The sequence below is a fragment of the Larus michahellis genome, chromosome 1, assembly GCF_964199755.1.
Source record: "Larus michahellis chromosome 1, bLarMic1.1, whole genome shotgun sequence".
Classification (NCBI taxonomy): Eukaryota; Metazoa; Chordata; class Aves; order Charadriiformes; family Laridae; genus Larus; species Larus michahellis.
The window spans coordinates 157,257,637-157,401,815 of record NC_133896.1 but is presented as its reverse complement, the minus strand read 5'-3'; the positions used below and the strand labels follow the sequence as shown (position 1 = coordinate 157,401,815).

The 144,179-nt window shown below is 44.7% G+C and overlaps 1 protein-coding gene and 1 long non-coding RNA gene across 3 annotated transcripts; both read left to right on the top strand.

The window, feature by feature from the left end:
- The first annotated feature begins 57,722 nt into the window (after positions 1–57,722).
- On the top strand, positions 57,723–110,059 carry LOC141732402 (uncharacterized). Of its 2 annotated transcripts, none has more exons than XR_012584089.1 (6): positions 57,723–58,182; positions 87,428–87,514; positions 88,397–88,546; positions 95,355–95,429; positions 106,723–106,843; positions 108,509–110,059. It is a non-coding gene; the product is annotated as an uncharacterized LOC141732402 (long non-coding RNA). The 2 variants fall into 2 exon arrangements; XR_012584088.1 differs by having other exon boundaries at positions 57,723–58,446.
- On the top strand, positions 66,391–70,043 carry SOX1 (SRY-box transcription factor 1). The gene has a single exon (XM_074561315.1). The coding sequence runs from the start codon at positions 67,252–67,254 to the stop codon at positions 68,380–68,382; it is 1,131 nt and encodes a 376-aa protein (XP_074417416.1). The 5' UTR covers positions 66,391–67,251; the 3' UTR covers positions 68,383–70,043.
- Positions 110,060–144,179: the final 34,120 nt, after the last annotated feature.

The window sequence follows — 144,179 nt, the reverse complement described above, 5'->3', positions numbered from 1 at the left end:
TGGCCCCACTGCCCATATGCCATTCAGCTTCTGTCTGTCTTTTTGTTTACACTGGGAATACAATAGGAACTATAGTCCTTCCAATGCATCATTTATAAGTGTATTCTACCTCTGAATGTACAGACAGAACTGGCTCTGTGAATGAGCTCTGTGAATATTGCCAAGACACTGTGCTTTGTTCAGCATTATTCTTCACAATAGATACCACACTTTGGAAGTAATTTTAAAAAGGGAATCAAAATAGTGGTACTTTTAGCCTTTGTTTCTTTTATACCACACTGCATTCTCTGTCTCTCACTCAGCTGCTTCTATTATACTGACAAATTAAATAAACCACTCCATTGCTAAAGAGGCTTGGGCGGGCTGGGCTTCGGTACACTGCCGCACTAGGAAGTTGAAATAAACATTTATGCCGGTTTTATTCTTAACAAATTTAAGCTAACTTTAGTCAAGCGTCCTTTTTTTTTATTTTTTTTCATTTAAAGAATGAACGAACAAAAGAAAGAAAGAGGGGAAGGGGAAAAAAAAGGAAGGAGTACTTCAAATTTTTGAGCCGATCTGCAGCACCAAGGGGATCTGGCATCTGAAGCAATGGAGTAATGAGAAGCCAAGTGTCCAGGTAACGAGCCTGCTTTTTCCAGTGCTCTGCTATTTAGAAGCGCTGCAAGTTCATTCCCGCCGTGGGGCCTCTGGGAGAGGGAGCTGGTGAGTTACGGGGCAGCGTGGCGTGGCGCAGACAGGGTCCGGCGCAGAGGCTGCCTGCGAGCAGCTTCCAAACTCCCGCAGCAAAACTTTCCACCTCAATCTGGGAGTTTTCCTCTCCTGCTGCAGGCACAGCTCTGTTTCGCAAGCCGTCTTGTTTGCGTGCTGTTCAGCGTGCAGAAAATAAGGGCGGGTGGGGGAGCGCTGAGGAAAGTGTGCGGGATGGCGAGGGCAGGGCTGGCTGCTCACAGGTGTGCATTTACAGATGGATAGACGGGCAGGTAGAAAAATATGTTGGTTTGTATTTCGGCTCTAGGCTCATATTGCCATTGCACCTGTCGCAAAGAGAGACATAAGAAAAGTGAGGAGAGAGTGGCAACGTGACCTTTACCTGCGTCAGGGTGCTTTCTGACTTTTGGCTCTTTCCTTCAGCAGGCAGTAAACAGGGAGGAGACCCTGGGAGCAATTAGTGGTGGTCTGCCTGTGCGCAGATGAGGTGCGAAAGGCCGTCCTCCGCCTTTGCAAGCGCTGGTGGGGTGCCGGGGACCTAGGCTGTTTATAAAGGCTTGTCCGTATAGTCCAGTATTCTCGAAAATACCGTCAAATGAACGGCGTTTATTTTCCCAAACGAGCTCAGAGGAATGAGCGCAGCGTTGCCCGGATTAGGTCTGAAAGCTCCTCCCGTACTCCTGGGCGAGCAGCCTTGCGAATAACGCGGGACGAGCCTTTCCCCTCCTCTCCCAACAAAGCAAGATGGACTGCGGGCAGGAGCCTGAGCTAGGGAGGAAAATCACGGTTTTATTATTATTGTTATTATTTGCGGGTTTGTGTTTGTTTTAGGGGACCTTAGAGGCGGCCAGCATCCCTCCTGAAATCGCCGCTACATGCCAGCCGTGTGGATTTGAAGCCCTGGAGCCTGCCTTCCGAGGCCGGCAGGCTGCGGCACAGGCTGGGTGACACCCCCCCTCGCTCCCCCGGGCAGGGCCACCCCTGGGCCGGCCGGGCTGGGAGCGGCGCTGCCGGGAGGGGGGAGCGAGGGGGGATCATCCTTTATCACTAAAGGAAGACTTTAAAAAAAAAAAAAAAAAGGGAGAGAAAAAAAAGAAAAAGGGGGGAAAAACCCCCCACAACCCTCAGGTGAAATTTCCTTCTCTTGCCCAGCAAAATTCCCTTTAATTCGTCCCCGGGGACATCCATCCCGCCGCCTTTCGATGCCCCCCTCCACCACCACCCCCCCCGGCTGGTCCCTGTCAGCGCCTGGGGGGGCTCCCTAGAGCCGGGCGCGGGGAAGCCGAAGGTCAGGGTGACCCGCTGTGGCACGACTTTTGAGCTTAAAGGGGTTTTTATTTCTCTTGTTGCCGTGTCAGGTTTAATTTGGCCCGCATTATTCTGGAAGGGTGGGCCTGCTCATGACAGGAGGGGGTTAAATGGGATTACAAGCTTTAGAGGTTGTCAGCAGCCACTGCTGCCTGGGGATGTTAAATTGCGATTTAATGGTCAGCTTTATCTGTATAGTATCAGAAAAAAATCTGCTGTTTTCAGCAACTTAATACGCGATGTGTTTTCAGGAAGAGCCTTTTTTTGGGGGGGAGGCGGGGGAGCGGGCGGGAAGCGCTGAGCCCGGGACGGGGGGGAGCGGGGTCTCGGCGCCCCCCGGGGGCGGCCCCTCTGGCGGGGCTCCGGCACAGCCCGCTGCCTCACGGGGCTTAACTTTCTCAAGGCCGACGGGCAGCCCCTCGCCTCGGGCCGGGGGACAGCCAGCGGCCAGAGAGGCCCAGCTGCCCGGGTGGGGAGGCGGCTGAGGGGAGGGCGGCCGGGTCGGGCCGGGATGGCGGGAAGGCGGCCGAGGGGAGGCCGGGCGGGGAGGGGCGGCGGCGGCCCGGACGGACACCAACCGCCGAACGACCCCCCGCTCCGTGGCGGGGCAGGGCGGGGGCTTGTCTGTGTGTGGGTTGTAAGTGTGGTGGGGGTGCGGCGAGGCGGGCCAGGATGGGGTGTAAAACATGCTGAGGGCAGGCGGAGGGGCCTGGCCGGCCCACACGGGTTATTGTCTGCGGGCGAGCGAGGGGTCAGTCCGGAAAGTTCAGGATTAGTAAATTTAATATCCTGTCAAAATCCTCATGGTAATGAGGCCTGGCAGGCGCTGCAGCCATGTCTGAGCCCCCGGTTGTGCTGCGCCGCCCCGGGAGGGAGAGCGACCCGGCGGCGGGGCCCTGCCGGGGGAAAGGCTCGGGGCTGGGCGGCTTTGAGCGGTTCTTCCTCATTCCCAAACCCTGCCAGCTCCGCCTTCCAGGAGCTTGGCCGCAGCGACAAGAGGTGGGCTGCTTTTGGGTTTTCCTCTTCCTTGCGCTTGCAGGAGTTCCCCCGCACAGGGGATTTCTGGCGTTAAAAAAATAGAGAGGGAAGAGAGGCAAAATCGTGATTACCCGTGTACATATTGCATTATAGACTGATTTTTTCAAAGGGCGTTTGCTTGTCTGATTTACAGGGCTGGTTAGTTGGAAACGGCAGGCAGGAGGAGAAGGTGGGAAGATAAGAAACCGCAATGCAAACCAGTAGGTTTGTAATAAATAGTAAACTGTGGCCCCAACGGAGTATTTTTTGAGCTGATGGATGATATTAAAATACAGTTCTAAGCGAGTAACAAAAAAGATGGGGGGAGGAGGGATGGAGAGGGGAGGGGAAAAAAAAAAAAGGAGGGGGGAGAGAAAGTTCCTGTGCACTTTGTTCAAGGTTCTGCACCTCTCTAAGCAGCTGTCACATCCGTACATTATGGTACATTGAATCTGAATGAGGCTCTCCACATCAAAACCTTGCATCCATTATGATATCATCTCCTGCTCTAAGCTGTAATGCTTATTAATTCTGCACCCATACTCTCCAAGCTTCAGCAAATGTATTCCATCAGCCTAGCATTTAATTTAATTAGTACAGCTGGGCTCTCATTCTCCTTTCTGTGTCAGAGGTATTGTCAGCACGTTCTGCTATAACACAATTACTGATTGCTTTTAGATAGGCAGAAATATGATTAGGGTATTGGGTGACTGTATCATAAGCCTTATTAGATTCATTTGAAATCTGGAGATAAATAGGAAACTTTTATTTGCAGTGTAATGAGATTATGCTTATTAGGCCAAGGCCTCACAACCTTTTGCAAAGAACATAGTGTATCACTAGGATTATACTCTGGAACCACACTTTTTGCTCATAGCATCCAAGCAATTTCTCAGCAGCTTTGAGATTTAACTGTTGTAGCCCTGTACACATTTTAGAATTGTTTTCTGGCTCAGTGGCTTTCTCCTGTGGTAGATTGTGTGCACCTTCCGTGGTGTTTTCTTCTGCTTAAACCCAGAATCTGGGGAAGACGTTTTGTTCAACAGAGGAAGGATGTTTAGGTGAACCGTGGCCATGTGTGGATGAGTAAATATGCTGATACACTGGATGGAAGAGTTTTTGCCAATACCAGTCTTCTTATTTAAACTGTTTTTTCACCCCTCAGTAGAAAGCTGCAAAAAATGTTTCAGGATCAGCAGTTTTCAGAAGCTAAAAAACATTGCTGTTCAGATACTTCCAGGGTTGAGTCTCAAGATAGAAATAATGAGTTAATTTTCTTGCGTAAAAATTGCTGGAAAGGCTGCACATTTCATGTCATTTCCAAAGAGAGCGCATTTAAATCTTACTGTGTATATCACAACCTTTTGTATTGTACTATCCTGACAAAACACGCGGCATAGTGTTTGAGAAGCAAGAGTTACATTTTTTAAAGTTCCTTTATTATAGGGATTCGGAATTCTGATCTGGTAATTTCCCTGTAACAGTCAAAGGTAAAAACAAGCTATCACTGACTTGATGTTACAGAAAGGAGTCCATCAGTTTTAACATTGGTGTCAAATTTCGGTTTCATTCTATTTCCACATGAGTTTTGCTACAACCTCCAGTGGGAGCGAGATGAAGCTCTTACTGGATCCCTTTCCTTTGTGAGTGGTATTACCCAGTGTGGAATCATTTTGTAACTGAGCGTGGCAAAACCCTGAGCCTGGTTTTGTATTCCATGTTGTGACACTTGCTGTACAGTTAAGACAGAACAATTTGTCTGGGTGTCAGTATCTCAGGCTAAGGATCGGACTAGGGGAGGAAAATGTGCATGAGTACTATCATGGTATTTTATGTTGCATTTGCCTAGCATTGAAAGAAAGCATGTCTGCAAGGGCTGGCTTGTCTCTGTTATTAGCAAGCTCCGTGTTGCATAGCTTAACTCAAAGTTTTGCGATATTTTAAAACTGGATTGGGAATAAACTTTGAAGAGGTCAGGTGAAAGTTCTTAAAGATGTCATTTCTGTATTTCTCATCTAGTTACTAAGGGAGCGTTCAGAGAATAACATCATTGTCACAGCCCGGTGGAGTCCTTTGCCAAAATGGACAGAGCTTTGGGGTTCCCAGCCCTACCTCAGCTAGTACTTCTGCAGGCGTGGTGTTTTGCAGTTCTGTGTCGTTCTCCAACTGGGGAATCTCATGCTGTAGCTACACTTTTTACTTTCCTGAAGAGGAATACGCATCAGTTTGCAATGGCTACTGACTTGCCTCCGGAGCCACAGTATGTATGCCTAGGCAACAACAGCAAAAAGTTATTCTAAAAGAATACTTTTGTAATTGGGAGATCTTAGTGTTCCGGAAAAAGACAGGGATCACTCTCTCCGTTTTAAGTACAGGCAAGCTCAGGCACAGATCAGTGAATCAGCTCAAGTTATATATTTAGGAGCAGCAGCCTTGCAATTGCTGAGTCTACTAAAAGGTGTTTGCACTAAACATAAGAAATTATTTTATTATTGCATAGCTTTATAAAGAGAGGTGCCACTTTAAATCAGGTGTATTTTGGAAAGGAGGTGATTTATGAGGTAGCTTTAGAGGAGAGAATACCTAGCTTCTTTCTGCTGACCAAAAAAAAAAAAGATGAACAGCAGCCCTGTTCTATACTGGCTCCAAAAGCAGCAGAGATGACAAATGCCACAATTTTCCAGTATGTTGCTTCATCAAGAAAATATTTTAAAGTGTGGTGTAATTGCTGTATGTGAGAATGAACTGGTGGCCCTGTTCATTTGTCCCCCGTCACCATCATCCTGATTTGCAGCGAGCAACAGGGTTATTCACATGCTTAGATTACACACATGCTTCGGTGCTCTGCTGGATCAAGGCCTAATTGACACCCTAATTGACAGGCTCAGTTGAGAGACTGAAGACTAAATTGGGCTTGGAAGCTGAAACGTGATGTATGTTTTTACCCTCAGAGGTGGTTTGTCCAGGCTGTGTTTGAGATGTGTTACCAAATAATGTGTTCCACCTTCTGCTGTAGCTTTTGTTGCATTTCTTTTGTGGCTAGATAGAGGACTTCAGCTGCTGGGCAAAAAAACAAATAAATACGTTAGTCCAAACTAATGACATGTTGAATGCTAAATTGAAACAAACAATTTTATCTTTGGTCTTTCTAAAAGAACAAGTTTGTTAAAAGAAATACTAACAGCCATTTATTCAAAACCAGTTGATTAAATGAAAGTGTAACTAATTGTTAGATGTTTGTTTCATGTAGACTTAAAGGTAGAATCACAACAGAAGTAATTAGGGTAATTATTAAGGTCTGTATTTAATGCAAACCCTCAGAGAATATTGCATATTCATTCAAGTGAGCTATATTTCCCATTAAAAAGATAGCAGTTTCTCAAAGCTTTAATTTACAGGTATGTTTTTGGTAGTGTCATTTTATATGGTATCATGTCATCTTGCTCTCTTTCTGCTGTGACAGTGTTTGTTATTCGTAATGATGGCAATCAAAGGGGAAATGTTACTGGTAATTTCTGTGTGCACTTCTAACCCCCAAATATTTGTAACAGTCATTTACCTAAGGCATTTGAGAATTCGAAGATAGGAACATTGGGATGAACTCGGCTTGCTCTCTCTACAGAATGTACTGTGTGCATTAAGATACCAAAGCTAGGCATTTTTATATACTCCTAAAGAAAATGCCTATTTATAGAGTAACTGAAAAATTGAGGCAGTACTTGTACCCTTTTACTGACAATGAAGAAAGATCTAGCTCTGTTTCACGTATGATTTTCTTTTTAAGACTAGTTTTTATAAAATGCAAAGAAAATCTACAAAAGAAATGTTTGGAAGGATTTACCGTGGAGAGGTTCTCAAAGGGCTGTTTCACGCTGTAGGCTGAAGATGAATTTGTATCAGAGCATTTTGGAAAAGAAGAAAAAAATAAAAAGCTTCATGGACCCAGTTCTTACATGTTACTAATCATGCAAGACACAGAGTGGCAGGATGTCTTCCAATATTTGTTGCTGGCAGATGGCACACACTGTCTTTACAGGGCAGTTGAACTGGTGTGGTCTCCTCCTGGATGGATTTAATGCTTGGATTTAAATCCAGATTCTTGTCTTGGTAAAGCCAGGTGCTTCTCTTGAATTCCTAAAATGCAAAACTGTGTTGATCAGACAGAAAACATTGTTGCTTGCTAAATTAGTAAGTACCATTTTTTTCCGCTTCTGTTTCGATCCCGCTGTAACGCTCAAGCAGTATGCACTGAGTATGTGTGTGGTAGAAACAAACACAATAGGATCAAAGTTTTCTCAGCCAGATTCCTTAGACAATAACACTCAAATGATAAGCTACTGGAATATAGTTAGTACCATTATTTAAATAGATACATAACACACTAGAATTAAAAATAGCAATGACAACAGATTTGTAGTGCCCTTTTCTATTACTGTAAAAATGCAGTAGTGGTGATAGTAATACCTAATTAACCTAATTTACTTGCACAACAGCAGCATAAGGCCTTAGTATGGAGCCACCTATAAAGGTCTGATGATGGTCTGCCTTTCTAAGGTGCAAACAATTAGTGCACTATGGGGCTGACCAAACAACTAAATGGAGAGAAAAAAGATACAATCATTAAAAAAAAAAAAAAAGGAGCGAACATGGGGGTTATAGGTGTTAGCATTACAATTAGCATAATTACAGCTCTGCAGTTAAAGTCATATCTGCATATTCATTGTAGTTCACATTTTGCCCCCTCGGACATTTTTTTTTTTTTTTGCACCAAATGTGATATCCTTTCTTATTTGTGACCATTTAAGCACACACTGTTAAATGAGAAATGATGCAGGCTCATTACTGAACCACTGGGTTCTATTGAGCTAGTGTAGGTGTCTGCTAGAAGAGAGAAAACACGTGGTTTCTCACTGATGAAACCTCTTGGACAAATGACTGCACAAGCATTGTGCTCATGGGTTAGGACTCAGCATTTCATTGCTTGTCCACATTTCCAGAAGCATAGCTAATTAGAGGAAAAATAAAGCTTCCTTTCTGTCCCCCCCCTTCAACTGAGTTAGATAAGCCTTGCCCTCTCTGCAGTACTCTTCCATCTTCCTAGCAATGTCCTTCCTTTTTCAAGCTACAGGAGAGCCACGTAGGACTAGCTCTGCTGATGTTGATAGAAGTTTTCCATTTAGACCCTTGTTTATCCCACCCCTCCTTCCAAAAACTGTATGCCTTTTCCACATCTAAAATTTCCAAGGGCTTTATGAAAAGATGCTGTGAGAAGTTGCAGTGCAGCAGAACTGAATCCCCACATCACCATCTCGGTAGAGTCGGGATCTTTATCATACAGCTTTAGTGTGCGTTTCCTATCCCAGTAGTCCATTACTTGACAAATATATGTAAAACTGATTTCACCTGTCTTAGAAGAAGGCCAGACGTGGCCTTCTATGCCATATCATGGCACTGAATTGATATACTGTGTCGCAGAGGTTTTAGAGTTACCTATTTCCAATGGTAAAGGAGTTATTTGGTCAGATCCATAATATAAAATGCCTTTGCCTTCAGACACTGTTGACATGCATACGCATGGGCAGAGAAAACATGAAAACTTGCTTTAAAAAGGGTGACATTTTGTAAAATTACTGTTAACACTTGGCTTTGGTTTCCATTATGCACCAGTTTACACCCAAATTAAAGAACTCATTAGACTTTTTTTTTTCATTCAAAATCCTTGTCTAATTATTAGCTTCTCTGCAGTGTTTTTGTTGGGATGGACTGTGCCATTAATATTCCTGCGAGCCCTCTGCAGGTTATTGCTTAGCGTATTTGTACCCCTACAGATAGACCTTTTTCTTGCCCAATATATCCTATACAGCAGCAACCTGAAAAACTACATTGTTAGAGGTCATCAGTTGTGTTAATATGCATTTTCTCCGCTCCTTCTCTCCACTTCAGTACTAAAATGTATTCACGTTTTTCTGTTGTCTCCCATGATTATTTTTTTTTATACTTGTAGAACAGTATGGGGGGGTGACAATGAACAGTTCTTTTCCCTGCTGCCTTCCTGTGTGCTATATGGAAAACAAACACGAGGGTTAAGACCATATTTCTCACTTTCCAGCAGCTGAGTCCTAGATTCCTTTGCCGATGCTGAATATAATAGCGTACCTGATGAGTGTTTATTTCTTAGCATGGAGAGCTGCAATAGCACATGACACCTTGATTAAGAAATGCCACCGGAAGCCAGGAGAGTTAGATTTTATTCCAAACTCTAACTTTCATTTCCCATTTAACTTGGGTGAAAGTTCTGAAATGTGACTGTTGGTTTGTTTAGAAATCTTACCAACACTTGAATGAGTCTGCTGGGAAGGGTGTTCCGGTGAGTTCTGTTGCCAGGCTATCTGAGTGTACTGCTACTTATGTTAGACAGTGTTCAAAAACCAATTCCCCAAACAAAATATTAAAGAAAAGATGGTTTTGCTGGTATAACTATGTCTATGTGTAGAAACAAAATCCCGTTCCAGAAAAAAATTTTAGTGTCTACAGTGTACCATAAAGATGTATGGTAGCATCCATCTTCTGAAAATAAGTTGTCTCTATACAGTGACCCAATGCAATCACCTCTAAACCTGTAGATCTCATACTGGAAAGTGTGAAATGTTGCAAATTCCCACCACTAAAACAAACTCTGTTGCATCAGCATGTTCTGGGACTAAATGAATTGTTTTTAACATAGCATGCAAGTATTATATTTTAAAATTCTCTACGTTAGTATTGGTCAAAATTTCCCCAAATTTACAATTTTAAAAAATTTACAGTTAAAATTCCATTTTAATTGCAAACCTTTTAAAGCCTCTCATGACAAATACAATAGTTTTGGCACACCTACTGATTGGAGCAATTTTATAATTGAAAAAATGGAACACGCTGACGTCTTTCAAAATATCAAGGTAATATTTAGAAAATTTTCTGTGACATTAACATTTTTTGTTATTTAAGGTAGCTCATATTGTTTGTTTATATTGTGGCCAATTTTTTAAAAACTTGATAGATGAAAATCAGGCTAGAGATAAAGGGTTGGAAGCTACAGGAAGTCAAATGGTGAGAATAATTATCAACATGATGTATAGAGATGTACGTGTGTAGGGCAGCGTAAAACAGTGGAACACATGCAGTAGAAATGTAGAGGTTTGTTAGAATAAAATCAGCGAGAAGAAGAAAATTACAGAGGTGGGAAAGGACGCAGGGAAAGCAAAAGGGACAAAAAGGGTGTTTTGAAAAATGGTTGGGCAATAAAGGTATGATTGGGAGCTAAAGGGATAGAAAAAGGATAAAGATCAGAAAACACTATGCCTGGTGTGTGGCAAACAAGAGGAAAGAAATGGGAATCCAAATTTCATAGCTTCCTTCTCAACCATGTTGCATTCTGTTATATCATCACAACTCGGTCATCTTCATGTAAGTCAACACCACCAGGAAACTTAATCACTGGAGCATCTGCTGCTTGTTTAGGAAGGGAAGGTGTTGGACTTGGCATCCCTTGGTGTCTTGTGACACATCTGGAATGCAGGGAACTGAAAGAGAGTTCTCACTGATACTTGCTTCAGCAGCTACCCTGGTCATTGTGAAGAGCAAACCCATAAAGTCTGAGGAATTCTTCTGTGACTTCCCATTGAGACCAGATCTGAATCCTGCTTAGAGGAAGATGGGACAATGAAAGGCCATTAAACCTTACAGAGAATTAGGCCGTGTCTTTATTATCAGGCTCTGAAGCGTTCTCAGGTTCTTGGGTTTCATCTGCGTGATGGTCATGTCCTGACTCCATCCGGGAGGACATCCAGACAAGCACCAAACTTTACCATTATCCTTTGCATCCAGGTTTCCATTCAACTGGATGACAGTGGCCTTGTCTAGTTGGTAGGGGGCTGTGACTCCAGGGCTTATGTCAATAGGTATGTAAAATACAGCCTTAAGCAAAGAAAAAAAGTGAGATGCATACAATTTTAGGATTTGCTTCTTTGAGGAAGGAATGCTAAGTATAGATGATTTCTAATAGTCGTGTGATGTCTTTTAGGACATAGCACTCATTTCACTACCATCAGACAATAAATTCAGATTCTTACTTACACAGATCTAAATTTCAACTAGTAATATAGCAGCAAGAGTTTATGCGTATTTCAAGTTGGTATGGCCAAGATCCTGATTTAATAAATTTATCTCAGTATCTTGTGACAAGAGTTATAATAGGATACCTGTTTTTCACTGCTTCAATTATGATTTGTACATAAGGCCATAGCAGTGTCTAGCGGTAAACAAAATGTAGTACTGACAATTTTTTTAAGTATTTTTGGTAGGACCTACTTCGTGAAAAAAAAATGTATACTTTCTTTTCATTCAGTATGTCATCCTGGCAGCTTTAGGATATAATTGTCAGTATCGTATATGTCAAGATCCTGTTCGTCCTCCTTTCCTCTCTGTTGAGTGTGCAATTCTTGAACAGAGCTAGTAATAGTGCTGCTTATGTTGGATGGAGGTTGAGGATAAAGGGTTTCTCTTACATCCATGAAGCATCGTCAGCATGGAGATAGTGTTCCAGGTGTTCGAGGTGAATGTACATTGAAAGCAATCCTGAACTCTAAATTCTTTAGTATAGTAAAGATTTTTGCACCAAAACTTCAAATGCTGGTAAAGCCTAAATGAGAGTGTGGAACTCTTTACTTCCCTTATAATAGTAGGACTAAAATAATGAATAAAATGAATATGTTGAAAAAAAAAAAAAAGTGCTATTGAATCACTAACATGACTTTTCCCATTTAAAGAACCTTTTTGCTAGTGAACAATTACCAAAATTATACATATTCTTCGGCATCTTATTCAATGACAATGTTGAAGGCACCCAATGCTGATCGTGTCTGTCCATTGCTACCTTTTTAAAAGATCATGTGCATTCACACTCTGTGGGATACTGGCTAAAAAATAAGGCTGTTCAATTAAAAATGAAAAAAATGCCCACATAAGAATTCCCATGCTGCCTTAAATTCTTAACAGTATTTTCTACGGTAAGCAGAGACTCTTGGGACTGTGCGCTGCAACCTACTGAATAATACCAGCCAGCAAACCTCCCTAGCAGTTGCTGGTTTTGTTCCGGTGACATATTGTTGAACTTGCTACACACACACATATATATATATCTAATGAAGTTACCCGGTTTTGAATTTAAAACTCCAGGCTGTTTCCTAAAGTGAGGTAACACATATAGCATGATCGCTGGGTCACGTAGTGAATCTAACTCAATTATTGCTGATCGTAATGAGAGTAAATATTATGGTTTATTGGGTGCCTAGGCCTAACAGACACAACACCACTCAGCCTCTGCTCGTGTTTGCCATTTTCAGTCCCCCAAAAGAGAAAACGTAAATTAAAACTGATGAGAAATGCATTCATTGGGATATATGTCACACAGCTGCAATAGGGATAATTGGAAGCTTAAGCTGTAATCCTGCAAACACTTAAGCGGTGCTTAACTTCAGTGCATGCAGGTTGACTCAAATGCAATTATTCATTTTTTTAAAAGTGCACTTGCTAAAGCGTATGCTAGAGAGGGGCAGAAATGGGGCTTTATTTAGCAATGAACTGCTGAAACTCTGTGCAAGGAAACATACCTGTAGAAATGCAGTTGACATCTACACCATTTTCACATAGCGCATCAGCATGTGTATACAGTATTCACATCTCCAGTATGCTTCAAGGATGTTGAAATTACAGATGAAGTTATATATTTGTGTTCAAAAGAGAGTGATATAAATAGAAAAATAGAAAGCACATAGCAAATACCAGTATGTTTAAGCTAATCTATGTGTGTACACCTGTAGTATAGTGATTTGTCAATGAAGAATGTGTTGGATGGATGTAGCTATCAGTGTTTGTGCCTGTCATGAACTCACTCACCCTCAGCAAGCTCTGAGGTTTTTAATGTTATGATATTATTTAATTTTATTCTTTTAATCTGAAAGAGCGGCCTGAGATCAGTAAGGGGATGGTTTTATCTTAATCATCACTCCTTTCTTCATAAACATGCAGATGGTGAGCCTTCGAGTAACTCCAGTGATGATTTTTTTGATGCATGAGGACAATAGAGTGAAGTAGTTTCACCTTAAACACTATTAAAACTGGTAGTCTGGTTATATTAATATCAGAAGGGCATATTATTGCTTGTGCCTTTTTAGGAGTTGGGGAAACATCACAGTAGAGCTTGGAGTGAGGTTGCTTTTGTTCTCCTTTTACTCTCTAGTGACAGCGTAACATTGACAGGAATGTTGCCGGGCTTTTTTAGAAATTTATATTTGAATATATTTTTCTTAGCTCTACTCTGATCAACAGAATTGCCAGTTTCAGATATCCTCATTTTTCCTACTGGGAAGCTCTTAACCAACATTGCTTCTTTCAGGAAAAAATGACAGAATTTTTTAAGCATTTTTCCTCTATGTGTGTAAAAGGTTTTCAGTGGTTTTTGTATATAGTATGTATGTATGTATTTTGTAGTGGTTGAAATTTTTTCTAATTCAGTGAACTTTTAACTACCTCTGATAGAAAGCACAGATTTGGTAACCTTTGAAATGAGAGGGAAATTATCTTGGGTTTGTTTTCTTTATTTCTGTACCTGGGATGCCAGAGGAAATGAGTATGTCAGGGTTGAGGCTTGGATGCAGAGGAAGCTTGTTGATTGAGAGGTGGGTAGGCAGGAAAAGCAGTTTTTCCCAGCCTGTGCTTTGAGACCTGGAGATGTTTCTCTGCTTCTGCATCTGCATGCACCTTCTGGCTCTGTCTCACTCTGGGGTAGGTAAGAAGGTGTCATATTTGATGTGAGGTCACATATTTCTCCTGTTGATCTCAGATGGCAAAGTGTGACATTGACACTAATGTTACTGTTGGGTTTGGTTTTTTTTAAACAGGTATTTAGAAAGATTGTCTCAGCTCATATCCGTAGCTCATCCCTGTCACATCCTGGTTTTCCCTGGAAGGAAGGAAAGGCATGCAGCTGTCTTGAAATCACTGCATGGTCTGGCTGGGCCTCTATCTGGATGACTTGAGGGCACCAGAACGGTATGGTACAGTGTGGAGCACACGTGCCACTGGCTAGATAAAGCCTGTGAGTGCACAAGTGAGACACTGCTCTTTTTTTGTGTGCAGTCTCCACAGGGTGAAGCAGTTTCACACACCTTGAAAAGAAAAAGCTTAGAGCATACCCTTAGCATATACTAGCAAAGGCGTCTCGTTCATTAGATTCTGCCATCTGTTTGGGATTCAAGCTACTGAGACCACTTCTGAGATACAGACTAGCTAGGGCAAAATGCTGGCCTTTGTAGAGTAAGCAGTGAGAAAAAGTGGTCACCATTTTTGTCCTTTTAAAATTAAAATGATCAGTGGCTTCAGCAGTTCTATTGTGCATTGTCTCCTCTGAAAGTATCTCTTTCAGACTTAGGCAGGTTTTTGACATATCCCTTCCTGCTCCCAAATCTTTCAAGAGGACAGTTAAGAGCTACATGAACCGTTTCTGGACCTGGGAGCTTCTCAGTATGTCTAGGGAGCTTTGTGGTCTGAAATAGAGGCAGTGCTTGACTTTGCACTGTCATCTACCAAGTGGTGTTTGAGGGCAGGCAGACAAGGGGGCAGCATCGGGAGCTCTCCTCATTGGTGAGAAGTCTACAGGGCAGAGCTGGGAGGCACAGGTTCCTTCTACTGCTGGTGGACAGAAATTGGCACTCTTGTGGCACATGAGCTACCCAAATGGATTTAAACATTCAGTCAGGTTTTGAATATCTCCAAGGATGGAGATTCCACAACCTCTCTGGGCTGTCCACCAAGGATGAGCTGCATTGTACCCTTACAAGTGCCCGTTCCCCTCCAGTGAATATAAAGGAAACCCAGATGGTGATTCAGATGGATGTATCCGATTTAGATGTAATAAAGCCTGCTTCTAATGGTCACTTAAACTAGGATTTAGGCAGTATACATATGGCCTGAATTTGGCTCTCTTTCATCATATTCCTTTGCCTTGCCTTTGCCTGTCCTTTCTTCTAAGGTAATTTAAGAAATGTGTATAATATGCTGCATTACTTTCCAGCCATATGGTGCAATATCAAAAATTGAATTAACCAGTCCAGGTTCACCATGGGCTTTTACCCACAACACATAATCATTTATTTTAAAGTTGAAAATGGGTAACCTGCTTTTTCTTCTTTGCCACACCAGTGTTCTACACCATGGTAACTGGTGGATTATTTACGTCTAACTGCTGTTCCTTTTGAGAGACATTTTCCAGGCAACAGAAATATGTGTGTATTGTGTAGCATATGCACTGTAAGTCCGAGATCATGCATATGATGCCAGCCCAGCTGCACAGGGCAGAGCACTAGGACTTTCTCCTAGATGGCAGCTCTCAGTGGATGACAGAAAAGAGAATGCATCTAGAAGTTAGAGGAGTGGTACCCCCAGTGTGCTGTCCTCTGCTGCATGGAATGGCTGGGCTTGTCCCCTTCTAGCGCACAAAGAAGATAAAAGTTTTCCTAGTACAAGAGCTAAAAGATGTTTTTCTTCCAGAGGTGTGAGCCTCTGTTGGGGTCATCAGCTTACTTTCTTTCATTTTTCTGAGTCTAGCAGAAGTACTTGCATTAAATGTTCTTCTAAAATGCAAGCATAAAGAGTTAATGTGAAGTACTTTTAATGCATACCCTCATTAATGTAGTTATGACATAGGATTATGCATGTAAGAAATTGCTTAGGCATTTAATGTAGCATAGAGTGAAAGGCCTGTAAATAGCTGATGTTGTTAGTGTACCTGGAAATCTGGTGCAGAGTTCCTCTATGACAGAATGTGTGCAGGTATTCTTTGTTCAGCTTGTTCATCTGAGATTGACATCTTTGTAAATATTGCATAGAGTAGTATGAATTACTTGCTGTTTGTTTCTGTTGCATTGCAAGTAGCTTCACGCTCCTTAAATGATCTTGGCATAGTTTCAGGTAAGCTAAGATCTAATAGCTTTTGTCTTTTAGTTGGGGGCATAACTGTAGAATTTCTATCATGACAGCTCTGAAATTTAATGAAATTCATAATGGATTTGTATCCAAATGGCTAGTCAAGATTTTCTGAAAACTTTTAGGAATGTGTGATCAAAATGCTTGACACCGGTGTCACTATAAGATGTGTTTGTGTGTGTGTTTATATGTACATATATATGCACATACACTGTGAATATTCATGCATATAGTGACTTGCTGATCTGAAAATGTTCAAGAGGACTTGAATATAGGAATTTTTGAATCCTGGAATTATATCTTGTAGTGAACAGGAAATATGATCACTCCTAATGGGAATTCTTTCCTTGATGAGGTTGTATTTGTATGTGAAGGAGTGTATCTAATACTTTTTCAGGTCAAGGCAGACAAAGGTAGTACTGTTATAATTACTTTATTTTGTTTTCACGGAAAAGAGACACAAAAGAAGCAAGGATACTTGCCAAACTAATATTGGAAGTCTGTAGAAATTAAATCTGATTCAACCAGGAGCGCATTATGTATTTACCTGATGAGGGAGGGAAATTTTCACACTTGTTGCTCAAATAGATATGGGAGTTTAGGATTTGTTTTCTTTCTTTTTTTCTGTTTTTTACCTAGATTTTAATTTAGATGAGGAGGAATGGGAGTGTCTTCGTGGTGTCTGTGTAGTGTATTGATTTCAATGTTGTACTTTAAAGGGCTAATTTACCATGTGTATCTTATCTATATGAGTATGTCCTTCATGTCCAGTCTAATAAATGTTAAGTTCCCGGGGTTTTTTAGTGGGACTGGGATGAATCAATCCTTTTTTATCCCCAGAGCATTTTTCTCTGCATCACAGAGTTGCCCTTTTACCTGTTCAGTGTAATTTAACCTGAGTCAGGAAATCAGTCAAATCTATGTCTGGAAAACAAACAAATCTAAGAAATAAATGGTCCCTCCATCCCTGGGGGTTTAAGGTTTTCCAGCACGGTCATATTATACAGTGGAATACGGCGCCAAAAAGCAAAGTAAATAAGAGAATTCATTCTGTCCTCGGTCCTCAGGGACTGACTAGGTTCTGAAAATGAGTTTGCTGCATGTCTGTCCAATGAAGGTACCATTTTTTCCTATTTATCTGTGTTTGATAGTTCTCCAGCTCTTATTTTAGTCTCCAGTTACATAAGTCTTGATTAATTTGGGGTATGGAAGACAATAGAGTAAATCCCGAGTTCTTCACTGTCCTGTGACCATACTCGTAAGCCTCAAAGTGCAGCATGGCCAACAAGCAGGCTGGTATCTCTGAACTTGTAGTTTCAGCCAAATACGAAAGAACCTTTGACTCTTATTCTTCGTAAAAAAATTTGTTTTCAATATATGCCAGAAGCCTTCAGAAAAAAATATACTTGAAAAGGGATACTAGCCTTATTTCTAGATAAAATAGCTGCAAATCCTGATTGCTTTCCTTTTGACTTTAACCTAGTTGTAGTTACTCTTCTGAATGGCCCATGCACAATGAAGCACATCTAAGCAAATGTGTCATCTTAAACTTTGAAAATCTTAACCATTGCTAATTTGTGGGGTTGGGAATGGGGAAGGGTTACCTATGGACTTCTTTGAATTTCAGTCGGGTTTGACATTCAAGTTTATGCTGTTACTTGTAGCAATAACAACAATAGCAATTAGAGTTCAACAGATTTCATCCATAGGTGCCACATTTGCATTTCAAGGGTAGTGCATGGTGAATGCATTTTATATAGTCACTCCTCAATGAAAACAGCAGTGGTGGTGGCAGTATTAAAGTGGTTAGTAAGGATGCCTCTGCCCAGGCCACCACATAGCAACCACTATGTTTCTAAGGACAAATAGCTCTTGACTGCCCTAAGCAACTGGATGAGAACATCAAAACATGCCTTGTGAGAGACCTCTAATACCCATTAGTGTTAGCAACTGTTACCTCAATCATGAATGACACAGCCCTAATTATTAAGGTAATTAGAAGTTATAACACTGGCAATATTAAAGGGAGAACTTCTAAAGCCCATTAACAATGTTACTTTAAGTGATCTGGCTGTGAACTGTTCAAATCTCTAATTACATTATACGTCTGTCTTAAAGGGTGATGTAATTAAGTGATGGGAGAGGGAATGAATATATAGTGACTACTGTGCTATACTTTGTAAGTACTATTTTCGCAGAAACCAGCCTCAGTAATGTCATTATGTCATTTAGGGGTGGGGTTTTTTGCTCAACTGTATACCACATGTAGCTAAAAATACTTATCCTCAGAACATATAAAAATTATGTATCATTGTTTAGTATAATGATATTATCAAAATTGGGTTGGATTGGCTATGATATTCATGCATGATAAAGCCATCAGTGACATATTCACGCCACCTCAAACAGCACTATACTTGCACGCCACCCTTTACCAGCGTAAGTGGGTAAATACCAATATCCTGTATGTCCTACATGGAGAAAAGGTATTTTAAATATTCTAAAAGAAAATACATAAAACGTTACAAAAGTGAGTCAAATTTGTCAAAAGTTACCAACAGTTATGCTTGAGCGAGAACAGGGGACAGGCTTCTGCAGTTTAGCCTTTAGGTGTTCACGTCCTGAATTTTTATTGAGGACTGGAGAACAGAGGAAGCTTAGCACCAGCCCATTCTTTTCAGATTGGAAAGAAAGGTGGAAGAAAATGGGGATATAGTGAAAAACAGAGTTGGATGGATGGAGGACGCTGTAATTATCCAGTGGTCTTTGGTTAGTTATCAAAATTCCTTTTCATGAAGTACAAAAAGAAGAAGGAAACAGATTAGCTCTTTCCCATATTTAGTAAAATATTCATTATCTTCGCAAACAGGAACAAAATAAAATATTTCCTTCTTTTCAGTTCTCTTTATTCAGAAATTGGCTATTTCTGAGCATGGAAACCTCCAAGTTCTAAACGACAGTGGGATCCAGGTACTGGAATTTGGTTTTGTGGTTCTTTTGCACCTGCCTTCACCAGAACCTCACAATTTGTATGTACATGCAGCCACAGTAGCAAGGCTTATTGTCCGATTAGGTGGTTACATTTAAAAAATATTTCTTCTAGATTCAGTGGTAGAGAGGTAGAAAGTAGAAAAGGTCCATATGCAACAAAGCAAATTAAAATCTAAGCTCTTTTTTCTGCTCATCTTTTCACATTCAATATCCCATCATGAGCTGAGTACTCTATTTTTCATGTTTTTAGAGATGCTAAGTGGATGGACCTTATGTCCTTCCTCCAAATTCTGTGGGGTGGCTGAAGTGAGGAGAATTTGTAGTGCATACTCAAGCAAGCATCGCAAGCTCTGTCCCTTGCTTTTGTGTGTGGGGACATTGACCCACGTTCAGCCCTGTGTGAATGCTCCCTGCTTGCAAAGGCACACAGAATCACAGATTCATGGAATGGTTTGGGTTGGAAGGGACCTTAAAGATCACCTAGTTCCAACGCCCTTGCCATGGGCAGGGACACCTCCCACTAGACCAGGCTGCTCAGAGCCCCATCCAGCCTGGCCTTGAACACTTCCAGGGATGGGGCATCCACAACTTCTCTGGGCAACCTGTTCCAGTGTCTCGTCACCTTCATTGTAAAGATTTTTTTCCTTATGTCTGATCTAAATTTACCATCTTTTGATTTAAAACATTTACCCCTTGTCCTGTCACATCAGGCTTTGGTAAAAACTCTCTTTCTGTCTTTCTTGTAAGCCCCTTTTATATATTGAAAGGCCGCTATAAGGTCTCTCCAGAGCCTTCTCTTCTCCAGGCTGAACAACACCAACTCTCAGCCTTTCTTCATAGAAGAGGTGCTCCAGCCCTCTTGTCATCTTTGTGGCCCTTGTCTGGACTCACTCCAAGAGGTCCATGTCCTCCTTATGTTGCTGGACGCAGTACTCCAGGTGGGGTCTCACCAGAGTGGAGCAGAGGGACAGAATCACCTCCCTCGACCTGCTGGCCGCTCTTCTTCTGATGCAGCCCAGTATAAGACTGGCTTTCTGGACTGCAGGCATGCATTGCCAGCTCATGTACACTTTTTCATCTGATGCCATCATTTCTTCAGAGCTCCTGTGTGTATAAGCATTGCTTGAGAATAAGACCTGTCTGTTCCTACACTGACGGATTTCCAAGCAAGGCAAGTTCCTTGATGAACACCCAGATATATCTTTCAGTACGCACCATGATGTGCCTCAGGCTCTTAAATGTTTGAGCATAACTACAGGCCACTGTCAACAGCCATTGCGTATCCCTGCTGAGTGGAAAGTCCGGCAGGGGACAGGGCTTGGGTGCATCCAGACGCCCCCCAGTATGAAACTGGATATTTCCAGAGCACTCAGCCAGACCAAGACCCAGGAAGTACTGTTCAATGCATTAGCATAGATACAGGTTTGGGCTTTTACACCCCAGCTTTCCAGCTGAGGAGAGACCTACATTTTGGACACACAGAACTGGAGAGAATTTGTTGGAGATTACAGCTGAGACAGGCCATCATTAGTCAGGGAAGTTCCTGCATCACTTTTTGTGTTCCAGTTTGTGTCTTGCCTCTGCGCCACTAAGTTGTGTCTGATGACTGACTGGTTTGGGGGTGAGCAGAGGGATGATAGCTTCTTCTCTTTGCCCAGTTTGTATGCAATTTGGGAACGGAGTTGGGGGGCAAGCTAGCTGTCAATCCAAGTGCTGACATCAGCTGCGTTCCTGGGTAAGACAGACATTAGTTGTTTTTGTAAAAACAACTTAGATGGAGTGAAAAACTGTTAACTCTTGCTGCTGAAAGGTAGATCTATTACAAGTGTCCAAATCATGTCACTGGGTGCGCGTATTCCATCAATGCAAGCCACAGACGTTGTACATGAATACCTGGCAAGAGAGAAGGACTTGAGAAGTCATTGATACAGAGACAGAAGTGTGAGAGAAGGAAAAGGGAACCCAGCAGTGAGGTCAAAAGACGTAAAAATGAGTTAAGCGTGGATTAGCAGTGGAAGAATGAAGTCCAGAGATAAACAGGAGAGAATGGTCACCCTGCAGTTCGTAGGGCTTTCTAGCACTTTTCATTACAGAAGTGTTTCCCTTGCTGTAAGGTTTATTTGTTAATCAAGACAAGGCAATGTGTCACCAGAGCTCAGTTCTGAGAGGAGCATGACATTAGCAGAAACAGGTCCTGATACTTGTTTGAAGGACAGTGATCCTACAGCGTCTGAAAAGTGTCAGGCAATCTGCTAAAAAAAAAAAATTACAACCAGTGATACACATGATATGTGTACATGATTGGGGGGTTCTTCTGGGTGCCAGTAATTGCCAAGTTAAATTTTTAGCAAAACTTAGAATTAAAGGGATTGGATGTGCCACTTCATTTCCCCTTTTTTGGGACCTTGATACAAAATCAGATTTTAAAACCTTTTTAACAAATGAAAAGACAAAAATCTACTTTCCTTCTGCAAAGCAGGGGAAAAAAAAAAAAGAGAACAGAGTTTTGCTCTTTAAAAAAAAGGTCACTGCTAAGCCACACATGGAAAACATCTAGCTTAATGGGGATTGGGTTCCTCAGAAAACTGACAATGTGAAAATGAAGAATTAAAGTGAACTTTTAAGATAATCTTGGCTTTCACTCTTGCCCTAGCAAAAGAGCTGATGTGCACAGAGGCCCTGGTTGGAAATTATCCCTTGTCAGGAAAGCACTCAAGCACTTGCTTAAATGTATTTCTGAATGGGGATATAGACTATACACAAGGATAAACTGTACATTCATAAATGATATTTATAACATTTCACTTGATTGCCACTCTGTGAAATCACTGGTGTTGCTGGGATGCAGAAAAAGGTAGAATATGATCCAGTGAGCTTGTTTCTTCTTACTGCCTTAAAGCAAGAAACAGTTACAGTTGTATTACATGGTAGGTCCCGCTTCACATGCTAGCAGTTTTCTCAAAGCTTTGTAATAGGCATTTGAGAACATGTGATCAAAAAACAGTTCCACAATTTGGGAATGCTGTTTAAGTCATCTCTCTGTCAGGGTAAAAAGTCATTAGTGCATCCGTTCGTGGCTTAGTCCCTGTAAGGTGACATACTTATGTAGGTCTTCACGTGAACTAATACCTCTCTGTTGTCAAGCTGCTTGATGCTGAGCTCCGTTGGCTAGACAATTCTGGAAGAAGCATGGCTGGACATGTCTCCATCCCTCCAGATTTGAGAGCTGAGTATGAGACATACAAACTTCACCCTGCAAAGAAAGAAATATTCTCCTCTCAGACACAAAGAACAGATAATTCCTATCTCAGTTTGAAAGCAGAGAGCTGTATGCCTCATATATCAAAAAGAAAAGCGAGTAAGAAGGAAATTTCTCTTCTCTGGGGACTTTACCAAGTGGTCAATACCGTAGTCGGGGATCTAGCCAGAGTTGGGTGTGGAACCCAATCAATAACAAGAGCAAGGGAAGTCAAAAGTCAGGCAACAGAAAAGTAAAGATACACGAGACAAGCATCTAGGCAAGAGCTGTGATCAGAAGCCAAGCCAAAGGACAGAAAGCTGGATACAACTGTACCAAGCTGAAGGGCAAAAGAAGAGGAAGGTCAGAGGCGAAGGTCAGAAAGCCAGGGAATTACAACGCAAAGCAGAGCATGGGAAGGGGAGCAAGATGCGAGAGGAGCCAAAGGCAGAATAAGCAGTTAGAATGTGATTATTCCTTTGACACCCAGAGCCGCGCTCAGCTGGTTGTATCGAGTCTTCAGGGGGCAGCAAAGGCTGAAAAAGAGGGACCTGGCAGGTCCCTCTGGCCGTAGCTGCAGTTGAAATGTTGAATCAAGAAATTGGTCCTCTCTGCTTTCCAGTACTCAGTCAAACATAGGAATTAAAGCACTTCACCCTGCAAGTAGACATTTTGAAACAACCATTCTGAGACAAACAAGGAAAGGGATGAAAAAAACGCTCTGTGCATATGTGCCTGATTTCCTCAGCTGCAGATGTGGAGATGTGGATGTTGAAATAAGCAGTGTCCTGACCTTGGTCCCCAGACTTCACAGAACATAGCACTCAGAGACATTTGCGTCACTAGTGACTATATCCTAAGTATTTCTATGGAAATACACTACAATACTTGGTATAAAAGAGAGAAAATGGGGTGAGATACCTTGCTGTTGTTGGTTTGAGGATTATGAAAGTAGATTTTAAGGTTACAGGAAAGGAGATACCTTCGGCAGGTGGTATAATGATGCATAGGAAGGTATATATTCATGAAGTGTATTCAGTTTTTTTCCATATTTTAGAATACATTTTGAAGAGTCATGCCAATATCGTGATGATGCTTAAATTGTATTTAAATTGATGCTTAAAGTCTGGAAGTGATATGGTGATGGATTTTTTTTTAGGGAAAGGGACAGCTAGGCTCCCAGATCTCACTAAAAGTCAAAGGCAGTCAAGCCTTTCGTTCTCCGTTGCGTATTAATCCTCCTTGTCTTTCCTGATCCTGAGGGGCAGATCCTGAAAGAGGCGCCGCATGACCTTTCCATTTAAGTTTTTCCTTAACTTCCATACACATTAGAGTACAGTCCCTAATTTCATGATTACTTACCTATTCTCAAATCCCACAACATAAACAATATTGTTTCTATAAACACCTTTAATAGTAGATTGAAATGCTTGAACATTCTGCTCTCCCTTGTGCTTACAAGTGGAGAGAAATATGAACATTATAACTGATGTGAGGGTTTTTTTAATTGAGGCTTCCTGAAGATGCTCAGAACATTGTATTACAAGAGGTTCCCAGTGCTCTAAGTCCTTGTTTTTCTACTCGTCTGGCAAGTTACTTTACTGCCAGCCTCAGTCATGCTTGTTTTCTCCAGACAAGAAGAGGGAGATCATGAGACACAAAGTGTGACTAGGTGTTGCCATTTATTCTTTGGAGTTTTGCTCAGGCCCTTTTCTAATGGAGAATTCAAATTTGTGTGTTCAGGTACATGATTCGTGCACTATGTTTCTGAATCCTGATAGGAAGAGGGAAGGAATTAGGAAGAGGTGAACTTCCACTTAGTAAGAACTCACTTCTAGTGAATATTCTTCAATATATACTAAACAGTGCTGTTTGGTTAATATTCTTATTATTTGAGGATTTTCAGGAGAAAAAGCATATAAGCCTAAAACCGTGGAAAGTAAGATCGCTTAAAACGTGATTATTTGTGGGCATCTTCTTTAGGTACGGTGTTTAGTTTTCATTATGGCAAGCATACAAAATCTGGGACGAAACTTTGAAAGGAGAAAAGTTTTCTGTTAAAGCAATGTCTGCCGGAGAGAGGCCACGGTCTGTTGTGTTTTCCAGGCAGGTGTGCTCTGATGGACCGGTCTGCACAGAGTATGGTGGCCAGTTTAATCTAGAGAGTCAGAATCTTTTATTCATGTAATGCTGATTCCCATTTTTTGATTTAAGTGACTTTGACTCTCGTTTTTTATTAAACAGGGTTCTGTGATATCCAACATAATATAAACTGTTTCTTTGAGCCACAGTAAAAGCGACTTGAACTACTTTATGTAGATGTTGTCCTTGTATGTTTTATTTTATTAGAATTTTAGATAAGTTTAATATTAAACATTTATCAGAAGACTATACAGTTTACATAAAAAGTATATCCTCTTACTAAGACCTCCATTCACCTGAAGAGTTCTGATAACACGTAGAAACCACTCGAGTTCCATTTTTGTTTGGTTATTACAATATCAGATCCTCAGTTGAACCAAACCTGCTTCTGCATTATCCCATATTAAATTTTTAAGCTTCCAGCTTAATATTGTTCCTTCTTACTATTCATCAAGTAGATAACTGAAGAAGTGTTCCCGTTGTTATTGTGTTTTATATGCACTTTAAATGCTTCAATCCGTTTTCTCTTAAAGTTTCCTGAAATACTAAGTTGAAAGCCAATTGAAATTCACTCACAGAAGGTGCTGTGTTGAACTGCCTCCACTTTCTCTCTAAACCATATGTTGCTTTTCTTTTTAAATCACTGCACCGAACTTTGTCAGGGCTCATCTGCAAGTATGACGCAGAATAAACTGGCAAAGCCCAGAAAACTAAGGAAAGGAAATTTGGATCGTCTAGTGGAGCACGGCAATTTCTCTTCTTGCTCAGAGATCACCTTAACCGTTCCCCTTGCTGCCATACATTATACGTGGTAGCCTTGGCTCTGGCCTTCTGTCACTCTTTTGCACACAATCCCTTACCATGGCAGGTTCTTTGTTGGGTTATTTTATTTTGCCTATAATTAGTAGTTACAGACATTTTCTTCAGTCATTGGTTGTGCTGCGAAAGTGTAATTTGGTGAAGGGGCATTTGCACAAAAGAGAAAATGGAAGGCTGATTTCAGTAGTAGGGGGCCGAGTGATTATGAGGCAGAAAGAGTTTATGTCAGTTCCAAAGCAGTGTAAGGTCTACCGACAAAAAAAAGACTTCTATTCCAGAATAGTGTCTGTGAAGGAACACAGAGAGTTACACAAGCGGTAGGTGCTGCAGCATTATAATTATACTGCCATAGTTCTGCCAGTTAATTTCCTTACATGGACAAACCCTCAATTTTTTACTTGCAAGGTCTCACCAAGAATTCTTATTCTGGATTACCGTCATGAGTTCCTGGCCTCTTTTTAAAAATGTATTGCTTTTTAAAACTTCAGTTGTTGGAAGAGCTGTGAAGTCTCTCCCGGACATCACAATATCTTTGAAGCACTGTGCAGATTTTATAATGTCCAAAAAACACTCTCTGGGTTGCATTTTGTCATTGAAATGCTGTGCAGATTTTATAAACACTTGAGATGATGGATGGATGGATGGATGGACGGATGGATGGATGGACGGATGGACGGACGGATGGACTTGACAGCATTAAGAATAACAGCAAGTCCGCTTTGCAAAAATTAGTATAGCTGCTAATTGCTCTTTAGGCATTAGGCCCATTGAAATATCAGAGCAAGGGGTCCGCAACATCAAAATGAAGGTGTGAGTTAAGAATGTGGGTCTGAAGGCTGAAACGATGCTTGGATAACCAGATGGGCAGTACCTCAGAAAAAACATTATGGCCAGTGTAAGGAATATTGTGTTAATGCCTTCCTCGGCCCAAAGGAAGAGTAACTGGAGAGTACCACATCACCACTCTTTTGTTTACACAGGATCTACTGTTCTTCCAGATAGAGCAGCAGTACATGCTTGACCCGTGAAGGAGCAAGCTGTCTCTCATGCAAACCACTGTCTAAGAGACTGGCAATATTGATATAGTTATCCAAATGAGTAAGTTTGACTTAATGTCAACTTAGTTCCTTCTAAACTCATAAATCTCTTTATCTCTCCTCCTCTCTGTGTGCGAGAGGTGGGGTGAGAGCATCTCTCGCCAGTCATTGGCCAATTTGGCCAAAACCATGACACCTAAGTAGTGGTAGGCTATGCTTGCAATTATTGGAGGACGACGTATTTACTAGGAGCATATGCAATCTTCTTAGTGAATCTATGTGTTCATTTATGTTAAAGGAGAAGCCGCTGCCCAAGCATTCACACACCATTCAAGGAGTCGCGCACACATCACCTGAGTCTTCCACTGCTGGGACCAGCGTCCCTTCCCAGCGGGTGACCCCAGTGAGCTGATGGGTGCCCCTTCCCACTCCTCACACACACACACAGACGCGCACACACACACAGACTTACTCTCAGGCACGCTCCCTCCTTCTTCAGGCTTGACCCTAGGTTTCCCGCAGCAGAGCCTCAGGTGTCGGATTTGATAAAAATAAGTAATTTAATTGAAAGGTACAGCAGCAAGGTCAGCCCGGGCTGGGTGCCTCCGGAGAGGGACCTCAAACAAAGAAATCCCCAAACAATTACACCCTGTGATCTCTATACCCACCCCTCACATGCTCTTCACATGTCTTTTAGTTCAATGGTGATTTTTGGTCTGGGGTCTTCTAACACCTTATTGGATTCTTTCTCTGTGTCTGGGCAGGCAGGCAGTTGACTGCTTCTATCTCATTGATTTGCAGTCTCTTGCCGATGGTTGTAGCCTCCTTATCTTCTGGTTTGCGCTTCTTGCGCACCTGCGCTCACTGGCAGAACATGGGGAACTGAAAAGTCCCAGACTTGGGGAAAACGCTACCAAAACATCAGTGTGTTATCATTTTCCCCATAGTAAAAGACTAAACACAGCATGGACCAGCTGCTAGGAAAATTACTAAGAAAATTAACTCTATTGCAGCCTAAAGGCTTCAGCAAATTTAGCCACTCATGCTAAGTAAAGCTAGGCGAACAGTATAAATCACACCATATTATAACCCTAAGTAATTTATTCTAATTAAAACTTACTTATTTAAGCTAAACAACTAATATTTCTCAACAATTTCTGCTATACAGCCTGGGCACCCTCATTTCCTTCTTAACATACACAGTTGCTGCTAGACATTTTGTTCACTTGGATATTTAAATTCCTGTCCTATTAGTGTAAGAAAAGACAGAACATGACCTTGCTAAAAGCATACTTAACTTGAAATACATCATTAGCTATGGAAGAAAATGGTTAAAAACCTGGACCCAAAAGGGAAAGCCAGGAAGTTCTATAGTTAGCATCCTAAATAAACTAGAGCGAATGCTCATATAACCCTGTCGGTACAACTGTACAAGGTGTTTTCACACTATTCTCAGGAGAGCTTACAGGCAACAAAGTGCCTCCCTTTTTTGTGCCTTACTGGATTTCATTGCATTCCAGGGACGAATGTGCATTTGCTCCAACATAAAGCCCTGGTGTGTTCTCCTATTAAATTAGGACCGTATTTTCAAATGGGAACAGCCTTTACCTTGGAGACAACCAACTTCAGAGCCTTCAGGAGTCTTCACTGTCAGTTCTCGGGCTCTTTCAGACACCTCACCTACCAGCTACCAGCGTCAGGTGTCACTGCAAATGGAAGCCATGTTTGGGCTTTCAGACTTATTTTTCAGAAATACTTAACTTTATAAAAAAGACTCACTCTGCTTCAGCCAGCCCCCTTGGTAAGCAAAGATTCATTGTATCAGTGACCATTTACCCTGTCCTGATCCACTAGTTATTTCTGTGGACCTGGGCACAGCAGAAAAATGAGCTAGTTCTTTGAAATTGTGTGTCTTTATGAATAGGATCATATGCCCATATGGAGTCAGCTGTACAAAGTAATAAACCTGATGATAAACTAAAAGGTGATTTCTAGTGCTGTTACTACCAAGAGAATCAGAAGATACACCGAGAACTACACTAGCTTCAATCCATGATCCCCAAAGAAGGACTGAGGACACACAGGTCGGTAAGAAAAATAATCGGTTTCAATAATGTTGCTTTTATTAGGCCGAAATAAGCTCTGTAAGGTGCACTGACTTTGAAGTCTGCTTTACATATCTTAGTTAATAGGTTTTGCACTGTATCTGCTTTGTTGGGTGAGCAGAGGGTATATCCCCAACTGTTTTGTCTGATTGTTCTGGTTAAAATTCAGAACAGTTTAAGTTATTTTGTAACTCGTATGTCACAAAGCAGAAACCGGGCATTTGCCAGAGGAAAATACAGTTTTCCATTGGAAATTTGTAGATAACAAAGTCAGGGTGACCACTGCAGTTTCTCACTGCCTTGGAGAGGCAGACCACAGAACATCCTGGGGTTGTTCCCTGTTTGAGCAACATCCACTCTGTTTAAAATTGCCAGCCTTGGGCAACCTGTCACAATCCCTTGACAAGTAGGATATCCTCATCTGCTTTGCTTCATTGAAAGAAGGAGATAAAAAAGGACTTAGTTTTGTGTTTTGTAGACCTGCTAAAAATACTGGAATTTTCTGTCTTTAACAGTAGCGTTGGGAGGGAGGCTGATTTTCTTCCTTATGGTTTTACCAGGGGGAGGGGAGACAGGGATGCATAAATAGCACAAATAGGAAACTACTTTTTTTTAAAGTTCTGGTTTCAGACCCTCAACTCATTGATTTAGTGGGAGTTGTAGTAGCAGAGCTAAAGCTCGGGTTTGACAGTTTGCATTTATTTAACTTGCAGTCAGTGTTCCAGATAAAGACTTCTGGGAAGACAAAAAAATCCCATAGTGTGGTGTAAAGCTGACAAAACAAGAGAAAATGAGAGGAGAATAGTATCAGAGCTCATCGGCCTCCAGTTCTAACAGCTCTGCTCCTAATGCTTTCTTCCTTCATTTAAGCTTCCAGTAAAGTCTTCCTGTGTTTACCTCTAATTTAAGAAACTGTCCCTTAATCCCATCCCTTCCTGTTCTCTGTCATCCTCTTGTTGCTTCCTTCCTCTTATCTTTTAAAAGCTCGCTCACTCGGTCTCCACCCCCACCCTGGCTTATTTCTTCCATATTAATAATAATCTTAGTACTGAGCACTTATATCGCTCTCTACATGTTCAAAGTGCTGTACAAACCTTAGCTAATTAATCCTCACAACACACTCCCCTCCCTCTGTAAGATAGGTAAGTATTATTATCTCAGTTTTACAGATGGGGAAATTGTCGCAATGACTCAGTGGCAGAGACACAAGCACAGTAACCTTGTTCTTGCAACCTCTATTTTGAAAATACCTTCTCCAACCCTGCTCGCCTCTCTCTATAAATACCTTCCCATCTCCTTTGTCTCCAAAATCGTCAAGACAAATCCGCTGCCTACTCCTGCCCGCCACAGCTCCCTTAATTGTTGCCAGCTCTTTTCGCTCCCTCAGGCACCTCCTGCAGGAGCTTTGCCGGTGCATCTCTCCTCTGGATCTTTGAATACCTTCCTCTGACATCTGCAGTTTCCCTCTTGCTTCCACCAGGCAGGATGAAAGTAACTTCTCGACAGCCTCACTGGTCCGTGGCTCTTCTTTCTTTCTCCTTGCCTGGCTTTCTGTCCCTGGATTGCATCAAATCCTGTAGGTGCCTGACACAAGGCTGCACGTTAGGGATCCGGACCAAGATGGCCTGAATTCCCCTCACGTTTCCTAGTAGCCTGGCATTTCTGAAGGCGTCCTGTACCCGCAGGCGTAGGTTTGTTGGTAGAATTTATGCCCTCCCTATATGTGTGCATCTCCGAATGGGGCCGCAGTGCTCCTGCTCAGGGCTGTGTGTTGGTGCAGGTGCAACCCACCACTTCCCGTTTTCTGCTGGCGAGCTGCGGCTCACCCCGCAAGCCGGGGCACTGCTCGATCATTGAAGATGCTGACCTGTCCCACCTGACAGCTTTGCGTGCCCTGAGCCACCTTCCTGGTGGATCTGGTATTTTGATGCTTAAATAACCTTCTTAAAGTAGATGTCTTGAATGTGGCCCTGAGAGCCAAGGGGATTGGCAGAGGATGCTTTTAAATTTAGGAAAGAAGTGTCCACAGTTATAAGTAAGCATTTCCAGGATTTAACTGCCTCTGTGGTTCCCTGATGTGACTCTTTCTTGTTCCTGTACATTGTAAACAGGCGATCCTTGTTGTCATGTCCCTGTGATCACAGAATATGTGTGTTACTTGAAACACTGGATCCAGCTAGTAATTATTCAGATATTATCCTTGATTGCTCTCTCCGGAATGGCGCTCTTGGTCTATTCTGACCAACAAGTAATGATAGATTCTGACAGTGTGGCTAACTGAGGATCTTGCTCAGCTATAACCAAAAGTTCTGTCAGTGTCTTGTTCCAGACCAGTTAATTAGATGTGATTACCTGAATTTGCTCTTTAAAGGACTCTGCCATAATGTCAGGCCCTGTCAGGAGCAATCTGTTCAATGGATCAGTGCTCATTTTGTCATTTTCTGTTCTGTCGTAAGACATGGTATCATACCTCTGCAGGTGAGCTATCAGTCTCTACGGTGCTCTACTGAGGATTTTTTTTTAAGGTGCCTTCAAAGACTTGTTTTGGTGAGACTCCACTGCAGGTTCTTACCCACATTCATACTCATGAGAGGCTAACCACAATGAACCGAACACAAAGGCACATCTCTTCTTTTGTCTTTTATATGCATCGGTGTCATAGAGGTCAGAGACTTGGACAAAGAAATTGCTGGTTTCTCGCAGCTAAGTTTTGCTGACCCATACCCACTTGTACTGCTGCCTTTTTCATTATTTTATGTCAGTTTAGTTCATACACATACCATCAGTCCTTCACTTTGTTGTGCCTTGGGTCCTCACCTTCTGCAAAGAGTGAGCAAGGAAGGTGGCCTACCTCAGCAATGTTCTTTGGGAATCTTGTCGCAGTGTCAAGTGTTATTTACTGAGTGTTTGGCTTGATGCCCACACCTGAGATGGTGGGACCAGCGTGCACCTGAATGGCCTGCTTATGCGTTTGTTCAGGTGTAATAAGATCTCTGTTACGCTAGGTTTCTGGGGCACAAAACGTGGCATCACTGCATAATTCTGCATCATCGTCTGTTCTCAGAAACACAGGAAACTTTGGGTTTCCCCTTCCTACGCTTTGCCCTCCTCCTTCTGCAAAAAATGAACGCTAGAGGGTGTAACCCACAAACCTCACAGCTCTCCGGGGGCCACTCACTGTGGATAGGAGTGGCATCCATTTCCTACATCAGTGGTCTTACCAGTTTGCCACCTGTACGCTTTTGTGGGCGCTTTGCTTCCTCCTCAGCAGCAGCACCCTCTGCATAGAGACCTCTGTGCCTCACTTTACCTCTCAGACCAAGGGACCTTGAAATCTAGCTCTAACTTCATTTCTCCTTCTCTTCCCCCACCCTCACCTATTTTCTGACTCTAACTCTTCTCAATAAAAATGGAAACCAGCTACTTAGGCTAACAAATTCATTGGCCTTAGAGCCTCTTAAACCTGCAGCTGGAAGTCCCTGCATTATTATCTGGGAGCTGGGGCAGTCGTTTGTGGCTCTGGGAGGTTGTTCTGCCCAGTGGTAAGTGCAAAGATCCTTGGTCTTTTCTAAACCTGCTTCTGACCTCAACATTCAATATATTCATTGTGCTCTCCGACTACTCTGTGGAAAACCTTAATATGAAAAGAGCAATCAGGAATCAAACGAGCTCAGCACAAGACACCGGGAGAGAGAGTGCTACAAGCGTTTGAACACCGACTCTGGCACCAGCCCCCATGCCTTCAGCCACTTCAGTTGATCTTTTTTTTTTTTTTTTGCCTTTCTTTCCTACCTACCGGAGGATAATGAACAGGGCTGTGGCATTAGCCCATGTGTATGTGCTTACTCATACCTATTTACCATGAGTATAATCACTGCCGTCTGCTAGAGTGGATCCAGGGCCTTCTAGATGCTCATTCAGCTAGGCGGCTGTCAAAACCTGTTGGAAAACAATGACTGGGTGAAACCCGTTCATTGCTGGGGTTTTTTTCAATTGTGTTTTCACAAGGAATTATTTTCGGTGTTTCACTGAAAAGCTCTGTTCTCTAGAGTTTTGATGGGAAATTTAGATTATCTCTAAAATTTTTCCCATTTCCATGTGAAATGGGAAAATGGGTGTTTTCCTATTTTGAGATTCCTTTTTGATTTCCATTTTCTAAATTCAAATGCTTTTTATTTTTCCTACGAAAAATGTCAGTTTAAGCAAAACCCGCATTTACGGGAATCTATTTTTTAATTTCAAACATTTCTACGCTCCTTTCTAGTTATCGCTTTAAAATGATAGCAAGTTCCATCGGGCCCCCACATGAACAGTTTCAACAGGAAGAATTGGCTCTTTGAAAATATTCAGTGATGTGTTTGAAGATGCTCCAAGAATAGTCTTGCAGACTCCACCAAAGCCCACAGCTTCCTTTTGGAGCAGGCCTGGAATGAGGGTGCTGCGCAGCCCTCTGTACAACCTCGGCATTGATGTCTTGATGAAGGTCTAAGGTGCTACTTCAGGGAAGTACACAGGCAGGTGCTTCATGTTCAAGTTAGGTCTCTCAGGGTTAAGATGGAGGCTTTAAGCTGTCCAGCTCATGCGCCGGCAGCAGCAAACGTGCAGCCACACCGGCTGCAACTGCTCAGGACTTTTCACTTGGATGGTTACCCTGTATTGCAATCCATGTTACTACATCTTCCTTGCTCTCGGGGCCAGTTTGTGGTGTTTGTGTGTGTTGCAGTCAGACTTCTGCCTTCCTGTGATCATGGTCTCAACACCCACTGTCCCACAGCTGAGCTTCTGGGCCAGTCCAACCCCAAGCTGCCCAGTGGGGCAGTACTGACACACAGCCCTTGCTTGCAGAGCGATGCTCAGGGCATTCCTCAGCACAATTTCCTCGCGTACAGTGTGGCCACGAAGACCCATCAGATTTTTTCCAAGCCACGTTCATTATTAAGTGCTTTGCTGCATCAGAGCAAAATATTTAATAAACCCCACTATGAAATAACAAGGAGAATCGCATGCTTTCAGGCCTGCTGTAGACTACCTGCTTCCAAAGAATAATGACAGTAACTACATCTCCTTATTCCATCCGGTATTCTGTCAGGGTGTGTAAGTGCCACATCCATTTCTGGTGTTCATACTGATTTCTTATCCCCAGCATTTACCTCTAAAAGTACTAAGAGAGATTGTAGGGTTTGGGTTTTTCGTGTGTGTATGGTTGGACTCGATGATCTCAAAGGTCCTTTCCAACCATGAAGATTCTGTGATTCTATGATTCTATAAATGTTTCATTCTAAAAAGTCGCAGTGGGAAAGGATTTTGGTCTTTGCCAACTTCTTGTACAGCAGAAATAATTTCTTACGTAATTTGCTAGCAAAGTAGAAAGTCTCTACAATTTTTAAAGAGTAAAATTTCTCTAAGAAGTTATACATGACCAAAACATTAACATTTCATTCAAAGAGCCTGAGTAAGCTGCCTTTCAGACTACAAATTCATGTTTAAATAGCAAACAAAGGGAAAAAACAGCCTAGAGAGGTCAGTCTTTGTGTCTAACATGCTTTTGCAGTTTACTTTTATTCTGGTAAGCAGATGCTTTAAAAACTGTTCAGCTGCAGTTCAGACAAAGGTCAATATCAGGCCAGTCAATATATCATAAAAAGCTCCAAATCAATGTCCTATGAAAGGAGGCTCAGCACCTTCTGCCTAAAAAAAGTGTCTAAAATAGAACTTACTTCTCAGACTCAAGCTGTTTTGGGGGATTTCCTTCTTCGTGTTCCCACTGGAGGAGCCCATCATGATATTGCAGTAATTGGTAATCTTTTAACCACCAGTCCATGTACTGAATTTTGTGATTTAAGTGAGCATATTGATAACCAGCCTTTGCTTTTTTGTACATAAATTTTAGGGTGCCAGGCTTATATTTTCCACATAAAAGATCAGCAACTTTATTACCCGCAAAAGGTGGTTATTAGGGTCTAAGACTAGAATTCATCATAGTAAGTATGGTTATTTACTTTATACATTTATGCAGTATATCAGCCACAGCTTTGACAGTGCTCTGCAATTTTTTTTCATGCGAAGGCATTCAAATACAAGAAATATATTCATACCTGCTGTCAACAAGTGCAACTCCCTTGGAAAGCTCTGAGCCAATTTCAGCGGTGACGTGAACGGCAGCATAAATTTTAGGTCTAAATTGGTCAGAAAATATGTGAAAGTGGGCATAATTTGCATGCTGAGGACTGAAAGAGGAAAAGTAGCTAGCAAAAAAGAGTGCAATTAAGGAGGGGGGTGGGAATATAGGATCTACTGGCATGAGTGTAGTGCATCGAATTTGGTTCTGAATTCAGACAACTACAAGCAAATGTAAATGTTATACTTAATGCAACCAGCTATTTGTAGTGGAGTGAACACACTTTCTCTACCTGTTATGCTCATTGCTATGCTAAAGGATGGACTAGAGTATGTCATGCCTAGGCTGTCAAACATCCAGCACATACCTGTATGTATGTGCTGAATATATGTTTCCCAGTTCCCCAGTGGGCTCTCTAGTATAATCGCAAATACACTGACTCTTTATGGAAAGGAAATCTTGAGAAATTTAAAAAAAAAAAAATATTATCTTGATCGCCTTGAATATGTTTCAGGGGTCTTTTGCTTAAAGCAGCCTTTCCTTTATTCCAGGCTGCTGTGATAGATCATGGAAGGTGAGGGATATTTGTCCCAGAAGCATCACTTCTTTGGTACCTGCTGAAGGGAAATGGCTAAGAACTGTGTAAAGAAATGAAGGCAGTATTCAGACTGACAACAGGAGCTGCTCAGCTTGGGTGCTGCTGTGCTTCCAGGCAGCCCCTGGCCCAGCAGGACGATTCAGTGCATCTGAGGTAGACATCTCAATTCCAAATACAATGGGTGGGGAAAGGTGGCCACCTCTGAAATCATTCAAAGCGGCTAGGACCCTATCTCTCTCCACTGCCTGAGCAGGTCACTGAAACTCCCACCTACCGATCACCTGGGAAACCTCTCAGTGTAGATCTGAACGAGTGTTGAACCTCAGTCACCTTCATCCACTTGAAATCCAGAGCACTGAGTCCTCTCTTGAGAGCAAGCAGCTAATGATGGAGGAGGAAGAGGCAGCAGCCACTTCAGAATAACTTCATTGTTTGAACACTCTTACAAGAAGTGGGAAGCATGGATTTTAAGCCTTTCTCAGACTGAAGGGGTTTGAACCGCAATTCCCTTTTCCTCGGAGCTTATCCTACCCATCAAGCTAGAGAAGTTCTTCATTCTGCTCACTATGCAAGGCCACGGAGCAGAGAGAGAATAGGTAAGAGGGAGCTTGATTTTGCAGCCCATTGGTGAGGGCAGGCATGAGAGAGTCCTGAGGCTTGGTCCCAGCTGTCACTGCTGTTTAAGTACTCTTTACTGTTAATTTTTAATACAGGCACTCATACAGTCAAGCAGCCATGGTTGACAGACTAGTGTTTAATTCTGCCTGAATTTGTATTAAGCACCAAAAACATGTGAACCAGATACTGCCCTAAGCCCTGAACTTATCACACCCGATGATAAGCATTGAACTGAGACTGCAGCAGCATAGTTGCTAATTAGGAGCAGAGCTGTTCAAGGCCTTCTGCAAAGGTGATTGAGAGAGCAAGGAAAACTCCTGAGGAAAAGTGAGTCCATTCTTCATCTGAATCACGTTCTGGAAGTGCCTGTTCTTCTCTGTTGATTACAAAGGGAGCCTAGGATGACAATGTTCCCCAAATAAGGCTCTCGGTTGAATTAGCATGCCCAAATCACAGGAATATCATTTCTTTCTCCAGTTGTTTTGCAGTTTATTGCTGTTAGTTTCCTCTGTGTCCACCTCAATGCAGTGTGCGCCTCTGGAGAAGGATACAGTGGAATTGTCTAGATACAACCTAAGTGCCAAGACTGCTACGTAGCACCAGCCTTTCAGGATGATGCGTGGGAGGTTTTAAACCTTCTCCTTGCCCCGGGGAATTTGTGCACAGCAAAGCCCTCACTCTTTCATAAAACAGCACATGAAGAACGGATCCCATTGGAAAGACAAGCTGCATAGTCAGTCCTGTAATGTAATGTCAGTCAGCTAATCTACCTGCTTTTATATCATTAAATGCATCTCCATCAAAGCGTTGTGCATTTTCAAAGCGTAAAATGCATTCATCATGCCCTTTTTTTTCACCTGAGAACATTTTCATTATTCCAAACAGATTCCAAACCTCCTAAAAATCAAGAAGTCCTAGGAAGGTTGCGACAAGGTATGCAACACTGCTGGATGCCAGTGTAGCTTGTGGAGTGGTGTGTAGTGGAGAACCGCAGATATCCCCTTTGAGGTTCTGTCTTACTTATTTTCATTATTTTGTGACCTAGAAGAAGCAAACTTCGTATTATTAATGTGCTTATTTAAGAAAGGTTGCCAATACCAGAGAGGAAGAAACTGATTGCCATGAGAGTATAAACTGGTATAGCACCTTTTAGCCAAATACATAGAGGAAAGATACCCTCAAGTGCAGGTATTTCAAAGGGATATCTGTATTACAGACTGGGCGCTGTGCGTAATTCCAGGACCACAAGGTCTCTCATGGCAGACACTGCATCTTCCTATGTGCTTCCAAAAGTCCTGCTTTCTGTCTGGGGCCTCATGTCATTATTGTAATAGTAATGACAGCAAAACCAAAATTAGGCCACTATAGATTATTTTCAGTTTTTTTCTGAAATGTGCTTTTTAGAAGCTTTGAGTGGAAGAACAACATTTCGTAACAGTAATCCAGAATATATACAACTAGACACTGTCCCAAACTAATGACTTTTCAAAATCGTACAGATATCTTCAGTCCTCACCACTGGTGTAATTAGCCTGTCCTTCCACCAGTGGGGCTGAAGGGAAACTCTGGCTATATAGGGGTAATTTTCTTTTTCCTGAATAACAATAGAAATAACAGTTGTAAAGGAAATGGTGTTTGATGGTGAGAACCATATTAAATTGGGGTTAGCCAGCTTCAGCCAACTAGTAGAGACAGTGAGAAGGATTGCCGTTTTTGTTTGGGAAAGGCTGTGGTAATAATGTCACAGAAATGACTCATCAGCCTTTATAGCTCTGTGTGCAGTGTTTTTCACCTTTCTCATTCAAAGGGGATGTTAACCTGTTAGTGAGAACCGAATAAAGGTCGTGTGCCTTGAGTTCTCTGATGGTCTCCATATATTCATCACCATCTTTCATGACCATAATGATCCTGTCATCCGGAGTAAACTATGCATAACCTAACTGATCTAGGGCAACTTCTGGAGGAGCTGGTTATGACACAGACTCCCTTCAGGTAGTCTGCTATGTACAAGTACATTTACTATGGTCTGAACACAAAATCTGAGGCTTTTTTCATCTCTTGTGCCTTTGGGATTTAGGAGTTGTGCTTTCAACAGATTTTCCTAGCATGACACATACCGTTGTAATATTCAGATGAACTGAAAGTATATCTTCTCAAACCAATTCACAGGGCTTGAAGGCAAATGATCCTTTTTTGCTGATCAGTTTAAGAGCCATGGCAATGGTGTTTGCCTGCTCATTTCACTGTATCAGTTGACTTTACTCCACAAATAAGTAGCACTGATCGGAGAGGAAAGTACGAGGGAAGAAGCAAGGATGTACTTATTTAACCTATAACACAGGTACCTCTTGTGTTATTTAAAGAAAACACAGACCCTCTCTTTGATTTTCCTTAAACCTCCTCCCTCATCTATTTTTCCTTTAAAACCCTTCAAAACTATGATGGTAAAAAACTGGGGCAAATGTGTTCCCTCCTGCACTATCTAATTGAAATGTGAGTTTGAACAATTATTCATATTAATAACTTCAGGTTAAATCTACCAGCCTTGCCAGAAATCTCAAATAGAGAAGCAGCACAGGTACCAATTGAACCCTATTCTAAATGGGGAGTTTCCCACCAGGGCACAGCTTTCCCCTCATTTGAGATCTTTTCCATACTGCTAATGGTGATTTTGACTATGGATTCTGGCAGCTTCCCTTCTCATCGTTTTGTTGTGCCAGTGTGTTATGGGAATGTTTAATTTCATTTAGCAGCTCTTGTTTCCTGTTACAAATTTTCTGATTATTTCGCCAGCATTATGTAGTAATTAACACATCACCTTCTGTGTGGAGAGCTGAAAAGATTACTTTTTAACTGATAGGATCAATTCAGGAAGAGACTCTTTCACCAAAACTAGCTATTCCAAAAAAAGTATACTGAAGTTATCAATAATTTAATAATCTCTGTGCTAATTCGGTCTGTGGTTTCATCTTTATTATTAGTGCCATTACTGTTGTTATTAATCACTACGGTTGCTTTCTACTGCTTTCCTTACTGAACTTAGGTGGTGTTACCTCTTGCATCTCTGTGAATAAGCTTTGCTCTCCGCACCCCATAAAATTCAGTGTTTCTGCCTGCCCTACCCTAAGCATACAGCGTTGGACCTCCTGACGGCTTTCCATCCATACGGCTGTTCCATGCGTAGCCTGGGGATGCCAGCGGGGCCGTGCCCATCTGGGTGCTCTCAGGCAAGGAGGACGCTGCGCAGCACCGATAGCTTGCTCCCCCTGTGCCAAAGGCTGCACTTGCAGGTTCAGAAATGAGGAAAAGCTTCTTTACTTTGAGGGTGGCAGAGCACTGGCACAGGCTGCCCAGAGAGGTGGTGGAGTCTCCGTCTCTAGAGACATTCAAAACCCGCCTGGACGCGTTCCTGTGCAGCCTGCTCTGGGTGACCCTGCTCTGGCAGGGGGGTTGGACTAGATGATCTCCAGAGGTCCCTTCCAACCCCTACCAGTCTGCGATTCTGTGATGCTGTGAAATAAGAGAGCGGGCAGGGTTATGCCGGCAGCCTCGGGATCCCCGTAAAGGCTGTAAAATCCTAAAGCCACTGATGTGCTCATTGGTGTCAGGATTTAATCCAAAGTTTTCTCCTGATGTAAAAGCCGGGGTGGGTTCCACACAGTGGTTCTGAAGGCAGAGGTCTGTACTCAGGCAGGATCTGCCGCATGATCCTTCCTATTCGGAAATTTTGGCTTATTATAATATATGGATTTTTTTCAGGTGCGAGGTCATTCCCACACCTCTTCTGTCACAGTCTGTTCTCGCTGTGTGGCTATGTGCGTGACAAACAATGTCTCATTGTTTCGTGACTCCACCGTGCTTCAGCAATGCAGATTATAGGTTCTCCTCCAATGCCTGGCAACCTGGTTTTTGTTCTGAGGCCTCCTGTAATGGTGCATAGACATTTACAGGAATTTTATCTTTATCTACATAGCAGTGTTTATTTAGCTCCTTTATTTGATACTATTATTTTTATACAACCTTCCCCCTATGATCTTATCCCTATCACGCATTTTAGTTGTTGTATGAGCTTTAGAGAGTTACTTTTGTATTCCTCAGTTGATCTGTAACTGTTATAGCTTTTATCCTTGGGTGTTACCATTTCTAAAAAGTGCAGTTACCTTTGAATCTCCAACAGACCTCAGTGCTTCTTAGCACCTGTTTCTTCCCACTCCTGGTTTAAGTAAGCACACATAATAATTAGTTTTCCAAGCCAGTAATCTGGTTTCGTTTCACTTAGGCAAAAACCTACCCTTGCTGTGGAGGTGTTCTCTTTTAAAGAGGAGCCCAAATACCTTACAAATATAGTTACGTTCTTTCTACTGCTTTCCCCTCTAAAGTGGGGACCATCTCCTGTCGTTGCCATCAGATTTATATAGTCCTGTGCAGAGAACTGTCAGAGAAAACTACCTGGAAGCCTGCAGCATCAGTGTTTGATAAGATAAGTGTAACTCCTAGATTTCCGCCTTTATCTCTGTCATTAGTAGCAATTTATACCTAAGAGCACAGACCCTTGCCCTGTCTACAAATCTAGACATTAAATGAGATCCATGGCCTGCATAGAATAAGTCACAGAAGTACTGATATTTCTGTGTGACTGAAATCAAAAACTCATCTGTACCGGGATACTTTCTTGGAAAGTCCTCTTTGAGATGGAAGGCATGTTTGCTTTCTTCTACCTGGCCAGTGAAGAGGGCTTCTTTCACGTGTACATTTGTGGTCCTCTTTCCCTATGAAAAAGAAGGTATTTTTAGGATTAACAAATTGAGAGCCTTCATTTTGCAAGCACTGCATCATGCAGCTTCCTTGGTCACCTTTCAGAGACTTTTTACAAAGTCAAGACTGCCAGACCATGTGGGAATAAATGCCAAGAACATGAAGATTGAGTAGATTAACAGTGAGTTTGACATCTCCAACCAGTCACTTTTACACAGAAGACTTTTTTTTAAAGCTTCTTTGGCCCAAACAGAGTGTCTAATCAGTTCAAATTTCTTAGACTTGGTTGGAAAATTTTCGGTGACCATATCAAGAGCTTGATACTTTCCCATCTGGTTAAATTTGCTGTAGTATTATAACCATTCTGTGGCATTAGGTCATGTAACAGCATTAGTGTACAATAAAGGTAACAAATTAACTGAGTTAGGCAATAAATGAGCTAGATGAAAAATGGTTCAAGAGCTGAGCTTCAAGCTTCCCAAAACTCTTCTAGATATATTCTACCATGACATGTAGTTAAGAAACTGTAATACAAACGAGACGTAGCGCAAAACCAAATCTACTCCATGTACTTAAGTAGAAGGAAAGAAGGGGGAACTTTACTTATATAAATTGACATGACAGTCAGCATACAAAAGTATGACACTTAAGAATTTCCCTGCTAGAGAAAATAAAAAATAATAAATATTCATGCCCCAAGATAGCTCTGGAGAATGAATTGATAGAAAAAAGGTAAGAGTTGGGGTTTACTGCATGCTGGAGATCAAAGTCTCATGAATGTTGGTGGTTTGATGGGGTGCTTTCTGTAATTGGTATGCCATTACAGAGTATTAGAGTTTTACATTAGCGAGAAGTATGTAGAAAAGAAAGAGATACTGAAGGGAGGAAGATGAGATATGTTGTTCAGATGAAGAGAGGCCTAACCTTCTATTTTGTACTTGCAAAAGAGCCTTTTCAAATTTATGATCACAGAATAAATACATTAATATATATCTGAACACTTGCACTTTCAACTACCTGTTTGCTGATGTCTATAGCCCAGGAAAACAGGCTGGTGCCAGGAATTGAATTTTGAGAGCAAAACATGAACGTTTCAAATGTCCAAATAGCTGAAAATCACAGTGGAAAAATATTTTGTTATAATGCAGATTACAAAGCACAGCTTTACAGTGCATTCCCCAAATCAAAAGGAGAAGAGCAATAAAACCAGCAGGACATATACGCTTCTAAATAGGCATCTACAAAACCCACCTTAAAAACAGCTAAAGGTGTTTGGGAGTCTGTGAAGTAGATTTCTCTTCAAGGAAGCCTATCACGAGCTACAGATAATAGCTTAATCTCAGTATATATTTTTGAATCAAAAATAAAAGCAAATCTAAGGCTTCTTAGGAATAAAGATTTTTGGGCCTGCTCTGGTTGCTTCATGCATCGCTAAACAATGTCAGAGCATATGGCTTCCTGAGGATTTCTCCTTTTAAGACTCCTTTGATGTATGCTGCCAATGTAGTAATTCGTACAGCAGGTTTGATCTAGATGCAAGTCACAGGACTTCAGCCTTCCTAAAGTTAAGCATGTAACGCTGCTTAGGCACCTTCCATAGTCTGTGGGGAGAAACCACTATCTCCGATGATGGTGGTTCATCCCTGGTATAGGTGATTCTCTAGTCTCATTGTTGGGAGAAGACTATGTCATGCTATCGATTAGAGACACTTTCTGTATGACAGGTTCAGATTAGAGACCGCTGGTAGGTGTCCATGTACAACTGCTGCCTTCGGTGTAAGATGCGAGTGAAGTGTTTCTGAGCACTTGCCTTTCCCAGCAGATGATTCAGAATAACCTCTTAGAACAACAGGTCATTGGGCCATAGTCCACCTTTACAGCTGGGTTGCTCTCAAGGTGCTTTGACTGGCAGAAGAGGTGGACCCAAAGAAGGAAAGGAACCTGATCTTCTTGGATATTGTACTTGGAGATTTGATTTCTGTTTCTCCTCTCAACAAAGTCAAGAGATGGAAGAAATCTTCCAAAGAGTTATGCAGTACAGCAATAACAGCAGCAAGCACTGCCACAATTTAAAAAGAACAGGGGAGTTTGAACAATTTTCAGTTGAAAATTTAATATCTAAGTGCTGCAGAGAAAGAGAAAGTGTATTCTAACAGTGTGGTTGAAGTTTTGGCATTACCCATTCAAAGAACTTGACTTTAGCCCTAAGAATTTAATATTATTCCAGCATACACAGGATTGTTAGTCTTTGTTTGAAATCACAATTGATAACTGAATTAAAATGAGGGGGGAGGGAGGGGGCAAAATTATAGGGGGGAAGAAAACTACTTTTTAATTCTATTTACAAGACAAAACTAACAACCCTACTTGAACACTGGTACCATTTCCCACCTGACTCAAAACATCCCTTGCTTGCTCCAAATACTTTGTAAGCCTCGTCCACAACGGGGAGAGGTATGGCACTCAATTTGGAGAAATAGTCAGCTGCTAGATAACTAATTTTAAAATAAACATAAGGAAATCTATTATCTCTTAATAGCCTTGGCAAGAGCAAACTGAGTAGGAGAAAGATGCAGATCATGAAACAAGACTCCTCTTTCTAACTTTGGGACTCTGTATGTGTCATACAAAACCAAGGACTGGCACAGTTGCTAAGGTTATGTAGTGTCACTGGGCACTCTTGAAGTTCCCTGTTAATGACCTGATGTGGCAGCAGCTAGCAGGTGTTGAAGGCTGTTACTCCCTGGTCTTCCCTTGTTCCACCTACATTGCTGCTGGCTTTCCAGCATCAGAGACTCCTTTGGTGGGATTTACGTCATCTAATTTTAGATGTCCACATCTGAACTTGTTACCACCAGGTTTCTTCATATCCAGTGGAAAAACTAGGTGTAGTTCTAGAGAACTCCCTAGTTTAGGAACAAATCAGTCATGCCCTTGAAAAAGAACTCTTTCTTTCCACTGACTTTCCAGAGGGTTCAGATCGCCAGCTCAGATACAGACTTTGAGAACACAGACTTTGTGGGTGAGGGGCATCCCACTCAGTTTGTCTGTATATATTTTCAATCACAGAACCATCTGCAACTCGGTTCTGATTATATGAAAATAAGAAAATGGTATGTCATTTCTCAGTTTCTTCAATGCAGGTCATCCAAATGGCCATTCTTTGGCAGCTATTTCACTTCCCAGCATTGCTTGCAGCGCTACTGTTCAATTAAGCCCAGCTGCTTCCTTTTCTCTTCATTGACCCTCTAGCAATTACCCTGTTCTCTTTATTACACCTTATTTTAATGTCAACAGTTTTATGCCAGAGCTCAATCATTTGGACGCTCGAATGACTTCACAGAAGACTAAGAATGAGAAAAACGTCCCTTTAATATATTTAGATGGAAATTATCGTAGATAATTAACTTTAAAACACATTTGTATAAGTGAGATTTACTCAGTCCATACACCCAAACCAAGCATGATTAAAGTTATTCCATTCATTACTTGGACTGTGTTTTTACTTTCTGTGTTCTCTTAAGATATGCCATTGATTCTTATAAGATAACTTTTCAGCTTTTATTTCTAAGCCAGGCTGACAGAAAAAAAGTCATTCAGTGTGAGGGACCCAGAGTTCCTAAAGATTCTCCATGTACACCCATGTCTTTAGGAAATACTTGGTTTTACTTTGAGATGCAGAGCTTAACACATAAGCTGTCTTTGGGAGTGGAGAGAGAGATGGAAGAAGTAGCAACGGAGGTTAAGAATGGCCATCTTTTGAATAAGCTTCCTTTCTCTGTGCTGGGTGTCAGGCATCCCAGATTAGCCACTTCTGGCTGCTCAGAGGAATCACACACCTTTTGTTATCACAGGGACTTCAGAGAAGTACAATGCAAAGAGCCTTATCATTTATTTCAATGTCTTTAAATAAATGTCATGAAAATCATTAACAAGCACAGTGATCCCCATAATGAATCTAATATCCTTGCATGGATTTATATTTTTTTCTGGTGTTTGTTGAACGTAGATGGGATAAGGGGGATCTTTATAAATTTCTGCATGGAGTTTGCCTGAAATAAGGCACCCAAACATAAAAAGACAAAAAAGTCTAAAAAACTTCTCATGGACCAATAGTATATTACACTATCTCTAGGACTGGTTTTCACCTTCTCAAGAGAACATTAACTTAATTCTAGATGTATTCTAATATACTCCACGTCATCCACTCGTACAGTTGTTTTCTCACACTGAACTCTGTTTTGCATCCAGCAGGAGCTCGGTGGAAGAAAGGACTGGTGAATAAGGACTGTAAAATCCGTTTTAGGATTTGGGAGGTATCTTTTTCTCTAAGATGTCTGTCTCAGGTCCTGTCCACAAACATTTGTTTGGGGTTAAGTTGTGTCTCTCTCCGCCTCCTGGGCGGAAGCCAGACTTAGTGAAACTGGCAGCAGCAACAATTCCAGGCACAGCCAGAGGTGGTATTTACTGCAGAGGTACTGTCTTGAGGACATGAAGAATACCTCTTAGACTTGGTAGAAGTTCAGTTACATTGATCATCTGTGTAGCAGTTATCATTGCTGGCTGTCAGAAAGAAATAGACTCTCCTTAATTTACAGTACAACAGCAATAAAACTTCGTTGAGAGTGTTTGTGGTCTTGGTTCAGCAAACAACGTCCATGTTGATACAAGACCGTGTTGATGCTTCCTTTTATTACTAAACCAGAGTGGCTACATTCACAAAACTGACTTAGGAATAGAAATCAAGCATGAAATTATATATCTGTTCTTCCACCACTGGCAAGAAATAGAATATTGTCCCTTGCTCCTGAACAGAGCAGGTGTGGACCCAGATCTGGGTTCTTCCACCTAGGCGTCACCTGTGAGACTGTATTTCATTTGAAAAGAACAGGAATCATGCAAATAACAAGGATAAGCCTCAATGTCAGTACGTTGAGTTTTTATACAGCAAAACCTAGCTGAAGAGTTGATGCCGGAAATCTTTGCATTCTACAAAGAATCCCCAGTTCATAAAATAAATTGGTATTTATCACTGGAAAATCAGGACTTGCTGAGCCCATTGGGGAAAGTGGTTAATCAAGCGAAGAATCCCTGACTTTAAGACAGACCTGCCACCAACTATCCACTGCCATTTTCTTTTAAAAACATAGGTACACATCTCAGCGAGATCCATACATTCTGTCATCCAACAAAATACTACAATAAATAGAAATACATATCCTGCCTTTAAAAATTTTAAAATACATTATTAAAGCTGCATGATAGGTATTCTAGACTTTTGTAATCAAATATATTCCAGGACAGATAAAATACAAAATAATTAGTTTTCCTTGTGGTGGGTTGTTGATGATTTTTTTTTAGAGAGAGCAACTCTCTAAATCTTGTGTAATAACTTTTTTTTTTAATATCATAACACATGTTCATTTTTACTCTAAGTTTTCAAAACGTTTTAAAATTATGTTTACGTAAATTCTTGTTGGTTCAAAGAAACGTACAGAAGTTCTCTGCCAATAATGCTCATGGCCCCACTAAGTAACTGGAAAGTTGCTTTTCTCGCATGAAGAAACAGTTAAGCATCTTAAAATATATGTCCTAATGCGGTAAAGCACATGCTTAAAGCACTGCCCCTTTACATGGACACCAGACAAAATATTCTTTAAACATTCAGACTCAAATAAGGAAGCAGGAGTGAGATGCCAGCTCTGTAGCTTGTATCTCATAACCTCACTGAAAACAGACGGCTGGGTGGAGGGGAAAAAAAAAATGAGGGGGGAAAAGAAAATCACCACAGAAAAAAGGTTACCAGTAAGTACGCAGGTAGAACTGCCACTGTTTGTGACTCTAGAAGTCTGACCTGATGCAAGTTTGGTTTGTGTTTTTCATGTTGCAGGTGTGTGAGTGTCTTGTTAGCCACCATAATTAATAGAACCAGGGAGCTTGTTGCTTTGTGGCAAATAACAGCCCGATGCAGCAGCACCAGGGATGGGGAGGAGGAGGAGAGGTACCACAGCCCCTGCTGTACCCTCGCACCGCAGAGGGGTGGGGAGCTGCGGGCTCAGCATCTGCCCTCCCTTCCCCTCTCATCTGTCCACTGCTGGGCGACACCTGGCCAACGCAGCCCATTGCACAGAAAGGGTTAGCTGCAGGCAGCTGTTGGGGGAACTCCCAAATCTCTGATTTAGCGTGATCAATTGCACGATTAAGCTGGATGTTGTGGAGCGTGGTGATTATCTAATGGGGGCACTGTGATCTCTGTTACAAAGAAGCTCTGCTGGGGAGGAAAAACTCGCATGAGACATCAATATGCATTTATACAAAATACCTCGAGGCATCTGTGCAGCCAACAGGCTGTAAGTTAATAGAGCTTTTTTCTCTGTTAAGTCAGTGGAAGGACACACACTTGCATTACATCTGTGTCAGAAAGTGAATCTCGGTGCTAGCGGTGTTCTTTCAGGTCACGCCTTTAGCCACACCAGTTACTGAGCTATTCAGGAGGTAGCAAGCGCAGACATTAAATAGGATTATGCAACAGGCGTCTGCTCTTGCTAATTAAAACGTGGAAAACAGCCAGTATCAAATTGTTTTGCTTAGACAATTCGTGTCTGGTTTAGGTAGTTCAACATGTACTGCAGTGGTTTCGCTGTTTGGTAAGGCTTGTAAGATCTCACAACGACCCGTGTCATTCTAATACACAGACTTTGAGTACAGCCACTGTCATTTTGCCCAAAAAGAAACTTAAAACTTTTTTATTGAATTAGGATTTTTAATAAGCAATTGTCATGTTATTTATGTATTTTGGGTAAAATATTCTTAGGCCTGCACATTATAAATTGTGTTCAGCAGTAGCTTCACCTACCAATTTCATGTACAGTTCAACTAAATTATGAGCCATCAGTGCTTTTAGAAAACTCTTCTTTAGTTAAAAAAGAAAAAAACAACATATTTGAGCTACATTTTTCCTTTTAAATGGACTCACGTGAGTCCTATAGGTTTTGCTTTCTAACAGTCCCTTATTCCAACAAAATTTGCTTTTGCAAGACTGAGTTGTAGGAATGAGTTGTACCGCTGTGTTAACCATGTGTCCAGCAGGCAAGATCCAGTCCAGAAAAACATCCATTCAAACCCGTAGCCTCTTCCCTGTGCCCCACCGGCTTGCCCCAAGGAGGGAGCTGTATTCTGGATGAATTGTTCTAGCAGTTCATCTCCTGTAACCTTCTTTCCCAAGGGCCCCAGCACACCCCTCTGCCCCAACAACAACGTGACCAAAAGTGCATCCCTTGCATGCACAGGCTTCACACAGCCCTGCCAAATGCCATGTGTATGTGGGAATGTGCATGTGCTATGCAGATCTGCAACGTGGTACAGGGACCGCCTTCCTTTATGGCTGGTTTTTTTGTTGTTGTTGAACGTTCTCCCACCACCTCAGGTGACTGCAGCGGTATCCCTTGTCGCAGGGTGCGCATGCTCAACAGCACACCCACAGCCCTAAGTTTTAGATGGTTTAGATGGGGGAACCCACTGGCGTACGTGCCACAGCTCTTTGCTGGTGCATCCTCAGGGATGGGATGGGATGGGATGGGATGTGTGTGTACCTTGGTCTACCTCCATCATGGAGCCAGGCCATGCTCTGGGCTGTCTCACCAGAGCAAGGGCTAGGAAAGCACACCTGTGTTCTACAGTGTGATACATCTCACATGGCCCACTGTAGCCAAAAGGTTGGGCACCACTTTGTTACTGCTTGAAAGCTCAGTATGTCCCATCTCTCAGAGCCTTGTCAGATAAGTGAAACCCCAAAAGAACCCTATTGCAGAGCCACGTGTGACCATAGGTAGGGTTATGATGACTACTGCAGTGACTTCGGTGGCCAGTATAGGAAATCTGGCAGATCTGTTTTTTCCCGAGTCATTTTGTTGGGCCCCGAGTTCCTTGTTCCTGTGAAGAAACCATCTGTTGTAATTAGTTTTCTCTCAGGCACACCATCCTGTGTCCACCTCAGCATTCAGCCAAGATAAGTAGGTTTATGTATTCATTAGACACATCGCTGAAATGATAAGCAGGAGCACAGCTTAAAAAATGACATTTATATTGTCACCATTATGATTTAGAGTCAATGCCTGCTACAGCTGAAGAGAACTCCTGCCCCTGCTAGACTTGTATCTGCCCTACCATTCATAGATGGTTTTGCATCTTCTTCACATTTGGACAGTTGTCATTAGCAACCCAAACATTACAAAGTGTTTTCATCGAATCTTGGATTTCACTGCACAGTCCTGTGGCAGAGTCAGTTGAGTGACAAACCTGCAGCCTCTGCGAAGGAGAAGAAGGGAGCTGGGGTTCTTCAAACTTAAGATTTAGAAGAAAAGATGGTTTGAATAACACTTCTAACAAAACAAGCTGGGTTTTAAGCAACGTAGATTCAGCGGAGTCTTAAAATCAATGAGCAGAAAGCTTTAATAACTTCCCCAACCACTGTTTTCCTCCTTGCATGAAAATGACTCATTAAAAGGACACATCAAATTGCTCTCCAAGTCTGTGAAAGCGAACACCAACACAATTGGAGAATTTGCTAAACTGTTACATTGAATGTGATACATAACAAGAGGGCTAGGAAGCTGCGGCATTAACATGTGGGAGATGTTAAGAGAAAAACACAAGTGTCGATGTAAGAATGGGGAGGAAATTTGAATTTGCAATTATGCTGTAGATTTTTTTAAACAAATGTTGCAGTTTGTAAAACAGAAAGAAGCCTAGTTTGGTAGTTCGTGCTCCCAATTTTCAATATAATTTTAATGTAAGTGTACAGAATGTTTGGTTTCATGCTTTAGGTTTGTTTAGGTTTTGTTGTAGCATTTTTGCCCTCTGTCCTACACGGAGCACTCATGACATTCATCTATCTCAGCTGCTGTGGGAAACATAACCACATTTTTAGGCCCAAATGTAGATACGAAGTGAGGCTTGATGTTTACATTCAGTCATTATAGACTGTTAAATATAGAGATATCATAGCAAAGAAGTCCTTTAAATGGAGCGTCACGTTAATTGCAGAAAATAGCTTCTACCCATCATTCCATGGGCAAACGCCTAATAGGGCCAAGATGGAGAAAACTGGTCTGTAATAAGAAGGAAAAAAATCTGCCTCTCTCTCACAAAATCACAAAGTCCGAAAATCAGAAAGTTCCAAAATCACAATGATCTTTGTTGTGGTTTTTTTTTGGCTGGAGAGGGAAGTCCCACCATGTTTGGGTCTGGGACAAGGATAGGAGCATGACAAGCACACCCAGGAATACCATTCCTTGACAGCCCACTGCTCTCAGAGAATGCACATCAAACCATGCATGGTGCTTCTCTGTCCTTTAAAGAGCTGCCATCTAAATCATCTCACAGTGGATCAGGCTGAGGTTTCACTTTCTCAAGCCCAAAATATGTTTCCCCTTCAAGCATGCAGAACTGATACAAAACACAGCACTATTTCTTTGAAAGAGCCACAAAGTACTCATATTCCTCCTCAAACTAACAGCATGAGCATCTCCCAGATTCTGCTCCACAGACTGCAGAGGGAGACTTCTCCAGTCCTCCTCCTTGCCACTTATCCTCTTGGGGACTTTTGGTCAGGCAGAGGTGGATGAGGTCCCAAGGACCTGAAGATAGCTGGAATCAACAGGAAGCCATGCAAGGGACTCTCCTCTTGAGAGCATTGAAAGAGTGTATTTATGGACATTATTTCACACTCCATTAGGTGTAAACCTTGAGAAACTCAATGCAGTTATTCCTTATTAATATGTCTAGCTAAAACCAGCATTTGAATCAATGTTTTAGCAGAAAAGGCTGTTTACTCTGATAATTAAGGCAAGTCGAACAGTTAGCTTATCAATAACAGCTATGCCAGTCAATTCAATAGATCTCATTTTCATAAGGAATTCAGGTGGAAGACTCTGCATGCCGTTCTGTTTCCTAAAAGAATCTAGTAATACTGCATTAAATATATATATATGTTGTTTGAAGCAAATGTTTCATTAATTTGACCTGTCTGTGATAACATTTTTCATGACACAACAATACCAATGAATTTTACTACTTGCCGAGGGAGGCAGGTTGCTATCAGAATGCGTCCTGAATGTGTTCAGCTAGTTCAGCTCAAAGGAAACAATGGAGCTCGTAGACATGGTAGGCTACCATTCAAATTGGCAAGGTTCCCGTTACAAATACTCCTTCCTTTGAATATCTCTTGCCATCCAAGTCTTACATGATGCATATAATTTAAGCATTCCCCTTAATGAATGACAAATGAAGAGCAATGTCTGCAAGGGAATTTCAGGGGAGGTGTGGGTCGTATCCTGTGTTGCGCTCGGCGAGCATCTCCAGAGGAGGCAGTGAGAGTGAAGACCCTGATCCAGGGACTCTTGGTGGGAGTGTGACCACAGAAAGCTTTGGATCTGTCCTAGAGAGTGCACAGCACCTCCCTAGATGTGTTCAGCTGCTGGCAGGATAAAGCCTCAGCTGAGCGTATATAAAACTAGTGGACTTTATGCGTTTTTTTGACATTTAAGGGTAGTCCTGCAGAACTTGACAAGCTGAGCTTTGTCTGATCAAAGAGCATGGGACGGGACCCTAAATTACTGAAAATAAGATGCATATTGTTATATATTGCTACTATATGTTTTCTACAGTTTGTATATGAGAAAGTATGATTAAAAGTCGATGAGAGACTGTTTATAAATTTTGATTGCTTCATAATTTTAACTCTGAGCAACATTTTTATCATAATTATAGGTTTTCTTAAAGCATTTATGCAGATTGTTTTATTCAAAAGGAGTTTATTCCATATAAACTCCACTCTTTTATCTCTCCATAGAATCAGTGTGTGAATTCCCAGCAACCACAACTCCGCTAGATAGTCATCACATTAGTAGCAGAGATATTTTCACACAAGGCAACATTTCTCAGATATTCTGAACATTATTTCCTGCTTTCTCATCCCAGTGACTGTCATGGTGGTAAATAGTAACAGTAATCCTTGGCACATTTGTTACCTCTTCGTCCCTCTTTAAAAGTATCGTCAAGTTTATATTCGTAATTCCTCCGTGATGTTCCTGTGTGTTGTGGTAGCCAACGTAGCCATGGTTCAGTGGAGGCTTGGGGAGATTAAGTCAGGTATCTCACATCTTCAGCTCAAGGAGACTTAAGTCCAGGGATTTAGATGCAGAGCTTCCATTCATTTCAGTGAGAATTTTGTGTCTAAGTATCCTGGATCCCTACAAATGTTGAAGCCTAAAGGACTTACGCAAGAACCTCAGGATGTTTCTTAATCATTGTTAACATTCAGTTGATTGCACATTGTGAACTGCTTTTGTGGTCTGCAGCAGGGAATGAGTTTGTGGCTCCCAACTCAGACTGGTTCTGTCCATATTGTCCATGTCCATGTCCATATTGTCTTTATGGGAGAGGGCTCCAGAGCAAACTGTCCTCTGTCCTTCCTCCAGGTTTCCTCACAAAGGGTATGAGCCATCCATCCCAGCCAAAAGCCTAGGATTTCTGTGGTGGGGACAATCAGGGTGCTGGGATGCTTGGGTGAAGCTGGAGGCAACAAATTGACAGCACAGCTGGACCTAATGGAACAGAAAAGCAGTTTAACCCAGTGGATGAATCAGTGGCAGTCCTGATAGCGCAACCAAGGAGTCCAGAAAAAGTGGATCATCTTCACTGGAAGAGGAGCTGAAAGGTTCGAATAGTTTCATAGCAGTCACTGTCTCAGCAAGCTATACCTCATTATGGTCTTCTCATTCCAATTACCCGAGAAGACCGTTCTCTAGCACTAGAAGATCTATGGAGTTAATAGAAAAAAATACATACCCTCTATTTGCATACACAGCTAGGGCATCAAATGGACAATGTGCCATCACCTCCCCCAGGAAATACAAATATATGATATTAAATGTATATAAAATATGTGCAAACTTTTTTGCCATCACAGTGAAAGCTAGGCCTTGGATACGCAGAAAGAAGCTGACTTCTTAAATCCATAATGTGTTCTAGTGGGCTTGGAACACGGAGCGTCTAAATGCTTCATTCGTCAGTGAGGATTGGTGGTTTTCCTTAGTCTCTTTGATAAGCCACAAGGCATGATGCTAAGCCGCTCTCCATTTTACAGCACTACCTTCAAGTTTAATGATTTCCTCAAATAACTGGATCACATTGCAGTGGGATGACTTGATCCTCACCCTGTACTTTCTACTCACAAGCCACTTGAAAAACTGATTTCCACCTCGGTCTTGGAATGTATATTCTGCACTTGAATGGTTTAGACTTCAGACCCTATTCAAAGGAGAGGCAAATCTAAGACCTAAATAAACCCACTAAGAAAACAATTCAGTGACTATCTGCTGCGCTAAAATGAAATGAATCAACACAAACGTGTAAATACTCAGTTCTTTGCAGCAATGCAATTAAATTTCACCTGTTGATTTTTAGAACTTGTGGCCTTCGTGTTACAGGTCCTGTAGCTTCTCTCTGCTTTCACCCCAGTGTAGATCAGGCGTAATTCCACTGCAGTCACAGGAACCGAGCCCATGGAAGACACAATTTTTATGATCTTTGTCTTGCCTGTCTACAGCACAAGCCCCATTTAATCCTTAAACAGTAAAAGCATAGTCATCTTTATTTCCATTTCCTGTGTTATTTTAAAGTCATTTTCCAGCTCTATCATTTGAATTTGTGCTGTAATACTTCCACCCTAGAAACATACTAGTATTAACATTTGAAGTATGAGAATAAATGCAAGTTGAGTGCCTGGATTTCTGATGACACGGCTGTTGGAGAGGGTGCGGATCTGTATTTCAGAGCAATTTTAGGACAGTGGACATCATTTCCGGACTTAATAAACTGCCACATTTGAGTAAAACTATTTATCTATGCCAGTTATATTTTGACTTCTGAGGTTTGGAACCATGTCATGGCAGAATGCTGAAAAAGGGAGAGCTGTGTCTGTGTTGGAAAGCAATAAAATACTCATACTGGTAAAAAAAGCAGTCACGTTAGAGGTAACAGAATGTGAATTTTTAGGTGGCAAGAGGAGTTTTTTAATATCTATCAAGGATATCAATAAACATTTTTTTCCAGATTTGTTGGTCGGTTTCTTGTTTGAAAATAAGGGTCACGGTTTTACCATAGCCTTTCTTTGCAGGCGAATGGGCTGGATAATAACCACAGGCATTTTTCTGCGTGAGGGAGTTGAATAAAGACTGTCCACGGCTCCTCTCTGGAGCCAGGGACTGGCCGCAGAGCCGGCCTGCGTGTTTTGACAACCTGCTGCACACCAGAGTTGCAGCTACAATTGACTTAAAACAACTCAGAGGGGATTGTTCCAGGATAAAATCCGATTTTTTTTCTTTGACGATTTTGCCCGATGGTAGGCTGTAGTTGGCGTTGTCAAGGCATGGAAGAAAGCTCACCTCGGGGCTGGTGCTTGTGACCCGAGGAGTCCCCAGTAACCTCAGCCTGGTGCATTCTAGGCACCACTGGGCTTTTTTTTTTTTTTTTTAACAGATTTTTTAAAATCTGGCGTTTCTGATCAAAAAGAGGCAGCAACTCTCAGGTCAGTCCCGAAGGCAGTGTGTCTGCTCTGCTGACCCAAGAGCCCTGGCAAGAGCCCGGGGCGGGGACTGTGGGGGGGGGGGGGGTGTTTTGCAGCCCCGGAGCTGCAGCGGGAGCTGCTGCCCGCCCCCCTCGCCCAGGGGAGCGGGGGGAACCGGGAGGGGGGCTGCGGTAATCCCCTGCTCCCCGAGGTTTCTGAACACCTGAGGCAGGGTTAAGCTGGCGTCCCGGGCATTCATTGCCGTTCTGCAAAAGGAAGGGTCGAAAGCCCCCGCAAAACAACAAACAGACAAAAAAACTGCAAGGAGGAAAACGCTGTAATCAAGCAGCAGAGATTTGGGGATTTGGCGGGGGTGGGGGGGTGGGGGCGGGGGCGGGGGGGGAACAGGGGGAGAGTTCAGATCAAGTGGGACTTAAAGATAGCGGATAGCAGTAACTGCATATGATCGATAATCATTCCGTGTGCATTCCTCTACTCATTTAACATCAGTGCAAATATTGCAACTGAGTGCTCGACAAGGAAATCAGCTGAGCGCGTTTAAACTATGGTTAATTATTAATATGAACAATTCTTTTCAATTAAATGTTTGATTTAATCCCCTCATGTCGGCTTGTTTAGGAAGCTACGTGTTTAGCTGCCAAAACGGTAATGTGGATGCAGACTTATTCTAGGGAATTTGATATCATCCATATAATGTCATTCGTGCGATGAATTATCATCTTTTCTCTTCATGCTTCGTTCTAGCCAGCTGAGGCAACGAACAATTCTTGGTATAAATATTTATGACATTTTTTTAATGTTCAAAGGAAATTTGTCAGGGGGGTCCCTCGAAGCACAAGGGAAAATCATATCTCGGTGAAGAGCCGAGTCTTGGAAATGTGAGTTCAAAAAGAAAAGCAGCTCGTATTTCGAACAGTAACTTCAGAAGACATTAATCGTGGCTAATGTTTTTTTACCGCTACCGGTCCTAACCTCTCTTGCCATGTCCTAGGCGGGTGCCCGCCACCCTTTGCAGCGGGTCTGGCCACCTCCTTGCACGGTCCTTCCCTCACCCTACGGAGGCGGTGGTTGTGCAGTTGCCTGCTCCCTGCGTTTGTGGTCTTCCCTTCCCCTTGCCGCCTTCTCCTAAATCAAACCTCTCGAGTCCCGCTGTAGAAAGCTGTCCCTGAAACCTCGGACCCTGCCAAGCCCTTCTTTCCTTCCTCTCTTCCTTCTTCTTCACCTTTCCTTCCTTCCTTCCTTCCTTCCTTCCTTCCTTCCTTCCTTCCTTCCTTCCTTCCTTCCTCCAGCACTTCAGATTCGGAAGGGCGAGGGCGAGTTGAGGAAATGAAGAGCCCCGGTTTTTCAGTATATACGGCAATCAGCCCCTTTCAATGAGCCATCATATTTGTCCTTAATTTCGACTTTCCCAAGCACCGTTCTCAGATTCCACTGTTTGAAATGTAGGAAGATTTAGCATAATTTGGAGGTCAGATTTCTAAATAAGCCTGCTTTAAATAACAAGCCCACACGGGAGATTGTCAGTATCTCTATTTTGTATACAGTTTACACACTGGCACCGCTTTTTAAAACCCTATATGTGGGTTAAAACTCAATTTTACAACCCCCATTTATATGAGATGTAGGTTTGACATCTGTTTGCCAGAGTGTTTTGCACTTAGCCTAACACCCACTATTAAATGACAAAATTGTGGCAGGCTGTCAAAGCCAGCTGACTGACAGCTGCTCTACTTTACAAAAAAGCCCCATTCAAATATTTGCAGGGTTTGAAGCTTTCTGTAACGCTGTCGCCATTCTCCCCGTTATTTAGCATGTAAAATATAAGTCAAAGTTTTAAAGCTGCTTTCCAAAATGTTGCCATTTTTCCATATAAAAAGAGCGAGCGGCGGCTGCTGGCGGGGATCCAGCGCCAAACGCATTGGATGGGTATTTCGCTGGGTCCCCGCGTTCCTCCTATCTGCACAAACCCGATAAAACTGTCATTTAGCAGCGTTTCTTAATATTGCAGCTAATTAGAGCCGGCGTGTTATTGAAGTGAGAGCAAAAATCCACTTAAAAGAGAGGGGAGGGAAAGAAAAAAAAAAAAAGGAAGGAGAGGGGGGGAGGCTAAAATGATTCCGCGCCGGCAGAGGAGCGCACCCGGGCACGGCGCACAGCAAGACCCTCCCCCGGGGAAACGGGCGGGCTCCGGGGAAGGGACACCGACGGCACTTTTGCACCCCCGTGGCGGTGCCCCTTCCTGCCCCGACCCCCTTCCCCTCCGGGGGTCCCTCTGGGCGTTTGCCAGCCCGGGGCAGCTCTGGAGGGACGTGCAAGGGTCGGGGCTGACGGAGGGCGAGGGCTGTGCCTTAGCCGAGGTCGCTCCCGCTGATGAGGATGTAACATTTAATTCGGGTCGTTAATGCGTGCCCGTCCGTTCCCTTCTCCCCCCCTCCAAGTGCGAAGACGAGCCGGTGGTTTAAACTTCAAAGCCAACTGCTTTTTATTCCGACGTCCCTAATGACTGTACGGGACTGAGCAAGGCAAAACAGCTGGCGGGGTAACCCCTGCGGGTTGAGAAGTCTTTGCAGCGATGGCTGGGGCTTCCTTTGAACGGCGGGTGCTTCCCGCAGCCTTTGCGGGACGAGCAGGGCGCTAGCTGTCAAGCGAATCGGAGGTTCATGATAGAGGAGGGGGGGGCGGTGTATTTCTTAATTTATTTTTTTTTAATGAAGACTAGGTCCACCGCCCCGCAATGTGGCACTGCGGCGATAGGAAGGCGACTGTCCCCAGTGTCCGTTCCAAGTTCTCGGTTGGTTTCCCCCCACACACACACCCCTCCTCCGCAGGGTAAAGGCAGCCGCGACCCGCCTGGCCGCGACCCCCGGCGCCGGCGGCGAGCAAACCCGTCCCCGCCTGCCCCCTTCTCCTCCCGCCCCGCCGCCCCCCTCCCGCCCCCCACCCCGGCGCAGACGGGCAGGCACACACCCTCACACAGCCGGAGCGGAACAGAAAACGGGTTACTCTCAGCTTTACCTGGAAATCTTTAGCTGATTTGTGTCCATTTTAATAACCTCTATCGACTGCCTTTCCTAGCGCGGTTGTCATGTTGATAGAAAGGGACGGGAAAAGAGTATGAAAGGGGAGGGGGGGAGAAGAAGAAAAAAACATGCAGGAAGAAAACTAAGGGCACTATCTAGGAAAGGGGAGATTATGGCAGTGAGCGGTACAGGGCGAAGGTGCGGACGCTCCGCAGCGATCCCGGGCGGAGAGGGGGAGGCTGGCAAAGCTTGGCTCCATCCCGGGGAAGGCGAGGGGAGGCAGGGAGAGAGAGAGGGCGGAGGGGAGGGTCTGAGCCTCCCTGGGAAATCCAAGTTTATTGTCAACAAAGGAGGGTCTGGCTGGACTCGGAGCCTCCGCGGTCCCGAGCTGCCGGGGAGCGGCAGGGCGCGGCGGGGGGAGCGGGAGCGGGGTGCCGGGGTCCCAGGGCGGCGGCGGTGCGGGACGGGCGGAGGCGGGGGGGAGCCCCGCGGCGGTCAGGGCGCCGCACAGGTGCGGGGAGCAGCACCTGGGGGTGGCTCTTCCCTTCCCGATGGCATGTCCCCCGGAGAAAGAGGCAGGGAAGAAGTGGCCCAGCAGGAGCGGGGAGGGAGAAAGCGAAGGTTAGAGGAGAAAGTGCGTGTGAGAGAGGGAAAGGGGAAGAGAAAGAGGAGGAAGGCTCCGGGCTCCACCTCCCCGCTCGGCGCGGCGCTCCAGCTGCTCTCAAACCAACTGCTCAATTCTATTCACTGCCGCGACGGAACAAAAAAGTGGCTATTTATTAGAATACTTGTTTGGTATTGTTCCGTGCCACACAAAAGGCGTTTCATTATGTTGGGGTGGGGAGAAAAGCCCCTCTCTTTTTTTTTCCCTTTCCTTTTCTTTTTTTTTTTCTTTTCTCTCCAGAGCGAAACAATAACTTGAAATTGTCTCTAAAGTCTTTTCTATCAATAATAAATTTCATTTTCTTCTCGCTCTCCCGCTCTCCCTCTCTCCCCCTCTCCCGTGCAGGGTGTGTGTATGTGTGTGTGTGCGTGTGTGTGTGTGTGTGAGGGAGAGAGAGAGCGAGCGAGCGAGCGAGAGAGCGCGGATGGTGAGTGTGCGTGTGTCGCCGGGCACTGGTGGCTCGGGCACAGCCGCCTGGGAGCTGCGGCTGGGCGAGGGGCGAGGAGGAATGCTGGCCCGCCCCGCCGGGCTCGGCCGGGTCGCGCTGCCCTGCGCCTGCCCGGGCACGGTCGGCGGAAGGTGTGAGCTAGGCTAGAACAGAGGGAAAAAATAGTAATTAATAATTATAATAATAATAAGGCTGCCCCTTGAGCTGATATGTTGGGAGGAGGCTGGAACTGGAAGAGCAACTGTAAGTGTGCCTCTAACTTTTGAGGGGGTCTTCACCCTGTCTTGGGAAGGGAGGAGGGGAAGCCGGCGAGGGGAGGGCTTCCGAGTTACTTTTGCTGCAAAGGAGGGAAGAGCCGTTTGCAATCACTGGGTTATCGGCTGTGACACGGATTGGGGCGGGGGGGGGAGGAAGAGGCGGACGACGTTGTGGGGGGGACCGGGACGACAGTGTTTTGGGCTGCCCCCCTCCGCCTTCCCGGGGAAGACGCCTCACTGGGTTTTGAGGCGGGGGAGGGAGGGAGGGAAGCGGCGGCCGGGGCCGGGGGCTGCGGGCGGGCTGGGGCGGGGAGGGCGCCGGGGGCGGCGGCGCAGCGCTCGCTCCGGTTATACACGTTCCGAAATTAACATGTTGGTGCGCGGGTGCCATTTAGTGAAAGGTGTTTTGGGCAAAGAATCAATTTCGCTGTGACTGACCGATGGGCTTGGCCGTATTAATACTGCCAAAAAAGGGAAATCAATAGGCAGAGCAGCCCTCAGCTATTACAACTAATGCCTGCTTAATCTCTGCCCCTCGGAGCGAGCATTCACATGGGCTCTTAGCATTGCTAATGCGGCCGGGCTGAGCCCGGCTCCATCTTCCCAGGGAACACGGGATCCCTGGATCCCGTCCCCTGTGAAGGTGACAGCTGCCGGGACCTTTCCTTGGGGAGGCTGTGCCCGGCTTCTCCAAGTAAAGTCCCGGCGAAAAGAAACTCCCGGAGGTTAGGGCTACCTGGGACGGTCCGACTCGGGGTCTTACCCTCTCTCCCTAGCTCCAAGCTGGCTGTACAGCTTCACCCCATTCCCATAAAGTATCGGGATGCTCAAAAGGTGAAATGTTTTTTTTTTTTTCCCCTCTTATTTGCCGGTGGTGTTTGGGGTCGATCAACAGGCAATGGAGCAAGGCTGTGCATCTATCGATCAGGGAGGGGACGGGTTTTGGCTGAATCTCTTTTCAGAAACAGGTGTTTAAACATGATAGCGGCTCCAGTCAATTAACCCATTAAAAACCCGTTTTATCGCATTGATTCCCGCAGGCTGCCATAAAAGGTTGTGGTTTGAAAGCCTCTTTGTTAAAGGAGGGGGGTGTGTGTGGATGGATAGATGGATGGATGGGGGGAAGGGTGCAAATTGTCCCCAAATGTACAGTACCGAGCAGGCGAGCAAGATGCCAAACTACCGTTTCTTGTTTGCCTTCCCACCGAGCCAGGCTGCCCCGGCATCTCATCTCATCCCCACGGAGCCGGGCCCGGGAGCGGCCGGGGCGGAGACGGGACGTCTCACCTCCGCGGAGGGGCTGGCGGCTGCGCAGCCCCCCGTGGCCAAAGTTGACACGTCCCCCCTCGGGAAAGGGGGCTCCCGTGGCAGGGGAAGGGGCAGGGAGCCACCCGCCCGGGGAGGAGGGGTCGGGCCGGGGCGGGCTGAGGTTGCAGCTGAACTGTCACCCTGGAAAGTTGCAAGCGTCGTTATTCCCTAAACAGGACGGTCTTTGGACAACCCGCACCACCCACCCACCCCCCCTACACACACACACACGCGCACACACACACACCGGCACCTTTTTCAGGTTTGCCAGGGATAGCGCTATAAAAGATTTATTTCCTAAAGCCGTGTTATTATCCCGCCTTACGGGGACGACCAGGGAATCCGTGTAAGGGTAATATGAAGTATCAGTCAGTGATCTGGTGAAAAACAGATCGGTGAAAATCACCCCTTTTCCAAAAGGCAAATAAGGACTGGATCCCGGCTCTGGCCAAGCAGCCGGTATCTCCAGTTGGTGGGAAGGAAAACGGGTTTTTCTCCTCGCTTCACTGGGGTTCGTTATCCGCCTTCCCATGGCCGGAGTGCTGCACTGGATGGAGCAAGAGGATCATGTATTTCCTCTGGGTACCTTTAATTTCCAGACTAGCGGTCTGACATCACTCAGATGTTTCTAGTTTTCCTCTTGTTTGCTGTTTTCTGATGTAAACGCTGTATGCGACTGAAAAGGTTTGAAATCGTGTCAAAGTGATGTTTTAATCTCATTGAAAAGTGTATTAAAGGAGAAGATGTAATTTGTGTGGGCTGTTTCGATGAAAGGAGAGATTGGAGTGGATGATACTTTCGCTCTCCTGTGAACCTCATGTCATGTTTGTATTGAAGCCTGTGTAGCTAATCTAATTTGCAATAACAGCATGGCCTGCAAGAAAGAAGCTTCTATATGGTTTCTTTCTTTCGTCGTTTATTTTTTACACAAATTCTTTCTGACTTGGCCTGAATGATGCCTTTGCAATTTGGGGATAACTGACGAGGATGCAAACGAGAAATAATTCCTTAAAAAAAAAACCCCACTTCTCCAAGCGATGCGCCGCAGACAAACATCCAGGTTGCCCTGCTGTAACTGGGATGCCGCACTTCGGCTTGTGAAGCTCTTTTTTCGTGACTGACATTTCAACAGCGCAATTTTAAAGATTAACTTCGTAATAACTCCCGTGTCGTACCACTCCGACGAGCTCTCCATCCCCGCAGCTCTTCTTTTTCCTTTAAAAGTTTGCCGTTACAAAATCATACTTTCAAAATATTTTCCTTGTGGCAGAAAGTAAATTGCGGGGTAGATATTTTTTTGTCTACAGGGGCTCTCGATTAACACATCTTGTAAAAAGTATAATGTCTGGCCATCCCTTTAGATAGAAAACCCAAACCCTAGAAAATAAAACAGCGCAAATCCTCATCTCCCGCGAAATATTTTGCCATCTGATTAGCACATATTCCCGGCGTGTGTCTCAGTAATAATAATAAAAAAAAAATTAAAAAATCTGAACAGACTTGAAAATTACAACTTTTGTGTAATGTAAAAAGGTGTATTCAGCCTGTTAATTACAGGGGGTTGTGTCATTGGAATGTTATCAATGACCCGTTTAATTTTACTGTAATTACTGACAAAATAAGACAAGGATAGATCACAATACGGAATATTCCTCTTTCGGAACAATATTGTGCTGAAAGTCGAGCTAATACGTAACATAAACAAACATTTTTAGAAAACGCTCTTGGTGGCACAACTTCGTTAGGACCCGATTCTGCTTTCTCTACCCACTCGTCACCCCCACCGGAGTCAGGATCGGGCCCGTTTCAAGGCGAGGGGGCACTCGGTGTATCCTGCAAGGGTGAGGAAGGGGAGGGAAGCGGGGGGCGGACGGATTCTTCTCGTAGCGGGCTGACCGTCCCGCCGTCCCACCGCGTTGTGCCGGCCCCGGGGAGCCGCGCTGGGAGGTGACAACCCCCCCGGACCGCCGGGACCCGCCGTCGCGCTGGGGCGGCCGTCGGCTGCAGCGGAGATCAAACGTGCGGGGAGATCGATGCCAGTTCTCTTAGGCGCAACGAAAATGTAAAGCCCGTTCTCAAAGACAGTAAAAACTAGAAAGGAAGGAGCGAAAACAAGAAAGGCTGGGACATACAAACTCTTGGGAAAGGGAGGATGTATCGATACTGGGGAGGGGGTGGTGGTGATGCAGAATTCCTTTAGAAAAAAATGGCTTCAGCCGTCCTTTTATCTGACACAATAAATAAATAAATGGAAGTACCTACACGGAGTAGCCGGATGCCCTCTGGACGCTTTGATTTTTACGCGGAGCAGGCTGTCCCTGTACACCCCCCTGTGCTCCGTGTCGCGCCCCCTCCCCAGCGTGGCTCCCGGTGGCTCCCGGCAGTCCAGACCGGACCAGACCAGCTCCGCCGGCCCCGGGCGTGGAGGGCACCCGCCTGCTCTCACTTCAGAAACCTCTCGGCCCCGTCTCGTACCCACCCTCCGTGTTTCTACGCCGCGCCCCCCGCCTTTGCCCCGGGGCACCCCCGCCGGGCGGTCTCAGCGCCGGTGGTCCGGGCCGCCCCTTCCTCACGTTTTGCCAGCGCGGCGGTGGGCGACCCGTCTATTAGGGGGGAGTGATACAGGGAAAAGGGCCTGGGAGCCCAGCCGCCCCCCCCGAGCCGCTCCGGGGAGCCGCAGAGAGGGTCGCGCTAGTGTCGCGACAGCGCGGGGCTGTCCGGGAACGGCGGCCGGGAGCGGGGCGCGCCGGGGCGGCGGCAGGACAGCCCTTACCCTTGTCACGCTTCCCGTTGGTTGGCACGGTTCTCCTGGGCGAAGGGGGGAGACATTTCTCGTCAGGGAATTTTAGCCCTTTCCTCCCCCCCGCCCCCCCCCTTCCTTTTCCCCCCTTTCCCTTTCATTCATAAACCTGCTGGCTATAGACGCAGCTTGAATATTGACGTCTCTTCCCCCAACTGCTCCTCCGTTAACCCAATTACAGAATTCATCAAGAACTGTGTTGAATTATCTCTTTCCATACAGTATCAGCATTAGCCTAATTAAAAGCTATAATGTCTGATATAATGATTAAATCGTTAGCTCTGCTGTAGGGAAGCAATATTTTGTTTTCCCTTCAATTAGAAGCTGATTGAGGTTTTCAGAGCAGGTCAGCTGTGAAATTTGAATTATATGTGTGAGTACCGTTCACAGGGTGAGCCCCTACTCGAAAGCTCCAGAGATTCTCCAAACGCTTTTACCCAGCAAGCTGGGAAAAGACAACAAAACGCACAGAGAGCCTGTAGCTGATTTGGGACTGGGGCTGTAGGATCCCCCGGAACAGTTGATAGTGCTGGAAAAGGAAGCGGGACTTTATTCAGGCGCCCTTTTTCCTCCATCCCGTCGCGGCTGGGTAGCACTTCGTGTCCAAAACCAGGATCCCCGAGTCGCCAAGTCACCGACGCAGGAAGGGGCTTCCCCTCCCTCCCTCCCTCCCTTGCTTGCCCTCCCTGCTCCTTCCCGGTTGCTCGCTTTGGTCTAGGTAAAGACGCCCCGGGAGCGAGGGAGAAGTTTGTATTTCGCGCTGACCAGCTGGTTTTACAGTAAAGGGTCAGAGGAACTGCAAGCGATCCCCTCCCCCGGGCCCCCACTTCCCCGCCGCACACACACACACACTGTGTTTCAGACGGGGCTGGCGAGGGATCAGCCAGCGTCTCCCCGGAGGATCTCCCTCGAGCATCTCCCCGGAGCGGGCTGGCGCTCGCCATCCGCCGGCCCCGGCTCCGGCCCGGGGCGAGGGAGGCACGGCGGCAGCCAGCAGACGGCGATCGCCGCCTGCTCCGGAGCGCCCGGCTCGGCCCCGCCGCCCCCTTGCCCCCTCCTCGCCCTCGGGCGAGCGGCAGAGGGCCGGCCGGGCCCGCGGCTGGCGACCCCCGCCCCGAGGGGGCGGCCCTCCCGCCGCCGCCGGGAGCGGGGGAGGTGCCGCCCGCCGAGGCGCGTCCCGCAAGGCGGGGGCGGAGTAGGGGTGGGGGGGGGGGTGGCCGAGAGAGGCACTAGGAGGCACTAGTCACCTGCCCTCTCCGGGGGGTGGCCAGGGCTGCTGCTGGACCTTTAGCCCTCCCCCGTCCTGTTCCCCGCCTCCCCTCTGGCTTCCCTGCAGCGTTCACCCACGCACACACCGCTCACCGTCCCCCCCGCCGCCCCGCTCCCGGCCCCCCCCGATTCCCGCCACCACCCGACTCCTGGCTGTTTGCAACTCCACTTTCCCCCGGGGGAAGTCCAGGGACCTCTGGGCGCAGCTCCCCCCCCGCACTACCCCCACCCCGCAGACCACTTCTGGCTTGTCGCCTCTGTCAAGCTGCACTCGCCAAAGTGCTTGACCCCTTCCCTGTCCCGCGAGTCGGGATCTGCACCACCTTTACCGCGGAAGAAAAGCCCCTGCCTCCCGAGCTGGTTTTACGCCACCCTCCCCCCTTCCCCGTCGATATACACCCCCCGGCCGCCGGGGAGCGGGGGGAGCAGAGGCAAGGGGGCTCACGCCAATAGCATCTTCTCGCCCCCCACTCCCTGTCCGCGTTTATCCACCCTCACGGACCGTGTTCGTGGCGGTTTGGCTGCTTGGAGGGGAGGGAAGGGGCGCTCAGTATTTATTTTCGGGGGTGGGGGGAATGAAGTGGGAAGCCCTGCACAGAGAGAAAGCCCGGGAGGGGGGCAGCCCCCTGGGGCTTTGGAGATGAGCGACTGCCCCCCGCATTAGGGAAGGGCAGGGTCAGCCTCGGCCGCGATGTCCTTGCATGTGAGGGGGAGGGAGGCGCGGGGGGGGATCCCCGATCCCCAGGGATGAGGGCGGGCTCCCACGGGGTCCGCCGGCTCTCAGGGTGCACGGGACTCGTCCGGAAAAGATTGCCCCACACCGATTCGTCCCATTTATTTGTCAGGAGGCCTTTGGGTACCTTTATATCACATTTCGGGGGGGGGGGGGCTTTGCGTGGATAATGTGCGAGCCATGTCATTTATCTCGTGGGTTTTACTCCTAATATCTTCGTTTGGCCATCCAAGTGGAAATGCGCCTTTCTGCAGCCACCTTCTCTCCCCTCCCCCGCCTCTCCTACCCCAACCAATTATATTTTTAATACATCATTTAGCAATCGCAGCGGCCTCGCTTGTTTTGCCCCTGCAGAAGTGGCAACCCATCAGCTCGGGAAAATATTAGCCGGAGCAGTGCAGGGCCCGATCCCGCACCACTTTCCCCCCCACTCTTTGCACCCTTAGAGCCGACTGGAAGCGGACAGAGGATTGGGAAGGGACAGCCCCCCCCCCCCAACCCGCCCGGTAAAGCATCCATGCCCGAGCCAACAGCAACACTCTGGCTGAGCGCAAAGGCCCAGAAACGGGCTGAGCCTTCAGCCATCAGAAACGAGGAGAGAGGCACTTTCCTCTCCTCAGCAACCCCAGATTGTTGTGATGAGATCACTATTTCATGACGAGCCGTTGGAAATGGGCGAAAAAAAGAAAAAAAAAAAGTCTAATCCTAGCCCAGCGCCTAAGGCTGGAGTGTTGTACACGGTGCGTGCTCCTCCTGCAGAAAACTTCTCTGGCGGTAATAACAGCAATTGGGGGAGCTGCGGCGTGATTCTACCCCTTGGATGGCCACTAGGGTCAGGAAAATTAACGCTCAGGGGCCGGGAAAAGAGCAGGGATGCCGTGTGTCCTTTTCTCCACCTGGCGAAAGACGACGGGGGTGGCGGTTTGTGTGCGTGGGCGTTTGTGCGACGGAGCGGCCATTCCTCTGGCTGCAATTAAAGACTGCAGCGTGGATTTCAGTGGGGACCGTTTTCTCCCCTCTATAAAATAACTGTAATCTATCTCACAGGACAGCCATGACACAAAGATAGTCTTTTAATATTTTTCCGGGGGGAAAAAAAGTGATACGCCTGGACTTACTTTATACAAATATAACATGTTTCCGTGCACCTTCGTTAGTCTCAGATGCTTTTAACTCCCCGAGGACTAAGTGTATAACGACCGCCTCCGGCCCCCGCCTTGCGCCCTGGTCTCTGCCTGGCAGCCGTTTTAAGGATGGGGAGGGCCGCCTGCCCCCGCCGGCCCGGGGAAACCTCCAGAACGGGTCAAATCCTGGGGAAAAGGCGCGTTTGAGGGGGAAAAAAAGCAGATTTCGCTGCCGCTGGCACCACGAGGCCCCCCCCAGCCTCCCCAAATACCACTCCACGGCCGTCGGGGACGGGGCACCCGGCGGCGCAAGGCCTCCCTCCAGCGATGCCCGGCGGGGAGGGGGTGGCCGGTGTCTCCCCCCGGTGTGTCGTCGTCGTCGTCCCCCTCCCGCCCGGGGCGGGGCGCGCCGTGACATCCCCCCCCTTCCCCCCCACGCACCTTTTTTCCCGCCCCGCCGGGCGCGGCGCGCCCCGCCGGACGTCACTGCTCCCGCGCGCGCCATGCAAATCGCCGCCCGCCGGCGCGCCCCCATTGGCCGCCGCCGCGGCGATTTAAGGCGGGCTGGGGGGCGCGCGCGCCGCATGGCTGCGAGCGCCGCCGGCCCGCGCGCTCGGCCGGCTCCTCCTCTCCCCACCCGACCCGACCCGACCCGACCCGTCCCGTCCCGTCCCGTCCCGTCCCGTCCCATCCCGACCCAATCCATCCCGACCCATCCCATCCCGATCCCACCCGTCCCGCGGGAGGGAGGGAGGGAGGGAGGGAGGGCGACCACCGCCAGCGAATAACTGTCCCTCCGCGCCGCGGCCGCCGGCTGGGCGCTTGTTGTGGGTTGGGTTCCTTCCCCCACCCCCTCCTTCCCTCCCTCCTTTGATCCTCCTCCCGCTTTTTTTTTAACTTAACGTTTAAATACTTTTTTTTTTTTTTCCTCCTTCTTCCCCCTCCTTTTTGCGTGGCGGTGGGTTCTCCTCTCTCTTTCTGCTCCGTTCACCTGCGATCAGCGGATGCAAGTCACACACGCTCCCTCCCTTCCTCCCTCCCTCCCTCCCTCTCTCTCTCTCCAAGTTAGCAAAGAACAAAAAAAAAAAAAAAATAGCTCCGTTAAGGATAAGAGCGGGAGCGGAGGGGTGTACGCGCGTGTGCCGGGGAGAGCCGGGAGCGGAGGACACCGCCGACGGCTCCGCGCACTCCTCCTCCCTCCGCGCCAAGTGAAGCAGCAAGTTTGCCGCGGTGCACCTGTTTGAGCAGCGCGAATCCCCGCCGCCGCCGAGCCCCGAAAGTGATTTGCCAAAGGGAGAAAGTTTTCCGCCGGCGGGGTCGCCGATCGCCCTCCTCGCGGTTTGCTCCTTCTCCTCCTCCTCCTCCTCCTCCTCCTCCTCCTCCTCCTTCTCCTCCTCCTCCTCCTGCCTTTTTTTTTTTTTTTTTTTTTTTCGCACGGCGGTCGCTACCTAGATACAAACGGGTTTTTGCCTCGCTCGCTCCCCGTCCTCCCGGGCTCCTCTATGTTTGATTCTTTTTTCACGCCTGGCGCCGGTGGAAAATAAAAAAGCTACTTGAATGTACAGCATGATGATGGAGACGGACTTGCACTCCCCCGGCGGAGCCCAGGCCCCCACGAACCTCTCGGGGCAGACCGGAGCGGGAGGCGGCGGCGGCGGCGGCGGCGGCGGTGGCGGCGGCGGGGGGAACAAAGCGAACCAGGACCGGGTCAAGAGACCCATGAACGCCTTCATGGTGTGGTCGCGGGGCCAGCGGCGGAAGATGGCCCAGGAGAACCCGAAAATGCACAACTCGGAGATCAGCAAGCGCCTGGGGGCCGAGTGGAAAGTCATGTCGGAGGCCGAGAAGAGACCGTTCATCGACGAGGCGAAGCGGCTGCGAGCGCTGCACATGAAGGAGCACCCGGATTATAAATACCGGCCCCGGCGGAAGACCAAGACGCTGCTCAAGAAGGACAAGTACTCGCTGGCCGGGGGGCTGCTGAGCGCCGGCTCGGCCGGGGGAGGCCCGGCCGGCGTCGGCGTGGGCATGGGCGTCGGCGTCAGCCCCGGCGGCGTCGGGCAGCGGCTGGAGAGCCCCGGCGGCACGGCCAGCGGCGGCTACGCGCACATGAACGGCTGGGCCAACGGCGCCTACCCGGGCTCGGTGGCGGCGGCGGCGGCGGCGGCGGCGATGATGCAGGAGGCGCAGCTCGCCTACAGCCAGCACCCGGGCAGCGGGGGGCACCCGCACCACCCGCACCCCCACCACCCGCACCACCCGCACAACCCGCAGCCCATGCACCGCTACGACATGGGCGCCCTGCAGTACAGCCCCATCTCCAACTCGCAGGGCTACATGAGCGCCTCGCCCTCGGGCTACGGCGCCCTGCCCTACGGCTCCCAGCCCCACCAGAACTCGGCGGCGGCGGCGGCGGCGGCAGCGGCGGCGGCGGCCGCCTCCTCGGGGGCGCTGGGCGCCCTGGGCTCGCTGGTGAAGTCGGAGCCCAGCGTGAGCCCGCCCGTCACCTCGCACTCGCGGGCCCCGTGCCCCGGGGACCTGCGGGAGATGATCAGCATGTACTTACCGGCCGGGGAAGGCGGGGATCCGGCGGCCGCCGCCGCCCAGAGCCGGCTCCACTCCCTGCCCCAGCACTACCAGAGCGCCAGCACGGGGGTGAACGGCACCGTCCCCTTGACGCATATCTGAGCCCCCGCCGGCCACCGGCCACCGGCGCCGGGAGCGGCGGAGGCGGGCGCGGGCGCGGGCACCGGCACCGGCTCCGCCACTGGCACCGGCTCCGCCACCGGCCACGGGCCGCCCCGCAGGACTGCGCGCCCCGCCGCCGCCACCGCACGCCCAGCCCCGGCCGCCCGCCCGCTCCCTGGCCCCGGCCGCTCCGGCCCCGCTCCCGCCTTCTCCCCTCTTATTTTTGCCTCTTGCTCCCCTTCCTTCCCGCCCGCCCTCCCCCGCCTGTCTCTCTCTTTTTTTTTTCCCCCTTTTCTTTCTTTCTTCCTTCCTTTTTGTACAGAAAAGACATGTTTTGATGTTCTTGTAATAATAATAATAAATAATAATAATAATAACGAGAGAGAAAAAAGGTAACGGTTGCTTTACTTACCTTTTTTTTTAGAAGGACTAGTTTATGAAACTAGTTTTAGACTGAACTTCTGTGTTTTATCGAGACTTTTTGTACAGTATTTATCATTCACCCAAGAGACATAGAGCGTTTATTTGCAAAAGAGGAGAGAGAGAGAGAGAGCAAGAAAGAAAGAAAGAAAGAAAGAAAAAAGACGGCGAAAAGACAAAAAAATATCAATAATAACCACACAAAGTTGTAGGCGATGCCAACTTTTATACCGCGCGGAACCACTACGATTTCAGTCACGGATCGCTTCTTGCGAGGGCTTTTTATTGCCTAATTAACTCGAAGTTGATGGGGAAACAGTTCTCATTTATTACTCATGTACTAAGGCAAATCCAAAACAACACTTAAAAGTTTTTTGTAGATGTTCTCGCGTTTTTGGTTTTTTTGGGTTTTTTTGTTTTGGTTTGGTTTGTTTTTTTTATAATTTGTTTGTTTATTTATAAAACTTTTTTTTCTTCTGGAGGCTGCAATGTTGTTGGTTTCTTTTTTTTTTCCCTGGGTTTTGTAAAACTTTATTGTATCTGGATATTTTTTGTTTGTTTGTTTTCTCTTTGGTTTTGTTTTCTTTTTGTATCATTTCTTGTAAATGCGTTGTGAAATAATTTTTATTTAGGCGTCACGAGGGAATTCAGACTGTGTATATAGTTTACTAAAAAGCCTTTCTGCTAAACAGAAATCCTAAGGATGCGTTCCATTTTGAGTTAAATAAATTTCAAAGCGGAAAAAGTCACCTGTTTTTTTTTATATATATTAAAAAAAAAAGGCAAAAACCTAACCGTAGAACATAGCAGTGTTTACCATGGTGTGCCCGGAAATACAGCAGGTAAACCTAGAATACGGGGAGGAAGTTTTAAACCGGAGCGGCAAACGGAATGAAGCGCGATCCCACAGTAAATGCCGATGTCTCAGAATCCGTATAAATCAGGAGGGATGAAGGTAGATTTCTTTTAATACTCTTTCCGTGTTGCGAGGGAAGGCGACTCTCTGACTTACTCTTCCTAGCCGTGAGCGTTCATTTTTTTGTGTGTATTTTATGGCTGGGCTGACGGTCCGGACCTTGCCCGGGGCCGTAACTTTCCCGCCGGGGGGAGGCCGGGGGGCTGCGGCCGGGCTGCCCGCACCTGTCCGCCTCTGCCCGCCGCTCGCCCGGGAGTCCCCGCCGGCCCGGGGGGCACCGATCTCCCCGGGGGACGAGGAGGCACCGGCCAGCGCGCCACTTCCCCTCTAATTAACACCATGAAAAGCCGAAAGCGCTTCGGTTGGAGCGTCCCGAAAAAAAGAAAAGCGACCTCTAAAACCCCAAGCCCGAAAAGCAGCCCCAGCCCCGCCGAGCATCCCGGGGGGCGGGCGGGGAGCGGCGGGGTCACACGCCCCACGCGAAGTGGGGCGCCGGGTCCAGCCACCGGTGCGAGAGCTGTCGAGCAAAACCACGCGCGTCTGTTCATTGCAGAATGTTGTTCAGTGCTTTGAAATTTAATTTAATTTAATTTAATTTAATTTAATTTAATTTAATTTAATAATTTTTTTTTCCCCTCCTCCCAGCTGTTGATCGGTACCTTTCGGTATGCTGGAATTAAAAGTTTGCTGTAAACTTCGTCCGGTAGTAATAACAGCATTAAGCGTTGCATTTAAATATCATACGGTAGCAAATAAATTTTGGAATTAGTCATAACCGCTTAAACATAAAGGGGAAAAAATACTTTTAACTTCCAGGGCGGCAATGTCGGTGGCAGCAGGCTTGTAGGGCTTTTTGAACCATCTTTTAGCGCTGGCGAATGAGTATTTCATCCATCCAGGAGTAGGGAAGTGTTAGTTGGTTAATGGGGAGCGGTTTCGGTCCATGTTGGAGATTGCACTTTACCTGTAATGCTGACATGCCAGTTGACGTATATAACTCTTCGGAGGCATTTTGGTATTTTTGTTTAAATCACTCATTCGTTAAAGCGAACGCAAAATTTTCATGGAAGATGTCTATTGATTTCAAAACAGGTAATAAATCCCCCCCCCCTTTTTTTTAAAACTATTTGAGCCTTTATTAAGCGAGGTGTGTGCGGGTTCAGACAGTCAGCAGGGTAGTTTTGGAAATGCTCAGCGTACAAACAGTGCACAGAGGAAGCAGGAACCTACGAGAAACCTTCTGTGGCGTCGGTTACCTCCAGCCAAGCATGATCCTATATGTAATTTAAAATATTAATAGGCGTCGCTTTGAATATGCAGAAAAAGCTGAGTACCTGTTGAACTGTTTCTTGAAACGCCTTATCCATCATGTGTATACGTACTCATACATGTCTATACACACTATAGATAGCATCGTGACCGAAGAGAAGTGTATGTGTGTGTAATGTGTGTACGTGTGCACATGCATATACATCTGATGCAACCTTGTTACGTGCCTTTTCTTTAAGGGTCATAGCAATTGAAAATCACATTTACTGACAATGCGGAAGAGAAAAATCCCGGCGAGACGATCCTGTATCGCTGAGCACAACTGGTGGAACAGGCGGATTGGGGCGGTCAAGGGAGAAAAGCAAATAAACATCTGTACGCGCCCAAACAACAGAAATACTAGGGGGGGAAGCGCTTAAAAGAGAAATATTACCAATCTCGAAATGAGCTCCTTTTAACGACTTTTCCCTCCTCCCCTCACGATTTAGCGGCTCAATGGCGTTATGCTTAGTATAATAGGAATACCTGCACTTTCAACACGAGGGGATTAAACAGACCCAATCTCGGCTACATTCAAATAAGCTTCAAATATTCTCAGCCCGCCTTTCAAAGAAATGCGATCCTCTCTGCTAATGACCAAAAAAAAAAACCACCCCCAAAACCAACCCCGCCAAACACCGTAAAGATAGAAAAATTTGCTGTTTCTCGTTTACTGGTTTGGCGGTTTAGTTTAATTTGAGTTAAACTTCACGCCTGGGTATACAGACAAAGTTAAAACAACTTTGCTAGGCAGACTAGTTTGGTTTAGATACGGTAAAATAATTCGGTCTTCGGGCTTTTTGCTATGCGGGTTATATATATGAGAGAATAATTGAATATGCAAAACTAAGAATAGGTTTAAACGATTTATGGTTTAAGTACATTACATCTAAAATTGTATGAAATGTTCCTCCTATAACATGATTGACAGAGCTATTAAAATCACCTATGTGGAAGAATTAAAAAAAAAAAAAAAGCTATCTCTTTTTCAGTAAAAGGAAGGAAAATCCAGGGAGTGAGGCGAAGCGGAGCGGGGCGGAGGTGCCCTCTCTGCGGAGTTAGGCTGCGTGTAGCGTGGGGGGCTTGGGGTCAGGCCCCCTGCGGGCCCGACCGTGCCTCCCCTCCCCGGCACCGCTCTGCCGGCGGGTCCCTCTGCCCCGGGAGGGAGGCGGCGGCAGAGGAGCCAGGAGGACAGGAGGCACAGTGCGATAACAGGTTTGATCCGCTCCAAACTTCGAGCCAAAAAGCAAACTTGGCCTGAACTCCACAGCTCTTTTCCCAACGATTCTCCCTCTTTTTCTTTTTTTTTCTTTTCTTTTTTCTTTTTTTTTTTTTCCCCTCTCCTTCCCCACCTCCCTCCTTTTCCCGTGCGTGGCTCGCTGAGCTCGTAGGAGTGGCGCTGGGCCCCGGGGAAAAGCCTTTCCCTCCAGCTCCACTCCTCCGCGCCCTCAACCGGAGTCACACCGCAGCAAGCCCGGGGGGTGGGGGGGACCACGGGGGGGCATCGATGGGACGGCTCCAGGCCTCTGGGAGCAACGGAGCGGGGGAGGGGGGAGACACAAGAAATTGCCCATGAAGATAAAAAGAGGGACGGCTCTAGAAATCTGCGCAGGGGGCCCTGAGGACCCAGCCCCAACGCGCTCGGGGGTGCGGGGGGTCACAGCGGGGCAAGAAGCCCCCCGAGATGCCCCTTGGCAGGGCTGGGGGGGTGTGTGTGGGGAGGATCCTCCCTCCCAGCTGCGCCACACACAGGCAGCATCAGGCCGGAGGCACCTGAACGGCTGACGCGGTTTTTTATTATCATGCGTGAACTGCCACGGAAGGGAAAAAAAATAAATAAAAAAAAAAAAAAACCAACACAAAACACCACCCCACACCGCCGACAACGAAAGCAAACAGCTAATCTGAGCGTTGCTGTGGAGTAAAACGCAGCTAGAACACGCGAGCCGGCAGCTGCCCGTGGGTTGAAGGCGTGACCCGGAGGGGATGCGCTCCCGGCCCGGGCGCCCCGAGACGCCCCCGTCTTTCCCGGGGACTCACCGACCCCCCCGGGCCCTTTTCTGTCCCGTTCCCCCCGTACACTTTCAGCCCGCTCCCCCCGGCAGGCTCCAGCTCTCCCCTTCACTCCCACGCTCAGCAACACGTGGGGAGCGCAGGGAAGGGGCAGCCCCGTGGGGGCGGGCAGTGTCAGAGCGTGTCTGTCTGTCCGTGTGAGTGTGTCCCTGTGAGTGTGCAGAGGGCTGATCTTGCGGGAAGGCCCCTCCTCGCTAAGCAAGACAACCACCCACTCCTCCACCCCCGGGGCCGTGGAGCCGTGGGCCTGCGGGGTGGTGTTCGCGTGGTGTGCGTGGGTCTGTCTCAGCGAGCTGCAGCCCCACGGAGCGAGGCGTCCCCGGTGCCGTCGGAGGGGCTGCAGATGAATGATGCAAGAGGAAGATGGGAGTGAAGCGGGGGGGGGGGGGGAGGGGGGAAGAGAGGGAGGGAAGGAGGGAGGGAGAGCGCCGGGGGGAGGAGGGGGGCCGGTGTTTGGAGAGCGAGGGATTAGCGAGGAGAGTCCTGACCCCGAGATCAACGGCCAGTCAAACCCGTTTACAATCACCCAGCGGAACACCGACGGCTCCCGCTGCAAGGCAGCGGCCGGCCGGGCAGCCAGCGAAACCAGACCCCCCCTGCGGAGCGGGAGGCTGGTGTGGAGGGGGCCCTCGGCCCGGTTCCGGGGAGAAGGGAGACGCCACAGCCTTGGCGGGGGGTGGGAAGAGCGGTCCCAGCGGGAGGTCGGGGGGGCTGGAGCGGGCAGCTGTGGGGAGGATGCTGCGGTGCGCCCCGTCTCCCGCCCGCCCCGTCTCTCCTGGCCCCTCACCGTAGAGCGCGGGGGGGGGGGTGGGGGGGAGTGTGTGAAAGCCGGGGGGGACCGGGCCGAGATAGCTGGGAAAAACAAGGGCGTTGCTGTCACCCGGGAAAGGCCGCTCTTGAACTCCACACGGGACCCTCCCGGGCTGGGCCGCCGGGCTCCCGGCGACACCAAAGCCCGGCTCCAGTCATGCGTTGAGCGGCGGGCGGGCGCGGGCCGCCCTCCCGGACCGCAGGCCATCTGCTGCACGGCTACCGGCGGCGGGGGGGAAGGGGGGGGAAGGGCGGAGGGGGACCGCCCCCCGACGGGCCGCCGAGCCGGGCCGGCAGCGGCGGGTGGGCGCCTCGGCCGCCACTCCGCGCCCCGCGGGGCACCGGCGCCGCCGCTCTGCCGTGCCGCTCACACCCCACGCACACAGGCACTGCACGGGGGAGGCGGGGGGAGACGACACACACTAACTTTTTTCTTTTGGGGGGGGTGGGGCGGGAGCAAGTGGTCCCTCCACCTGGCCGCATTTTGGCCCATCTTCCAGAAAACGCAGCACCCCGCAAAGAGAGGATGCTCGGTGACTCGGCGATACCCCACGAGCGACACCGAGCACCGGTGCGGACATCGTCCGAGCTAAAGGGGAGCTAAAGCTAAAGATGAGCCTGGCCCGGCTCGGAGACACTTGCTTCCAGGGAGGGCGGGCGCCCGGGGGTGGGAGGCAGGGACCGGGAGGTACGGGTCGAGATTAAACGAATCCCCGTGGGTTTGTGCTGAGGTTAGGGGTGGATGCTCCTTCCAGGGGGGAAACTGAGGTCTGGGGCAAGTGGCTTCACACGGCTGAGGGGGAGAGGGGTCGGATGGCAAAACTTGGCTGAAAAGTCACTTGTGGAGAGGCAAAGCCAAAAGAAAGGCAGAGGAGAAAGAAAAAGGTGTGAGGACACGGTTTTGCAGAGCTCCGAGCCGGGCAGGGAGGCAAGGGCTGATGTGAGCGGAGGGAGTTGCAGCGCGGGGTGTGGGGGAGCGGTGGGAACAGACCCCCGCTGCCCGGGCCGGGGGGGGGGAAAGCAGAGATTATGCATACGAGGCGGACAGGGCCTTGCCTGCCTGCCTGCCTGCCTGCCTGCCTGCTGGCTGCGGCCCCGCCGCGCCTCTGCTGAGTAACGTCAGGAGCAGCCGTGAGACAGGGGCGGCCCCGAAGGGGAGGGCGGCGGGTGAAGGAGCCGAGGCTGCGGGCACGGTGTGTGCAGGGACAGAGGTTACAGAAGGTTTTCGTTAGCAGAGGTTGAAGGGAAAGCCCGTTGACTTTTACAGGCAGTGAGCCATTCTGTGGTTGGAGGAAACTTTGCGAAAGTGAAGATTAGCAAACCAAAGTTTGGAGACTCTCGAGGGCACGGTAAGGGGTGCTAGCAGGCCACCTGGAAGTCCGTCCTAGTCCTCGGGACATCGGGACACCTCTGGCGAAGTCAGTAGGAGCCAGCTGAACTGAGTCGCACCACTCTATGTGATGTCAAAAAGTCTGGCAGTACCAAAGGGCAAGGGCCAGAGAAAACCCCAGCCTTTAAACTGCTCAGAGCTGGTGGGGAGTGAGGAGCAGCAGCCCAGAGAAAGCGGGCCGGTCCCTGGCTTTGGGGTGGAAGCGGTGGGGCCTTGTGACAAAGAACCCCCCGCATCCTATTTACAAAGCCTTGGGGTGCCCCTGTGCAGTTTCATGCCTATCTTTCCTGGACGGTGTAATTCCCTGAAGGGAGGAGCCTTCAGTAAAGGTCTCGTTTCAAGAAAGTCATTCAAGTGCTTTAGCATGGCCTGTCAGGACGGGTTTGGGGGTAATATGCTTCATGCTCGGTAAAATCCCATTGTCCACGCTTTCAACCCGGGCACCTCTCATTGATTTGGAGAAGACGTGTGCCACGGTTAACTGCGGCTCTCAGATAGAGGGACTATCCTTCAGAAACCTTCCAAAAAAAAAAAAATGGGGACAATGAAACCCAGGAAAAGCAGAGGAGCATCTGGCGGTGGTCAAACAATTGGGCAAGTGCTAGAGGGCGAGCTGAGCTTCGAGGAGTGGGAAAGGGCGGCTTCAGCCCGGGGCAGACCAACGTGGGCTGAGGAAGTGCAGCCGACACGGGGGGGGGAAGGACCGGACTCTGCAAAGTGTGCGTTTAGGAGAAGAATAGCTTTCACCGGGAGGAGGTGAAATATAGTTTACCAAGGCGTAAAACTCTCCATAGCAACTAGGAACTAGCAGTGAACAAAGGCACCATACATTTTGGGCAGTATAATTTATCCACGGGGGAGATGAGGGTGCGGGAGGGGTGCGGGGGGAGTAGGGAGACATTTATTTCCTACCGAAAAATTGTCTCGCACAAATTTCAGAAGTACTGAATTCAGCTCTTTTTTTTTTTTTTTTTTTTTTTTTTCACTCTAATGCAGAAAAAGTGTATGGGAAGATTGTCTTGCTAAAGCTGTTGGACAGTGGATAGTTCAATCCTAATCAAATTAGCAGAGTAAAGTAACAGGCTCTGCAGGCTTGGAGCTGCAAACACAAGATGCCTCAGGCTTAAGGAGAGAGCTAAAACTGCAGGCACGGGAGTTCACAACGAAGTACCGACACGAAAACACTATTCCGACGCCGTGCGGAAAGTTGGGGGCTCTGAAACCGTCTACGGTGCCTCAGGGTTACATACACCCCAGCCGTGGTCTTCCCCCTCCTGCTTTACACACAGGTTAATATCTTTATATTTCTGGAAAAATCTTGAAAAATAATCACTTGATCAAGCGATCAGCTTAGCTTCCCACATTACCTTTCGTTCTACCTGTATGTAGCAGAAGACAGCAAGAGTTTTGCTTTGGTTTAGGGGTTGTTTGTTTTTTTTTTCATCAGCTATGCCTTCGTGCATTATCAGTCCTACCTTCCTCTAAATCGCTTTTCAGCCACAGGGCAGGTGAGGGCTGCGTGTTTCTCCCCTCCATGTTAGAATGTAGAAAATAATGCGAAAAACAAGATGCTTGTAACAATCGAGTCACTGTGAACACGTACCTGGAAGGACAGTGAAAAAGAAAAGAAAACTAGATGGGAAATGCCTTTTAAAATATGCAGCTGTAAGGGAGATGAAACCTGCATGTTTCAGGACGGAGAGGTCTGGAGGAGAGCTGTGAACCTCAGATTCCAGAAATATAGCTCAGAAACATTAAAATTGGGGGAAATAAATAAAATAATGAAGAGACAAACGAGGCAAGCGTGGAGTTTAGCCTAACAAACTTCTCAGCGGTGTGTCTCGAACTGCCGTAAGGGTGAAGAGGAAGGGATGCAGTCATGCAGTGGATTTTCCAAACGGTGACTTTCCACGCTCCGGTGTCGCATCATTACTTACATGTCTTGCAGAATAGCCGAAAGAACTAAGAAATGAGAACGGAACATGCATTTCTCCCCCAAAAGCACTTCATCTGTTAACGTTCCTCTCAGTTTCTAACTTTCTAGCAAGGCTGAGGAAGTTTCTGCTAACTCTCCATCCAAAAGGTCCATTTAGCAGACCAACTTTTGGGTCATTACATAGGGACAAATAGTCTCCTGACGGTTTTGCTTTGACTAGGCGGCTGCAGGGAAAAGTCCTGCATGATTTTCCCGAATATAGCAACATCTTCTCAGTTTTAGGAGTCGCAGAGCAAAGCTCACGAGATAAGTGGGACAATCTCATCATGATAAACGTGCCACAGATCCAGATATATTTAAGATAAGGAAGGGAATGAAATGGCTTTGTTGCAACGGACGTCATGGGGCCACCAAATGAGGTATTCGGACCAATTTGGTAGAAGCTTGCTATTTAGTTGTATTATTTAGTGGGTAGTTCCAGGTAGATAAACTATTGTGTTCATGCGTCTCAGACGTGTTTTAAATGTTTCATAATGCCTAAATCGTGTGTTCATATATTCACAATTACGATGGGTTCCTATTTAGATGGCTGTATGTATCATCTATGTTAAGAGTAGCCTTAGATGCTGAATAAGAGAAGAAGATACTACAGTTGAAAGGTACTCTAATTTTCATGAGAAGGGCCAAATTCGGAGTCCCTTTTTCAAAACACTGTCTCTGCTCCTCAGGATATTCTTGCTGACCTCCTTTAACTGCCAAATGCTAGTACACATTAAAAAAAAAAAGTAATTCATCTTTAATAAAAATCCGCCAGCGTGTGGATAGCAATATAAATAAGTGTCATAGCGTCATTTACTTGGGCACATCCCATCAAATTGACGTTTGCTGGAGAATGCAGATCTCTCTCTGTACGCACACGGTTGCGCACCAGATTCAGATACCGGCGAGCCAAAGTGTCTTGTCATATCTTTTAGTTGTAATATCACATGCCCGTTGCCTAACAGGTAGAGGATTCGCTTCAGACATTAAAACTGAATGACGAATGGAAGTATGGAGGCGGCAAATCAGAGCTAAAATTCAGAGAGGATCCGCTTTGGCTTTATGTAGCACGAGTCAAAATAATAAGAAATCGAAGAAAGGGCAGAAAAAGTATTACAGAAGCGCCGTTCCTATACTGTGAAACGGCTGGGCAACATCTGGAATGGAGTCCTTTCCCTCCCCGGGTACCATACAGTAAGCACAGCCGCAAACCACTTGAAGGGAAAACTTGGGCGGTGCGCACGCCTAGGTTAGCAAAACACCCGGATTAAAGGGATTTCGAGCGTCTCCCTGGGGAGGACAAACGCAACGCCGAAATGTTATTTTAAAAAAAACCCAACCAAACAAACACCAACAACAAACTTTTCGAGTTCGACTGCCTTCTTCCTACGAACAGGGAGAAAAACTCTTTTGCGTGGAAAGCAGGGAAGAAGGCAGCCGGGGTGGGGTGGGGGGGAGACTTCCGCTGCCCCGCCAGCAGGGTCAGCCCTGCCTCCTGAGAAAGGGGCTGCTGACTAAAACCGGGTCAGGCTTTAGCGTCCGTTACTTACCCTAAAAATCAACTTGATTAGTCTAACTAGTCGCCAAACTTCGTTTAATGAAGTCCAGGACCCGACTATCTTACGCCCCCGCCTCCCCCCGCCCTCCCCGCCAGCGCCAGAGTTTCTTACAGAAACCGGTGTGAGTGGCCCCTTCCCATCCCCTCCGTGGCACTGCCACCCGGGGACAGCCGCCCCACGGCCGTGGTTCTTGGGCGGAGGAGGTTCAGGTCTCCCCACCCCCCGCCCCCGCCCACCCCCGTGGCATCGCGGCGGAGGTAACCGCCTCTCGCCCCTGGAGAGGAGACAACGGGACAAAGCCGTGCCCCGGACCGAGATGAGAGAACCGGCGTCGGAACCAGGCCACAAGGGCCTCCACGCTGCACTTTCCCGGGTGCGACAGGCGGTTTTGGCCCCCGGTTGATTTTAGCGAGGGCTGGATGAGGCCCCCCGGGGTCCCCCGGCCCGGAGGTGGCCCAAGCGCAGGCACCGGCTGTACCTGGCAGCCAGGGATCCAGCTGTGCCCCACAGGTTGCCGTGCGCCATAGACTTTCTCCCGATTCCCTTTATTTTTTGTCCCCTAGTGACCAAATGGCAGCTTCCATGCCGTAAGTTGCAGCCGGTCTGCTCACCTACCTTCTCTCTCCTGCCATATATTTTGTTGGGTCATTTTGGGTGAAGCCAGATAATTCTGGGAACTTGGAAAAGCACGACTGTTTTTAGAAAGCTTTTTAGGAAACCCGTGAAAATGCTAGGCTTGGGTCTGCAGTATTTTTGCCCATTCACAAGGCACAAAATATGAAACAATTTAAAGGAATACGTCAGAGGGGGAGAGAAATAAATCCAGAGTCATTCGGCAGTAAAACAAAAGGCCAGAACATTTTCTCGTCTTAAACGGCTAGCCACTAAAGAAATATCTTTCCTTACATCAAATGAGAGATATTTTGAAGTGAAGCGCCTCTGAGACGTGTATTTTCTGCTTCAGCAGGGTTCTGTGTTTTGCTGAGTGTCAGTGTGCCACCAACACAGGAAAAATACAGCTAGAGATGCAAGGAGTGTTGACATACAATTTAATAGTTAGTGACTTTCTCAAAGAACAGGTTATCTCCACCTGACAGGAAGATGTTAATAGAAAATAATAGTACGGATTTTGCCACTGTACAGAATACTTTCTGAACATATACATAAACACAAACTCGACAAATATTATTCTCATTTTGGAAACTTTACAGTACAATTACTGCAGACTACAAAGATCACTCCACTGACCCTCAACCATACTACACACATATTGCCAAACTGAATTCCCTTATTATTTCTCAGCGCCAACACTTGTTAAAAGGAGAATGCAGCATCTCTAATTTAAATGTTAGTTTTCCGGAGGGGGAAAAAAAATAAAAAAAAAAAACAGGAAAAAAAGAAAGCAAGAAAAAAAAATGGGGGAAAGCTGTCGTTTAAAGTGAAAGAAATTTGAGAAGTCTATAGGAAAATGGTCTAAAACTGACTAGACTAGTGTTGTCTCTTGTTCAACCTACAAGCCTTCTGCAGGTTATTTTTTTCTCTAGTATAAATGTAATTTAATAGCCGAGATGGATATTGTTTCACTTTCAGCTATCTGCTCTATACTCCGGTCTCATTCTACACTGGATGATTACCTTACTGTCCTATATGCACAATTTAAAGGGAATTACCTATTACTTCAATTATTTGTTTCTTATCAACTGATGTTACACTACAAGGATTTGCATTGAAAGGACACAAAGAAAGAGCAAGTCATGGCACATTGCCAAATAAAAGAGTAATGTTCTGGTGAATTTAGCCTAAATAATTTACTGCTATATAAAAGTGGAAAAGTGGAAGGTGAACCCTTTGACCAATAAATCTCTTCTGCATGTGAAACCCTTATCTTGTCCCCTCCAATATATTCCACACTAGGAAGCCATCATCATTGGCTCTGGTTTGTTATTTGTAAACCTTGATCTTCTGCACTCGGTGTCCTAAATATGGATAATTAGCATCAGTTTATCACGCCTCTGCATATTTTCTCTTCTCTCCAAACATGCATGCTTCTATTGGCTGCCATTCTGTCACAGAAGATTATGGAGACAGATTGCAGAGAATGAATGTGCTAAACGAGATTAGGAAGGAATAGAAATAGCAACTTGGCCAATAAATTCCTCGTGAGAGCCTTATCATACAATTACACGTTGACTTGTTTCACACTCTCCCAGCCTCTTAATCCAACGCCCCCACCAAGAATAAAATTTCACTAATTTCTGAATTACTGCATATCCTCATGACTTGTCACTGAGAATGGTTGGAAGAAGCAACACGGTCGAAAACAGCGCATCAAACTTCCAAAAAGAAAACGAACTTTAAAAGACAAAAAGAGACGGAGCTTTAAACCATTTGTGGTCATATGCAGAAGTTTTTGCGCCGCTGCGGTTTCAAGGGTCAAGGTTTCACCATCAGACGTTTTGCTCCACGCTTTTACTCCCGAACTCTTTACATTGGGTATTACGTTATCTTTTAGAGGAACCTGGGGATCAGAATACGACGCACTGGTTCTGCTAAACTATCCTACGTGATCGTCTGCTCTGCAATCTGCTCTCACCGCTGAGCCCTTACAAACTCGTCGGACAGCAACGGCGAAAACAGCTACTGCCGTCATCGATTCCTTGGACATTCCTGAAGGTGCGATAATTGAGAAGACGCCAACAGCGTGACAGCAGAGTGAGACAAAATCCTGCTGAACTTACAGGAAACATCTACCAACTCTGTGGAATTAGTTTTGTCCGTTCTGCCGAGCTTGTTTCAGCGTGGACGTCAAGAAAACATCATTTCCATGACCTAATTAAGAGGCACGGCAAAACCCTTCAGGAGACATCATCTCTGGAAATGCTGGAAGTCTCCATTTTCCCCCTTATGCTAGCCCAGGAGAAGGACTTGCAAAAATATCAGTGTTGTGGTAATGTTGTTTACATTGGTCTAGATAGGTGTAGAAAAATAAGAAGAATAAAAAGCCCCAAGATCCGAAGATAAAGCCTTGCTCGGTGGATTTACACTCTTAACATAGATTGGATGTCACAGTGCACTTGTCTTACAATTCTATCAGATTTTAGGATATTTTACAGAGTTTATCACCGTGAAAGGGCTGCTTTAGAAAGCAAGGTGTTTGTAGAACTCGAGTAACTAGTTCTCCTAGTAAATGTGAATCTTCAACCACACACGGACTTTCAGAACCCGGATGAAAAGCGTGACGAAGTCGTGCTACGTATTCGGAGATGCTTAGCGTCCCGCCTGCCTGTGCATTCAGATGCTGGGAAGGTTTTAACGTTGCAGCGAAACAGTATATGCCGCAAGTGTTAAGGATGCTTAAAATCAGGGGGATTCCCTCGAGTGGGACCTTCCCTGAGCAATTTTCCCTGGGGTGGAAGCGATCCATGTGGCAGTGGAGCATTCCCGCTCCCCCCGAGTAGGGCAAACCCATCCTGTGAGTACCATAGATCACAAAGCGCCCTGTGAAAATTTCACGCCTGGGCCCCCTGAGTTATCTTATCATAAAGTGAATTTATTGCTGGTGCTGATGGCGTTGATTTTTTTTTTTAACTTTCCCGTTGCGTTTCTCTTACTCTCCCGTGGAGTTTTGTTTGGTTCTCAATCACCTGCAGACAGAAAAACCAAACTGCAGTAGAGGGTCACCTTCATCCAGAACCTTAAAACCACACGGTTGCAGAAAATACTGAGATGATATTAGCGTGACCTTGTGGGACAGCAAGACGGCCCCGCTACCTGTTTGCTGCCACAAGAGCCTTTGAACGCTTGTGGTCACATACAGTAAAAAAAAAAAATAATTAATAACGCTCCCTTATTTGCTTCTTCATTTTCTTGTTATCCACATAGGCACGCATACATATTCATATGCACGTATATCTATATGTATACACACGGAGACACACACACACACATATATATGTATGTACACACACATCTCCCCAGTGAATTGGTTAGCTGCAGCAGGGAGAGAGGCGTTTGCCATTAATCTGGGAACAAACCGCTAACCTCGGTGACTGGTATTTTAGCTTTTCTTTTCTCGCCTCTCTCAGTGCGGGGAGAGCAGTAAAGCTTGTGTGGACTGATTGTGAGGGGCTCTGCTGGAATTTGGCAGGCCAGGGGCTTGGAGAGAAGCCCCATGCTGACTCCTATTCAGCGGGCCAGTTTTCTGCGAGCTTTGGAAGTTTCACTCAGCCGTGCACTCAATGGCTTCACAAAGCTGATTACAAGCTTCAGCGCATTCCTGAAGGAGCCAAAAGCGACGCAGGTGCAAACGAGCCGAGGGAGCCCCTTATCCCGGTGACAGAATGGGACAAGCTGGGAAAGGCTTGGACCACACAAATCCAAGGCTCACCAGGCAGCAGCAAGCCTGCCTTGGGAACCGGGGATCATTATCCGCTCCATTCAGCGGGGACCCAGCGGCGGCAGCGGCACGTCCCGGGGCTGGGGACGGCTCCCGGGGCTCTCCCTCCCGGGTGGGAGCCGCGCCGCTTCACCTGACGTCCCCTCCCCTCCCCTCTTCCTTGGCGGCTGCCTCACGCAGGGACCTGAGGTGCCCCCGCTCCCCCGAGCTGATTTGATGTCTACCCCACAGCATCTGGCCATCTACCCATCAGCCCGACGCCTCAAGTACCTCGCCGGTTTTTTTCCGCTATTGCCCCATCACACACGAAAAGCGCCTCTTTCCCCCACGCCTCCCCCCCCCCCTTCCTCCAGCGTCCCTCTTCCCCTCCCCATATAAACACGGCGCTTCAGGGTCTGTCTGGAAATCCAGCACAGAAAACGCACTGATCCGAAATGGCAGGTTTCCTCCCGACTGAAGTTCTCTAACAAACACCCTATTTTGAAGGCTGCCTTTAATTCCAGAGAGAAACCAGCCGAGAGTGCACCCGCTTCCCCCCTCCTCTTCCCCCCCCCCCCCCGCAATTACTCGAGCCACCCGATTCCCACAGAAACCTCCCGCAACACAAACGCCTGGTGAATGCTTTCTGACTCCGTGAAAGCAGCCCACGGTGCCTTGCCCTTCCTGCCTCCCTGGGGAAGCGAGGGGGTGGCGAGGAGTCGAGGGGGGGTCTCGGTGCCGGAGAGGGTGAGGCGTGATTTCCTTTAATTGGGGGTTCTCGGGGGGAGTTCCTCTCGCCTCCGCTCCCTCGCCCCCTTTCCTCTCTCCTAGCCCTTCCCCTCCAGCCGGGAGAAGAAGCCGCACTTTTACTTCGCTGCGAAATTAATTACGGCCCTTCCCCGCTATCAATTACGGAGGAATCAGCCTTTCCTAGGGAGAGGAAAAATAATCAAAAGGCTTTTCAGGCTTGGGGGGGGGGGGGGGGAAGGAGGGGGGGGAAGAACCTCGGACCGCCGAGCACATAATGCGGCAAGGGGACTGCCGCGCTTCTGGCCGCTGGTTTCATATGCAAATGACGAGCTGCCTCCAAGTTATCATTATGGTTTTATTTTTTTTTTCTTTTTTAATGTTATTATCGTGTCGGGGTTTTAATAGCCACATGCTCTCCCCCTTTCCCTTTCAGCGAGGTTTCCTTGGCGATCAGCCACGCCGCCTCTTCCCCGGGCGCGCTGCCTCCCGCCCCAGCGCCTGCCCCACGTCCATGTTAATTTCGCCCTATGGAAATGAAAGCGGCCCGGCCGGGCAGCTGATATTAAAGCGATCCCCCGGCCCCGGGGCTCACCCTCCCCGCTCCTCCGCATGAGCCTGGCGTGGGGGAGCCGTGAATCCTTCCCTCCCCCCGCCCTCTCCCCTCCCCCGAGCCCCCGCCGCCCCTTTCATGCTTGCGAGATGCTGGGGAGGCAGCGGTGCGTTTGCTTGTGCGGAGCACACCGCCTGCAAGCGGTTGCCTTGGCAGAAAGGTGCAGCTTTCTGATGTTCTTTTGTCTGATAACTAATTCAAGTTAATGCGATCTTTATGTAAAGCTAACAGCGGATAATTGTCTATTTTCTCGCCAACAATCTCCATCACAATCACTTATCTGGAAACCTGCGGTTGTATTAATCGTTATATTCCCCGAGATAAGCGTCTCTCGAATTATCAGTAAACACTGGAGGGAAATTAAACAAACTCCAGAGCCACTTAAGTTTCCTCATCAGCTTTTAAACCCCTTCTCTGGGGAGGGTGGGTGTGTGTGACACCCCCCCTCCAAAAAAAAAACCCAAAACAACCTGAGACCGGAGCACGAGATGAAAAGGAGGTGTGTGGGTAGGTGAAATAGTGGAGAAGGGCCTGAACTTTGGGATAATTTTGCAGAGCCGAGTCCTGCTCAACGCGCCTTCCCTCCGAGGTGCCCGCGTTGCAGAGACAGGCTCGCACCTTTACGCCCCGCTCGCCGGGTGGGGGTGTGGGGGGGTGGGGGGGTCGGTCTTTAGCAGCCCCTGGGACCGTGTTGGCAATTCTTGTAAATCATGTAATTAAGTGTATTAGTCGCTGCAGGGGAAAGACGAGCAGCTAGGAGAGAATACACCGGGAGATTACGCGGAAGGCGCATGGCTTTAGGTCTGCTCTACGAGAAGGAGAGAGCTCTGCTTCCTTCTGAGAATCACCATATTAGCACAATTATTGGCAATATTTATACTAGAGAGTGATCTGAACCCCAGGAGGGTAACAGAGAGTGCGAGAGAGCGAAACTACTGTGGGAATATGTTTTACTGCTCAGATCCCATCAGTTCCGTTAGGTGTAAAGAAATTATAGCAAATTGTGCTGGAAACCCCTCCAGGGAAAACATACTTGTATGACAAAGATTTTGTCTTTTTGAGATGAAGTCAAAACAATCGGTGTCGAATGAAACTCATTTTAGGGGCGCTGCCGCCTGTGTGTTTACTCGAGTACCTGGGTGGGGGGGGAGGGTGGGGGGGGTGGAAAAAAAAAAAAAAGAAAAACAGCCCATGACATTTCAGTTGGGAATCTGGGCCGGCACAGGGAGTTTGCAACTTCTCCGGGGAAAACGAGGAGTTCTCCAGCCTCCCCCCGCTGCCCCCCGCTCCCGGCCCGGCGCCCAGGCGGGAGCGCGCCGCGGTCCCGCCCGCCCTTGCGCGGGGCTGGCGAGCAGCTCTCCTCCCGCTTTGCATTTCTAGGAGGGTTTTCCACGTCGAAAAGGGCTTTATGAACATTAACTAATTAATCCTGGCGCTTAGTTACGGAGCAGGCACCCAGGAATTTCAAAACTCGCCTCTCTGATGAGATTGATTTATTGGCGTCTTATGATTTTTAGTAAGCAAACTTGGATTCACAAACGTTTCCAATGGCGCGGCTCCCATCTTAGCCGCGGGAAGGTGAGGTCTGGGGTGGAAAAAAAAAAACCCAACTAAAAATTAAAAAACAAAGCCCACAACACAACCTCACAAAATACCGCAGCGAAACACACAAACCTCCTGCTATTAGTTTGTGTGTCAGGGTAGCGTATTTCCAAATACGATCAGTTTCTTAAAAAAAAGTTTAAAAAAATATTCCTTTAACCGCTTCAGTTCCTTCAGTTCTCGAACTGTTTCTCTTGCGCTAAAAGTTCCCAGGGTAGCTTTTTCTTATGGCATTTGAGAATCATCCCACTTCATCTCTCACCTGAATCTTGTCATCTGTGCCATCTTGAAGTGATCTGTGAACAATGCTGGTCCCTTGGACAGCCCAAGCTGGTCAATCAGGCAGAACAGACTATGCAAATGGAATGGAAAGGCGAAGCGATGGAGAACAGTGGCCCCCATTGTCTTGGGCATTTCAAAGCGAAGCCCAGCTGCAGCAGGCGTTGCTGTCTCGGACCCTTGGTTGCTACTCTAATGTCATCATTGCAAAACATCACATTTTGAAAACTCTACAGTCTGAATGCATGAGCAGCCCTCCGCAAAGACTTCACTTTGCCGTGACATCTTTCGGAGTCACCAAAAAAAAAAAAAAAAAAAGCAAAAAAAAGCAGGGCCGGTGGGGGAGGAAAAAAACCCAAAACACAACAACTGGGGACTGGGATCCCGGCCACACTGCCCGCTCACATCCCCCAGTCCCTTGCCCTGCGCTCCTCATAACTGCAGTCCAGCTGAGGCTAAAAGCCTTTTGCAACCTTTTGGTGAACGCGTCGCCTTTCTCCTTGTTTTTAGGGTCGAATTGGATGACGATTTAAGTTGCATTTAACTTATTTTCTGTCGGGTCTCTTTCAGGCACTCTAATGAGCTAACGTCGAGGACATGTCGCCGTGGGCAGGCAGTGAAGTATTTATTCACAATCGCTTCCAAAACTTCATATACGCGGGGCTTTAAAAGAGTCAGGCAGTGTCTTTGCGAGTGATTAAACCGGCAGCTAAGCTGGGTATTTACAGGTCCGTTAGGAGTTTCCTTGAACACTCGGTTTCTTAATACACTTCTGCAGTTGCCGCTTCTAAATATTGCTGCCAGCCCCGCTCCAGCTCCGCTTCCCAGCACTGGTCCCCAAAGTTAGCCCAGCCACAAGAAATGAACTTTCACTGCAGTAAAGCTGAGGGCTGTTGGATGATTAATGTGCATTTTCAAGAGTCTAAATCATTGCCCATGTTGCACTTATTGTTCCTTTTCATTTTTTTTTGTCTGTAGGTGACATTTGTGATCACCATGTGGTGAGCAGAGGAAACTCCCCTCACTTCCACCCTCATGTCAGGACCCTGGGCTCAAGGAGCAAAGGTCTGTGCCAATGGTATCTTAAAACATTGTGGGTTACCCTTCCCTCCTCCTCCTCTCTTATCTCACAGGAATTAGTGAATCCAAAGCTTCTTCTCCAACAACAGCCTTACAGTGGGCCTTCGGAGATGGGTAATGCCACAGCCAGCCTCAGATGCTGTCTAGCTTGGAAATGGAATGGTCACACATTTTAGTAGTCACCCTTGCGTGCAGACTGTTTAGTATTCACACAGGAACAGAGAAGAAAGTTTCATCAGACTAAGACACCTGAGCTAAGAAACTCATGATTACATTATTTGTAGGACCAAGAATAGTTCAGAATTTCTTTCCCACTCCCTAAACTGGCTCTTTCCCTTTTGCTAGGGTGATGTGTTCTGTAATAAGGTGACGTAAATTACAAAGGAAGCAAAGGATGGAATTATTTAAAAGTAAATAATTATCCATTACGATTTGATTAGTTTCCCAAATTCAAGTTCGCCCCTTTCAGAATGCAGTGTGTTGGCAGGAAGGAAAAGATGAGAGCCACAAACAAAAGCAAAGAGAGGTTGAAGTGAATGGGGCAAATAAATTACTGCATAGGTGCCATTTAATCTTCTGGCTGGAAGCTTCTTTCCCCTTGCCAAAGAATGTTTTCCAAGGACAAGTACTGCGTTAGAAGAAGATCACTTTCCGACTACATTGGCCTCTTGGTCAAATGAGTAACAGCAGGAACTCAGACTGCTACCTGCTTCAAACGAATATTTCAACAGAGATGATATGCCCTGTAAGCAACCTTCCCTGCCAGGTATTTGTTAGCAGATGTCCCCAACACTCTTTCCCCTATCAGTTCACCACCTTAAAACTTCACCTACTAGACAAATGGATCTCCAAAAATCTATCTCCTAGGAGGTCTCGAGCATGCTTCAGGTACCCTCTGGGCCCCGCACCTGCTAACTTGAATGCAGAAATCCAGAGGAAAAGCAATATTGTGCAGCCAATGCCTACACAGAGGACAACAGCAACGCACATGACCAGCAATGCACATACCCTGTTCCGGTAAGCGGGCGCATCTCCATCTGGATCTCTACTAAAGTACTTCCAGAAAGAGGTTGTGAAGGAGGAGGATCCATTGGCTTTCGAAGAGGAGCAGCTGCTCCGTACATCTCCCGTGGAGGTGTTGCCATGGGGTTACACAGAGATGGGGGTCCCCTCTGTGAATACCGCAGCTCCCACTCTGTGGTGGGATGGATGATGTTCATCAGGGCCATGGGTGGAGGACAGGGGCCCACAGGGTCATCCCACCATCCTTGACCCAGACACGTTCCTCTCCCCCAGCAGCCCTATTCCCAGCCCATGTTGCCATCCAGACCTCACCCCCTCTCAGCAGCCTGCCAGCCTCACACCCCAGGGCTGAGAGCCCAGAGGTGGGTTAGACACCACCAGCAGGCTTGCTGTCCCTCCACAGCACCAAACAAGTTCCCATCACTCAAGGTTAATGGGACGGGAGGGAAATGGCTCCAAAGCTGCCCCTTGGGCAGTGTGCTGGGATAACCAGGGACAGCCTCCTTTCCCAGTGGCCCCACATACCCCTGGCTCACGGGAGCTAATTGGAAACAAGAGCAGCTCCTCCCTTGAGGAGCTGAACTTTGCTTTTCTCTCACAGCTGGAACTTCTGCCCCTTCCCCCGGCCCGCCCCAGCCCTGGTACATTCAGCCACAGTTATCTCTGCTCGTGCACTGACTGTATTTTTCATGTTTATTATCATCCAGCCCAGTGTAGTGCCATCTGGCACATGCACACACGGGGGTGGGGGGGGGAAGAAAACCATATATTCAGCAAATGGAGCATACAGGGTTTAGGTTTTGTTTTGTCTTGTTTTCCTTATTCTTCCAGTTTCCATTTAAAATTATGTGGAAGGGATAGCTGAGCAATTCACCCTCATGAAAAATGATCAAAACCCCCAGTTACGAAAATAAAAATGACAGGAGAGCAGTGACGCCAGGAAGGGAGAAGAACACCCCTTCTGCTGAAATGCAGTTTCTTCTTTTCCTCCTTCTATGTTTCATTTCGGCTCGTACTTTAAACTGTTTGTGCTAACTCTTTTTTTTTTTCCCCAGGATTTGTTCTGGTCTTTCAAATAGTTACGTTACTGTAAGACGTGTATTTTAAGCAAGTCATATGTAAAAAACCACACTCCTCTGAAGCACTAGGGCACCGCAAGCCACACTGCAGTCCTTGAAATCACTGCTATTTTCACTGCTACAATAAAAATGAATGTAAAAATACATCTTCAGAGTGGGTGTAAAAAAGCACGTAGTAGTTTCAGCGAAAGCTAGCAACTAAAGCATCTCCACCTTATTTCAAAGGTAGTTTTGTAACAGAGTTGTATAATCAAAGTGTTTTTCTTCCCTGATAATTCATGCTCTGTAAGATTATCAGTGGAGATGCCTGTGGAAAAAGTACTACACAATGTATTGTATTACTTGATTAATTTTCTTTCAATTTTTACTTTAATTTTGTCTAGTTACTATATTGTGATCTAAGTCAGCAATCTTAAATTAACCATCCACTTAACTTTTGAAGAAACCCTACAAATGCATGATAATGACAAAATTTAAATTACTGTTGGTTATTGTGTAATGTCTACACCATGGAAAAGCAAACCTTCAGGTATTTTAATTCTATTTGCATATATAGCATTGTATTTTTCCTGTTTCATTTTTCAGAGTAGAATTCTCTGCCATTTCCAAACTGTAAAAATACTATTAAAAAACCCCTGTTTGGGATAGGGTTTTTTTGTGTTTTTTTTTTTTTCTAAATTGAAGAATAGCTTTGATGAAAATGTGAAAGAAAATAGTCCTTGGAATTAAATCGTCAGCTACTCAGATTTCTTCAGCAAAGCAACTTGTTGTTTTACAGATACACGTGCAGAGTGGTAAAACTCTTCCCTGATCCTGCTGAAACAGAGAAAGACATTTCGGTGCAATTGATCCAGTACCTGTATATCGAGCTAGGTTCTGGCCTCACATCTGTTTAAAATTCAATATATCCTTTGCTCAAGCCCCGATCCAAGGCTAAATGGTGTCACTGTAATGACTTCAAGCGGGCTTTGGATCAAGGCCTTTTACACCACTATGCCTCGCACCACTAGGCTGAGAAAAGCTATTTTTACTACATCTTTCCTTTCCTGTGAAATCAGATTAATTTGGAATGAATTAGAAATGCTTGAACAGAGATGCTCGGTGTTACTTTTTATGACAATACTTTTCATTTTAAATATTTCTTCCAAATACGATTTGATAGCAAAATAAAAATTTGCGCTTTCCAGTATATTTCCCCTCATCTGTGATTTTTGGGTGAATCGCTCTTTACTTTTACATGCGTGTGTTCATTGCCTTATTTCTGGCAACAGAGCATTGCAATTTTTATGTAAATAACAAGCGAAAAGAGAATCTATTGTAAAATACAATGTATGACAAATTCATTGAAACAAGCAAAATAATTTAAATAATGGTTATTCAATAAATGTCAGGAAAGCAATCCCACACCTTCGCTGATCGAGGCTGCTGTGTAACTTGGAAGAAAGCGATCAAGGGAGACTTTTTATGCAGTAATATATGGAGCCTGTTCCAGTTGTTAAGCACATAATTAGAAATTCAGCAAGTCTTACCAAAGAGGGTCATAAACAACCACAATTAAAAACTCGAATCTCTCTCTGCTTTGTATGGGCAACGTGTACGGGGGGCCGGGGGGGGGGAAGTGTTTGGTTTTTTTTTTGGTGATGACTCAGATTAGTTCCATTTAAACTTAGCTTTAATTCTGAGATCTGCAAAGCGCAGCACGCAGAACTTTGCAGCTTACTGTTAGAGGTTGTTTTACTTAGAAACTGGTAGATTTGCTCTGCAGCATGTCCAACAAAAGAGGTATACAGGAGAAATCAAGGTGGAAGTAACAGTCAGAATGCTACACGCATAACGCAAAACCCTTATGTGTGGGTAAGCATTAACAGGTAACAAAGCAAACAAAATTATGCATCGATTTTCTTCATCCTGTATGCGCTGAATTATAGCAAAATCTTCCCTTAAATGACTTCAGTTTTCAGAGTTTATGGAGTTTCCATAAATATTATTAATCCGACTATCCGGAATCAGTGTAGTCTGGTTAAATAATCTATAACCAGTAAAATTTGAGCAGTGATCAGACAGTGTCAGAAAGGTATGTCCATATGTTGGAACTATCTCATGCCACTTAAGTGAACTGAAACGGCAGGACAAGACTTGCCTCATTAAACCATGTCTGGGAAGACAATATGTGGGGAAAGAAACCCCACCATAATTAAGCGTCCCATCTAGATTATCGTATTAGTGTTAGGTCATTATAAATGGCGGGTAAGTGAAGCAATGTTTCCTTTCAGTGGTAAGTGCTTTGAAAATTTTAAGGAATTTAAATGCTTGAAAACATTTTCCAGCTCACCTACTTTCAACGTCAAGTTTAGACCCTTATTTCCCTATTTACTCCTTTAACTCTCCTGAAGTGGCCTTCAAAATGCGTAAGCGTGGATTTATTGTAAACTTCGCTGTTGCAGCTTCACTGTGGTTGTTCTGATCATTTCAGGACAAATGTGACAGTTTAAACTAATGACCGAACATCTATTGTGTTAGTGCTGTTTCCTGGTTATCTAGTTATTATTTATTTCCTGCTTGTTCTATTGTTTCTTGCCTTACGAAGACTCCTGTTCGCTCTGATAAAATTCCTTATAACACGGCTGCAACACCAAGGGTTGGGTAAAAGGGGTCCTCTGAATGATAACACAAAGAGCATATAAAGAATCCATCACGGCAGTCAGTAGTATAATGCAATTTATTTTCACTAGACATCCTCTTCACTACTGGATTAGTCACTTCACTAATGAGCAAATGACCTATAACTCACAGGAGTGGGAACTTAATGTGCAGGTCTTGCCTTCACCACTGCAGATGAACTGCAGCATGCTCACCATTATACAATCACTTAATATTTATGGCTCCTTCCCAGCTTTCTTGGGCATTCCATACGCGGTGAGTGTTTCAGCTGGGTGAAAAACGCAGGACCCGATGGCAAAACAAATACTGGGCTTTATATTTTTTATTGTTCCGGAAAACATTAATAAAAGATGCCTCTTGCATCTAGATTCCACCAGGAGCCCATTAGCAGAGAATGAACCGGGTTTAAAAAGCGATCTTTGTACGTGCTAATGCATTCAAGATGCTATTTTCTACCACTATACGCTAGGCATCTTTCGACGAATTTATTGTCCAGATCTCACTTTAGCATGACTTTAAGTTTAAAGAGAATTTATCAGGTCACTCACTGTATGAATGCAGCTTGTCTCCCTGTGCTAGGAAAAGTTGACACCGTGAAATCTAAAAAATTCTGAGTTTGTCAGTAAAAGGAGAGTTTACACTTCCAGTGGAATGAGAGAACTTGTGAGATCTTGCTCTTAAAAGTGTTTTTTTTCCCTTTCCTTAATTTCATTTATTGATTATATTTATTTACAGAGCCCAGAAATTTGAGTCTGTGATTATTAATTTTTATATACTCGGAGTTTGGAATGAAATTCAATCAAAAGTATAAAATATTCAAAATTTTAATGTTGGTGGATCACCCTGTATGACCAGGAAAACAGAAATGGAAGCAAAAGTACATTCTGTACCTCATTTGGTAAAGAATGATGACAAGATTCCCATACCCAGCATTATTTTTAACATTTTAAAGTAAATTCCAAGACTCAGTTTGTACACTCAGTGCAGAAATGGCTTCCTAGAGACAAAATAACTTTTAGCTTTGATGATAGGGCTGAAACTCTCCTGCTGAAATCCCCAAGATAAGTTTATCCCCAGCTTTATACCCGGCAGATCACAGAAAATTTACCTGCCTGACACAATGAACCCCATGGTAATTAGAAGGATTCTAAGCCTTTAGAAATATTCTAAGCCTTTACGCACTTACAGATAAGGCCAGAAAACAATTTTTTTTTCTGTTTTCTCAAATCCTAAGTAAGACCCTGGACCAAATCCCACCAAAGTCAGCTGGACTCTTTTCTATTGACTTCCGTAGATCTGAAATCAGGATGTACCTGCAACTCTCTTTTGTTGTTCTGCATCAGTGATGGTTTTGTGCAGAACCTTGGATGAAGTGTTGCCAGAAACTCTCGGGATAGAATTAGCTGAGCAGTAAAATGGAACGACTGGCCCGCTGCTGTGCTATGTATTACATTTTACTGATGCAGCGAGTACTATAGGTGCTAGGTCTATGAATGCCTCTGATCTTTCCCGCATTAATCCCTCTTTCAACTCAAAAGCTGTGGTTAAACTGGAGTATACCTTAGAAACGTGTCTTATGTGGAGAATTTTCAAGAATGAAAAATCCATCACAGCCTTCGGTAGACAATTTCAGTGGTTAGTTGCCATCACCATTAACCATTTAGGCCTTTTTTTTAAGTTGGAATTTGTCTAGTTTGAACTTCCAGGTGCAGTGTAATACGTATTCCTTTGTCTGCTAGACTGAAGAGTCCTCTACAGGCATCCTTCTGCCCCCAAATAGATGATTACATGATCAAGTCACCCCTTAACCTAGGCTTTAATATGATTTATCTAGACTGAGTACCTTCCCTTGCTTCTACATGCACTGTCAATAATGCTTTCCAGTCTTTTAATCACGCTACTTGCTCTCCTCTGAAATCTTTCCTAACATCCTCTAGGTTTATAGCAAGGTGTTCTCAAGCAGTTACATGAAATTAAGACTATTTTAAACCTGGAGTAGTGACTTATGTTAATTTCTTCTCAGAATTATATTAGTCATAAAGGCATTAGAAATAAATAGCAACAGCTGGGAAAAAAAAAGGTGACATATCAGCTGGTACTTCAGGGTTAGAGCTTTAGGGACAGGGGCTTAATGGGAAAATAAAAAGTATTTGTGCCTTCAGCACTTATAAACGTCAGCCTCTTCATATGGGTTTCTAAATATAGGTGTTGGAGCCTGACAAGAGGAATAATTCCATAACCTAGAAAACTCCTCCTTTTATTTATTCGTAAATACGGATTAACATCCTAAAATTTTCCATGTTGCGTTGGGTGAGGGCACCATCCTTCATCTTGCTCTTGGAAGGTTGCCTAACGTTTGTGTCCAATGTTAAGGTCACTCCAAAAACACAGTGGGAGGACTGATACTGTGCAAAGCAACGATCCCAGCAAAGTTTATAAAGCACTTGCCTGGGCAGCAAAAGTAACATTTTAAATTTTATCATAAGTGCATTTTCTTTGGAAAATTATGTTGTTATATCCATACCTGCTATAGGATCTCTAGCAGAACTGCTTTGTGAAAATGTTGCTATGTCATGTGAAGAGGCTTATAAAACTTATTTTAGGTATTCCAGCCAGTAATTGACAGTCGGTAGACTGGTCTGTGACACAGATATTTCACGCAGTGAGCATTTGGCATTTCTCACCCAGTCACGCTGGTATTTTATGAAGTGGCTCTAACAAAAAAAAAACAAACCCAAACGTCAAATTTGGAGGAGTGAAATATTCTACTTTTCTCTGTTTTGCTGAAATACGTCCGACCACTAAAGCAAGCAATACCCTTGTAAAACTGTGTATCTGTTAAAACAAACAGACAAACAAATAGATAGTTCAATGTGTTATTTAAGCAAAAATGCTCAGTTTCTCAGTTTTGCCATGACTGAGTTTTTCTTCTAGCTTTTTCTGTCAGGATTTTTACTGCTGCTTCTGCTTCTGTTGGTTTTGCTCAAGTTCTCAGTCTGTCACTGTCTCTTATGCTCCTTTTTTTCTCTCTCCTCTGTTTCCTTCCACCTTACCACGTCCAGGTGGGATGAGCAGAAACACAGACTCTTCTGACCACCCCAGTTTCCGAACATGGGGGTTTTGTGCTCTAAATTGAGGTAAGCTAGGGGGTGGCTGAGATCAGGGCTACATTGTTTGTTCAGAGAATTAAAAACAAGACTACAGGGAGAAAGAAGGCAGGACTGAAAAACAAATCCCGACAAGAGGGTGTTTAAGAAAACCTTTTCTGTTGTGCAACTCTAAAGCCAATTTCTGAGGAAGGCTATATCTGTGTGACAGCCCTAAGCCCCGGTGCTGTCAGGGTAATTTCTCCCATTTTACAACTTCGTCGCCGCACTAAAATTGTGACCCGGTTTCACAAGTCAGTTCAGCGCACAGCCATTTCACCTTCCCTCATCCCCCCCTCGCTCCTGCAAGATGAGTCTAGGGTGCAGGCACAGCCACGAGTCAATCAAGGATGGTTCTGATTGTAAATGCCTGCAATGGTATAAATGACAGTGCCGAAGGAGATTATATTCAGAGCCACATACATGCTGCAGAGGTCCCACCTCGAGATTAGCCTAAAATACCACCCAGATCTCTAGGTCCCTCTCAATTAGCACAGCCAGGCAATCTTCCCGGCACTACAGAGGCAACGACGTATTTTTAGCTCAGTGCAGCGCTCTCTCCCCTGAACTCTTGGAGCCCCGCTGAGCCAATGGAGTCCCAATCAGTGGGCTAGCTCTGATGCTGCCCCTTCACAAAATTGCCTGTAAAACCAGTTCAGCGAAGGGATCTGTAATGAGCTCAGCAGCTTGGGGCTCTCGGTAAACTGCAGTGGCGAAGTGAGTTCATGGCTGAAATACCAGCCCTTTTATTCATCAGAAGCACACCAATTAGTAGTTTAGCAGGCAGAGGAAAGGTACAGTGAGTGTTCATTTAACATTAGGCTGATCGTAGTCTGCATTTGTGCTAATTCTGGCAAGTTTTCCACATTTTGGTACTTGAGGACGGCCGTTTTCTTAATTTTATTTCTCCATTCCCCACACCACAAAGAACCTGCCAGCTAAGTTCCGTTGCAATGTATAGCGTCAAACTTTAAAGATTAGTAAATAAGAAGCTAAAACAATTCTTCTAAAAGATCAAACAATTCGTGAAGAAAGAAATATGTCCTAGGATCCTGTAGGATTCATATATGGGTCGTGATATTGTTGTTATACTTACGATTCTGGTTTATTACTCTCAGAGAGCATTACGCATTAATGATTTGCATTATACAGGAAACACTTGTGAGTTAATCAGTGCCTCAAGTTCTTCAGTGGTTTCCACCCTTTCTTTCTTCCTGTCTTACAAAGAGCTGATTTTATTACTTAATTAGTTCCTCTGGTCAAGGACTACAGACCCAAGTGTTGTCAAAGTTAGCAGAAAGAAACATCTGTCCACTCAGCCGGAGTTCTCTCCCATCAGCGGGAGGGACAGACAAACAGTTGATGGCAAACAGTATGTTCAGCAAATGATGGCCTATTATTATTTAACAAACCGATTGGAACAGTTTAGGATTGTGTTGGGGTTTTTTTTGTATTTTGTTGTTATTTATAAGTATTCGAGAAATACTTGCTGGGAACATATTTCAGCCAATTTCAGCCTATTGCATGCTGGATCTGTGCCTTCACTAGTCATCGCTTGCCACTCTCCCAGAGTAACCAGTCCTCCAAGTCACACAGGGTTGTTTCTTGCCCATTACTGGGTGAGTGGAACTAATAAATAGGGGGGTGGAATTATGAATTAATTTCTGCTTTCTCACTGGGAAATAGATTCCCATTTTCTTTGTAGGCAAACACAAGCCTACCCAGCTCAAGCTTAATATGTGATATTGGAAGTTCAAGACTCCTGGGCCCTTGGTTCCCTCAGAAAAAAGAGAAGATTTTTTTTTTTTTAAACCTGCAGTTATAACGAATATTTCCGATTTTAAGTTGTTTTCTGCTGTGCTGTTCCTAGGACTGTGAAGCCACAAGCTTTGGACCAATTTAATATTAATTCTTATTCATGAGTATTGCAAAAAAAAAGTCTTATTCTCAAATATTTCTTTGCTCTGTTCTGAGGTAGAAAAAGAACAAAACAGTTCAGAACTTTCTACTATCGCTATTTTTTAATATGCCTGCATAATCACTGCTTTTTCTGTTATCTTAAAATGTATTCTGCGGATCAACTTCAGTTCTCCCGACATCTACTACATGACAGAATACTGACACATTTTTCTACTAAATACCCTCCCATCCTCCCCAGCAGTCCCTGTTATAGACCATCAGTCAGTTTTACTGGGTTATAAAAGCATCTCTGTGTCTCTGCCACGTGCTGGGCCTTCCTAGAAATGCGGCTTGGTCTCTCCACCTCATTCACCTTTTAATGGCTCAGATTTTCAACAAACACTGCCATAATTCTCATAGTCCCATTTGTCTATGTGTTCTGAGACTAAAATAGTCCTTTCCAACAAGGCAATATTAAATGCCATACTATGATGTTTTCTTTTAGTTTATTACATGCCTGTTACTCTGATAGTTACGTATTTCGTATTTTCTGAAACTCCTCTCTCACAGTTGCTTCACCCATCTGACCCGTTCTTCAATCCATGTCTCACCCCATGACCTGCCTGTTGCCTGTGAAATCAAACCTTTTCTCTCTGTGCGTTCGAGGATCTGCATCGCTTGGCTCCTGCCTTTTCTCTAACCTCCCTGCTAAGGATAGCGTTATGGTTTAACCCCAGCCAGCAACTAGGACAACTCAGCTGCTCACTCACTCTCCCTGTGGTGGGATGGGGAAGAGAATCAGAAGACTAAAAGTGAGAAAACTCATGAGTTGAGATAAAGACAGCTTAATAAGTAAAGCAAAAGCCGAACACGCAAGCAAAGCGAAACAAGGAATTCATTCACTACTTCCCATTAGCAGGCAAGTGTTCAGCCCGAAAAGCAGGGCTCCATCACACGTAACAGTTACTTGGGAAGACAAGACACCATCATTCTGAATGTCCCCCCCCCCTCCTTCTTCTTCCCCCAGATGTCATATGACATGGAATATTCTTTAGCTCAGTTGGGGTCACTTGTCCCAGCTGTGTCTCCTCCCAACTTTCTGTGCACTCCCAGACTACTTGCTGGCAGGGTGGTGTGAGGAGCAGAAAAGGTCTTGACTGCTTAGCAATAACCCAAACCATCAGTGCATTGCCAGCACTATTTAATTCCAAACCCAAAACATAGCACTGTATCATCTGCTAGTAAGAAAGTCAACTCTATCCCAACTGAAACTGTGACAGCTGGTCAGAATGATTGTTGTGCAAGGGGTTTTTCATCAAAAAGTATTCTTTTTTTTATGAAGATGGCTGAGTTATTGCCAGTGAGAACAAAACTGAATGTTATAACCTGGGAAACTGTCAGAATATGAAACTGTTGCCAATGGCCATGTTTGCTTCCACCCGCTATCCCTGTTGTCTCCTTCCTTCTCTGCTCCCCAGTGGACATCAGATCCAATATCCATTTTATCTTCCTTTTTCGCAAGCACCGATACTCAGTCTCCCAGACCAGCCTTTATACCAGGAATGTTATTTCCCAGATGCTCTAAGTATTTCACTCTCTGTTTTTTCATAATTCTCTTCCATTTTAAGAAGAACAAGTAAGGAGGAACAGCTGAGAAAGCAGTCAATATCTCGTTGATAGGACTCATTATATGGATTTCTTATTAGATCCATGGTCCCAATGCTTCTTTTCCCCTCTTGTTCCTTTTCCTGTCTTCTTTGATTTCTCAGCACGTTGCTTGTTTCCCATCAGATTTAGACTTTATGCTATTCTGGGGAAGTAGCACATCGTGTCTTCTTTGGGCTTTTTCTGGCACATCTTTCACATTTTTGAGTCATTAAAATATTAAGAAAAGTTATAAATTATATAATATAAGTATAAAACATAGTAATATAAGTACATGGCAATGGCATCTACTAATGCTAGTAATTGCATGTGACACATATCTCTAAGTCCTCCTGAATGCCAAGACCAGATCTTTGTTTGCTCCCCAGGCCTCTCAGGAGGGGTTCCTTGGGAATACGTGGTTATGAAAATGATGCCCACACAGTTTTGTCAGTTTTGCATAAATGCAGAGCTACCAAGGCTTTGCTTGGTGCTTGGCAGAATCTTTGCTCCATGGTGCTGTTCCTCACTGTGCTCCCCCCCAAACTAAAAACATGTATTAATACGTTCGCAAACTGAGTTACGTTGGGTCCAGTCTCCAATTTATGGACAGGCGATAGCAACAACTCCATGGAATCCTAGGCCAGGGAAGGAGGAAGATTTAGAGGCGGCTACAGCAAAATTCACCCTATTTTGGAAGGATCTGTGCCTTGCATCCTCAGAAGCCTGATTCTGGCTGCACTGTTGAGGTTGCCACACACATTTGCCACCGACTGTGGGTCCCTCTACATTTTCTGATCTGGAGAAGACAGAGCTAGATCCCTGCAAGAGTGAACAGGCGAACAAGAAGAAGCAACAAACGCTGAAGGCCACAGAGACAGGCACGTGTTCCTCTCGTGGGTACCATCAGTACATCGTTCTCTTTCTCTGCTGCCCAGAAATGAAGGCAGTAGGTGAGCTTGGCTGAGGGAGGCAGCAGTCAGGGAGAGAGGGAAGTTTCTTTAAATAGTCAAGATACTGTATGAGCTGCTGTGCTATTACAGGGTGCCAGTGGAGACAAATTCAATGTAACTGGGGGAAAAGTGGCTGTGTGTAGAAGATACCTGCAATGTGCCTTTTTCTGAGGGAGCAGGAATAAAGTCTGCTCCCTCTGTGGAGATGGGATAGGGAGGGATTTCAGGTCACTGTCCTCAAAATTGGGGCGTGCAGGGAAACAACAGGATGTGAGTTACTAATAGCAATATATCCACATATATGTCTGAGAAAGAAAATCTGCAAGTCATGGCCTTCAGTAAAACGTAGACTTGTGGTTCTTTTATTGGTGATAGCCCTGTGTCAATAAGTCAAACGAACGCAGGGATGAGGATCCTTTGCAGAGTCCTCAAGAACTGAAGTGTCGGTGTGAACCCGACACCAAAAAGGGTGCACAGGGTCCAACCCAAGCCTGGCAGTCAGCTCCTTGTGACTGTCTTCCTCAGAGGCTGCAGTTGGTATTCAAAAGTTGCATTCATGCACAAGCTGGTGAGCATCCAGCAGATTCTGGGAGGCGGATGAAGCCTGGCTTCATTTTCTAGTTTATTCGTGATTTTAGAGTGGGCTTTAAATAGCATATGATATGAAAGAAGAAAACCTGATGGGATTTCTGTGGTTTAAAGATGAACAGGGTACTTCTTTGTCCCAGCAGACTACGTCTTACTGTGAAACTGCTTCTGGGAAAAACTGAGAGGATAAGCGGTCTTGCCATCTGAGATATACTACATCCATAAGCCTGAATTATATACAGGAAAAATAAAGAGTATTTTGCTTTCCTGAACGTTTGTAAAAAAAATCAGCAGAAAAGGATAGTTTAGATTTAAAAACAATCTAAATATTTAAAATCTGAGTTTAGATAAAATTTCAGTTTCTGCTTTCCTCAGTTGTTGCTCCTAGAGTCTTCCCATTATGTTTTCGATTTCTGCTCAGCAGGCTATTTTTCAGAGTTGTATAACTAAAGTTTCAAGGAAATATATTAGCCAGCAGCCTCACCTTAGCGACTGTATTTTTTCGGGTTGTCTTGTAGATGCGACTAGGTCTAATAATCTGCATTACCACTTGTGAAGCTCCATTAACATCTAAAGGTCTGCATAGGTGGAAAATTTGACTCATGGTTATTTAAGAAATTTTTATATTCTTTTTAGGCCTTTATTGGGTCTTAGGCATTATTGTATGAGTAGCATAGCACAATATTAGTAGAAGCTACTTATTTAGGAAAACTTCTTAGCAGCATTAGAGAACATGTTTTAAATTGTCAACACTTGAAATTATCATACGCTTACTTTGACCTTGATACAGAGTGCATTTATCTTCCCTTCTGTGTTTGAATAAACTTGCCAATACCTTATCTGGAATAGGAAAAACTACAACGCATCTTTTTTAGTTCATAAGTAGGAAACCTCTCTCTTTATATAGCAATGAAAACAGGAAGCTGTAAAATATAATGCTAATACAAATGGCATCATAAAATCCCACTTCAAGAAGATTTCAGTGAAAAATAAAAAGTAAATCTGTCTTCAATATACCTGGTTAACAGAAGTAAAAAATACTTGACATCAGATTGTTCTACCTCATTTGGACATAGCCAGATGAGATTCATTGCCAGTTTTCAGAACATATATTACAATGGCAACTGTTCTGTAATGGCATCATAAATACCGCGTGAATACAGCATAAGCACTGGTGTGAACGCAATACCTGATGAAGTTCTTGAAGCCACCAAGTAATGGCAAGGGCTATCTTAGGGGAGACCTCATTGCCCTCTACGACTACCTGAAAGGAGGTTGGAGAGAGGTGGGTGTTGGCCTCTTCTCCCAGGTGAATAATGACAGGACCAGAGGAAATGGTCTGAAGCTGCAGCAGGGGAGGTTTAGGTTAGATATTAGGAAGAATTACTTTACTGAAAGAGAGGTCAGGCACTGGAACAGCCTGCCCGGGGAGGTGGTTGAGTCACCATCCCTAGAGGTGTTTAAGAAACGTGTAGATTTGGCACTTCAGGGCATGCTCTGGTGGCAGAGATTGTAGGTTGTTTGTTTGTGGGTGGTTGTTCTTTTTTTTTTTTTGGTGTGTGTATGGTTGGACTTGATGATCTCAAAGGTCCTTTCTAACCATGAAGATTCTATGATTCTATGATTCTATGATCTTTGTTTTAGACTGAGAAACCGCCAGAGTTTGAACAAGTGATCACAGCACTGCTCTCCAGTGAGTGTCGATTAATGCTTTAGGCAACATCCTGGGGTGTCCAAGGCTATTTTTCCTCTACTCCTCAGTAACTGCCCAAAACACTGGGTGCCTCACTGTTCAGCCTGAGTTTGTTAGTTGCCCAAAGTTAGCTTTCAAACACCTTTAGAAACCTTGAGCCTGGAAATTTTGGTGACTAATCCCTTGCCTGAGATACTTTATGGTCTAAATGCATTCAAAGGGATCTAAATGCCACCTAAGTCCTGGAAAAGGCATTCTCTTTCTCCCTCAAAAATAAACAAAACCTTTTTTGCTAAGACTGTGCACTCCTCAGTGGGAGCCTAATCATGAAGCTGAAGTCCTTCACCTTCTTGTATACCCTCTTGCTAAGAACCATGTAGTGGTATTCCTCTTACAGCATCGGCAAGATGGATGAAGAATGTGCCAGTTGAGTGATGCACGGATCTAGTATTAGGGGGCTACCTTGTGGGGGCTATAGGTTCAAACATTGTCAGAGTCTCTGATCCCTGTGGGAGCACTGCAGAAAAGGGTTAGAGTGCATTTTTGCCTGAGCTTTGGAATCAATGTTGTTTGAATCTGTTGTTTCACTTTTTGTTCATGTGGTGTGAGCCAAAGGAGGCCTCTTCTTTGTCTTTTGGATACCACTCCATCAAAATGGATTGGGCGCTCTTAAACCGAGCAGACTGAGGTGGTCCATGTGCAATGCAGAAGTGCCAAGGAGCTCAGACAGACTATGCTTCTGCAGAAGATCTGGGCAGCTGCCTTTGCAGCACACAGTCTTTGGAGGTGTCATGATTTAATTCTAGCCGGCAACCAGGACCACACAGCCACTTGCTCACTCCCACCATGGTGGGATGGGGGAGAGAATCAGAAGAGTAAAAGTAAGAAAATTCATGAGTTGAGATAAAGACAGTTTAATAAGAAAAGCAAAAGCCATGCACACAAGCAAAGCAAAGTAAGAATGGGGTTGTTCAGCCCGGAGAAGAGAAGGCTCCGGGGAGACCTTACAGCAGCCTTCCAGTATCTGAAGGGCACCTACCAGAAAGCTGGAGAGGGAGTTTTTACAAGAGCATGATGCTATCCTATATGTAGTGGCTTCAAACTCGGAAGAGGGTAGATTTAGATTAGATATTAGGAAGGCATTTTTCACTTATAAGGGTGGTGAGGCACTGGAACAGGTTGCCCAGAGAAGTTGTTGGGGCCCCATCCCTGGAAGTGTTCAAGACCAGGCTGGATGGGGCTTTGTGCAACCTGGTCTAGTGGGAGGTGTCCCTGCCCATGGCAGGGCCTAAAGATAGATGATCTTTAAGGTCCCTTCCAACCTAAACCAATCTATGATTCTATGAAGTGGAAAGTCCTGCACCTGGGGAGGAACCAGGTACCAGTATATGCTGGGGGCTGCCCAGCTGGAAAGCATCTCCACAGAAAAGGACCTGGGTGTCCTGGTGGACACCAATTTGAACTTGAGCCAGCAATGTGTCCTTGTCACAAAGAAGGTTAATGGTATCCTGAGCTGCATTAGCAAGTATTGCCAATAGGTCGAGGGAGGTAATCATTTCCCTCTCCTCAGCACTGGTGAGGCCACAGGGGGAGTACTGCGTCCAGTTCTGGGCTCCCCAGTACAAGAGAGACATGGACACACTGGAGGAAGTCCAATGAAGGGCTGTGAAGATGATTAAAGGACTGAGTACCTCCCATATGAGGACAGACTGAAAGAGCTGGGACTGTGCATGGAGTGTCAGACCAGATGACCTCTGGAGGTCGCTTACAGCATCAACCATTCTGTGATTCTGTGAAGTTTATGCAGCTAAAAGAACCGCGTTCCCCCAGGAGTCCTAGTGGTTTGAGGAGCCCCAAGCCAATGAAGATGACATGCCAGAAGTATATCTGTGCAGCACAGTTATGTACACGCTGGGTCAGCTAGCCAGCTACACTGGCCTGGACAGAGTGAGCTTTAAGAGAGCCATGGACCATGAAGTGAGGGCAAATCTCACAGCCAATGCAGGCTGATGCTTGTCACAACAATGACAAAAAGAACAGTGTTTTCAAGGACTATTAGCCAGACTTATGTTTACAGTAACAAGCTTTTTCATAAAGAAAGGGGTCAAATTAGGAGACTGGGCTACTGTATTTTCTTTCTTCAGCAGTTGGGGATCACAACACACTCTTACCATGTAAATGAGGGGTGAAATAACAGATCCTTTTACACTGTTTTTTGAGCAGACAGGATTACAGTGCAGATTGTGTTGTGAAACAAAGAATAGCTCTGCAGGAGCCACGACTCTTCCTATGAATCATTCTGTCCCTCCTCTCCCCTTCCCATGTACCCTTTCTTTTTGTAATTTTCCTTAAAGGTAAATATCTCCTAGATGGGAATGTCATACTAACTGAATGGCTGGACTTTAAAATGGTTAAAGTTGGCTGTTTACTAGCTACAATTTTATTTAATAAGTAGTGACTGATAATGGTTATTTGCCTTCCTACTCAGAGACAGAAAATACACTTTAAACATAAGCATATGCATTGTAAAAATTATAAACATACCCTTCCCCTAAAGTGCCAAATAGAAATAAAAGTCATAATACACCTCCAATATTAGGAGAGAAATTGGGGTGGAGGGCCTGGAGAGATGGGGTATATGTTTTTCTGCGTAATGTTATGTTAACAGCAGCCATGAGTGAAGAGAAATTACATATGGAGCCATGCTGACATTTACAGGAACTGTTGTGGAGAACCTGAAGCATATAACAGAGAAAATAAGAGATTTGGAGTTAAAAGGTTACATCACATTTAGAAATCGAAGGAAACAAGTGTTGTAGTCCATGATAATACAGGTGGAGAAAGGATTACAGATGTGTCTAAGGACTGCTTGGAGAGCATTAATGGATGTTGTTTCCCTGTAACTTTCAATGGACGATTTGTCAAATACTCCCTGATGTGTGTTTCGAAGCGAGTGCTTCTTTTTGTGCATCCAAGGTGCTCTGTTCCTATTCCCCAAGGCTGATTTTGCTCTGTGGAGCAAAGCAGGAGCAGTCATGAGTTGGCCCTGACTTCCAAAGGCTGGAGTAGCCTTTTTTGGACTGAGCCTAACATCCAGTGATTACAAAATAAAGTGACGACAAAATCTTATTTTTCCCTATCCTGGGATCAGGGACACAGCAGCCAGATCAGCAGTAAAGCACAGAAAGATAATTTTAAGCAAGAAAAATGCTATCTAGCTCCTGAAGCCCGCTCTGTCTCTCCTGCAAAGCTCAGTGGCTGGCCACGATCTGGCCCGAGGTACATCCACCCGCAGTAACACTGACAGACGTTACGTGTCACATATCACTTCGCAGTAATTTCCTGGATTCAGCAATTATTTCACTAATGTTTTGTTTCAAGTCTTCAAAAGTGTCTAAGTGTCCAGATTTGATTTTTCATGCATATAAGCAGTCTTAAGAAGCTGTGGCACTTCTGTACAAAAGATGATGTTTCAGGAGCTCACTGCAGCATGAATATCTACTATAAGTATTATTTCTGTGTTTGTGCTCATTAAAATGTGAAAAGGGAACACCTGAATGCACATATATATTCCAAATATTTTTCTGAGAAAATATTTTTTCAAATTATTCTCACTGAATTATTGAGATGCTATTGACTTGTGAATCAGCAACAAACAAGTGCAAATTCCTATGAAAAAGGAAAAGGGAAAAGGAAAGAAGGAAAGAAGGACAGGTGAGGAGAAGAAAAGGAAAAGGAGAAGAAAAAGAAGAAAAAGAGATCTGACACACAGAGGAGTGAATATGAGCTTTAAAACAGTTTAAGAACTGGTCACAGGAAAAACATGAAGTAGGTACGGCTTTGTGTGGGAGATAGAAAAACAAATAAGACATTCAACTTGTTAAAAGACATTTCTAAGCGCTTACACTTCTGAAGTACCATCTCCAAAAGAAAACAAGATTTTCCTTTCAGTAAGTACATAGCACATCAAGGCTGATCAATTTGTTAATGTGAATGTTCGAGAGAAGAGAGATTACAGCAATAAAGGTTCTGACACATAAATTAAAGTAGTTGGTTTAGACTAAAAGAATATTGTAAAATGCCACCCGTGCCCCACTTTGTAGACAAAATCTGTGGGATTTTGGGGGGGAGTTTTGTGATCACATAATTAAGGTCTGCGAGGGTGCGAGCACACCCAGGTTAGAATGAGTTTTGTCGCTGGTTTTGTGAGCTCAGGTTTAACTGCACACACAGCCCCAGGAACCCCATGTTCCCGGGCAGACTCGGGGACAGAAGCTTTGCCGTTATAAAAGTTTTAACCGTTTCCCAAAGAAAATGCAGTGAGGGCTTTTGGACCGGAAAATTGCAGGGTTTAGCCCAAATGTGAGGAATCGTCGGGTCCCAGGTTAATTACCATCTGCTTTGTTACAGTAGCAGAAATAGTGCTAGACAAAAAGAGACAGTTATTCTCTTGAAGATAATGCGCTCTTACTACTATTTTGTTTGTATTCTTCCTCCTTAAAATTAGCCACTGCTTATAAAGTATCTGCAATAAATCCAAACAGTGGGATGGAGACAGAGATTGACTAAGTGAAACCTGCCCTAAGCGTGCACCCAAGAGATCAACAGAAATCAATTGTCTTGCAGAGGTAGGTGGTTATATGTAAAAGCTGAGAAAAATCATACTGGAAGCCACAGGAACACTTTCAAGTGGGAAAATTGGGGGTTGCCTACCGCATGTGCCCTTGCTACTGGAGAGCGTGTGTGTGTGTGTGCGTGTGTGTCACCGAGAGAGAGACCGAGAGACACAGGGTGGAAGACAGAGAACAAGGGAAAGGGGGGACAAGAAAAAGGGAGGAAAAAAGAAATCACTAGAGACACACAGATGCAAAAGCACAATGGTTGTATTAAATTATTTTGAGCTTTTCGTACAACTTACATAATTCTCAAGTAGAAGAAAATAAAGCCATAATTTATGCACAGTTCTTCCTAGCAAGTAAAAAAAAAAAAAAAAAGAGGTTATTTTTACAACCCCCTATATTGATTGTATTTTTAGAACACTTTCTAAAATAAGTGGAGAATTCAATCCTACTCTCTGAGGCATGTCAATTTGTGCCCACATAGTGGATGGAAAGATTGAACCCTAAGTGCAGATCATGACATTCTGCTGTGATAAAAGCTGTTTCTGTTTGCTTTAACACTCATGCATAGTGGTAAATGCCACCTGTGACACATTGGGATAACTATCTCTATTGCATCCAGTGATTTCAATACACTGAAAGTTGTTTCTGAAAGTTACTTGACTTTCTCTGCTTCAAGTGTTTTAAGACAGGAGAAGGCAGTCAAGCTATAGATACAGAGAAATTTCACTTGCCAGGAGTTTTTTTCAGAACGTGATACCAATTAACAAAAGATAATACATGTCCTAACAGAAAACCAGTCTGTGATCTACTTAGGCATCTGCTTATTTCCAACCCTGGTCATGAAAAGCCTTGCACTGTTGCTTAGATCCTTCTTAATTGTGCCAGTAGGCATTGCTTAAGTAGCCCTCTGGTAAATATCCATTCGCCCAGCCACTGCCCACCATATGTTTTTATGCATGTAAGGAGATGCATTTATTAATAATCAAGATCTGTTCAGAAAAGCATCTTTCAAGCCTACTCTTTTCATTGCCTCCCAGACACCAGCCTCTTCGTGACCATCAAATGAACTTATTTCCACTATTATTTAAGTCACTGTGTCTCTGAAGGCAGAACCAGAAGCTGCCAGAACCATCTAAATCAATGAAAATCTCAAGAAACCTGAACACGTGTCACAACATTCCAATACCTAAAGGGGGCCTACAGGAAAGGTGGGGAGGAACTCTTTGTCAGGGAGGGTAGCGATAGGATGAGGGGTAACGGTTTTAAACTGAAAGAGGGGAGATTCAGATTGGATATTAGGAAGAAATTCTTTCCTGTGGGGGTGGTGAGGCACTGGAACAGGTTGCCCAGGGAAGTTGTGGATGCCCCATCCCTGGAAGTGTTCAAGGCCAGGCTGGATGGGGCTTTGAGCAGCCTGGTCTAGTGGGAGGTGTCCCTGCCCATGGCAGGGGGTTGGAACTAGATGGTCTTTGAGGTCCCTTCCAACCCAAACCGTTTTATGATTCTATGATTCTATGATTATCTTCCCAAATATAAGGGCTATAAGATTGCTATGCTGCCAGTGGCACATTTCTTTTCTATGGTGTGGAAACTCAGAGAGGGCAGCAGGGTTGCAGACTGCCTTCCCATGAAAACTTGTGCAACTTTTCCAACTGTCTTTTCATCCTCCAGGTGTGTCTCCTGCTTCAGAATGCTGTTCACTACTGCAGACCTCCCAAAGAAGCCTGTGTACGTGTTTTTGATTGGCTGGTTGCTACCACAACTATTGTTTATTAATCAACTTTTTGGGTGGGGAACCAACTGTCCTGTCTGTCTCGGAACTCACATGCCAAGGTTCTGGTCCATGCGTGGAGCTCCTGGACACAGTGCCAGCCCATATATTATGACTTACATGTCAGGAATAAATTTTCTTCTTCTCTAGCCGTGCTGGCTGTCCAGGTCCTTGTCTGCCGTAAGGATGGAAAACTGTCAGGTCCCAGCTCCAAAAATCCTTCCTGCTCCCTCCTCTGTGCTGCAACCCACGCTGGCCTAGTTTTGAAGCGCGCTGGATAATGGATGTGAGCAGCTATAATTTCCTTCCCATGTAAGATAACGTGCCCTAATATTAATATTTCTACTATTAATTTCTAGGCGACCTCAAGCTTTTTAGCAATTTATTAAATCCAGGTGGGCACTAAAAAAATAGTGAGTATTGGCAGGCCCTCTGATAATAACAAATAAGTGAAAATGGCTGTTCTTTACAATTTTGCTGAGAAACTATTTTTGTCCTTGGGCAGCATTTTGTTACTATGCTTGCATGCCTCGGTGTTTCCTACTGAGCTGGCTATATCGTTCTATAGATATAACAATACGTATGCACGCATGCATTATCTATATATCTCTTGTTTGCTAAACCTGAAGTAATTTCTGTAATTATACACATAATGTATTTTATCCAAATACACAAAGAAGATTTTTTTTTAAATGCCACTTAGGATCTAGATTTAACTTAAACCACTACTTAGTCTATCTTCCTTAATAGGATACTAAAAAGGAATTTTATGACAACATTATCAGTAGCATTTTGCTGATAATTAGAATAACAATAATAATACTGAGATATTTTTTCAGTAATAATGGTGTTATTAATGAGATTTTTATGAAAGACAGACTTCTTTAGTATAATTATGAAAATTGATCTTTTGCATTTTACTTATTCACTGAAATCAGATAAGTGGCTTAACTACATGTATTATTTCTAATAAATATTCAAAAGAATGCATTTAAACAAGGCACCTCATTCTATTCTTGCTCATATTCCTTGCATTTAAATAAAAGTGTAATTGCTCTGCTTTTTTAAACTGCTAGTTTGGATTAGCTGTCTAACCTGTACAGTGTAGCTGTTTGCTGTTTGCATTTTTAATAGCTTTATTACCATTTGGTGAAGCCTTAATTTCTCACTCCCTTGAAGAGTCCTGCCTTTAAGTCAGCTCTACAATTTAACCAGCAATAATCTGTCAAGATAAGATAAAGACCTACACCAGATGAAATGCAGTATTTTTGTGTAGCATTCTGTCATTGTTAAAGGAAAGATCTGAGAATGTCAAAATGTAACACCTGAAAGTTTAATAAACTTTGTAGCATAATTTTACAGTTCACATTTTAAAATAAATTGTTCTAGAATACATTAGCTTGTTCACTAGTGAAATCAGTTAAATATCTATATAAATATGTTTGGGTGAAGGGAGCCAGCAGTTTTTCAACAAGGATAAAAGTTCTTTCAGTTTTCAAGCCCCAGATTAAGTCATTTCTAAAAATCCTTGCTTCAATTCAGTTCTATTAGCTCTGCAGTTTCCTCATAACTCCTTCATAATATTTGGCCGTAACATCACTGCAGAGGTTCATTAAATATTGCAAACGTTCTTTTTTTTAGAGTTGCTAATACTGAGGTAATTGAAGCAAAGCGTGCTTAACTCCTCACTTCCAGGGCTCGAGCTGCTCTTCAAGCATTCCTGTTTCTTTTCATGTTCCTGTTCTGCTTATTCATGCGAGTAAATTTTGGTTTTGTTTTTGTATTTGGTTGGGGTTTTTTTTAAGGAAATATATGAAGATGAGGTCCTAAATCCATGTGAGGGTAAAATAGTAACTGAACTGTGTCAGGTATATATGAACTAGTATATTTATAGGACAGAAGAATGAGTCTCTTAGTTCTACCTTAGCAGAACCTGCTATTCCACATGCAAACGGACATTAATGTCTTTCATCTAACCTGGCATATTCAATGAAAATGGAGGCGTCTTTCACCTAACCAGGCATATTTACTGAAAATGGCGGAAATGTAGGCTCTGTGAGCTGCTCCCGAGTCCATGAGAGTAGATACAGAGTCAGGTAGGTGGTCGGGGAGGGAAGACCAAAGCAGCGTGCGTGGGAGTGTTTGGGCAGCCTCCTGTCCAAACCCTGCACCCCTGTGTCCTCTGGACAGCTTGGGCTCTGCTGGGATCTTTCTCTGTACAACCCAGGAAGGGAAGAAGCTTTAGCATTTCACATCCAAGATTTCAGAGTGGGTTTTTTTTTTTTTTGAGTGACTGAACTCTCACGAATGTTGCTTTTTCCTTTTTTTTTTTTAAATAGAATGGTGCAGTAAAATAAAAAGTAGCTGTTTGCAGGCATTCAGCCCAGCTCACTGCTGAGGCTCAAGCTGTTGTCTCCCTTCACAATGACCAGCCCTCTCCTCTTAGGTTGGTTAAACTTTCCCAGGGCAGCTTTGCTAAAACATACACTTCCATGAAATGGTTCCATTTTGATGAACCATCATTTTGCAGTGAAAAAAAACCTGATTTGCTGCCAAATTCCTCAATCTGTTTAACTTCAGTACTCTATCTTCCTGGGCTAGTTCTACACTGAGCTATATTAAGCAGCAGCCCGAAATGCTCTTTTGGAGGGCTCTGAAGGTTTGGCACCACAGACCCTGTATTAATTACAAATACTGTAGTACAGTGTATTTCCATTTCTCACAGTCAGTGATTTATGAACTGCAGAGCCATCATTGAATAGACTTTGACTTATGAGAACCAGGCCCTTCCTGAAACTGCAAAGGCTGTTAATAATTTAGCTCTGCTTTGACATAAACTTGGTGGTTCTGTGGGCCTTGGTTATTAGTTACGAGGAACAGAATCCTATTTTTAGGAACAAACAGGAAAGATATATCTGCAATAAATACATCCACTGTGTGCTTCTTCAAACGCACTGCTGCCAAAAAATCTGTTCAGTTTTAAGGTTAAGGCCACAGGACTATTCTGTGTGGCTCACATGAGAAAGGCCCATAGGATGTGGCCAGGAAAAGCACCAAGATACAAAACTCACATTTAAGAAATAGGTGCATCTAAAATTAGGCTCCTAAGTCCATTGTTAAGGACTTAAGAAGTATTTAGGACTTAAAAAATATTTAGTAGTGGCTGCTACTTCGTGGCAATCATGGAAGGAAGCTCAGTGATAGTCATTACCCCTATGGCATAAACAGTAGTTCGTGATATGTCAATAGCAATTCTAGCACTGGTGCATGTTGGAGAATTTTCCCATGATAGTGATGCCGATTACTGGCCTGGCTTATAGCTGCTAAAACACATTTTAAAGGAAGCTCAAAATATGTAAGTATTTTCTAACTTGACTTTGCAGGGTGACCAATGTTTTTTTCTACTTGGGTATTTGGGAGCTAAAAATGGGAATAAAGGCATCTTAACGAACGATGTCACAAGCCCATAGTCTATGAAAAATCATGAAAGCGCCTGCAGCGGGTGCAGCCCTTAACAAATGCTGAATGTCTGTGTGTCTGCTTGAAATATACTTGCTACAAGCACAGGTCTCCATTGAACAAAGCATTTAATCACATTCCTAAGCCTACGCTTGTGCTGAGGGCCTGATCTGAGTCTCAAGGACTTTTTGGAATTGCAAACTGCCATTCCTATGCTCTGGCTCCCTCTGGGAGTTACAGTTTAGACCAGGGGAAAGGGGTCTTCGGAGGCTGAATTAAATCATCTCACAAGACTACAAAACACGTAGGGGCAAAAGAGCGCATCTGCTGGCACCAAGGGCCAGGAGATCAGCATCTTTTGCACGGAGGCTTGAAGCTGTGTAAGTTCCAGCTTAAGTAAGTAAGTTCCCCCCTTCCAGCCGTACTAAGTGAAAGCGGTAACGGCGTGGAGATGCCGGTCCCTGACCACCACAGGAGGTTATGGCTTCAGCAGCTCTGGCTGCGTGAACTATCCTGCAAAGCACTTTGGCGGAAAGCAGCCAGGTTAAAGCCAGCTGCCTGACTCATCCAGGATCACCCCGCCAGATTTGCCCTCAGAACAGCAACAGCCCAGGAACAGGCTAGTAACACCTCCGTCTCACACAGCTCTTTGCACAGTAATTACCGACTTTTAAACTGATTATTTTCTTCACAGTCTGAAGTGAGGCATGGATACAAACATCTCTTCATACTAGCAGCCCAAGCCTACATCGACCCGGAAAAGCATTTATACAAGCATGAGTCAAGAGAGAAGGAAGGGCAGGTAGAGCCTCCCACCGAGCAGGAGGAATGACGTGCCCAACAGAGCTGAAGCCAACTGGACTTCAAACGTGCCTAAAAGCCTTCCTGAATCGCGACCTTACAACTACTGTCCCAAAACAGTCTCAAAACAGCACCTCACATCCCTTGCTTTAGACAATTCTCTCCACAACAAAACAACCTGAGTTTGAGACTAGTTGAGGCTGGAGGCACATGTAATTTGAAGTTAACATAATGGACTCCTTGACTCTGTATCTCATGACATTTTTAATTTTTTTAAAAAGAAGGAGCTCTACCCCACATGCGTATGATGTGAGGGCACGTGTCAATTAAAGGTGTGAAAAATGATTACAGCCAAAGGCTCTGACTAGAATAACCACAGAGAAGCCAAGAGGCTCGTGGTTCAATAACGAGTTCATTCAGAAAGTCACAAGGCAGTGTGACAGCTGGAGTGAGGAAAGTCTTGTGGCAATATTTTTTTAAGAATTGTATGATGAAAAAATAATAATAAACATTAACAATGTTTTTGTTGTGGGTTTTTTTTTCTTTTTTCTTTCCCATGACATAAATAATAGTACTCTGGTCATAAGCCAAAACCTGACAAAGGTCCAAGGTTGAAAAGGGTTTCTTTGAGCCTGTCTTCCTGGTATAATTATTGTAGGTTCAGAGGAACTAGATCTGGAGTGTTGTAAAACTCAACACAATGAACTTGACAGACAGCCAGATTTCTGTTTTCAGCCAGTTTAGGGTTACTATAATCTCATTATTATGCTTGAAAGACGACAAGTAATAGAATCTCAGGTAGCCGTTCTGTCTTTACTCAGCCGCATCTTCTCTTTTATGCCGATTTCCCTTGATTACCTGAACTAGTGAGGCTCAGTTTTCAACCACTTATCTTCCAGAAATAATCATCTGATCAGCCTTACAAGGTTCTCACTGCACTCAACGGTTTTAATGGGTCAAGCGTTAAATTAACCCTTTAACCATAGCCCAGGAGAATACAAAACTTATTAAAAAACAATTTACTATTCAGTCATTGTTAACTTTGCAGAGGAGAAGGAGTTCCTTACCCAACTTTGCTTGTTGTTCCCTCCACGCATGTCCTGTTTTACTGCATCTTTGCCCTTACTAATACAAAAAATCTTTTTAAAGCTTCTGCTTAAGGAAACACTGTTCTGGTTTCTTACTTCTACAAAAGCATAAAATGAAGCCATGGAAAAAGTGGTGTGTATCTTATGTTGTATTTTAAGGCAACTTCTTACAAAAGTTAAATTAATTTTTCCATGTATGGAAAAAAGCATCTGCAAAAATTTGACTCGTGTGAGTTGATGTTGTATTACACCCAGAATTGTAAGGTTAATGAAAATCCTATGGACCCATCTATGCGATGGAAAGGGTTTGCAGCTCTTTCTGGCACAGGAAAGTATTTGCACCAGCCTCCGCTACAGCAGGGAAGAAAAGAAGCAAGAGGTCACTTACTGGTGTAGACCTGTGATGGCGTGAAGAGCAGTCAGCAACTGTGCTGTAGCATTCCAGCCTCCCCAGAAAACTCCAGAGTCCCCTCTGGGAGGAGGCTGGAGGCAGGAGCCCAAGCAATGCTCACTGACTTCATCCTTCCCCAGGACAGTGGCCAGCCAGCAGAAATATGCCTTCTGACCTGACTCATCCCAAAGCTGGGGAAATCGAGGGAGGTGTGAGAGGATGCGGCTCTGAAGAAGCAGCCTTGGCAAAGCTGCCCCTAGGAGTACGTCTGCACCATCAGGAGGGACTTGAACAAGAGGCAGATGGCACCAATGGCTGTACCAGACCTCAGTTTTTCTTGTGAAGCCAATGCCCTCTGCACACAAGAACTGCTTTAGCAGAACAGCCTATCCATTCCACAATGGGGAAAATTCTCCCTTTCAGCAATATTCCAACAGCAAAGAGACTAGAGCAGCAATATTTCATGTAAATCAAGGCCAGAAAGGACGTCAATTCAGTAGCTGTTATGAATGAAGGGTGTGCTCCATCCCAGCGCTGCTTCTTACAACGACAGCATAGTAGAGATGCCCAGGGTGTAGATCTAGCCTTGCTATCTTCAACCAATACTTGCTCACACAAAATTCTCGCTGCCGTTCACAGGGGTATTGCCAGGAAATGACTTGAATGAAAGATGGTGGGCTTTTTTACAGAGAAATCTCATACAACACTTTCATCACCTTTAGTTTGTACAATCCCAAGTCTGATCTGTGATGACAACTGGAACTGCTTACGGAGCTTTAGTAGCTCAGGTTAGTAGTCATCAAAGGAATGTCAGGATTATAAAATCTACTATGTGTGTGCTTGTCATTACTGTGCATGTTAGTCATTACGTGTCCATAGAAAAATAATGTGTTGATTTCAGTCTGGAGGAATGGAAAGAAAGAATGAACAGTGCCTAGAAGTTAGATGGTGTAATGATTTTGGATATAAGGGCTTTTAAGAGCCTTGTCCAGTGCCAAGGACGCTGAGCACAGCCAGCCTGCTGGGCAGGGCACTGCCCATAGTTAACCAAGAGAAAAATTAAAAAGAGGAACACGTCTTGGGGCTCAGCCCTCTGCAAAACTTTGGCATCCTACTGGGATCTACAGTGAAGGTGCTTTGCTGTCTCCAGAGTCTTCCCACAGTGAGGCATGTTTCTTATAAAAGTATTATTCTATTCTATTAAGGATCATCACTACTTCTCTTCAAAATATAGGCATTAGAGAACATGGGGTGGTGACCTTTCCGTATCATTCCTTGTGGGCAGGATCTTCCCCCAGGACACCAAGTGTCGGGGTTTGATGACTCCCTCAGCTTGCCAGTGTGTAGGCTCTGACCTTCTTCCCACCAGTTCTCCAATCATCAGTCCACAAACAGTTGTCCTTCAAGCAGAATAAGTTATCTCAAGAGATGTTTTTCCCCAGTAATCACTAAAAGAATGTGTACACCTGGAGCTTTACATGTGAGTGGTGGTTGTGAGTTACATCTTTTGCCAGTTTCTGTGCAAGCCCTACTGACAAATATCTGAGACAAACCAATATTGTACATATATTGAAGATGGGCTTTCACTGAAGAAAAACAATAATGAAAACATAAAACTAGATGTTAAAAAAGGCACAGTGGCAATTTTCACAAATGAAGCTAAAAAGAAAAGGCAAGATTCTGTTCCTAAACATAGGCACACAGTGTTGCTTCAAGGTATTCTCCCTAGTCTTTGATCAATCATTTTAGATGCCAGTGTCAAATGTTGGCAGACGTGTTACAAAGCCTCTCAGATACGTATATTCCCCTGTAGTGGCAGATGGAGGCTCCTAAAGAGATACCCTACATGCCTAAAGTAGCTCTAAACGTTTCCATTTAGGCAACTGAATCCCATGCCTTGATTTTTTCACCTTTGATCCCAGAACCTTGATTTTTTTGAATATTAAATTAATACCTTTTTTAAAAAAAATATTTTCCATCAATATCCATTTGAGAAAAAACCATTTCTATTGTTTCCTCTTCATCAGTAATACTGCTGTAGACCCTCTCACACAAAAATGAGCACATTCCTGTAGGATCAGCAGGGAGTAGAAGTTTGTATGGAGTCCATGTCAGTATGTGAGAAAAGAGGAAAAGAGTAATGTGAAATTTAAACTGGTTCTAAAGGCAAATGAAACCCATCTGGATTTTAGAGGAATAACAGGTAATTTCCATTTCTAGTCTTGGATATGTGAATGACTGAGAAAGGGCAGATTCAGAACAAAATAAAAGGGGAAAAACCAGCAGTTTACAGGCCTTTGTCAAAGGATGTTTCTGAACAGCCACACTTCAATGTAACAGGGTGATACACAAAAATCATATCCAACTTCTCGTCAAGAAGCTAATGTCTTTCCAAGTTTTCTGGAAGATTCTTGGGAGCACCTTATCCTCTGTGTGTGGCCTGTATTCATCTGATGCAACCTGAACATCTGCAGCTCTTCACCCAAGGCTCCTTTTGTAGGCAATGGAGAAAAAAAGGCATGTCTAAGGAGCAATTTCTTTCCATCATTTTAAAGATGTACTTTAAAGATGACTTGTGCCCATGAAGAACATGGAAAAGGGAGAATGTCACAGAGTATTTGTAGGGCCTTGGTTTTGTTGGCCAAACTATGTAATTATTAATGTGAAAGCTATTCAAGGGGGCCCTCTCAATTTCAGACTCTGCTTTTAAGCAAAATTTCTAAGTAGAGCTAATTCCTTCTGGGAGACCATTTGGTCTATCCAGCTCTCCCAAAGGCATAAAATGCCTTAAACTTGTCAAATATAAGATTCTTCTCTAAATATTATCACAATGCAGCTCTGAGTCACCTTTGGATTAAAGGCTAACACCTTATTTGCTTTAGCTTGAACAAAATTTCCTGTAGTTTAAGGGAAATGGCTTACAGTTAAAGGATAAAAAATAGCAGTAAGCAGTACCCAAAAACCATCTCAAAAAGTGCTCCTGAAGTAGGAGTAATTTTCTAGTAGATATGAAGTAGATATGGTATAATACATAACACAGTGCAAAATCTTAGCGGTTTTAGTACAAAATCTGTAGCAAAATAAAAATATATTGCAGTCGAAAATGTGCAACTCGGGCACAATATTTCTGTTTTCTAAAACTGATTTTCTGCCTTGCACACCCACAGAACTTTATCAAACTGAAAAGACCTTCTGTAAGTTGCCAGGTTTTTTTTTGGTTTTTAAAAGGAGCACAAGCACTTACCTGCATAGCTATGTTGTATTTCACCTTGAAAAGCAAAAATGGGTTAAAGGAAGTTCTTAGTAAATTTAATTAAATCTTTTCCACAGTTAAGACAAAGATTTTAAGGATGAATAATCTGACAAATAATCAAAGCATAACCAGACAAATTATTTTTTATGAGTGAGGCTGATGGCAAATTCCACTTGAATTGCTGGGCTCCCACAAAGATGAAGTCCTTGAAAAATTTATGTGCAAGCTCTTTGAGTCAGAAGTCAGGTTTTCATCTATTTGTGCAGTATTTGTATGCCGAAGGTCATATAAACAGGTAAAAACGAGGAGTGAAACCTTGGCCCTACTAAAATTACAGCATTATTTCCAATGCATAATCTTTCACATCAAATTTAAGCTGTCTGAAATTTGGCTATCCAGACAAAACTACTTGCCTAAACTCTTTCTATAACCAAGGGACCTTAGAGGGCAATTCTTATCAGCGTCTAAAATACATGGTGCTCTCTCTCCGTTGGCTATAGCAGGGACATAGATAACTGGCTTAGACTGGTCATCTAGATTGCTGAAGCCGTCATCTAGATGGCTGAAGACAGATAAGAGGAAAACTACTCCCCATGAGGGCACTGTTTGCTACTAAGGTCATGCGAGTAGAGAAAAATTTAAAAAAACTTCAATGGAAGTCAGTCCTTCCTTGGATGATGCTGGATTTTTTATGTATTGGGCAGTTTCTTACAAATTTTAATAAATCAAAGAAAACTCTACACAACCTTCCCATGTTCTCCCAGACACAAACACCCAATGACTCTGCTCATGGAGGGGTGGCAGTGGAGGAAACAGATGGAGTTTTGCCTAGACTTTAGATCTGCTTATCCTTAGTAAAGCCCTACTGGGCAGTGGGCTCAGGAGATGAATCATTGTTGCGGGACACAGGGATGATGTCTGCTCCACTCCTGCTTCTCCTGCTCACCCCATGTGTGGCCTTGGGCAAACTGCTCCACCATCTGTTTCTCCGCACTGCTTTTGTCTGTGAAGAGGATGGCTACAGGGCATTTTGCAGTCAGATGCAAGCAAACTCTCTCCACGCCCTGACCCAAAATGGCATGACCAAGGTGGTGTGGTGCCAAGCCTGAGGTAACATACACAGAGCCTTAGAAAGGCTCTTCAACTCCATCTTCATGCTCTGTTGGCTCAGTGACACCACTTCTGCTCAGCTCGTGGCATCAGCAGAGCACAAGTCCAGGTAGACATATCCATAGACTGAGTGCCTTCTTGCAGGAGTCTTGCGGCTTTGCTTCCGTGCACGTAGAGCAGTGGGCACAAAGGGGTCTGTAAACTCTGCCCTAGAGATTAACGGCACTGACTGCACACGTGAGGCCGTTGGTCTGGCTAGCCACACGGTTCACGCACCCACGGGGTAAGAGCAGATGTTCAGTTAGGATGGTGGCATTTCTAATTAATCCTTCGCTTCCTATAAAGAGCAGAAGCAGGCTTTAATTAACTATGGAGGTCAAATTTAAATTGGTAATATAAATGGCAAACCGTGCGTGTTTATACCTGTGTATGTAGCTCTGCGTACTTATACAATGTATTCAACCTTGTTTCCTGAAGTGATGAAACAAGAAACTTCCTTGTTCCTCTGTTTCCTTCCCCCCCTCCCGCTTTCACTTGGAAATTTTTGTTCAGTCAAGAAATGCAAACATCTTGTCTTTGAAATCAGTGAGTTCACTTACTACCCAGGATGAAAAAGCCCCAGAGGTACTGGAATCTGAAGCACTGCTATGAATAGATACTTAATACACAGGAATCCTGTGCTTCTCAGCTATTTATTCAGAAATGTTCTTAGAAATAAGGAACCAGCTTATCTTAAAATCCACTAACCATAGGAGGATAGCAAACCATTTTACAACAAAAATGACTGCGTGTATTTGTACTGAAGCGCTTCACCTGATGCATTACTCTCACGCCGAACTCCAGGCTTACAGTCTTCCAACGAAGTTCCAAATGTTCAGAAGAGGGTCAAATAAATGCTGCTGGGGAGGATCCACAGGCATTACATAAACCGGACATTAAAAAGCAGGAGTTGCTAAAACCCAGGTCTCCCAAACTTCCTTTGGGGTAGGTGCTCTACATCTCTTTCCAGCAAAGCATGATCCATTACCCCATAACACCAAGTGAATGCCCGCAGGAATGCTCCCAGCAATGAGTTTCTTTTTCTCACGTGAAGGAGATTTTGTGTAGGAAAGCTGGTCCAGCTCTCCTAGGTGAGAAAAGCTCGTAATTCTCCTCACCAACCTGCCTTGTTAAGTCATGGCTGATATAAAAGCCAAATTGGGTTTCTCTTGTGTATGGTATGCCACAGTGTGGTTCATGGTCTGGCAGACTTAGAATCGAATCAGGAGTTTGTGGAGAAAAGGACAAGAATCTCTTCAGTATGAAATGCAGAGCAAAGGTTTGGAAGTCCATCCTTTGAGTTTGCAACAAGACCTGTTCAGTTTTGCGCAACCATCCTATTATGAATATTCAACCTTCCCAAACCCACGCTTGTTTAATGCTTGAACTTCGAGCCTGTAAAAGTACAAGCCACAGCTTGATCTAAGACTCCATGCTGACAGGTGTAACAAGTGCATGCTATTAATGTTACTGTCATCTGTCTAAATGCCAAAATCTAAGCTTGCTTCCTTGTTCTTTCTCTTGAAAATATCTGCAGAGGAAGTACTGAAAGCGTAGAACCCAGGTAAAAACGAAGCACTCTTTCTGCAATGCCTCTCCTGTTGCATTTGTCCAAGACAATCCAGAAAAATGAGTGGAGTTTTGCTTTTCTTCCTTTCAAAGCCTCAGCCCTCTCCTTTTCCCCCTTCACAACTGACAAGCTATATCTATACCTCAGCTGTGGGATCCAGGAATATGTGCTGGGCACACCTTCACCATAGGCAGCCAGGCAAGCCTGCTATAAGGTCCTCCCTTTGGAGAGTGAGAGGTTTGCCCCCAGCATGGTGATGGGTACCAGAGGGAATGTAAGTCAATTTAGCATGGCCACAGATTTCCTGAGGCTTTGAGCTCTCAGGTTGGCAGTGCAAGGCTGTCTCCAGGGAGTCCTGGCCTTGGGCCTCCCATCAAGGCTTCCCATCATCTTTCCATGACGCAAATAGCTGAGACTGTCTCACCTTCCTATACGCTCAGTGCATGTGCTTCCCAGGAGGTTTCTCTGCACAACAGGGGAGCAGTGGCTCCACCAACTCTAAAACCATAGATGCATGAACTGAAGACAAACAAGGAACAGCAGAGCACCAGACCCAACTTTCTGTATCGCACATGCCTCTACATTTCATCCCATGGACCCAGTCAACCAGGTTAGTCAGGCAAGCGTCTGACTAAGTAAGTGTCATAGATGGAGGAGAGACAGTATAAGGGGACTAAGGGAGAGAAACAGTAGCTCTGTCTGCCCTGAGATCTGGAGGGGTGGGAAAACACAGCCAAGTAATCCAGCTAAGCAGCTACAAACAGCAGTGAAGACTCAGCAGCATGAACCCAGTGATGCTCTGACTTCACCACCACGAGCTACAACATTAAAGGAAAGTACATCAATGTAAGAAGCTTGGGCATGGTCCAGTCATCCCTCTGGCATGAGCACCACATGGAGAAAGAGCCGTTTGCAGGGGCTAGGGATGGTGATAGGGAAAACCTCCTCTTGCCTACCCCCTGCACCACTTGTAGAGAGAGAGATTTGTGCCAGGTCTGACTCAGTACTCCTAGTTAGCGAGCACGGCTACAAGTCCCACACTGTTTTGGAGCAGGTCCTCCTTTTTATCCAAGGACCTGCAAAGGCTTTGCAACAGAAAAAAGCCCCAGTGAACAGGTAAGTCCTTAGATCAAAGTAGTCCCCTGATCAGCTGTCACCTGCCCATCAGCTGGGCCCTGCATCTTTGCTCACGTCCAGCTGACCAGGTGATGTTTTGTCTTTCCATGTCGCTGATGGAGTGGTCTGCGGGACTTCATATGGGGGGACTGTGGTGAGACCCAAGGCAATCAAAAAGTTGAGGCGATAAATCATTCAGCTAGTCAACTTTCCCACCGTAGGCAAGACTCTCCTCCGTTTGCAGCTGGTCTTGCAAATTGTAGTTGTTAGGAAATGAAAGACATCAGGAAAGTCTGCTGAGCTAAATGGTTTTGTCATTCAGCCCCTGCCCCTCCCTTCCTTTAAACTTAGGTTGCTCTGGTGACTGAAACAGTTGCCCTTGCTTGGATAGACCAGCACTACACAAAATCTACAGTCTTGTAAGAGTTAAACTTACGAGCTTTAACCATTCAACGTAAATTCACGTACGTCACTTTTGTAGGGGTGCTCACACTTTCCCTATCAGGAAAAGGAAGGCTTTGCGAAGTTTACTCCCCACCCTCACCATTTCCTCTCAAAACTTTGTTCAGGTAAAAATTTGGGTTATCGTGTGTACAGGTTTACTCTTGCAAAATCTCCTCTACAGCAATCAAATTTCATACAAAGAAAGAGAGATGAATATTATTGAGCGCTCCATTAGGGATCTGGGATTTCACAGCCTTCAGAGCAACATTTCCACGCGGTGTAAATTTGTTTGGAAAATAAGTCCACCTTTTGTTTGAAGTAGTTAATTACCTTGCTAGAGGAACCAAATGAAATAAAAGATTTATGGATCCCCCTTTCTCATAGCGAAGGAGAAAGTGATCTGTTCGCAGGAGTTATATTTTCAGGCACTTTGCTGAGACACCCCAACCCCCCTCGGTTGCTGACTGTAAAATAAGAAAACTATTACCCAGCTGGGGTAACAATAGGCTCCCACAGTGCTTTTCTGCTCAGCCCGCAGCTGCCAGTGAAAGTGGAAACTACAGCAGCAGGATAACATTCTTTTCTTACAGCCTGTTTCTATGGGCAAGGAGCCCTCCCACTGCTTCAATGTATTTTCTATGCAAAACTGTAGAAGAAGTGACATTTTAAAAGTTTTGACCTTTGTTTTTTTTTTTTTTCTTTTCTCCCCCCCCCCCCCCCCTTTTTTTTTTTCATGAACCAAGGCATACATTTTTTAAACCTTCTGACAGGGTGTGTGTTAGGAACAACAATAGCCATTACTATAATAATAAAATGTTTCAAAATTTGAAAATTCTATATTGAGTATAGCGTACCAGTAACCTTTGTGCAGAAAAAGATAGTGATGAGAGATACAGAACTCTTCTGGTTATTGTAACAGGCAAACAGATGATCATGGCAGAGCTCACACACCTTTGCAAGACAGTGTCTTCGAACGCCACGTTTTCATTTGCCGATTTCATATTTTAAGGCTAAAATTTTAAAGGATTTTTGCGGGGAAAGTTGTTTTTTTTTCCCATCACTCTCCAAGAAAAAAATGAAATATTAGCCAATTTTATGAAAATTGCCTTTTAAAAAAAGCATTTACGAAAGAAAAATCATTGGACAGAATAATGCTAGTCAACAATAGTAAATTAACTACATATACATGTAGCCAAATTATATGGATCTAATTTGATAGGAAATTGGCATAGTTCCCAATTAGATTACAAATACAACAAAAAAATTACCCTATTGGTTAGGACATAAAATAACACACGAAATCTCAGGAAATGATAAAGGATGTTAGAAATGTAAAACATATTTTCCCAAACACAAGCAAAATAAATGAAAACTGTTCAAGTGAGACGGGGAGGGGGAAGGGATGCCCATGAGTCACTGAAGTGAATGCAGAACAGATTCCAAAAACAAGCCTGGCAGGTTAATCCATGTGAGAGTCTTCCATTCAACACCGATTCCCTCTGCTAGCGACCACCGCTAGCTATCACCAGCTCACCCTTATGTTCACCGAGGGCACTGGCCCTGCTGTGGGTCCATCTATATGCCTATCTCTCTGGGTCTGACCCCACATTCTTTTCACACCCAACCCTCTCCCCTTCATGCATTGAAACCAATGGAAATTTGACCGATGCAAATGATGACAAATAGGCCAATCGGGCAGCAATGTTCTGAAATAATCAGGTTTAAAAGCCGTTTTAAAATTCAGTAAGATTTAGAAGAGAAAGTAGAAAAAACCTGTGTTTTAAACAGGTGGTTCCACTGGTGGACGATAAAGAGCTATAAAAGACTTCTCGGTAACCCGAGTCCTCCATCAGAACAAGATAAAATCCTCTCTCACTCTACAACACACACACTGTAACCAAATCCATCATTAGCAAACTACATCATTCATCATTAGGCAACAATCTGCTATAAATTACAATAGGTCCATTAAAAGATCGTGAAACCTTACAAAAAAAAAAGCAAAAGCAAAAAAAAAAAAAAAAAAAGCTCTCCCAGGAGGGTCTGTGTCAAGACAGAAAATTCTTTCAAGTCCCCTCGATCTGTGCCTGAGACACTATAAACCCTCAGGACACCCCATCCCGAGGTAAACAGGGTAAAGTAAGTTGTATTTTCTACCCAATCTGTCTATTTTTTTGTTTCCCTGGGCAGAACATCTCCTGTAGATTTTCAGACCTGAAGGTTTCTCTTTCCAGTCTGTGAAACAACAGCTTAAAAAAATATATTCAGAAACGTTTCCGTGGCAAACCTGCCAGCGGCGACCCGGGGGCCAGTGATGGCTCTGGAGAAGCCACCAGGGTACCCCCACCTTTCCTGAGGGCTCTTCCCGGGTTTGGGCACAGCACTCTGGAGGAGCTGCCTGCCGAAGCCTGCACCCACCGAAGGGTCTTCTCCTTGGCTTTGGTGGGGGTGCAACCCAGTCAAACCAAGTTAGCATTTCGAAAGTGCGTCTCTCATCATCTGCTGTATTAATAGTTATTTGCATGTTGTTTCCTGGTTTCTTTGCTGCGATATGTGGGTGCAGGCAGAAGAATTCTAAAGGATTTTTAGGCTGATAGTACTTCCATTATTCAGGACAATGTGCTATCCAAGGCAGGCAGCTATTTGGGATAAATAGCATATCCCCATTTGTCCAAAATAGCCAAATGTCTGGCATGAGTCATGCCAAACAGGCAGCTGCTCGGCAGGAGCGTAGTACTGGCATACTAAAAAGCGGAAGATATTGGAGGGGGCAGAGAGAGCTAAAGGTGGCACCGGGGTACAGTGGCAGAGGGTTTGTGGCGTCAGTAACACACAGCTATCACACTCCCTGAAGCTGTCAGACGATGCCATCGTAAATGTCAGCATTTGTCTGCAGTTTGCACACAACAGTTTCCAAGACACCACTCATCTCCTTAGTACTTGAAGCAGACAATAAACGAATATCTTGGGGGCCGCTATGTGGGAGGCGCTGGCAGGTGTTACCTGCAAGTATTATATCACTGCCAAAGGAACACACTGGGCACGGACAGGAAAGCCTGGAGAAACAGCTCCTTTAGTAAAGGTGCTGCTGTGTGATTCGCGCGGCACAGGGTGTTTCCTCAGCTCTCTGAGGTGGCTTCCTGAGAAGCAATGGCATTCACGAGGAGCAGGACGGATGTCGCAGGGAGGTACAGGAATAAATTTCCAGGTGAGTAAAGGTAAATCTTTAGTTGGATGCTGGGTCAAGCCACGTATATGCACATTTGTGAGCATGATGCATATCTATGCTGTACGCAGGCACCCTCCTGCCCTTTCCAGGCTATAGAGTCCCTTCCTCCCTCAGCATTGCGTGAGTACTAAGGATTTAAGCTGCAGAGACTCCTGTGAAGTAGGTAATGAACTTCATTTCACAGAGAAAGAAACCAAAGCTGTAAAATTTGTGCCAGACCCAACGCTGCAAAGGAAGCATGGGGCAAAGTCTTGAATGAAACCAGCCGCTGAGAAAGGGTCTTCTCCTACAAGAATATCATCCTTTGTCACAGTCACTGCAATGCAAGCTCAGCAGGTGCCATTTCAAATTCAGTATCTCAGCCATCTACTTTTCTTTTAAAATAAATGAAAACAGTCCCTGGCATGTAGTAAACAGCTTGCCAAACTTAGGAATTCTTTAGCGTACATTATCTTTAGCGCATTTAAGTGCCAAAAAAAAAAAAAAAAAAAAAGAAACTGGGTAAATGTGTAGTTAGTCATGCTTGTAAAAATGTCAACGCTGTCAAAAATATTTGTGTGAAAATCATAAACAAAATCTGCTGCCATGAGAAGTTATTTGGTTCTTAATTATGGGACAAAATGAGTTCCTTTTCATGAAGACTTAAGAAAAAGAGAGCTAACACTGTGATGGAAATATTGGCACAATCTTGACTCAGCTGCTTCCCTGGGGTAATAAAGTTGCTCCCAGAAAGAAGAGGATTATAATCTTCACAGAATACCTTAAAAATCCAGCTGGTATGCCAAGCTAGCTTAGCAGGTTCCTAATAGGATGTGCAATCCTGCACCTCTAAGTATGTTTGGAAGGATTCAGGTACTTAAAGGCAGGAGAGGGGTGGTTAGTAGTCCTTTAATTGGCATTTCTGAGTGGATTTCTTGAACTGCAACTCTCAGATTTGCACACTCGCTTACAGAGGCTGGATAAGCATATTTTATGACCTAAAAAAATAAACAAAAGCAGTAGGTCACCAGACCAAATCATGCAGGTCATTGGAGAGGAATACCTATAGCTATCTTGAGGTTTGTGTTCGCTGACCTGTGGGAACAGTTGGTGGTCCCACTTGATTTCTGAAGGACAGATGTCCTCACCAGCACACTACCACAGGTGGCAATGCTGTGGTCAGCAGACCCCGTGGGCACATCCCAGCAATGAACCCCCACAGAGGGGGTTCACCGGGGCCAGGTGCGCTGCCAGGGCCTTTGGAGAAGTTGTCCTCTCTTCCCCCTCTCTTTTTTGCAACTTTATAAAAGCAGACTCGCACTCTCACAACTTGTGGTTAATTGGGAAACTTTTACTAGTAAAGTCACAGGGAGTGGAAGTGAGCATTCAATGGTATGGCCGTTCCAGGAATTAATTTCCAAATCGTGTGGTGAGTGCAGGCATTACCATCTTCTCAGAACAGAATCATACATGTTCGTGCAGGGTTGTAAAGTATAATACTCACCAAATCAATATCAAAACAGATAGAGAGCCAAGGTGTTTATTTCTCTTGCCCTGAACTTGCAAAGAAAGCTTGTTGAAAATAATGTCCAATACAGTCCTATGCAGCAGTGTTCAGGTTTCACAAGAGTCTGGAGAAATGGCATTGCAAGTTCTGTCACAACGTGGCACAAAACAAGTTACCAGCAAGAAGCAAATTCTAAAAAAGGCCGCTGCAACTGAAGCAATATTTCCTGCTGAGCTGTGGGGTTCCAAGGCCTCTTACAGAAATGGTTTCCCATCCCTTAATATCTCTGGGAGTTCAGTACCAATGTGTTATATTGCAAACCTAAAAGATTTCTTGAAAGAAGACGAAGATTCATAAAATTCATCTTTTATTAGTCCATTTCATGTCTCTCTCTTGTTATCTTCCCTGCTCATAGAATTTCAGATTACTGCTTGAAAAGGTAAGGGAAAACAATCTTATATTAATACTCACTAGATTTATTCATGGGGGTTTATGTTATCCTATTTTATAATTGAAAATATCTGCATGGAATCCAGATACAATCAAAACTCAAGAGAAAAGTAACATTTTTCATATCACAGAAGGGATAAAACCTGAAGCAGAAAAATGTGACATTAAATGAACAAGGGCCATGTTCTGTTGGCTCATTTCAATCATGTCTACCTTCATTCCTCTGAACAACTCTAATGAGAGAGTCCTGGTACCTTTTTCTTGCTATCACCATGAAAACAAGCTTTTGCTGGAAGAAAAAAAAAGGTGAGGCTCTCTTATGCACTGCCTTTAGTGCTTACTTTTAATCAGATAGAGGAATTTCTGAAATGTTTCATGCTTCCTGAAAAAAAAAGAGGTAGAACAAGAGCTGGATAACTTTATGCCACCCATTTCTGGTTTGTCTTGTGAAAAAATGGCATTATTTTAACAATAAATTAGAGCATATTTGTTACAGTGTTCAGGGAGTGTGAGGACTAGGGGAAAGGCAGATCAGGAATAAATGGATTAAAGAAAAGACAGTCTTCTAAGCAGGAGAAAAAAATATTGCCTGCAGATATTTCAGTGTTAAGGAACACAAGCAGTAGTCTGTGGCTTGCCTCGCACAAAGGGCAACAGGGAAATGAAAGGTGCTTTCTACCTCTCGTCATCCTTAGATGGGGCGAGGGAGGTCTTGAAAGCACTGCCCACTGGTCAGGACATTCCTCCCTCCGGTGGCTCTGCCCATCCCCTTTACCCCCTCCCTGAGTCGACAGGAGGACACCTTGTCATCAGGCCAGCACAAGATGTGCCACTTCTGGAATAAGGCAGCAAGACTGTCACGCTCTGAAATGCCATCTGCTTTCTGGTCTGTTCCTAGGACAGTAATAAAACATGTTGCCAATGGCTCACTCAAGGGACCCCCAAAAGGCATCAGAACTTTTTGCTTCTCTTGGGAAATGGGGTCCTCCAAGGCCCTCCGTTTCCAAGGTCCCCAGCACAAGGGCAAGAAAAGTAGGTTCTTTTACACCACAAGCAGTGAGAAGGTTGGCTCAGCCTTGTTGAGAGCATCATCAAAATTCAATCTAAGTGTGATGAACTGTCAAGGTTTGTTTTCCACAGACAGGCTCTCAGTTCATTGTCCTCAGGTTGTTAAGTGACAGAAGAGGGAATCTTAGATACTCAGCTCTCTGAGTCATTACTTAAATATTTCTACAAAACCCTGCCTCCTTCTGTTAGTTTTTCTGGGGTCCTGAAAACCTCAGATATTCCTTTCTTTACTGCCAACATTTTAGGGTCCAGAAGTTGTGTCCTCTCTACTGGGCCTGAGCAGTATCGTAAACATTACAACTAGTTCACACCGATGCAAAGGATGAGCGGAGAAGATATGTGAAATAGCATAATGTGGGTATGTTTCCTGATAGGAAGAGTCACTGCCATCCCACTAGTCTGTCCAATATCCTGGTGAGCCCAGGAGTAAAGCTCTTTCCCTCATCTTGTCCCATTCTTCCATTGCTATCCCACTTCCAGCCAGGATATCAGAATAGGTGCCTAGAAACACACTCAGCCTCTTTCATTGACCGGAGTCCTACAGACACAGTTCTTCCAGGGTAATCATGTGCTACCAGTAAATGCAGTTGACTGTCACTTTACTGATCCTACCAGCAGCTCTGAGAAGCTGTTAGAGGAGACTGTGAGAAAACAACACATAATTTCCTACTTGGCTGTATAACTGTCTACATAGATATAGAGATGCCTATATCTAAGGCTAATGTTGAATAAATTCTAAGCAGAGGAGTTAAAATCTAAAATTAAAATGCTACCATTTTGTGACAGTGGTATAATCTGTCTATTTGGTAATTCCCAAATCTCTGGTTTGCAGCATCTCTGCTCTATTCACCATCTACTTTACTACAGTTTAGTTTATGTAAGGCGCCATAATGCTAAACATCTACAAAATGTAGGCGTCTGCATTAAGGCTATTAGTCTTTGGCTTTTCGTAATTGCAAGTTATGTGACCTATGGTAGCTGTCAAATTCAGGATAAGCCAAATTGCTGCTAGGAAGCACTTACATCTTTCCATTGACTCTTACAGGGCAAAAGAAGAAGTGGTGTAGTTCAGATGTCTGCACTGTAGATGTCTTAATTACAGTCATATATAAAAACTGAGTGAGTTAGCCCCACCACAAGTGTCTCCATGCATTTTGAGCGAACCCATTAAAAACACATCTTCACGTATGGGGCAAATACCAAAGGTAAGGTGGTGGGCAAGAGGTGTGCAAATTTTCCACAAACAGGTTCAAGCTCACTTCTGTAACAGTTTAGGATGAAAATCAGCCTCAGAATAAAATGCAGAGATTGCTTGTTTGGCATAGCTTTCCCACAGTAAATAATAGATACAAAATTAGCTAGGGAGGGAGGAAGGGAAAAAACCATGGATCATTTGCTTTCACTTGCAAAGCTTTTAAAGCATTCAGAACAATATAAATCCTGAGACAGACAGAGACTGTCCTCTACAGATGGGCACTGGGCATCTGCAACAAAACACAGTCATGACCCTACATATAAGTTTCTGTGAAGGGCCATTAGATGGGAGACAGCTCATTGTGTGCACATGTGTTTGGATGAGAAAAATGAGTCACTCCCAACTCTGGATCAAGCAGGTGATGTAAAGGATTGGCAGGGAGAATGATGCAGACAAAGGCTCTGCTTTCTGAAAAGCACTGAGTCACATCCTAGGAAAACGCATAAAAAAGAAGACAGCAAAACTGGATGCATCGATATCAGCTGAGAGCTGGGAGCAAGGATGAACACACCTACTCTGCTACTGAGGACGCACACCTGTACAAGCCAAGGAGCCTAGACTGCGTTTTGCAGTGGCTTCTGTAAGGCCTTAGGATTGAAACTTTCCGTCTGTTCGGCAGCAGGTTCGTTAGGAGCAGTCTTTTTGTAATCTCACACGTCACACCTCAGCACAAGGTAGAACTTCTCTGGAATGACAAATTCTTCACTGCAGAAGCCCAGTCACAGGGCTGGTAAGAAGTGGTCTGCTGAAAAGGAGAATCAGGCTCACCATCTTTCCAAAGTTTTGCTGTCCTTCTTAGCAGTATGTCTAGATTGGTCTCAGTTAAAGGGTAACAACCAGGAGATAAGCTATTGCATTTCATTCCATAAGAAATGGACTGAACAATGTTATGAACCTCCTAGGACTAAAAAAAAGCTATTAATTCAGTGAACTCTTAATTCCCCTGATATATTTTACCTGGGTTTTACAGCACCAGGAAGGCAAGCAGGGTTTTTTAGCTCTAGGCTATGGGCCAGCTTTACTGGACCTGGGCTACCTTTGTGTTGAGCTGCCCAGGTATTTTGCTCTCCTCCCCAGTACCTTTATTATCCTGACATTCCAGACTCCCTCTACTTACCATGGGTAGCGGAGATTGAGACAGTTCAGTTTATTGACTTAAAGGAATTCAGCTGACACTGTGACACCTATTTGCTGATTTTACTAACCACTAGCCGTTCACAAGAAGGAAAAAAAGGCTGGAGGCATCTAAGCTAGAGCAGGAGGATAGCCACCAGCTCCTTCATCACCTTCTTGGATGTGGTAAGGCAGTTAGCTCCAGTCAACCCTTCAGGGGACCAGCTTCTGATATGAATAACAGATTCAGAAGCCTGATTTCTGAGCTTGGGACCCCTCAAATGAGGCAGCAGGTCCCCTATTGCTTTACACGCCTCTTTCCCTATACACATGTAACAATTGAACCGGCAGAAGCTCTGAGAGGTAGAAGTCACAAGAAAGATGAATACAAATCGAGTTAAAGATTAAGCTGAGAAGTGATGTTCAGGCACTATAGACTTAGCTATATTTTAAATTTTTGGGCATCCAAGTCCTGTTTCCTCAAATCTCTACTCAGTTTTCATTAATGTTTCATGAGGCCCTCAGAAGACCCTGTTGCTTTGCATCTGCCCTGGCTCTGCTTCTGTGGAAGCAATTTTTGTGTATTCTGGGAAACATAAGTGAGTAAGAGACAGATTTGGGTAGATTTGAGGATTGTCATTCTCTTGTCACTTTCCTGGAAGTTCAAAGAAGTACTTATCACTCGAGCCCGGCTTTTGGGAAGAAATATGGGCCAGTTTTGGGACACCACAGATTTTTGCTGGTCTCTCACAGCTGGCCTTTGAAACCTTCTGGAGGGACCAGGCTAAAGCCCAAGACCAGAGCGACACACAAGACAATTAACATGTTAGACCTCCCCATCCCCCAGTGAACTTTTGTCGGCCTCTCCTTTTCCTGAAAGAAAGGGGGAAAAACATCCTTTTTGTAGTGGCTGCTTATTATATAAAGCAAATCAAGAGTGAAGGGAGGGAGCAGAGAGATGGCACAGAGCCCAATAAGTGCACCCTTAAATCTATAATTAAAACCAAAGGCAAGTTCCCAATATAGCCAATTCAGTTATATAAGATCTTACAAAAGCTTCACACTGTTTGCTGGGTTTTGCTTTATTGCTGTTCCCTCTCCTCGGAGTTCACTTCAGGTCAGTAGTGGATGAGGTATTGCAGTCAGAGTTTATGGCAGGGTAGAAATCTAACAGTGCCCTGTTTGTAAAGATATGCAAGTGTGCACCCAGAGGGAAAAAATAATCCCTGGCTGTACTTGAAAGAGAATAAGTTAATGGTCACTCTGGAGCTCAGTTTAGGCCACCTCCAGCTCCGGAAATGGATTGCTAGTTAGTAAGAAATTACTTTAAATGATGTCTGAGAGTCTGTAAAAGGCTCCTCCTTGCCCACGGGTCAGAGAAATATGACAAAACTGCATGGAAGACAAGAAATCGGTCTGGATATGGCCTCAGTAGCCAGCCAGACTAAGCCATGAGGATACAGAAGTGTTCTCAGAAAGCCCATGACAAGTCTATACCACATTTCTTCATGACTACTAAAAGCAGCCTGCAGGAAAACATTAGTTCAGGTGGCATTTTTGTACGTGTAGGCAGCTCACTGTTCTGTGCAACTGTACTGCGAGTAGCTATCTCCACGTGGGAGTTGGAACATGTATCAGAACCACTACATTAAATAGTATGCAAGATAGGTTTCAGAAATATAAATAAAAAGTAGTTATTATTAGTGATAAAACCCTTCACTGCTGCATCCTCCTCTTGCATTCTTTACAGCAGGGGTAGGCAGTAGCATTCCTAGAAGCAACGGTTTCCCAGGACCATGCTGGAACTAAGCTCTTCCTCCATACAAAAAAACCCCAAATAACCCAAAACACCAAGAATACCGTGTTTAAACACAGTAGAACCACTCAGCGGCAATCAGCACTGCACAGACATCCGTGTATTTCTGCGGTACCATGTTTCAAAGACAAGGAGAATGTGGGTGCCAGGGAAAGAAGACACAATTGTCTTCTCCACTTTCTGGTTAAGTGACAAAGTGCAGGCACATGCAAGGCGTGCAGCCTCCAATTTCATCAATTAATGCAATTTGCTGAAGTCCCAGCTCCCAGGGTGGTAAATGTCCTCAAGAACTTACCTGGAAAGAGCTGATGATTGCTGAGTGTAGCACCAACATTCACAGATCAAAGTACCTTCATCTTCTACACCCCAATTATGTTTAGATTAATTTGTCCCACAAAAGTAGAAGTAGGGTAAAATAGAACACTTTCAAAAAAATTCCTAAAATACTGCTCTTTTTTCCCAGTGGCAAAGGGGAAAACATTACCAGAAATGTTACTATTTCTTACCAACATGGTAGGTAGCAGAAAAATGGGAAGAATTATTTCCAGGAATGTTTGTGAAATCTACGGCCATCTTTTCTTTGCAATGTAAAACCTCAATGAAATGTACCTTTTAAAAATTAGGAGGCCATATCTATTTAAAGTATATGTTAATTGCTTGAACTCTGTTGTCTCTTTTGAGCCATGACCGTTCCCAGCTTGCTAACATCGTATGCAAAAGTACAGAGGAAATCACCATGGGCAAAACTGCGTTGCTGTTGCCGTATAATTAAAATATTATATATAAGTGGATTCAATTCCAGTTCCTCCTGCATGCCTCCATCAGAGGATTTTTGTGATTAATGTCTGTCAATGTCGGGCACTGAAATGGTCATCCAAAGACTATTGTTTAAATTGCACTGGTTTGAGAGCCGGGGCTCGACTCTGTGAGGGCTTGTGCAGGAGAGCTGTGGGAAGGAGGGGCTCAGGGATCATCCCACTTTCCTCGTGCCCCTCCTGGCCCTCGTGGCAATGCGGGTGCTGGCAGAGCTCCAGCCTCACGCTGACAGTAGCACAAGGCCCTTCAAAGGCAGATTGGTCTTTCCAGTGCAATGGCTCCACAGCTGCCACGCGAGCCGGCAGACCTAGTGGTATGCAGGAGGAACGCCTGCTTGCCCTTTCAAAAGCTTACACACAGTGCAGAGACACACTGGCTCCCAAAGGGCATCTGCACACAACATAAATATGATGTTTTCACAAAGTTCTGTGAAAGCATGTCAGATGTACTGGGCATAAATGAGAAATGGGCTCATTAAGTTTCATTGGGATGTAACATCAGCCCAGGCTGTATCTGCTGACACCACTCGAACTGACAACTACCACCAAGTAACTATCTGCAAGAAGGCTGACATCTCTATATTAAAAGGGAGGACTGACACTAAAAATTTGGGCTCACATTGCTAGTATTTTCATCATAAGAGCGTGTCACAAGCTGCTGTTTTCTGAGTGAAGACAATGGTTGGACAAGCTTTTGTGATGCTACCACAGAATCACAGAGTCGTTGAGGTTGGAAGGGATCTCTGAGGGTCATCTTGTCCAACCTCCCTGCTCAAGCAGGGACACGTAGAGCAAGACCATGTCCAGACAGCTTCTGAATATCTCGTTATGTATAAATAATTTTTAATGTCTCCTTATCTATAAATCCATGTAGTCTTTCAGCTATATATTCAATACAACAACTAGCAGCAGTAAGCAGCTATTATCCCATTTACCAGGTAACGTTCCCAGAAAAACCACAATTTTTACCTGGAGAAATAAGAGAGAGATGGATACAACACAGGCTCTTATCACTAGATTATAGCACTTCTTTCTGTCTTTGGAAGGGCACCACACACAGTCTAACAAGAACTTCTATAAGAAGTCTGAGTCTAAGTGAGAAGCACCACCAGCAGATCCATGTACACAAACCTTTCTCTTATGTCTACCTCGAATGTTTAAACCATTTCCATCAGTATACTGCCATCATTCACGTGTTCTTATAGGTAGAAGCTCAAGAAACCAGTCCATCTGGCAACTTTTTCATAGGCAAAAGATGGTCAACAAGTTCTGTGCAAATCTCATGAAGAAGAATCGATGTCTATTCCAGTCTTACGTTGCTTTCTCATGGGACATCCACTCTAACTGAGACCACTAGAAAAAAAAATCATTTGATGGCTCAAAATGTCTGTTAGTTTTGTGGGGTTTGTTACCTAATCAAGTTAAGGTAATCAAGCTTGAGCTCTAAAAGCTAATCAGGTTCTGGATGGGATTGACTTGAATACAGGATTCCATTTCCTTGAACGCATTTGATAATTATTACAGTCTATCAACTTGGTAAAATAACCTCATTGTGTCAATGCTAGCACTAATCGACTCACTTTCCAGGGCTCAGATAGTCTAACAAGTATTTTATTCTTGGTACTTGTTTCAAAACTAATTTGCACTGTCTCTTAGATTTTCAGCTTCAGGTGCCATGTCTTCTCCTCCCATAATATGCTGAAAAACTAGTTTCAGTTTATAGTGCTACTCTGACACCTCATTCCTTTTTCATTTCCTTATTTTTGTTTTTTACATTTTACGTCATGAAACAACACAAATGATTTCAAGAGACCATTCAAACAAGGTACGTAACATGTATATGACAGATCTTAGGTACTGTGTCAGAGGATAAATGTTAAAAAACAACCTCTGATTTCTTTCTCAGTACAGTAACAGCCTCTTTCTCATTAGAGTCATCTGCTAACTTATCTTTTTTTGTTTATCTTCTGTTTTGATTTCTCCAAGCCTTCCACTGTTTCTTTTATTTTCAATCTCTGTGGTTTTTGCTTTAGATAGACCAATTGTGGAGTTTCACTTTCCATTCATGCTATTTTCCTCCCTTAATGTTTTCAAGACAGTTTTTAGTTATCATTAAAAAGCCCCCTCAGAATGTACATGTTCAAACTTATGCTTAATAATAGCGAAAACAGAGACCACTATGGAAAAGGTAAAGTTCATAACCTTTCTCACTTTCTTTGCTGTTCGTTTTTAGATGGGTAACTCATGGAAAAACTGTCCAAGACTTTCAAAATTTTTCCTGTTCCACCATTTGAAGCTGTTACGTCTAGCAGAGAACTTGCCTCCCAGTGCAGTTTCTGAGTGTGTTTTGCTCTGAAGACTTCAAATTTTTCTCAGGTGACTTTTTTTTCAAAACCACGCTGTGATAAAGTGCCTGGATGCAAATGAATTGGTCACGAAGACAAGGAGTAAGTAAAAGGCTTCTCTTAAATAAGCCAATTAAAAATGTTTTTATCATAGAACCCTTTTTATTACCAGTGCTGTGCACTCTTTGAGAACTGATTTTTAATTTCTATACACCTGCAAAGATAGCTATGAACAAATACTTCACCAATGCTCCTGCACATAACATACTTTTCAAAATAGGCTTGAGAGAAGAGCTACTCATGTTCTCCTGCCCCTCAGCTGTGACAAGAAAGAAAAAGAAAACTCAATCCAATCTTTGAAGCAAACAAAACCCACCAAGAAAAAATAGTCTGTGATCCCCTTCTTGTCTTCTTCCCACGGAAACCGTGGCAGATGAGACCCAGGGTGGCAGGAAAGATTTTTCCCAGTGCTTCAGAATTATTCACTCTTCCTGCTTGTGGAGGTACAACAGAAAATACAGTGATGGGTCCTAGTCCGATCTGCACTTAGGTGTGGAAACTGCTTCTCTCCAGTGACTGTACAAAGAACCATAGTTTCTCAGTAGCAGTCTGAATCACTGAAGATTTTGGATGCTGTAGTAGTCAGAAAGCCTAAATCAGGCGCCCCAGGTAGTTAGCTGGAGTCTAAAAATGGGAAAAATAAGGGAGCACCATAAATTCAGAGGGCAGATATTTTTCTTTTTTAAGTCTTCAAATCTTTCTTAAATCTATGCTATGAACGTAGCACATCACTGGCTACTTCTGCTGTGGGTAATGAGGCATCTTCTGAAAGCGCTTGCTAAATTACACAACATCCGAATGCGGGATGGGATTATGGCACCTCTCTGCTGCTTTAGCATTTCATTTGCAGGCAGCAAGTGCTCTTATCTACTCTCATGCTGTCAAAAACGTGTGTGTCTTTTGTGTCCCACAGAAGTTGTGTGATGGGAGGAGGTTCCCCCCTAGAACCCATCCCTTACACTGCAGGTATTTGAGCTTTCCAGCCTGCTGGTAGCAGGCAGAGACATATATTACTGGTAGTGCCAGCAACTGTTCTTTCTCTTGTCTTAGCCCAACGTGGAAACAATTGCTCAGGGGTCCTGTAAATAATAGCTCTTTGGTATCATTTTCAAAAAAAAAAAGCAAAGAAAAAGCCCCTCAGTACACAATAAGCTGGCAGTAATTTTCGCATTACTCCAGACAGTATCCCATTCATTGCTTGACAGATCCATTTTTAATTCAGATTTCTACTTCTCCTTTAGCTCTCCTGTTGCAGGTAGACAACAGAATTTAACTGTTTGTGTCCATCACCCACGGCTTTATTTGCTGCCAGACTGTTTCAGGAAGATATCTAGCAAAAAGCAGAGACCGGTACTCAGGGCTGTCTGTCCCGCAGAGAGAACAGGAATTTGGGGGAAAAAAAAGAAAGCTAAGAAGACCTGACAGTAGCTAGCGTGAAGCCCACCTCACGCGCAGGAGATTGGTCTTTAAAATACATCTGCCTGACTCAGTTCAGGGACATGGTACAGCAAATAAGGAGACTGGAGAGGACGCAATACAGTTCTGACAAAAACTGCACCCCAGCCTAGTGCATTTAAAAAATGTTCCCAAAGTGATTCTAAGAAAAGAAAATTATGCCAGAGAATGGAAAGAACTCATACCTAAATCTGCGGTTTTGTTATCTGCACAGAACCCATTGCCTGAAACATCTCTAGCAAGCCCTTGGTCCCCTTGCAGGTGTTAACAAGTGTGTGTGTTTTGTGGGGGACAGAGCGGCAGAGAGGAAGCAAAAGCAGGTTTTGGAGTGGCACTATTGGTGCTATGAGCCCTACGTGGCACAAAAGCAGCTTCTCTGAGGACCGACGGTTTGTCTGTACACAGGGAGGCTGCTAGGAAATCAAAGGCAATGTCAGGTCTGTCCATTAGAACGAACCCCTCTTTCCAGCTGTCATAAAAGCAATGCGTTCCCTCCATGCTCGCCCTGACAACTGTGCCCTCATAAACTTCTAGGTGAAGCAGTAATGAGGTATTACCTGAAGATAGTGATTGTGCCTGGCTGAATTGTTCTCTCCGAATGCAAACGCTAGTCATAGGTTCCCGAGTTTTTTTCCTGCTCCCCGCAGCAACTGAGATGCAGGTGTTCTTCTCAGAAAAATCCCTGCCTGGGATATCTGCAGTGTGCAGTAGTGTCTGCGCAGAAATAGATGATCCTCACGCTTGTGTCAGCAGACCTGCGTGGCTGGGCAAAATTAGTTTTCAGAGCAACAACTCAGAGGTGCCATCTGCAAAGCACAAGAATGCATCATACCATGAGAGTACAAAATATATGCATCTTCATCCAAGATGCCGGCCTATCTCCCCTTGCCACATGCTCCAACTGCTAAGCTAAGTTCCCGTTCCTGAGTATGTGCCAAACAGTAAAAACAGCATAACCCCTTGAGTTATATCCAGTAACGCAGGGCTACCGGATCTTCAACTGATCATGATTCAGCAGCTGAAAATTCAAATGAAGATGTAATATTCATGGCTGATAGTGAAAAGGGAAGAGAATTAAAAAGTAGGAACCAGAAGAAAGTAACCTGAGATAGGCTTCAGCTTTAGTTTTTCTTTTTCTTTTTTTTTTTTTTCTGTGTTAGACTCCCGGGTCTTACACAGCGGGAGGGAACTCATGAAGGGATTAAAGAAAGAGCATAAGCCAACATCAACTAAGGGGTAAGTAACTGGAAGGTCGTTGAATTTAAATATATTTCCATTCACTCTTTTTTAAATTTAAAAAAGATCTTTCAGAATTTAAGGATGAAATTGGTAGTGATTAACAGAAATTCAGATAATTGGGTAAGTACCCCAAATTGTTATAGAGTTCATTGGAGAAATAGGTGTCCCATGAATTTTTTTAAGCCAAATAAAGAATGTAATGGAGAATCCCAGCCCCCCTAGCACACCGCACTGCTTTTAAAATCTTTCATTCTGTTCAGGATGGCCAGAGCTGAACTCCATGTTTTCAAACCAGAAAAGATAAAAGTAAGCCAAAAGTACCTACTCCAAAGACTACTGGGGAGTCAATGTTGAGTCTCAATCACTTTTTATCCAAATTCAATAGCGTGGGGTTACACTTTCACTGGAATGATGGTTTAACAAGCGCAAGAAAGAACCTTGGGGCAATAATTAGATAATTACAGAAATGCCATCCCTTTAAGTACCACTGAACTTCTCCCGCAGGGGATTCACAGGAAGACCCTAGCACAAAATGAGTGGAAATCCAGCACCAGTGCTGAGAGATACCAGCCGCGGTTCTACACTTACTGACGTAAATAATCTCACACGATGGAAGTCCGGGCTGTCGTGATTTTTACCTGGGCTCACCCCGGCACGTAAGAAATGCATATTCTTCTTTGCTGGAAAAATCCTGCCCTGTTTACTGTCCTTACGGATGCCTCATTTGCAAAAGAACAGAGGTTGCCTGACTTCACTAGAAAAGTGGGCAGCAGGATTCAGCGCGGGAAGGAATTTGGGTGGTTAGGGCCACTGGGTGACGGGAATATCAGCTCTGTTGAACCACTTTCCTCTTCACAGCAGGTACAGAGCGCTGTGAGGGTATGGGAAGGACAAAGCAGAGAAGGAACAAATTCAGAAATATGGCTGCAGTTCGAGCCTTCCTCTGCCTTCCTCTGCTGTTGGCTACAGCCATTGCCATAGAGCAGCTGCGGGCCATCAGCAGTCGAGCAGGCTTCCAGCCAGCCCAGTTTATTTGCCCAGTGTCCAACACATGATTATTCTGTGGGATCCCAAGCAGGAAAACAGCTTGTCCCTTGCACATCAGTGATATCCAAATATAAAATAAAACATTGTGTACGAAGCATGGCAACTTCTGTAATCACAGCATTGGTGAAATCTTTAGGAAGACTGTAAAGACTGAGTCAGGGACAATCAAAGACAAACTTTTCAACACAAGTAAACCCACAAATTATATCCCATGTTGCCAGCAGAAATAAGTTTTTTTCTAGTCATTTGCTTTGTAGTTCTTCTGTTTTTAATAGGCGTTTGCCATCTCAGACACAGTACATACGAATCTTTTTTACCATAAATCAAAAGATGTGTTTCAGTTGACTTGGCAAGCATTTAATTTTCTGTCAAAGTGTCCTAGGAGCATAAGCCATCTTGGCTTTGCCATCTTTACCCTAGTGCATCTCCAATGTCTTTGTACATAATTCCCTAATCGCACACGTTCCTGGTGCTGCCTGGCAGGACTCAGAGACAAGATGTCCCAATGTGTACATCGGCCCCACAGTGACTATTGTAAAATGGGGGAAATAGAGGTAAAAGCACTCGCAGTAAAAAAAAAGCTCAATGAAGAGAAAAGCAAGCAAACAGGAATCAGTTACATGTGTACAATACAAAGGATGTTATCAGAATCGGGGACATGTTTTATATAGATACACCTACTATTCTTAATCTGCTTTAGTTTAATTAAGGCAATTATTCACTGGGCTCTAGATACTGTACAGAAAATTCTATCTTTTTATCTGCAACGAGTGCTAGGTGCGCGTTGCTTCTTTCGGTGGCTGTGTGATATGGAGTAGATATTTCCCCCTATCTATTAAGAAAAAAAATGCCGTTTTTTTGCATGAGTTTAATGACTCTGGATGCTGTCATTCCTACCACTCCAGAAATGTATTTATAGAGAAGTCCTTCCTTCAGCACAAGCCCCCTCTGCCTGGCGCCTCATTCCTGGACTTGTGCGCCTGGAGGCAACCAGAGCTTTAGCAGCATCTTCTTTATAGAAGGAGGCCATGATTTAGTGCATCACTTGAGCACCTGCTCGACTATAACCGGGTGTGCACTCCTGTGCTTCCTCAGCAACCGCTTGAGGCCAGGCCTTACATTACAGCTTATGCTTAAATTACATGGAAGCCCTTTGGACTCAAGCACGTTTCAGTGCTTTGTGAAATAGGATCCACAGTGATTAGGAACCCAGAAAACATCCTGAGTATAACCAGATTCTGACAATTGTTTTTCCCTTGGACTAAATTTGCTTGGGCATAGGACTGAAGCAAGTGGATTTGAACACAAATGTCTCCAAGGCGCTTCTTTATTCCGAATTTTCTGAGAATGAGTACCCTGCATCTATGCATTTTTCCCTTGATATAAACTTTTCTAATGAGTGGTTAAGAGACACTAACCTTTAAATTTTAGGCATAAGACCTCTGCTCCCAGATATGTTCATTAACTTTAAAAAGTCTCTAGAGGGATTGCTGCACTGTTTTGGAAAGTGGCTGATCACCCCACTTTATCCAACTTTATGGCTCTCACAGGCGGGACCTGCCTCCAGGTTCCCCATTGCCACACGCATTTAAAGTCATTTAAGAGATCTAGGAAGAAGAAATTCAACTAAAGGCTGATTTCCCTTCCAGCACATTCAGACAGGCCAAGGGCTGAATGCACTTGGCTTTTCTGTGGATGGGATTTCCTAGGAAGAAATCACTGTTAATAAGAAGCTCAGACAGAAAGCTTGTTCTCCAGCCTGCTACTGAGATGCTTTAGAAGAGCTCACGATTTTTCTCTCTCTTTTTACTTATTTTTTAAACACCCTAGCTTACCCACCTTACAAAATACCTACCTGAGGGTGTCCATGTTACTGTAGGAAATATTTAGACAGATAAATGTATTTCCTCAGAAGAATATATAAAAGAAACTCATATAAAAGCAAATGGTCCTATTTTACGTAAGCATCGCATACATCCGTGAGCATTTCCCAGGATGCATTTGTACGGGGCAGGGACTGGTCGTAGTAAACTGAGTTTTCTGACTTTAAGTTGGCATCTTCAGTGTGCACACAGCTGGGAAGAATTGGTCTTGCAAGTATACTATTGAAAAAGCCTACGCGATTAGACAAAAAATGAAAGTATATGGAGCTAATGTCTTTCTTCCCCTCATCTTTGTGATTTTAAATCTGGCATAAGAGACGGGTGAATGCTGAGGGAGAGCTGAAGGGTTAGTCCTGCCCCAGGCAGACAGCAGGGAGTCTGGAGGTTTTCCTCTGGGTTTTGTTTCAGGTTGGTGTTTGTTTTGAAGCAGAAGTTATATCAGAATGTTTCCCACACGCATTTTTCACAGATACACACACACACAGACACACAGAGGTCGCTCTTCAAAAAATGGTACACTTGCAGGACTCAGTTATGATGTGCAAGAAGTCAATTTTGCGCTATTTATTCAGGGTACTACGTGCTGTAACGAAGCATCTTCCTTCTCTCCCACACCCACTCTTACTAATACAATTGGAAAGCCAGCATTTCCTGCGGAAGGAATATTGATGACAATGCACTTAACTGCGGTTCCTGCACTGTCATAGTGTGTACCTGAAGGAGGCGGCTCCTTTAAAGCCCCTCTAAATCTTCAGTTCTTTAGGATTTTCAGCAACTGTAGGAAATAAATGCAGCGAGTTATATTGTCCATGAAGTAAATTAACCATAGGACATTCGTAATTAAGAGATCGATACACATTTTGCTGCACAAAAAAAATATTCTGTGGCAATGATATAAAACAATTCAAAGCCGAAAAATCCCGATTCAAATCTTAGACATAAAACATTTTCCCCAAGATTATTCCCAGTAAAGCGTCATAGTTCTTGACTCAATGTTTGTATTTCAAGGTTCTGTCTTTTTCTGAAACACACACACATCCCAGTTTTCCCTGGCATCTCTTAAATAACCACTACATATCCTTTCCTTCTCCCCCTCCTCCCCCTTGCCTTTCTACGGGGTTCTCTTCTCTTTTTTCTTCCTTCCCTCTCTTGTTCTCCTGCCTCCAGGACCTCATAGTTACTACTTCATGCCCAATCGCTCCTATTCAGTCCTGTCTCCCTTTCTCTCTCTCCGCTGGTAAGGAAAACTTAGCAGAATGCGGTATTCTCCAAGCACTCTTTTCATTTCAATGTGAAGAAGAGTCATCTGAGCCTCTGTCCTAGCGAAGAATTGGTCATTTGTCAGTTGAAGAAGTTTCTTATCTTTATGTACTCTTGAATAACTTAAGATTTTGCTGTCTTATGTTTTGGTTGTAAAAACAAGCATTTTGCGGGAAACCAAAAGCAACATGGTATTACTCTGTCTAACACAAGTCACAACCAAACGTTTGAGTGCTTAAACCCCCCAGCTACGCTTTTGACCGTCAATTGCTTTCTAGTAACTAGTTTATCAGAGGGAGCAGGAAGTTTCGTTTCCCAAAATGCGCAGAAAGGCTGCCTTCGAACTCCGCACTGCTTAACTTCCAGACACGCTTTCCCCGGTGCCGCGCACCAGTTCCCTCCCTCCCCGCTTACATGCATATTCAATGGACCATATGCTTGATCTCAAATATCTCCGGGCATTATGGATCCTATTCATCAAGAAGTGGCTTGCACACTCATGAGCAAGGGTGGGGGGCGGGGGGGGGGGGGGGGGGGGGGGGAGAAGCCTTTTCAAAGAGCATTCAAGAGTTTTCTGAGAAAGAAATCCCAGTACACAGTGACCTGTACGTACCAGGCCATGGTCCACTTTAAACTAAACCCACATGTTTCTGCCGAAAACACACACACAGGCATTAAGAAATTCTCATTATTTTGCCATAAAGGAGGCCTGTATAGGGATCTCATGAGGGATTTAAGCGGGAGCTTATTGACAAACACAAACCTAGTGATTCCTTGGAATCCAAAGCTGTTTGTGGGGTGACAAGGCAGTCCCATCACCAACCCCCGGCACATGACAAAAGCAGAAGCAGCTCCAAAGCCGACACAGCAACTGCCTCGGGATCTGCCACGCAGCCAGATGCCGTGCTGGGAGTTTTTCCCTGACACCGTGGCATATGGGCTTTGCATTGCCGTTTGAAGAGCACGAGATGGACAGAAATAATCTGGAGAGGGTGGGAAATGGACGACACGTCAGCCCGGTGCTTGTGTTTGCTGTTTGGTTATTAGGCAATGCTTAAATGCATCTTTGGCCTCAAGGCAAAGGAAAATCTTGACCCAAAGGAAGCCCTGTTGTAACTGTATTAGTTCCAATGCAGTTAGCGTGGGGAATAATTTATCAACTTGTTTGCTTTTTGTTTTATTTGTTTTTTAAACAAATTCAAGTAAATTTCCCTCCCTGTATGTTGCCAGAGAAATACATGAGCAATTCAAAATTAAATTAAAATAGAAATTATGACACTTGTTTCTCAAAGCTGTGGTAATCTGTTCACTGCTTCATCAAACCCAGTTAAACTGGTCTCTGGAGCCCTGTCACCTGCTGCAACCAGACCCAGCAAATGTTAAGAGGATCCCACACGTGACTGACTTATGGGTGCATGGAGGTGCCAGATCTACCCCTTGGTCCATCATTAAGAGTTGTCTGACATCGCACCACTGCACTAGTTTTTGCAGTGCATGAAGAAAGCACTATGCAAGCAGCAGACAAACTGCTCTGTGTCCCAACTGCAAGGTAGTAGCTCAAAAGTGACATGGGTTTTGCTGTTCTTCCTTCTTACAGCCTTTCTCCATGAAGGTCCAAGCCCTCAACCACAATGAGCTTAGGTTTCTCCAGGCCAAGTCGCTGTTTCCATTAAAGGCAGCTGCTGCCTGAGAGGGAAAGGAGCTGGAGGCACCAGCAGGGGCTGGAACTGCCAGTGGGAGGCAGTGAGGAGGCAGGAGGCGCAGAGGAGGAGACCACAT

Bases quoted from the DNA above. Each gene is read 5' to 3' on its own strand.
- SOX1 (XM_074561315.1), top strand. From the start codon at position 67,252: ATGTACAGCATGATGATGGAGACGGACTTGCACTCCCCCGGCGGAGCC.